This window comes from Telmatherina bonti (genome assembly GCF_933228915.1).
Source record: "Telmatherina bonti genome assembly, chromosome: 5".
Lineage (NCBI taxonomy): Eukaryota > Metazoa > Chordata > Actinopteri > Atheriniformes > Telmatherinidae > Telmatherina > Telmatherina bonti.
Window position 1 is genome coordinate 13,982,902 of NC_136623.1, and position 144,179 is coordinate 14,127,080.

General features: G+C 38.5%; 6 protein-coding genes across 10 annotated transcripts; 5 read left to right on the plus strand and 1 right to left on the minus strand.

Annotated features, from left to right (window-relative positions):
* Positions 1-1,049: 1,049 nt before the first annotated feature.
* On the minus strand, positions 1,050-5,878 carry LOC306756287 (uncharacterized protein; the record flags this gene model as incomplete). Its single annotated transcript, XM_079241013.1, has 4 exons — positions 1,050-1,931; positions 2,522-2,629; positions 3,005-3,143; positions 5,733-5,878. The coding sequence occupies 4 exons, from the start codon at positions 5,876-5,878 to the stop codon at positions 1,050-1,052; spliced, it is 1,275 nt and encodes a 424-aa protein (XP_079097139.1).
* Positions 5,879-20,954: 15,076 nt separating this feature from the next.
* On the plus strand, positions 20,955-32,830 carry lsr (lipolysis stimulated lipoprotein receptor; the record flags this gene model as incomplete). Its single annotated transcript, XM_079241324.1, has 11 exons — positions 20,955-20,994; positions 22,089-22,418; positions 24,845-24,964; positions 25,250-25,306; positions 26,195-26,341; positions 28,075-28,278; positions 29,289-29,345; positions 29,973-30,089; positions 30,639-30,936; positions 32,030-32,489; positions 32,795-32,830. The coding sequence occupies 11 exons, from the start codon at positions 20,955-20,957 to the stop codon at positions 32,828-32,830; spliced, it is 1,866 nt and encodes a 621-aa protein (XP_079097450.1).
* Positions 32,831-42,995: 10,165 nt separating this feature from the next.
* Positions 42,996-60,197, plus strand: mag (myelin associated glycoprotein). 5 transcript variants are annotated; one of them, XM_079241315.1, is made up of 14 exons: positions 43,046-43,090; positions 44,759-44,824; positions 47,207-47,328; positions 49,518-49,625; positions 50,958-51,033; positions 51,165-51,533; positions 51,637-51,933; positions 52,161-52,418; positions 53,959-54,219; positions 54,529-54,837; positions 56,882-56,981; positions 57,594-57,690; positions 57,960-58,013; positions 58,816-60,197. In XM_079241315.1, the coding sequence occupies exons 5-14, from the start codon at positions 50,988-50,990 to the stop codon at positions 58,972-58,974; spliced, it is 1,950 nt and encodes a 649-aa protein (XP_079097441.1). In that variant the 5' UTR covers positions 43,046-43,090; positions 44,759-44,824; positions 47,207-47,328; positions 49,518-49,625; positions 50,958-50,987; the 3' UTR covers positions 58,975-60,197. The 5 variants fall into 5 exon arrangements, with proteins under 5 accessions (XP_079097440.1, XP_079097443.1, XP_079097444.1 ...); XM_079241314.1 differs by lacking the exon at positions 44,759-44,824 and having other exon boundaries at positions 42,996-43,090; XM_079241317.1 differs by lacking the exons at positions 44,759-44,824; positions 57,960-58,013 and having other exon boundaries at positions 42,996-43,090.
* A 4,602-nt stretch (positions 60,198-64,799) lies between these two features.
* On the plus strand, positions 64,800-67,705 carry LOC306756288 (myeloid cell surface antigen CD33-like; the record flags this gene model as incomplete). The annotated part of the gene is made up of 3 exons (XM_079241014.1): positions 64,800-64,949; positions 65,850-66,190; positions 67,588-67,705. The coding sequence occupies 3 exons, from the start codon at positions 64,800-64,802 to the stop codon at positions 67,703-67,705; spliced, it is 609 nt and encodes a 202-aa protein (XP_079097140.1).
* A 15,462-nt stretch (positions 67,706-83,167) lies between these two features.
* LOC306756289 (sialic acid-binding Ig-like lectin 14) lies at positions 83,168-85,685 on the plus strand (the record flags this gene model as incomplete). The annotated part of the gene is made up of 5 exons (XM_079241015.1): positions 83,168-83,324; positions 83,651-84,055; positions 84,583-84,903; positions 85,002-85,194; positions 85,577-85,685. The coding sequence occupies 5 exons, from the start codon at positions 83,168-83,170 to the stop codon at positions 85,683-85,685; spliced, it is 1,185 nt and encodes a 394-aa protein (XP_079097141.1).
* Positions 85,686-89,401: 3,716 nt separating this feature from the next.
* Positions 89,402-108,677, plus strand: LOC306756290 (uncharacterized protein; the record flags this gene model as incomplete). Its single annotated transcript, XM_079241016.1, has 14 exons — positions 89,402-89,486; positions 90,447-90,545; positions 90,672-91,082; positions 93,929-94,165; positions 96,882-97,012; positions 99,944-100,123; positions 100,597-100,701; positions 100,785-100,829; positions 104,656-105,010; positions 105,213-105,533; positions 105,755-106,027; positions 106,116-106,397; positions 106,606-106,631; positions 108,291-108,677. The coding sequence occupies 14 exons, from the start codon at positions 89,402-89,404 to the stop codon at positions 108,675-108,677; spliced, it is 2,937 nt and encodes a 978-aa protein (XP_079097142.1).
* Positions 108,678-144,179: the final 35,502 nt, after the last annotated feature.

Here is a 144,179-nt window from a genome sequence, read left to right on the forward strand (position 1 = left end):
GAGAAAAGAAAAAACATAAAAATAAAAATATATTTAAGATAAAGAGGCAAAAACAATTTAAAACATTGACATACACTAAATGTCCTCCTTAACAAACCCAACAAAAGCTAAACCAAGACTGAAAGCATGAGGAAAAACAGGTTGCTATATATACACAAGGATCAACTTATGAAAAAAAAAAAAAGAAGTGAAGCAATGATGAACTGTGACCACATCTATAAAACAGGTTATAAGCAATAAGCTAAGAGGAAGAGGTCAGACCATGACATGGACAGCATCATTAGTCATCAGTGTACTCAGTATAAATAGATGGAACTTAGCTGCACTGTTCATTGAAGAGTGTGCAGTTTTAATAACATGCACATGCAACTTCTTTAGCTGGTTTGAAGTATATGTTTTGCAACAATGCATGGTTTTAAACAGCTTTGCATAAAAACTGGTGAAAATGCACGCCAGTGCCATCATAAAGAAACCTGTTCTAAACCTCTAACAGTCTGAGGTTTGCTGATAAGAAAGTAAAATGACTGTAGACCTTGCAGAGATGACTAACATTTGAGGTGGCTCGGATTCATCTCATTACTGCATAATTAAAACTGCTGTAAAATGAAACAATACATTTTACAAAGCATCTGACATGCTCAGAGAGTGCGTGTAGAAGAAGCAATATATGAATGTGTCAATAAGTGACTGAGGACTTTTTTTTAACCAGGTTATAAAAATCTATAGATCAAGTTTCACCTATAACTTAGAACATTTTTTTGCACAAATATACATTTGTATGGGTGTTGTTTCTATAGTAATCCACCTTAAAAGTTTCAGTCCCATACATCAGATACATTGGAGTAGACACCCGCCTACTTCCAGACTATGATGAATTTCAGGCAGTAAACAGATGCTGACTTATTTCAGTATGTGCAAGCAGGTGCCTGCTTACTCTATCTCAATTTTTTTTTTTCAAACAACTCTGTGACTAAAGAAAGTTTCCATGAATTCAGCAGTTACCTAGCATCTGCAGGTGTATTTAAGGATGTTAAAGAACATGGCTGATCTTAGGCGCTATCAAACTTGATGTCTCTATACTCAATTATGTTGCCATTACGAGTCACCACCTCAGTCTGCACCCATTTTCCTACCTCTCCATCTTTTTTCTGAAAGCGCCTCACTGTCACCTTCCCAGTTTGTGGTAAGTTGCACGGAAGATCCATTCCAGTTTCTTGGTGGATCTTCATCATTAACAAGTCTTGCGCGATGCCTGCTCCGCCTGCTCCGGCTGATCTGCTTGCTGGGATCATCGGATGGTTTTCTTTGATGGCCTCAGCCCGCTTCGGGAATGGATCATTGTTAGGCCGAAGTTGGCCATGCAAAGGTTTGAAGTCTGGTCTGGGAGTGCGCTCCCAGTTCAGTGGAGATGGTGATGGATTTTTATTTAAGGGTGTCGCACCCCTAATAGGTGATGGACTCTTGTTGAGTGGAGCTGCACCTCTGTTCATCGGCGATGGAGACCGTCTTGCCTCAGGAATGTGTAATGAAGGTGGCTGGAGGTGGTCCTTCTGGACCGCTGCATGTGTGATGATGCCTTTGCCTCCTATTCTTCTAATTTCACTTATGACCCCTGCCATTGAGGCTCTCAGAGTAGGGTCCGGCTCCACCATCCTACACACAGCACGACAGTAGTCCTGATCCTTCAAGGTCTCCTTGATCTTAGCGGGACAGACAGTAGGCGTGTGCAGCCGAACCCGGGCACAGAGCTCAGCAATGATCTTTCCCATGGCCCACACATCTGAACGCTGGTCTCGTTGGCTGATCCTACTAAGAACCTCTGGGGCTGAGTAGGCCGGATTCCCCATGTCCATTGCAGAGTTTAAGCCATATCTGAAGAACTTGGCAAGTCCCAGATCAATGATTACAGCTCTGTTTGTTTGATGCTCCACCTGGGGGACAAACATTGTTGAACATTGGTGATTATAGTTCCTTCATGTTTCAGGATACACAGCTGGTTATGTGAGGTTAACATGGCACATGTTTTCTATGGAACCACAGAGATCGAAACAAATATTTTACAGTCAGGCTTTGCTGCATTCTTCATAAAAGATAAAGTTGTGACGCCTGTCTGAAACCTCTAAATGAAGATAAAGCCTTTTGAGGTACAGATTAAAGATCTGGGTGGGAATAACAGTTGCAGTGTATTCAACATTTCCCCCATTTCAGTTTATTTAGACTATATTCAGTTTGGTTTAATTAAATACAAACTATGCCACTCAGGTTAACCTTTTTTTTTTTTTTGTTATCTAACATGCACACATAATTTCTGTTCTTTCAGCTAGTCTATCAAAAAAGCTCTTACAGGAATGTTTTGTTTTATTCCAAAAGCCCCCATTTTATCCATAAGAGAGCAGTAGCTTACTCTCGCTTCCTCTCTCTAAAAGTGTGTCATTGTCCTGTTCTGCACTGTCTAAGATGGTCATGAGTTGGAAAGCGAAATGCAAACACACCCCATGTCCCACACTGAGTCTCCACTCACCATGATGTTTTCAGGCTTGAGGTCTTGATGGACAATATCATTTAAATGGAGGTGAAGCAGTCCTTCACACATGCCAACAATGATGGTACCTTTGTTTTCTGGAGTTAGCTGTGGGATGAGATCATGAAAAGAAAATTCAGCTTCGTTCCAGTGAAAGTTATTATACAACTTTTGACTTTAAACAGAAAGTAACTTGATTAAATTGATAAGGTGTGACATGTAAAACCGGTTAGACGGCACATAAAGCTTCTTCAGAATTCTATGACCAACATTAAGCATCAGGATGGTGCATATTGTTTTTAGTCATCATGTATAGATCTCTGAAAGTCTGATGTATTTAAAGAAACTGTACATTCTTCACCCACGATTGCCGGCTCCAACTTATCTCTGCTACTTTATATATTCCATTTAGAAGTAGTAAATCTAGTGTGTAACATTAATTCGACTTATAATACTTATAATAACTTATAATATCAATCTTACTTGTATCTTAGACTTTGCACATTTGAAGATAGTTGTTTCCAAATCCTCTCCAAAGATAAACTCCAGCGGAATGATCCATTTCCCGTCTTTAAGAGTGATGTTGCCCAGAAGCTTTACTATGTTGGGATGCTCTGATTTGCTGCAGACGAGGAGTCAAGGAGAGAAAGAGAAAATTGACTAATTCGCTGAACGACTATTTTCTTTGCTTAAATTTCTGGAAACCATCTAGATGGTCTTGCTTTATGGATCTTAAAGGTACCTTTGACAAGGAAGTTATAAATACTTTTGGCTGCATTTATCTGTCTGTTTGTCTGCTTGTTAGTAACTTTATGCAAACATAAGTGGGTAGATTTATATGATTTTCATCAGGGTCTAACTTTAATTCAGTTTGATTTTTGGAAGTAATCAGGAAGGAATTGTGGACACAGAAAGTTTTAAAAAGTTTCTTTCCAACTGCATGATGAAGACATTGTGTATCGTTGTATTTACACTACGTTATTAATATGAAACACTATTATACTCATATATTCAAAAGGTATGGAAAAAAAATAAGAGCAACAAAAGAACGTAGGATTTAGGAGGGAAATCAAGCTGTAAATTATGGTTTAATTTTGTTATTAAAAACTGGATTAAATCTGAAAACAGTCAGTTGGCAGCATAAAAAAAACTTAATGAAATCAGTATTGGTTTTTTTTTGTTTGTTTGTTTTTTTTGTAAATATAGTTATTGCACATGCTAAAAAACAGCATGGCTCATTATTTAAGGTCGGCACACATAACACTAGTTTATAAAATGCTGATGTTGCTAAACTGTGGGAAAAAAAAAGAAAAAGAACTGAAACAAGGTTTCTTTGTTTTTAATACATGTTTGACTAATCATATTATTTCAAATGCTACGTAAGGTGTGTTTAGAGTATATAGCATGAATGCAAGACTGTAAGAAAGGGAAGAAATCACATATGTGTGGAAATGAGTTTCTCTGTGGAGTTCTGCACAACCCAAACGCTTTTTCTAGTTATTACTACTAAACATCCTGCTCCTCAATCATTTTCATTTTCTCTAAATATAGTCTAATATAAAAAACACCACATTACCATCATCTTCTAAAAGGAGTTTAGATTACAAATATTCTTTAATAATTCAGAAACAAGCTACTATAGTTTCCACCAGTTAAAATGGTCTAGTTCATTTTGAAAAAGAAAAAAAAAACATGCTAATATAATTAAACTTAAATTAACATTTTGAACTCTTCTGGTTTGCAGATATCGTTCACGTTAGAAGTAGAGTAAAGATGGAATACTATATGTGCAACTTTACTTGTAAAAAGAATTGGTAGAAAGTTGTATATCTTTGGACAAGAGAGACATCTATCATTCCATAATTTAACTTAATACTTCCTTTTGTTTTGCTAATAAAAATGTAACATAAATTTACTTTGTACCAACATTTGTACCTACATGCATCAAACAGATGCTCTCTATATATAAAAAAAGAAATGCTATAATTTTCATTTTGACAAGGAAAATTAAAAATTTATTGGCATTAACAAAGTGTTTTATACAAAATAATTAATTATTTATAAGATAGTATTAACAGTTTTTTTTTGTTTTTTTTTTTAACTCGCTGAAGATTTAAATCATTATACAAGTGAAATATCTTCCAGACATGTTGTTTAACTTGATGTTTATCTCTTTACCTGTCATTTGATGAGCTCTGAGCATAACAAGCAAAGGGGTTTTTTTTCTTTGTCTACTCTTGTAATCCAGCTCTTTTGTCCTGATAGGATCAAAGTCTTCAGTGACCATCCATCCATCCATCCATCTTCTGCCGCTTATCCGGGGTCGGGTCGTGGGGACAGCAGCCTAAGCAGGGAAGCCCAGACTTCCCTCTCCCCAGCCACATTTGACAACTCTGCGGGGGGGATCCCGAGGCGTTCCCAGGCCAGCCGAGAGATATAATCCCTCCAGCGTGTCCTGGGTCTTCCCCGGGGTCTCCTCCCAGAGGGACGTGCCTGGAACACCTCACCAGGGAGGCGTCCAGGAGGCATCCTGACCAGATGCCCGAGCCACCTCAACTGGTTCCTCTCGATGCGAAGGAGCAGCGGCTCTACTCTGAGCCCCTCCTGGATGACTGAGCTCCTCACCCTATCTCTAAGGGAGAGCCCGGCCACCCTGCGGAGGAAACTCATTTCAGCCGCCTGTATACGAGATCTTGTTCTTTCGGTCATGACCCACAGCTCATGACCATAGGTGAGGGTAGGAACGTAGATCAACTGGTAAATCGAGAGCTTCGCCTTCTGGCTCAGCTCCTTCTTCACCACGACAGACCGGCGCAGAGCCCGCATTACTGCAGACGCCGCACTGATCCGTCTGTCGATCTCACGCTCCATCCTCCCCTCACTCGTGAACAAGACCCCGAGATATTTAAACTCCTCCACTTGAGGCAGGACCTGACTCCCGACCCGGAGAGGGCAATCCACCCTATTCCGGCTGAGGACCATGGTCTCAGATGTTGAGGTGCTGATCACCACCTGGTGGTCTTCAGTGACTTAATTAAATTATGTAAAACCCTTCTGAACAGTTCTATATTTCCATTCATTCTCTTTCCTTTGTTGCTCTTTTTGTGTTCACAATCAAATCTGCATGATAAGAAATCATGAACCGTCTCGGTCACAAAGGTCTTCTTTATCCATGTGAGACGGCAAATACTGAAAAGTTTCATGTGCTTACTTGTAAACTTCACATTCTCTCTCCAGGTCCTTCCTGCTGATGAGCTGTTGGGGGACTTTCTTCACTGCAGCCCAAGTGTCATTGTATCTCTGCTTATACACCTTCCCAAAACAGCCCTCTGCGAGTGTGCTGGTGGAGTACGCCATCCAGGAGATGCTGTGAGGGCTGGACAGTGAGAATGTGGTCACTTGTAAAGTAATGTTTAAGCTCAGACTAAACAATACAATTGTAACAGCAAACTAAGGTAAAATTCAGTTTGGTGCACACCACGATGTCTTGTCTGTGGCTGTTCCTGCCCCCTTGTGGTTACTGTTAATCAGGGTAATCTGTTGCAGAATATCTTTTTCTTGTTTTGGGGTTTTTTCCTCACCACCAAACACCATATCTGACAGTACATGTGCCCCTGTGTGAGCCTGGGGGAGGTGATTTTGGGTACTTCCCTCTCTCTGCATGAAAAAAGAAGTATTAACATCACTACATACAGCCCATGAGCTGTCCTCCCACACTTTAACTCTGATACTTCTTATGTAATCTGTAAAATCTGCTGTAAGATTGTTTTAAGGGAAATACCCTAATGTTTCATCCACCCTCAACAAAACTAGGAAAGTTCAAATATCCCAAACAGCATAAGATTCGTCTCACGGTTATACGTTGCATTTGTCTGTTACTCACTCGGGTTTTCCTGACAACTTTCCTGTCAGCAGTTTGGCTTCAGGGTGAGATTAAATAGTTTCTGAGGAAGGGTGTGTCAGCTTTGCCAAAGACAGCAGGAATTTCTGTAGCACACTTCTAGAGAAAAAGGAAGGTCCAGCAACCTGATAATCCACCTGAGCTTCTAGGTTTAGTTTCATCTAAATCAACATTCTTGATTGTGAACAAAACAGAAACTTTTTTAAGGCAATAAGTAAATCTTGAATTTGAAGAAGCTTAAAAAAAAAAGGAACTAAAGATATCCCTGAAATTGTCACCCACAGCCTCTGACTGCCTTTTTCACACAGATGTGTTCTCACATAATAAGCTGTTGAATAAGTGAGTACACAAAAGACCTTAAGAAGTTGGCACCTAAGAAACCCCCTCACAGTAACACATCCTGCCAGGATGGTGTTTCCAGAAGTGAATATCAGGACTGGTCATGTTGTTCTAATAAAAACTCTTAATTACAACAGAAACTCCTGAAACAACAGTAATCTTCATTATACTTTATTAATCTAAATTCTGTCATTTTTTCTGCAAAATTTACCAAAGTTTGTTGCAACAAATAAATCTCTTCCTACCTTTTTGCTGTTAGGGAAAAGCAGCTCCGTCAGGTCTGAACATGAGTTGGCATGGCTGTGTCTCTTTTTATACCTAATGTACCTGATCCACGCCTTCTTAGTATGTGGCCCCAGGTACTCCTGAGTGCTGCGGTGGGGGTGAGCAGGTAACTAAAAACAATATAAACAGACAAAGCCAATGAGAAGAGAGCATGACTGATTAACAGATGGAGATACTGTGTTAACCTGAAGGACAGCATCTCTATGATCATGTGGAAAAACACAAAGAGGAAACAAAAACAGCAACATTTACAACATAGTATCACAGAAGGCCTACAAAGTGATAATAGACCAAAGCTTTGCAAAATTTGGAAATTGGCAGGGAAGTACAAATAATTGCCAGATGGAGTATCGTTGTCAAGAAATAATTCTTTAGAAATAAACATAAAAATGAACATTATTGTCTTTGAACAGCTGCAAATATTTTGAGTGACACTACAACAGAATACTGAAAAACCAGAACAGGGTTGACTTAACACAGTACAATGACTAAAAATGGTATAAAAATGACCACATTGAAGGAGGAAACATTAAAATACCGTTAAGAGTCAAAATTCAAGTTTCTCATGAGTTATAGGAACCAATAGATACTTTCAGACAGACCTACTTGGACTGATAAGTATACTTATCAGTCCAAGGTCTGTATTTAAGTACAAAAGACATTTATACTGAACACAAGTCAAAGAATATTCGGCTTTAATGTACTTGGTGTGTACCAGGCATCTGAGACTAAATTAAATGGAGCATCTTACTGTAGACCTGTTCCTGGGAACTGGTTAAAAAGAGTATAGACAGCAGGCCAAAACAATATAAATTAAAACCGCAAGCGGTGATATAGGCCCTCGCACCATGGCGCCGCTCGGCATAATGCAACCGCCTCCCCTGCCAACATCCTTCCCATGCCTCTCTCTATCTAAAGTGCAGCCAGACTGCACTTCAGGCCATTTAGGCCTTATGAAGGGTCACTTCCTGTCACCAAGGGGCGGGGCTAATTTATAATCTAATTATTGACATGCACAAATGTGAAGAATATGACTGGCATCATCTGTAGTGAATTTGGTGCAGGTTGGTTGTTTTTTGTGGGAGTTATGTCAGTTTTCCTTTTCGTTGCATCACATCTGCTTTGCTGCCCCGCCTCTCCTAAATGATATCCCCTATTAAAAGAAATAGCACAACTTTTAATCACACATGCCTCTTGAGCATCCTAACTCATTTGGGTTAAAGTTGGACAAAATTCTTAGAAGGAACTTCTCAAAATGCATGACAAAGAAAATGACAGAAATGACGCCAAAAATGACACCTTTTTCAAAATGGCCGACTCCCTGTTTGATTTAGCCCATGTGTCCAAGAGACTTTTTTGAAGGTGCTGGAATGGTCTATCAGTGTGCTGAATTTTATCCATGTCAGTCAATGTAGTGGGCGGGGCTGATTGATTGAAATATTGTAGGGGGCGCTATGGAGCCATTTACTTTCTTTTCCACTATATTATAATTTTACTCTATTAAGGACATAACTGTCATGACTCATGGCAAGTATGGTGAAGATCAAAGGTTTCATGGCTTTGTTACAGGTACTTCCTGGTTCACGATATCAGACACTTGTTGTTGCCAAGGGGTGGTGCTAGTTCATAGTCATATTATTGCATTGTATATTTTGTTCATCATGGGACTGGCATCAAATGTGGTGATTCCTGTGCTGATATGATGTTTTATGTGGGAGTTTTATCAATAAGTCTTTGTTAATGAGACATAAAACTTTGAAGGGCCGCCCCTCCTAAACTAAATCTTCTATTAGAAGAAATAACACAACTTTAAATCACACATGCCTCCTGAGCATCCTGTGCAAGTTGGGTGTCAGTTGGACAATATCCCTAGGAGGAGTTGTTTAAAATGCATGGCAAAGAAATGACCCCAAAAATGGCACCTTTTTCAAAATGGCCGACTTCCTGTTGAATTTAGCCCATATGTCCAAGAGACTTTTTTGAAGGTACTGGCAGGTTCTCCAACTGTGCTGAATTTTATCCATGTCGGGCAATGTAGTGGGTGGGGCTGATTGATTGAAATTTTGTAGGGGGCGCTATGGAGACATGCTCCCTTTATTCCATTATGTTTCAATGGGGCTTAGTTCAGGACCTGACTGTCATCAGTCATGGCAAGTTTGGTGGCGGTCCAAGGTTCCATGGCTTGGTCACAGGTACTTCCTGTTTCATGGCGTTGGACCGCCATTCGCCATGTCCCGTTTAGCGTAGCGACTTGAGATTTTTATTGTGGCATCATGAAAGGGTTTGACATGTTTTGGAGGAGGCTCAAGTGTTTTGGACCATATGCTTAGAAGCATGACCCTCAAACGTGGAAAAAACCACTTCCTGTTGTAAGTGGGCGGGGCTTAAGTCTAGACCAGCAGTGGTCACATTAATCTGTTCAGGACTGATCCCTTATTAATCCCTATAAGTTTTAGGGTGATCAGATCAAAATTGACAATTTTATAGTGATTTATGATGTCACGCCGCCGCATGGAACTTCGCCATGGCGTCACGGGCACGCCGTGCAGCATAGAGCAACGTCCTTTACCAGATCTCTTCACCAACATGTTTTGTGATGCCTGAGTGAATTTGGGCCATGTGGTGTCTACCAAGCCAGAGTTCTGGGTGTGTGAGCAAAAAACAACACTTTTGACCTCCAGGGGGCGTGGCTATTTCATAATCAAAATATTGACATATAGAACTCTGTAGGAGGGGACTGCCATCATATCTAGCAAATTTGGTGCAGAAATGTTGCTTTATGGGGGAGTTATATCCGTTTAATTTTTCATGGCGAGACATCAAACTTTGAGGCCCCGCCCCTCGTAAACTAAGTCTCCTATTAGAAGAAATAACACAACATTTAATCACACATGCCTCCTGAACATCCTGAGCAATTTGTGGCTCAATGGGATAAAAGCTCTAGGACGAGTTCGTTAAAATGCGAGGTGCTAAAACGCCAAAATATTTACTTTGACCTAAAATGGCCGCCTTCCTGTCAACATTTCACCATGACATTAAGAGGATTTTTTGTTCACCCTAGCATGTAGATCATGTGTATAAATTTTCATAAAGATTAACGACATGCAGTGGCGGGGCACCTAAAATAGGTGGCGCTCTCATTCAGTTTCGCCCAAACATTTTGGAGCACCTCAAAATATCAAATTTTTCGTATTCCCTTGGGGGGGTTCGCGAAATTTGGTGAGTTTTCGAGCACGTTCAGGCCTCCAAAAAAGCACGCGAAGTGTCCGAATAAAAATAATAATAATAATAATAATAATTAAAACCGCAAGCGGTGATATAGGCCCTCGCACCATGGCGCCGCTCGGCATAATGCCACCGCCTCCCCTGCCATCATCCTTCCCATGCCTCTCTCAACCTAAAGTGCAGCCAGACTGCACTTCAGGCCATTTAGGCCTTATGAAGGGTCACTTCCTGTCACCAAGGGGCGGGGCTAATTTATAATCTAATTATTGACATGCACAAATGTGAAGAATATGACTGGCATCATCTGTAGTGAATTTGGTGCAGGTTGGTTGTTTTTTGTGGGAGTTATGTCAGTTTTCCTTTTCGTTGCATCACATCTGCTTTGCTGCCCCGCCTCTCCTAAATGATATCCCCTATTAAAAGAAATAGCACAACTTTTAATCACACATGCCTCTTGAGCATCCTAACTCATTTGGGTTAAAGTTGGACAAAATTCTTAGAAGGAACTTCTCAAAATGCATGACCAAGAAAATGACAGAAATGACCCCAAAAATGACACCTTTTTCAAAATGGCCGACTTCCTGTTGGATTTAGCCCATATGTCCAAGAGACTTTTTTGAAGGTGCTGGAATGGTCTATGAGTGTGCTGAATTTTATCCATGTCAGTCAATGTAGTGGGCGGGGCTGATTGATTGAAATATTGTAGGGGGCGCTATGGAGCCATTTACTATCTTTTCCACTATATTATAATTTTACTCTATTAAGGACATAACTGTCATGACTCATGGCAAGTATGGTGAAGATCAAAGGTTTCATGGCTTTGTTACAGGTACTTCCTGGTTCACGATATCAGACACTTGTTGTTGCCAAGGGGTGGTGCTAGTTCATAGTCATATTATTGCATTGTATATTTTGTTCATCATGGGACTGGCATCAAATGTGGTGATTCCTGTGCTGATATGTTGTTTTATGTGGGAGTTTTATCAATAAGTCTTTGTTAATGAGACATAAAACTTTGAAGGGCCGCCCCTCCTAAACTAAATCTTCTATTAGAAGAAATAACACAACTTTAAATCACACATGCCTCCTGAGCATCCTGTGCAAGTTGGGTGTCAGTTGGACAATATCCCTAGGAGGAGTTGTTTAAAATGCATGGCAAAGAAATGACCCCAAAAATGGCACCTTTTTCAAAATGGCCGACTTCCTGTTGAATTTAGCCCATATGTCCAAGAGACTTTTTTGAAGGTACTGGCAGGTTCTCCAACTGTGCTGAATTTTATCCATGTCGATCAATGTAGTGGGCGGGGCTGATTGATTGAAATATTGTAGGGGGCGCTATGGAGACATGCTCCATTTATTCCATAATGTTTCAATGGGGCTTAGTTCAGGGCCTTACTGTCATCAGTCATGGCAAGTATGGTGGCGGTCCAAGGTTCCATGGCTTGGTCACAGGTACTTCCTGTTTCATGGCGTTGGACCGCCATTCGCCATGTCCCGTTTAGCGTAGCGACTTGAGGTTTTTATTGTGGCATCATGAAAGGGTTTGACATGTTTTGGAGGAGGCTCAAGGGTTTTGGACCATTTGCTGAGAAGCATGACCCTCAAACGTGGAAAAAAACACTTCCTGTTGTAAGTGGGCGGGGCTTAGGTCTACACTAGCAATGGTCACATTAATCTGTTCAGGACTGATCCCTTATTAATCCCTATAAGTTTTAGGGTGATCAGATCAAAATTGACAATTTTATAGTGATTTATGATGTCACGCCGCCGCATGGAACTTCGCCATGGCGTCACAGGCACGCCGTGCAGCGTAGAGCAACGTCCTTTACCAGATCTCTTCACCAACATGTTTTGTGATGCCTGAGTGAATTTGGGCCATGTGGTGTCCACCAAGCCAGAGTTATGGGTGTGTGAGCAAAAAACAACACTTTTGACCTCCAGGGGGCGTGGCTATTTCATAATCAAAATATTGACATATAGTACTCTGTAGAAGGGGACTGCCATCATATCTAGAAAATTTGGTGCAGAAATGTTGCTTTATGTGGGAGTTATATCCGTTTAATTTTTCATGGCGAGACATCAAACTTTGAGGCCCCGCCCCTCGTAAACTAAGTCTCCTATTAGAAGAAATAACACAACATTTAATCACACATGCCTCCTGAACATCCTGAGCAATTTGTGGCTCAGTGGGATAAAAGCCCTAGGACGAGTTCGTTAAAATGCGAGGTGCTAAAACGCCAAAATATTGATTTTGACCTAAAATGGCCGCCTTCCTGTCGACATTTCACCATGACATTAAGAGGATTTTTTGTTTGTACTGTCATGTAGATAATGTGTATGAATTTTCATAAAGATTAACGACATGCAGTGGCGGGGCACCTAAAATAGGTGGCGCTCTCGTTCAGTTTCGCCCAAACATTCTGGAGCACCTCAAAATATCAAATTTTTCGCATTCCCTTGGGGGGGTACGCAAAATTTGGTGAGTTTTCGAGCACGTTCAGGCCTCCAAAAAAGCACGCGAAGTGTCCGAATAAAAATAATAATAATAATAAACACTGCAATTACAATAGGCCTTCGCACTGCCAAGGTGCTCGGGCCTAATAAACACTGCAATTACAATAGGCCTTCGCACCGCCAAGGTGCTCGGGCCTAAAAATACTGGCCCACATTTTTTGTGAAGACTTTATCAATTAGAGTTACTATGAGGTTTTTAGCTGTTGATAGTATTGTTCAGACAGTCCCACAATTCTAATTTCCTGATGCTGTCATTTACCCACATGCATGGGAATAAAGTTAAACACTGGTCCGTATGATACACTGCAGTCAACACTGACACTAATGACCTCAGAGTTATTAATAAATAAGGAAATAATAAAAATCAAATAAAATTAAATGCTTATTTTGAACAGGATTGAAATAAATGATTTACTAATTCATTGAGTAATTTCATATAGTTTTTTTCTATCAATTCAATCAGTTAATTACACAGAAATGTTGACATGTTACGTTCATGAATTTCTCCGTTTTAAAGGAAGTTAATGTATCATCTACATGTTTGAACCAAAATTTGGATGTCTTATTATTATACTGGCTTCATGACACACTTTTGCCCCAAAGAGAATTTAATGGAAGATTCTTTTAATGCTCTAAGCACTTTGGTCAATATTTTCTACTCTTCTTAAATACATTAAATTTGATAAATTAAGATTTGAGGCAGAGGGGAGCAATGAGTCACCATCTGAAAACATCTCAAAAGAACGAAAGTATAAGCAGAATAATTGTTTTAGGATATAAATCGCTGTTAGTCTTGCTCTGATGCTGAGTAGAGCAAGGCCCTCTTTTCTATAAAGAGAAAGAGAATCAGAAAGAAAGACTATTATCACATAATTTTCATTATTCGGCTCCAAAGCATGCTTACCTCCTGAGGCTGTCAGGGCTTTTCCCAGGAAATGCTCTGCTTTAAGATAAGATAATTATTATACTGTCTGTAAAACCAAGAATTTGAAAAGTGATGACCTGTGATGTGGCTCAGCTTCTGCAGTCTGATACAGCATTGAAAAAAATCCCATTTTCATCCTAACAATGCTCCAATGCGAAGACCAATTGATCCATTTTTTTGTTATTGATGCAATAATCTATATTTAACTGCTGCAAAACATGCCACAACAAATGCTGTGTCAGTTAATCTCTTTTTCATTATTAGACATTAGTGCTGAATAGAGTGGGGGGTGTTTAAGTTAAATAAGCTCCTTCTTCATTTACATTTCTGTTTAAACGCGTTATGCTGTATATTTACAACTAAAAGATTATCAAGATACATTTTAATGGCATAAACATTTTTAAGCTGATAAGTAGAATTCACTTTTCTTTTACTTAAATAAAAAGTGCCAGAATTAAAAAATATATATAAATAAATAAATAAAAACTGATTTTATTTTTGATTTTCTTGTCATGGGTTAACAACGTCTGTGTTTTTGGCTTTCGTTGGATATATTAAACTACAATAATGCACGTTCTCCACCAGATGGAGGTGCTGCAGCATATATACAGTATAAGTAACCAAATATGGAATGTATTACTAGGCGGAAGATCTGTCATTCATTTCCTGGATCCTTGATTTAATGTAGTGACAGGTCCCACATAGCTTATCAGAGAGCTAGAAGAACTATGGCGCTGAAACGAGAAGATTTAATCCAACCTCAGCCACAAAGTGAGTTTGTTGACCAAACTTCTGTGACTGAGTTCTGTATTTATTTTTTCATTTGTGAATTTTTTTCTATGCAAGGCGTTTCCATTCATTCTCAGCCTGCAAACTGGATTTAACCAGTTTGCAGGCTGATCACTTTCTGTAATGCCAATTTTGTTTTTCACGTTGCGCATCACTTTCTGTAATGCCAATTTTGTTTTTCACGTTGCGCAGTTATTTCTTATCTCATAAATCTCAGTAATGGCTGCAATTCAAATAGATATTTATATATGCACACAATAAGGTTTGGTTTGACTGTGATTGTTTTGTGACTTCGTCTGATTTCAAAGCTGATAAGTTGTGTTGTGTTTTGTTTGAAGGTGGAAAATGCCTGCAGGAGAGTGGGTATGTACTCTAATTTCTCTTTTTTTATCACTTAAACAGTGTAGCATTAAGTTTAAGGTCATGACAATTTTTTTACATTTATGCTGAGTCATCCTTGACCCCAAACAAAAATGAAGAAATATATTTTTTTGTTTATTCTGTATATGTTTATTTCATTTTATTTTTAGTTATGAGGGATCGTCTGACAACATGAAGCATGAGTTCAGTACTGGCTATCAAGACCCCGGTGAACTACCCCTCTCTGTCAACGAGAAAAGCATCCTTGTGAAACCCATCATACCAGAGGGGTTGGAAATCTCCGGGCTGTCAGAGTTGGTGAATAAAAGCTCCAGCTCAGTGGTGTTGGGGCCTAAGGCACAAAGAGTGTCCCTCGGTGAAATGCCCAAATGTTCAGATGATCAACAAATGAACAACTCGCCACTGAAACTCCCACTGATGCCACTGCTAGAGAAAAGCAGAGAAAAAGAAGCAGAAGAGGGTACTTTACCTAAAACAGCCGCCATGATGCAGGCAGATGGAGGAGAAAAGGCAGGAAGACACGATTTCATCATGGAGTCCAAGACGAAGCGCGGGAAAAGACCAGCTAAACGTGGACCAGTCTTTAGAAAGAGGAACCGCTACAGGAGAGGAAAGAGCAGTTACAGAGCAGCTGGTGAGAACTAACAAAACTCACTTATTTATTTACTAAGGGGAAAAAAAATTATGAAAGATTTTCCATGTTAATTGGTTTTAGTTTTAAATGTAGCAATTGGATTCACATAACACTCTTAATGCCCACTTTGAGTTTCCTTGGCAGCTTTACAGGTTTTGTGAATTTTATTAAATACATATAAATGTTGTTAGTTATTGCAGTGAAATCTAATTATACTCTATATAATTTGACTCAGTAAAATATTATCACCATGATATATGTGTTAAATGAGGATTCTCCAAAGCAACACCACCAAAGTAAAACCAAGTCTGATGTTCATGTTATTCTGTTTTCACATGTGGTCATTAGCGAAAATACATAATAGCTACTATGCATTTAATTCTGTGCTCATTTTAAATCTTATTTCTGACATGGTATAATTAATAACTGATTCTGCTTATTAAATTACACATTTTATTCTTATCCTCATTTTTAGTGTTGTTTGTCCTGTTGGTGGCTGGTGAAATTACCCTCTCTGATGCATCTAATGGTACGTGTTGAAAGTTTGTTAAAATGACAGTATTTAAAAATTTCTGTTTAATTTATGAACAACTAAACAAAACTTATATGTTTTCTCTCTTTGAAACTTTGTTTATTAGATTCCTTATTGGTTTGTGCCCAACTTCTTTGCTGGTCAAAAATATACCCCATTTTTCAGCTGCTGATATCTATTAGACCTTACATTTATGTTTTGCTCTGATGGCAGGTTATTGTTTTACCTGCAAGGACAAGGACCAGTGCTTCCATCTGATAAAGATTTACGGCTTTGAATCAGTTCCACTTTGGGAGAGAAACGTCGGCGATACAATTCCACCGTGCAAAGGGCCTCTTCAGTCCCTGAACTGTGTTGTGTGCCATGCCAACAACAGCGTGATGATCCATGTCAACGTCCCCGAAATAGAAGCCGAGGTTGACGGGAAGTCACTCGACACAGTGTCTGTGGAATGTATGACATTAAAAACTGAGCAATTCTTTTTGTTCATATGCTGGCTTTCAGTATATCCTTGCTTTGCAATCAGATGACAGTTTATGAAGCTAAATCAGTCCAATTGCCAGTTTGATTATTCATTATTAATATTATCTATTGTGTTAAACAGTAAATATAGTACAGAGTACTTTACAGTTACACCGAGGATCTTTTTGATTTCTCTTTTCATCTTTAGGTCCAAAGGTGTTTGGTCTAAGGAATGATGGATCAGCTTTTCATGGCAGTAAGTCTTCATACTACACTTTTAACTGCACATTATTTGTTTATATTGGCTACAGATTATTAGAGATAATGATTATGAAAGTTGGTGTCCTACTAGATTATTGATTTGTAACAACTTTATTACTAAAAGTATGAATGTCACTTGTTCTCTTGTTTACTTATATATCCAATGATGAGTTTTACATATTTATTTCGTTCTTCTTTCATTATGGTAATATGGATTTTACCATGATGATTATTAATTAACAAATAATACTTGATGGAATATTACTATTATCATTTAAAAACCACCTAATACAATTTAGTTTTGCTAGTATTTTTTTTTTTTTAATTTTCAACATTATCATTATTATTATTATTATTATTATTATTAAGTGTTTCAATCATTATTATAAGTCTTCAAATCAATAGCCAGATTTCTATTGCCATGACAACAATGTGTTTTTGTCTTCCAGGTCTGTGTTTGGTACTGCTTGCAGCGCTGCTGACTTTCATTGTAAGTGTGACTTTGTAATTATTCATTTAATCTAAACTAATGCTTTACACATCCTGAATCACATCTCCATGTTTGAGTGAGTGTTTAATTCATTTTAGCTCTGATTAAAGGATGTAATCTAGTTTTTGAGGAACTAGTTATTTTCATATCCATTGCTGATTAGGAAATCCTACACTTTGAGGATCAGTTTTAGCTGCTGTCACACACAATTATTAAAAATGTCAAAAATACAGCAGACCAACTAGTGTAATAAGTACTAAGTTCTTAATTGTATGCATTTGCACTTAGAACGCTTTTTTCTCTCAATTTGCAAACAGGTTCAAATCCTGCAATGAATAACAGATGGCAATATCAGTGGACAGATCAACCCAATATTTGGCAGCACTCTCATTTAATCCACTGCTTTCTCCTGATTTACTGTCTCATATTTTATTGCTAAAAGTTTTAAACAATATCTGAATCAATTTGAAATTACATTGTAATGCATTTAAGTAAAACCAATAAAATGCTTTTCCAGCATGTGGTTTATGTCATTATTTATTATACAGATTTTTAAGCTATTAATATTATTCATAAGTAATCAAAGTGACAATGTTCAGTTTAGTTTATATACATTACACTAATTCACAACAGAGGGTATTTCAATGAATACTCCATTTTAACCCAGTAATTGATTACACAACATTCAGCAGATCAACTTTTAAGGTTTTACGATGTTGACAGAGTTGATCTGCTGTTTCTTAAGCTAAACACAAACTTAATCTGAGATGTTCCTCTACAAGTATTTATACCATCTTTTATCATGCACTGACAGGCAATTAGCTTTTTATGTAATGATAAATTAATGTAATGCCTTTAATTCCCTCATAGATACATCGAGACGGCTTCCAGATCATCACTTTCTCACTTTCAAATAAAATTGAACTTTTTTGATAAAGCACTTTTCATGCAACCACAGAAACAAAGTGATTTACATGATTAAAAAAAACTATTTCTGCATATTAAAATAGTATTAAAACAAACAAAAATGAACCTAAAAACATTAAGAACAGAGGATTAATTGTTAAGCTTTAGCCAATAGTGTCCTTGCACACTTAATCTCCATCTTTACTTTATTTTAGGGGTTATAGTAATTTTACATTACCACAAAATCCCCGTCAAGATCATAATTTCATCAGTTAATAATTGCAGATTGCAATATGTTTTCCACAATCCAACTCTCATTGTTCATAACAGATGTTGGATCAAACCACCATAATATATGGTTTAGAATTTAAAACAAAAAAAAAAAAGTAGATCAAGAAACATATTTATTAAATAAAACAAATAATGGATTCATTTTCAAAAGTGATATTCCAGCAAACGTCCTGTTTCCACTTCCTGTTGCGCAGTTATTCAAGGGGATTTATGTATAAATTACCATAACGGTTAAATTAGACTAATATTGTTTTTGGGAATGTTAACTGAGTCCCGTTTTATTACTGAATATCAAAAATGCCTGTCAGAGAGTGGGTAAATCATTTAATTTCTTTTCATATCTTTTTTAAATTTAAGAATACCACTGTGATTCAGCTGAATGCCATGTAAATGCTTATCTAACCAGTGAACCCTTTTTAGATCATACGAATCTTATATTTGGTATTATCTGATGACCTGCTTTGAATTATCTTATATTTTTTCTGAGGGAATGATTGGCGCTTTCCGTCCTTACAAGGTGGGAATTATATGTTTTGTTTTTATTATTCATCTTTTAAATCTTTCTTTTGTTGTCTTTGTATGTTTTTAGTTTTAAAGGCTTCTAACATCTAAGAGTACAAGTTAGGTATCAAGAAACTGGCTTTACTTTCTTACTCAGTGAAAGAATAAATGAACTTTTTGGAACCCACTACAGAAGAGATGTTACAAGCTGCCAGAGATGGTTAAGAAAATGTCACACCCAATGGGCAGTGTTCAGCTGTTCCACAAAAAGTAAAAATAACAGCCACCCCTGGAAACCCCTCATTGATTCCACTGCTACAGAGAGCAGAGAGGAAGGAGCAGTCACAGAAAAAGAATTTCTTGAAACTGCCGCCATTACAGAAGTAGATGGAGGAGACAAGACTGCATAATGGACTCTTAAGATGGCACGCAGCAAAGGCCAGTAAAACATGTCCCATGCATGAACGAAACGGCTCCAGTAGATAAAGGAACAGTAACAGAGCTGCTGGTAAGAAGTGGTATTACAAATATTGCTTTTAGGAGAAAAAGTTCTTAATGACATTTTAAAAGGTTTTAGTTTTTAAAAAAACAACAACAGCAAAACAATACAGCAATGCAACTTTATAAACATCACTGATACCTAATGTCAACTGCAAAGTTTCTTAGTACCTTTACAGTTTGTTTTTTTAACCAAATATGCAAAACTTAAGTAAATTATAAATTTAGCGGTGGTGTTGAGCTGTTTGAATTACACCAACACATTTTTCGGTGACAGTAAAGAAGAAACCCTATAATTATATTAAGCACAACACTCAATTTTGAGTCAAAATGAATACCTTAAGGTCTGTCATTAAAAAAAAAAAAGAAAATAAACCTGATACTTATTTATAACATTCTGTTTTCACCCCTGTACATCAGCACTACTATAAAGTAGCAACTGATGCAAAGACAAGAACGATTGCCTCAGTCTGATAACAGTATATGTCTGTCTGCCTGCCATGACAAAAACCATAATGATCTATTAAAAGAACATCACCACATTTTCCATAGGCATTCCAATGTGTATGTGCACAAATAGCAAATAAATGTTGAATGTGAAACATACAGCTCTCTAACTTGACATACCTGCCAGAAAGGGGTTGCAGCAGGATTTTAAAGGCCACCATCCCACTTCAAGCTATAATTTGGCTTAAAAAAAAAAAAAAAAAAAAAAAAGGCCTTGCTAGTTGAAATGACATTTTGCTTTAAGTTCTTTTTTTTAAACAAAGGAAAATCTTAATGAGTGGAGGGCAATAGGTCTTGAAGCATGACCATTAATGTAAATGTTTGCTTAAAAAATGTTATAGGATCATAAAAAGTACAATTACAGTAAATATTCTCATCCCACATCGAAAATGGTAAGACTATAGTTTAGGACTAACCAATCCTGGTAATATTGTATTTGAAGGACTTTCAGACAATATTAAGGAGGACCTCGGCTCAGCAATAGTCTGTTGTCACGGACACAACCGAGTTAAACATTGCCAAACTCTTCTCATCTTATCGCTGCTGTCTGGGTCGTACCAACTTGTGGGTGTGACAAATTTAAAAAGAAAAAAATAGAGAGAAGACCAAAAAATAGAGTTCCACTTAAGTATAAAAACTAAGCTAAATAATGTCATATGTGTTTGAAAATATCTTTTGTTGTCTAAACAAATTCTCTGATACTGAAACGGACCTGAATCTGAGAAAAAAACCAACCTTAAACAATTCAACACACCCTTTGAGTTAGATGATTCGTCCCCGAAACTTCACCTGTTGACTGTGCCTGTGACGTGCGGCGTTCAGGTACTCCCTCCCTCTTCTTCTTCAGACAGAGAAACAAAATGGAGTTGGTGGTACCTGGCTGAGGAAAAGAGGCCCTACGCTCGATAATATTCGTTTGTCAAGACTGTGCGTTAATTTCTCGGATTGATAACATTTAAGTTCATTTTGATAAGAAAGAATCAGGATTAAAAATGTTTTGGACCATCATCATTGGCGCTTTGTTGGCGACAGGTAAGTTGGCCTGTTTTTCGTCGGAAAGGGTGGGCCTTCTTCCGCGAATACTGTGTGTGTGTGTGTGTGTGTGTGTGTGTGTGTGTGTGTGTGTGTGTGTGTGTGTGTGTGTGTGTTTCTTTCATGGGTAGAACATAACATTCCCTAAATATTAAAATGGTTTGATGTCTAGTTTTGAAAAGACTTTACAAACTCTGATTTAAAAAGTTAACCCCCTTAATTATTTTCGTTCATTTTAAAATAACCATATTTCACTAAAACTGATTTAGAAAAAAAAAACTATTTCACGCAAACTGCTCATTTATTGGCAAAAAGGGAATGTGCTTACTGAGTTTGCAGTATGAAAATAGCTTACTGTGTGACAAATATGCACAGTAGACAAGCCGAAACTGGCTGTGAAGTTCTGGGATGTGGTCTGGAGAAGTTAAGCAATGCCTCTATTTTTTTTTTAACCCCATCCAAAATTTTTGCACTCGTTCAGTTAAATAGATATGATGCATTTATAAAAAAAAATAAATAAAAAAAAACCACAAAAAACTGCAGTGTAGTTTCTCAGCTTAACTGTAAATTAGAAAAAGTTTCTATTCTTTAGAAGGGAAATCTGTCACATCAGGGCACATAGTGTCATTGTTTCTGATGATTCTTTTTTTACACATTTGAATGAGTAAAATGTATTTTTCATGCGGTCAACAAATCTTTTGAAACGATATATATATATATATCTTGGGTCCCATTAGCGCCACAGTCTTGCAGGTTTTTAGTGTATACTTGTGTCAGCACACCTGACTCAGATTAAATGAATTCAACAGCCTATGAAGTTCTGCACAATGACTCTTTAATTTAAGTTGGATAGAAGAAGGATACATTGTGGGACCCAGTTGAATTGCCCTGTTCATAGCCACCTTCATGTCTGTAATGGTCGGAGAATACACTGAATGACTCATTCACCCACGCTGATACTAGTAGTTAAGACACAATGTTTGTCATGTGCCACACCTAGAATGATGCAGACTGCTGAGAAATTTTCAGTAAATGTTACTTAATCTTTGTAACATTTGATGATTATAATAATCTACTTTTCCGATACTTCCTAGAGTCCACCCTGGGCATTTCAGTTAAATGTCCTACCAAGAAGTTTACTGTCATCCTCTTCCAGCCTGTCACCCTCATGTGTAAGTTCCAGACAACTGCCACTCAGCCTCCTGTTATAACATGGAAGTACAAATCCTACTGCCGGGACCCGATCCAGGCTGCACTCAATCCCAGCAGTGCAGAGAACATCCTGGCTCAGAACACACCCAACTATGACCCAAACATCGAGTGTTCAGATAGCCAGAGGACTGTCCGCATTGTGGCTTCTAAGCAGGGGAACACCGTTACTCTGGGCGATGAATACAAAGGTCGCAAAATCAGCGTCATAAACGGTGAGTTGATCAAAGCTTACTCTCCAAAACCCCAACTTAAAATAAAGACTCTATTATCTCTTCTATTTTTTTCCCAAAAATCTGTTGTAGTTTTCTAAATGTGCTTTTCAGCGTGAAATGATAACAATATGCGCATCTGGGGTGTTGATGGGGTAAATATGCAAATGCTATGTTTTTACATTTGAGCAAAAAAGACAAAAAAAAAGTTTTAATTCAAGGTGGAAATATTTTATACAAAAGAATTTTCTGTACTATTGAAGATGTCAGGCTTGAGTTTAACTCGAGAAGAAAAAAAAAATCCCAAAGCTCGATCTTTAATATGTGCTCAGCATGCTCTGCTCTGTAATGTTGGCCTGCTTCAGCGCTCTAAAAGTACATGGTGTACTTTTAATGGTGAAAAACAATTAGTTAATATCATGGTTTTTATTCCACAGATTCTGATCGCCAGGATGTTACTAGCCATATCACCTAATCTAGTCTGTTGTGGAGGCCATTGCTTGTACATAAAATGTGGAAGCAGAATCTGCATCCACATACATTGTAGATACTTGTACAAATAAAAAGACAATGCAGAAGTCTCATAAAGTGTAATTCAACTGATTGTGTGTTGGGTACTGACTTTAAAACACCTTCCCTTCCATGGAAAAAGAAAAAAAACAATACTAACATGCTGAACGGAGTCATATCACCAGCTGTCATAGTAAATCTGTAGTTTGAATAAATAAATGGAGTCTCTTCCTGTATTTATATAACGGGACAGGGAGACCAGTCTGATTAGATGGCCCAACAAAGTTACAGGTAGAGCCAGAGTATAGCTTGGCTCATCTTAACAGTTCGTAGCAGTGTACTAACAAATTTTGTGCAGGGAGACTTGCAATTTGAGAGTGGCTGAGCCAACCTACCCAAACCCTGACCTCATGGACAGGGAGGGTGCTAGCCCTAGGTGACAACCAGGGAGAAAGCTTTCCTTTTTTTAGTGCCTGCAGATAGTGAGTTGGAGCTGACAGAAGGTTCTTTGTGCTCTCATGAATAGTGGCCCAACAAATATTCAGTTTCAGTATTCTCCTTTCCTTTCGTATCAATGTGCCTGCAATGATGCATACAAGTGGAACAAACATTGGATTTTACATAAAGCTCATGAAAAGGTTGAAAATATGCAAGTATACTTTAAAAAAAAAAAAAAATACAGTTGTGTCAGGCAGATATTTTTGGCACATACATTATCAGAAAATGAGATCAGTTTGAATGACAAAACCAGTGCTGATGCTAAAACTATAAACTGTGCAGGCTAAAACTTACAACATATAACATAATTCTGATTTTTGTCTTTTTAAAGTTTCGGTTTTGAAAATCGCTGCTCTCCACATGAGTAGTTTCGGCTTAGACCAAAGTCGAAATTTTAAAAAGGAGTTTACATATTTTTTGGATGACATCACTGGTTTTAATTATGTGGTTCATTACAGGAAGGTATTTTTGGCTAAACCAGCTGAACTGTATGTTTACTGTGGTGTATTATTTCATCACAGAGGCATCCAGAAGATTAAAAAGCTTTTGTGTGTTACTAATACCCATACAACCTTGAAAATCAATATTTTTTCATGATTTACGTCATGGGAAATTTTTTTGCTATAATGTAAAATCTGAAAATGTTTCTTAGCAGAAAAGCAGAGGCCTTGAAAATTAGCTACTGAATAATAATGTGAAGATTCAGTTTTTGTCCCGTCTAAAAACTGAAACTGAAACTTTCAAGTTCATAATCTTCCTTGCTAGGTCAGAGTTGAATGTGGGGGGGGTCAGAAGTCGTGTTCCTGTGAGTCTTTGTCCAAAAATCTGTGAATTTTTCTTTCCACTACAGTTATTCTAACTCAGAGTGATGCTTTTATGTCCAGTGGTCTGAATGGGAGACTCTTTAGGTCCTCCTAATGATGCATTTGAGTCTCTGAGATTATTGGTTAACCGCATGTGAGGCAGTAAGGGACACTCATACATTCTGGCTGTAAAAAATAACTTTGATTTGTCCTCTGAGTGAGCAGTGTAGTCACACATGTGTGTTGGAACCTTTGAACTTTGACTTACAAAGATGATTGCTGTCTCAATAATTCTGTTTTTGTTGTGAATCAGGAAACTAGTTAGCCCACTACATTACCTCGAGCAGTATCTGAGGACTGTTTATTGTTCGTATTAAAAAAAATAAATTGGAATGATGTATCATCAAAATAAAAATGACGCAGCTTCCAACGTAACAGGCACTTCTAAGCATATTATGTGTCTGTTCTGAAGCTTGAGAGCGGACATGTCTGCCCTTTAGCTTCAGAAACACCCACATGCACGAGTAAAGGCGAAATACCACACTGAACTGTTATAATAAGCTCTTGCTCTAATACACTTCTGAAAATAGTACATAACTGAAAATATTCTACTTACAGATGCAGACCTGAATATCGCAGAGACTGCGTGGGGAGACAGCGGCGTTTATGTCTGCTCGGTGGTCTCATCCCAAGATCTTGTGGGAAATGGGGAGGATTACACGGAGGTCCTCGTACTTGGTTAGTCTCTCTGTTGTGTGTTTATTTTCTAGATCTGTAAACATCTCATTTTCTATTTCCCCCTTCCTCTTCCTTCCTCTTTCTTCTTCAGCCTTCCAGAAGTTCCAGAATAGCTCAGGAGAAATGTGCCAGAAAAATGTGGCTTTAATCAGAAGCAGATGAGTTAGTGTGGGGGCAGAGCATGAAAACTGCATTCTCGATAAGTTTTTGGAGTCATAAGTTGTATACAGTAAAGTCAGACAGATACCATCTAAATGTAATTGTGGCTTTATCTTTCTTTCACAGAGAGAAAGTCAAATACCACTGACCTCCTGCCTGGCATTGACTTACTGGTTATGGAAGGTAGTACTTATAAGCCCCTTGGTTTAGTAGAGCCCTGTTTCTGTCCCACGTGGAGTCCGAATTGGGAGTGTGTGTAGCTTTATAGAAAACACCTCGGTTGTTTTAGTGGTGGCCATACTGCTTGTTTGTCTGGGGTTGATGTGGTTAATTTTGTTTGTACTCCCTTCATTTAAAAACGTGTGTGAAACTGAGAGTAAATGAGAGCAGGCTTATGCACTGCCTTCTTTAAAAAGGAATTGCAAAGTTTAGCAATGTCTTCTATGTGGACTTAGTGAGACAACGTTGTTCTGTACTGTACTGATTCCTTTAAGTGCCCCCCCCTCCTCTGTCTGTCTCATGTGCTGACATGCAGAGGGATCCTGCTTTTCCAGTTATATCAACTTTTAAAGAAAAAGTCAAAAACACATGATCGGTGCAGCTGAGCTGACATGTTTTGTTGACCTAAAAACAAAAATATGATCCAAGGTTTTTCTTTGTGTGTCTGACTTTGCTAAACCAAAGACTTGTTACTTTATTCTGTTTCTTTCTTTTTTCTATCCTCTACACGGGATTATGTCCTCTTTTCCTCTTGTTTAAGTGATGTTTAATCAAACAAAACACCCATTTGTAGATTTTTTGCTATAACGATTAACACCACTAAGCAAACCTACATGTGGACAGTTTTACCTGAAGGGGTAGATTGAGTATTGAGAAGCTCAGTGTGTGTGTGTGTGTGTGTGTGTGTGTGTGTGTGTGTGTGTGTGTGTGTGTGTGTGTGTGTGTGTGTGTGTGTGTGTGTGTGAGAGAGAGAGAGAGGAATGATATCTTTTTGACTTGAAAGTAACCAGTTTTTTTTGTTAGTTTTAATTCCAAGATAATTGTGTGTAATCCTCCTGCTGGTCCATGCAGATTGGCTCCTGGTGGTTCTGGTGGTTTTGGGCTTCGTGCTGCTGCTGATCCTGATTGGGATCTGCTGGTGCCAGTGTTGTCCACACACCTGCTGCTGCTACGTCAGGTGTCCCTGCTGCCCAGAAAAGTGCTGCTGTCCTCGAGCATGTACGTGTTTTTTCCTCCTAAGTATCAAAAACATCCTTTCATTATTTATCCTTCTTTATTTTAAAGAAATAAATAAAAATAAAGTTTGTCCCATGTCACAAATTGCTCTTATACAATGTTTAGAGAGTAAGAAGAAACCAAAGCAAAGCAAAACAAACACACTCCTATGCACAGTTTTAGAGTTGTATCATAGGCAACGATTACAGTAACAACATCATCAAAGTCACCTCAACATGAATTTAGTAAAACAGTTTGGTTTCTGGGACACTTCTTCAACATAACATCTTTGAATTTCCTATTTTTGTTTGAAAGTATGTATTGTTGAGCATTTTTTCATTTCCTCTGTACATTTGCTCTACAAACTACTTTTTTTTTTACTACAATGATACCATTTACAAAGCATGTGCCAAAGTATGATATAACAGTGGGACTAGAGCTTCTGTACCAGCATGGTGGTTGGAAGCTGATGATTGGCTGGGGCGACCCCTTGAGGGGGAAAACCGAAAGGGGAAACAACTGTGATGGTTTTGCGTTTGTTCTGCTGGTTTGTAAAAAAAAAAAAAAAAATAACACCTCTAAGCTCATGTGGCATCCTCCTCTGCTGAAACAAAATCAGAATATTATGGTGTAATGTTTGGTTTTGTTGCTCTGTACAAAACTTCAGCTGTTTTGAAATAAACCAAATCCTTAAATTAGGTCACTTTTTATATGATAAAGTTTATTAGATTGTTTTTTGCTTGAGGAATTTTTACTGAATTTTCTTTTTGATTTTAGAAGTATAAATGTGTAAATTTAAATCAAATGTATATCTTTTTGACAAGTTGGTAAAATTACCTTTATACTACTTTATTTTCGAATTTAATATTAAACTGAAACATTTCTCTCTAAAGTATCAGTGTCAAATATCACAAGAGCAGTTTAAGTTTTGCCAGTAATGACTGAAGTAAAGTAATTGTATGCTAGCTTAGAAGTATTTATGCCTTTTTATTAGATAAAGATTTTTGCATAATATCAAACTGTCTAAAGTTTTTCTCTAATTGTTTTTATGTGTCAAACACTTTCAATCCAACTTGTTGCTTTACTGTTAGTATTTAGGATGAGTTATTTTTGATGAGTGTGAAAAGATTTCAAAACCTGAAGAAGGTTTTAAATCCTAATGTACTTCAGTGCACATTTATATCTTGAGGTATTTTGTATAAAAGTAAACAAATACAAAAAACATAAATACAAAGTCCAAGTTTCAGGCCTGGATTTTTTTAAAGCTTTGATTTAATCACCAACAAAAGCTAAACAACTAGTTTTGAAGAGATACACTGTGGTGTAATACTTGCTGGGGTTTCCAGCTGCTGATGATCTACTGATGTCTTCCTGAAGACTAATTAACAGGCGTGACAGAAAGTCCTCACATGAGGTCTTCAGCAGGAAATAAACCTGAGATGGGAAGTTGTGACTGTTTACATTTACTACTACTACAGACTGCTGTGAGTCCAGTTGGACACAAGTGCTGCCATGTTGTGCTGGAGGCAATGCAAATGTTTTTTGAAATATATTTTTTATTTATTTAAGATTTTCTTCATCCTCAGTGTTAGCTGTCCAGTGCATTTGCCGGTCAGTTTTTTTTGTTAGTTTTAATTGGCAACATAGACTCAAACTGATTTGTTTTACCAAAACAAGGCATATTTTATAACAAGAGATCATTACCTTTAACATGTTTTCTACTTTTATTTTTGCAGTGTACGAGGCAGGAAAAGCGGTGAAGAAAGGTGTGCCGAGTCAGTATGCCCCCACCCTCTATGCTCCCAGCATGTACGCTCAGCCAATTTATGGTGGTCCACAAAGCAACCAGCCTGCCATGCCCATGCTTCCTTTACCCAGCGGAGTTGGAGGTCCAATGTCCCAGAATGGTTACAGCCGCGAATACGATGGTGCTAGCTCAGGTAACCATTATTCCCACCCCCCACCTACCCTTTATTTACTTATTTAGATTTTCTTTTTATATTCTGAAGATATTATAACCTTAAAAAATCCTGGCAGGTTTTTGGTGGTTTGTTTCATACGCTGTTTACTTTAATGCGAACTCACACACACAACTCAGAGAGAAAATGTTAAAAATATACACACACGTGCGTTTGTTTTGAATTACTTACAACATATAAAGCCAGCAAAATAGTCTGCCGAAGCGTAACTTTTAACAGATCTACACAAATGTTTAAAAATTAAATGTAAGTATAACAATAGCTCTTTTAATATTCTGTACTCTGAAAATTGGCATAATTAGCAATAAAATGGCCATTTCATCTCCCTGGTAGAATGCCAGGAGTATATTATTTCTTCACTGTGACACCTTTTGCTGCTAACATTCATTGTCTTTGTGTCTTTACCACAACCAAGATAATTTTCCTCGTACAGGCCATAGAGGCTTTTTTTGTTTGGTTTGGTGGGACTTCCCCTCCTTCAGCCATATGCACTGATCACTGCCTACACTCAGTAAAGGAGGCGGATAAGGCATTTTATGTTTCGGTTGCTTGAGTCTTCCAAAACCTCCAGACTGTCATATTGTTCCACGCTGAGCAGAAAGTGGACAGCCATTGTAGAAAATTAAACTCCTTCACAAGCAAACGAGCAGGTCCTGGTTTCTCTATAAGTGCCCACTTAAGGGTGTGAAAACTACTAGTTTTGAGCATGTCGGGTCAATTCTGTCTGGAAAAAGCATCCCTGTAGTTTCAAATCACTGAGTCATACTTTTCAGCTACTGTCACACCTTATAACTGGAAAATGACCCGTGGCTCAGTTCTGAAAGTAACTGAGGGATATCTGTTCCAGTTGTCATCGTGTAATCTGTTGTGAAACAATTAGTTTCTTAATGCCATATTTGTTTCTCTGTTGTTGTGCTCCACTGAATCCTGTTTTTTTTTTGTTTTTGTTTTTTTTTGTCATTTGTGTGTAGTGGGGCATGGATCACAGGTGCCTTTGCTGCATGATCAAGACACTGGAGGTGACCACAGTAAGTAAATGAAGAGGGGAAATACAAGACCTAATACAAATGGCAGTTACAATGTTGGTGTTTTTATGTGGGTGGGGCACGGTTGTTTCATTGCTTAACCAGGCTGATGGGAGGAATTTCCTCACTGCAATGGTGTTAATAGAAAAACAGTCACATTTCTCGTGTCCTTTTTCATAATCAAAAATGTTTAAACATGTTTAAATCTAAGACATTTTTAGGAATCCGCTAACAGACCCCAGATGGAGATGATAATTGACATTAAATTACTAGAAATTACTTATTTAATGAGTTATTCTCTGCATTGTGATGACATTTGAGCAGGAGAGTGTTGAGGCCACTGCAGGAAAAAAAAAAAGAATTCTGATAAACAAGTAAAAAGTCTGACTTGGTAACATTTCCTAATTAGGGCCCTAAAATTGGCTTAGTTACTCAGTAACTAATGAGGAGCTAATCAGGGACTAATAATTTATTAATGACAACCTAAACTTTGCATTGCTGTGAAACTACATAGATTAGCTAATGATGACGTAATGATTTCTTTATTATTACGTAATGGTAAGTTTGTGAAAATATGTATTTCAACAGACTGAAATGACAGTGAAATTTCCACTCTCTTCCTCTCCCCAGCTCGCAGTGGATATCGTATTCAGGTGAACCCTGATGGAAATGCCACACGTGCGATTTACTACATGGAAAAAGAACTTGCCAACTTAGACCCCTCGAGACCTGCTAACTACAGGCGCTGTGAGTGCATAATCATTTCCTGTTGGGCTCGGCTGCCTGTGTGTCGACTTTGCCACAAACCGCTGTGGTCGACAGTAAATCATTTTCAATAGAGTCACTTAACAGTCACTTATGCAGTGTTAGTCCCACTCCTGCTCATATACACTCTTCCAGCTTGTCTTGTAACATGAACATGCAATTGAAAAAACATTGTTGCCTGATTATTTTTATTGGCTTCTGCACATTTAAAATGAATATTTTTTTTTTTATAGTCATGAGATAAAACCGTGTTGTGCTGAGTGATGCTGAGTTGATCTTGTTTAAATGTCATCAGAGACAGGTTTTACTTTGCTTAATGTCAAGAAAAGTGCAGCCATGATGTTTTTTTTTAAGTAAAGAACAGTCTGATTTATGCAGTTAGTTGCATAAATCAATGTATATAGTCAAATTCTCTGTACTTGTGAAAAAATAAAACACACAGATCTGTGTATATTTTCCTTCATTTACTGCTTTGATTGTTCACCCTTGAGTTGATCAGTCCTGCTTAACCTTTTATGTGATTTTCTTCAGTGGACAACATGAGTGAAGTCAGTTCCCTGCATGACAGTTTGGAGCCTCGAGGCCGCGGAGGGCGCTCCCAGCCACCAGCTCTAGGTACACTCTATGACCAGGATGAAGCCATGAGCACCATCAGCAGTGTCTCTCAGCAAGGTCGCCACCGCGATGACTACCCACGACACGGTGGAGGAGACATGAGGAATCGCGGCCGTGCCCACTCCATGGACGACCTGGACCGCATTGGACGGCCATACGACAGAGACGACTACCCACCACACCGCCGCCAAGATGAGCCCAGAGGCAGGAGAGGGTGAGTCTCATTTCCCTAACCTAAACTAAGTCATCATCTCAGGCCCTATTCATCCTGGTTTCCTACCAATAACAGCCCGTTTCAGACATTCACGTCTTTCCGCACATCTGGCAGCTACGGTATGCTATAGAAATAATTTTGAACGATGGCCTTTCTGTGTGGAATTTGCATGCTCTCACCGTGTATGCATGGATTCTCACTAAACATTCCTGTTAGGTTAGTCGCTATGATCACTTATCGCTTGGATAAAAGTTTCGGAGTCAGCCTTTAAAGTGGGGAAACTTGTAACATTGATAATATTGTGTTGAAGCACGTACGCACTGATTGTTTATACACATACTGGTAGAACAGAGGAAATAAGTGCAGGGATTTATTACAAAACTCTTAAAAAGCCTAAAAATCAACTTCGCTCACTTTTCCCCTCCATGAAGAATTGCTTCTTATTCTAATGAAACTTTAGCCAACAGTCGATGGATCGACACTCGTGTGTGTGTGTGTGTGTGTGTGTGTGTGTGTGTGTGTGTGTGTGTGTGTGTGTGTGTGTGTGTGTGTGTGTGTGTGTGTGTGTGTGTGTGTGTGTGTGTGTGTGTGTGTGTATGAGTAAATGTGTATATACAGTGTATGTATGCATGTATTTGGAAGTCTAGTCAGCTTTGTATGCTGTTCACACACAGGACACTGGTTCACTGGTTTTTGTTTCTTACATCACACATCTTACTTTTTTTTTTTTTCTTTTTAAAGAAATTCTACTTTGCCTTATAAAGTCAGATTGGTTTCAGCTTACGTAATAATAGCCCTCATGTGCAAACTTGTTTCACTTCCCTGCAAGGAAAATTATGCATCTATCTTTTAACAAATTATAACTGGTGCTGGAAATAAAAAGTTTTAAACTATTAGAAATTGCCATAGTTACTATATGATGACTCCCGTAGGTTGGTGTTTTCAGGTCTTGTTGGGACGCAGTTTTTGCTTCTAAAGGATAAACAGCAGTTAGGGATCAAACAGGAAATTAGGTCGCGGTTATGATTTATAAACTTAACTTTGCTTTGTCACCTAAGAGCGACATTCAAAGGTTGTTTGCCTTCCCCTTCAGGTCTGATGATGAGTGGAGCAGCAGCGCTCGTAGTGGATATGACCGGAACTATGATGACCGCAGACGGCGCGACTACTCGCCTGATAGCCGCGACAGAAGAGGAGGGGGTGCCAGTAGCAGCCTTGCCGGTCGACGCAGCCGCAGTCGCGATGATCTCATGGACTTGGAGAGGGATCGCCGTTATGGCGAGGGCGGTGCCAGGGGTGGCCGAGAAGATTATGATGACAGTTTACTGCGTGAAGCCATGGAGAGGAAGAGGATGGGGGAGCAGCAGAGAGCACGTAGCCGGGAGCGACTAGATAGCGAGAGCGATCGCTCTGATAGGGGTAGGGTGCCACGTGGTCCACCACCTCTTCCTATGAACCCGCCTTCTGGACACCCCGATCGCCGTAACGACTACCCACCGCCTTACAGTGATAACGAAAGTGTGTCATCTTCAAAGAAAAGCAACCTCCGCAAGGCAAGTCGACTGTCTATTTACAGTCATACAACACAGGTTCCAGTTTCAAGTTGGAGTTTGTGGTTTTCTCACTGTCGTTTCTGTAGAAATTAATGTTTTATCATAAACAGCGTCAGTTAATAAAGTCTTACTGGAACTAATAAAGTAGCTCTGTGGTACTGATACATGAGCAGCATCAGTCACTGATAGAGAGCATTTACCATCATCAGGGCTCACTGGTCCTGCTTGGAAGATTTGAAAGTTCAAACTTGATTTTTAATTTTTTTTTTAAATTGATAACATACTTGTCTTTTCCTGTGTTGCAGAATGGAGCTGTTAGTCGGGAGAGCCTGGTCGTCTAAAGCCCACCCTGATGTCGGATGCAGCTTTGATCCATCCCACAAAGATTTTCTTTTACACTGTAAATAATACCCATAATATTAATTTGCTGAGTTGATTTTATGTTTCATGATGAACTGGAATTGATGCTGAATGTGTTGTATAATTTTCTAACAGAGGAGAGCTGCACAGATTAAACTTTGTGCTTCTACGTGTATAAAAATTGTGGCTGCCACAAGTGCCTTCAAATGTACAGAGTTTAGTTTGTAGATGTAGAAGTCAGGTTGATTTAAAAACTTCTGTTTATGTGTTGGTATCCTGACAAGTATGCCTGCTCCGTTTGGGTTTTCATGGTTTCCACTTTTATCTAGTTTGTCATGTAGATTTTTATGGTTTTGTTTTTGTACTTATGAAACATTGTTTTTATATGAAACTATATACATTTAAATGAATTTATTGTATCTTTTTTTTTTTTTTTTTTTTTTTTTTTTTTTGCTTTTTAGTGATGGTAGTACACTTAACTGTAATTAGTTAAACAGGTAATGTTAAACAAACTAATGTAATAGATTTGTTCTTTTTTTTTTTTTTTATATTTTTTATGCAAAAGTTTAGTTATTATCTACATCAGACTGTACAGCTGCCCAGGAACGTGCTTTTAAAAATGCAAATATTCATTATAATGTGATGTAATTTTACAAATAAATGTCTCTTGCCAGGCCATCGGTTGGACTTACACATTTGTGTCACTAGATGTCACCATTTAGCTAGGTTTCATCCTAGTACATGGTAGAGAATCCTTTATTTAGATCCATTTGTTCAACTGCTTGTTTACAGATGTAATTACTATTTAGGCATGTTGACATAGTCAAGATGACTCTTGTTAAAACACAGCATCAGAAAGGAGAAGAATGAAGATCTAAGTAACTTTTCACAAATGTTGTTGTTGTCTGGCGAGCATTTTCCTCCCCATGGCTAAATTCAAAGAAAGTTCTGAGGATCTTGATGTTTTCTTAGTTTCCCGTAAAAGTACAGCGTATAACCCAGTAAAGATGAAACCTATTCATAAAGAATCCTGAGCTCTTAAGGTGAGATCTGTTAAGTGCAGGGAAGAGGACTTTTAAGTGGCCTAGGAGGTCCCTAAGCAGACGACCGAATGGCAGCTGGGATTCTCCAAACATCGGATAACAGTGAATTAATGAAATGCTGATCATGCAAGAATCATGTTTGTGGTTGATCACATTCAATATTCAGTCAGTGAAAGTCATCCTAACACAGAGGTATTTGGCAACAGGGGAAAATACTTTTTTTTTTTACCCCTGTTAATGCCAAGTTAAAAATGTTAAGTCCAAAAATTACCAGCATGGCAGAAAAAACATAAGCAAATTAATATAACTATCACTATGTGAATACGGTGGAAGTGGACCTAAGTTTTCCCACATTTTGTTAGATTGTTTTTAAGTGTAGCTTTCTTCTCATTTACCAGGTATTATTGGTTAAGTTTATCGATTTGGATGCCAATCCTTCGCCCATCATCACCAAAAGTATATTTTTATCAACCTTTTTTGGATTAACCAATCACAGCTTTTGAAATGTCTTGTACATCGTCTGTTCATTGCTTGTATATTTTGGAATAATTCCTAAGCTAATGAGACTCCTTGCTAGGAATTTTCGGGTTAAGTTAAGCACTCTCGGAGAGGATTTTCAGAATCTTTAGGAATAAGGCCGCAGATCTCGATCGATTAGAGCACCAGGACGTGGTGGAACGAGGGATTCTTATCATGCATGTGCAGCCAAAAAGAAAAAATCTGCAGCAACTGTGTAAAGCTGTCATGTCAACATGGAGCAAAATCACAAAGGAATGTTTTAATACTTTGTTTGATCAATGCCCAAAAGATGGAAAACATTTCTCAAGCCAAAATGGGGGGGGCAACCCAGTTCTATGAAGAGGTGCATAATAAAGTGGTTGGTGAGCCTGTGTGTTGCTCATTGCTCTCAGATTCAGAAGTTTTTGAATGTAACATCTCATTTATAAGACAAATTGTTAAACATAAACGGAAGAAACTTCCACCCCAGTCATCCATAAGTGTGCCTAAAGATGTGCCAAACTAGATGAGCTAAAACAGATGTAAAGTTAAAAGAAAAAAGATAACAAAGGTAGTAGTGGATGTCTCATTTGTTGCTGGGCTTGATTGTAAAAAGTCTTTTCTAATCTGCTATTAGTTTGGACGATCATCAGATGAACACAAAGATGAGAACCGACAAAACAATCCATCTTAAAGCGGAAAAGTGATGCAGGTTTGGCATCAAGTGTCTTTATATTTCAACATTGCAAATTGCAGCTTCAGATACGAACCCAGGGATCAGATACCGTCTCTGATCTTTCAGTCTAATCTAAGGGTTAGACGTTATAAGCGCAGATGTCTTGCACAGTTGTTACATCAGGATTTATGTCTGTCCTTGTTGTTTCCAGCCAAGTTGTATTCTCAGTTTGACCATTAGCTGTATGACTGTGTGTATAAAAATAAAACGTTCTGATATCGTTTTTATGGTACTAGTTGCAGTATTTTTCATGTACTACAAGTAAAATGTCTATCAGTGGTAGTGTATTAAAGTGTCCCAGGCTGGAAAATGGTTGTTCATCAACTGTAATGTGAGATAAAAAATTCCCTGTCGGGGTAGAAAACAAGTGTTTTTACATTGGCAAGTTTTTTTATTTTTATTGTTTCTCAACTGATAAAATGAAATAGCTACATATCTGCTTTGCTTCAGGTTTTGTGATTTGTCAGTGTTTGTTTGTGTCCTCCTCCACTGTCCCTCCTGCTATGAATGAACTCACTGAGACGATTTAATGGTTTGTGTGGGTGACCTACATCTCACTACAGTATCAGCTGTGGCAGAGGAGATATGTTAGCCACATCAAGTTATGTAGAAATCTGCGTTTCCACTTTTAGCTTCTTAAAACTCTGGAAGAAACACAAACTGCACACTCAGCCAGTTCGACATGTCCCCATGAATAAGAATGCTTTTGTCTAATTGGCATTTGAAGCATGTTTTGCTGATCTTTCCCAAATTCATTAGTAGAAGTGAAAGAACAAAAAAGTGCTTCTGAGTTGATAAGGCTTTCCTGCCTCTGCTTTGTACTTGTCAGATCTCGGCTGTTTATAAGCCACTTGAAGCTCTGTCTGCAATTTACAGCTTTATATCACAGCTTCTACACCTCTAGCAAAAACTCTAATCTAATATGTGATCATGCGTGTTTTTATTTTTAATTTTAGTACTAAACTGGCCGCCCACTGCCTTCTCTGAAGCCACCAACATTATAAAATCTTCCATCCTCACCAGTTGTCGTCACTTTGAGTGGTTTATTTGAATAATCAAACACTAAAGACAGCATAGTCTGTTCATTTTCTGTCTTCTCTTTATTATCTCTATATCTCAATGCTTCTGTTTGCACTGGAGTGCTAATTTAAAGCTTAAAGTGATTATTAAAGAAAGTGTTATTGACAAGTTGGAAAAGCTAAAATGAGGCTTTTCAATGTAATAAAAGTTGCTGTGCCATCAAACGAATTCGGGATGAGTGGTTTTAAGGTCGGCAAGTTACGTAATGCATCTTGAACTTTCAAAGACAAGAACATCTCTAATCAGCTGCTGTCATGATCTTTACAGGCTGACAGATCAGAGCAGCTCCCACCTCAGTATGTGTTACTGGATGAGTCACACTTTGGGATTCCTGATAGAAAACACATCAGTGGGATGTTTTATAGAAAGATTATGTACTGATATCTAAGATTGCACATTACATTAATGAAAGTTTTGTGAGTGCATCCTACAGAAAATAAGGAAAAAAAAGATAAACGCATCAGAGAGAAAGTTCTTCACACATCACCTCTGGTCTAAATGGGATCATTCAAAGAGAATTAAATGTAAAAATATATTGTTCATGTGTACAGAGGAAGCAGAAGATTTTTTTTTTATTTACAACTGTGATGATGGATAATAACTGACACCAGACAAAAAAAAAAAAGGCATTCAGCTGGTTTTTTATTTATGTCCGCATGGTTACAAAAACACTTGTTGCAGGTTGATGCTGGATAAGCCCCGTGCATGCAGACCCACAGAGAGTTGCATTTTGTTTAATAACTAAAGAAAGCGGTAATATGATGTGATATGTGTTATAATAACAGGATCATTTCTAGTCATTACACACACAGAATGCAATGCATCTACTGAGTTGTTTGTTTAGTGTGACTTATGAATCAAACAGTTATAAAATCTTAGTCTGACTTTTAAACTTTTGCATGTTTTTATTAAACCATGAGACCTTTGAAAAGTTGGAAAAACAAATGATGATTGGAACACAGCATCAGGTGATCAGAAAAGTTTTCAGTGAATACAACTGCAGTAAATAAACCGGTTCAGAATGTTTTTATTGCAGTTCATTAAGAATGTGCATTTCACATAGTTTGCCTGCGCGGTGAGAGATTGTCACTCCATCACACCTGCTTCTCGTTTTTTTTTTCCCTCTGCTTAGCTGTTGTCTTGTTTGTATGAAAGATAATAATAAAAACAAGACAAGTGTCCCCTCCTTTCAAAATATCACAGGTTTGTATGCCAGAGAGCCAATCTGCTGACACAGAGCGCAAAAAAGCGAGGGAGGAGGGAGAGCAGCAGAAAAAGCGAATGCTGAAGGAGGGAGGACGACTCGCTGCCTCTCACTGGCTTCAGATCAGCTGATAAGGTAAGAACTATGCTGCTCTTTCATCACTAGTTTTCATCTATTACTGTTCCATGTTTCTCATGTGAGAATTCACACAGACTTATTTATTTTCCTTGAATCTGCTTTTAAATCTGTCATTGCAAAAGCTGCTTCTGCAGCACTGACTTGTGACTGGAGGCAACATTATGGACAGATATTCCCAGTAGCATAGTGGATGTGACTGGTGTTCATCTGAAGGTTCGTGCGCACTTTCTTTTGATGCTGTCGATGGTGAAACTCCTTTTTAATGCCTTTCAGTTAAGGGTAATGCTCAGTTTTTATCTGCTGTATTTTTCATCTAATCATGATGAATGTTTATAAATGTTGAAGATTAAGTAAAAAGAAAAAAAAAAAACTGATATCACAATCATGCCACATCTTTGACTCAGGGGACTTGTATATAAAAAAAAATCTCATCTCTTAATGAATGACAAAAGCTAAAGAACATGCTAAAAAGAAAAAAAAAACCTCTGACACACACATTTGTTATTGCCCAACAAGGCTGGTAAAAAACCTACACTGACCTGTATATTGAACTTGCTCCTAATCCAAGCCTGTCGGTGACAGCTGGAGCGTAATATGGGGAACTTAGGCCAACTAGGACGAATTTGAGATTAGATGCACCTTTGGGAATAGAAAAACAATGTAAACCAGGAACAACAGCAGGTCACAGTCTAAACGGGATCAATCATCGCACAATGAGAGATTGTAAATGACTTTTATTTTAGTTCAAAACTGGATAATTTTCACCTGTGAATTGTGATGTTTTGCTGACATAAACAAATTAAAATTAGGATCCAGACCCCCCAGAAATGCTTCGGTTTCGACTTGAGGCGACACTCAGCAGCTGTGTGCACTAAAAGCAATGTTTGTTTTAAATGTTCTTAGAGGTCTATGTGCAGCAGAAACAGATAAAGGTGCAGAATATAAAGCGATCTGGGTAATAATCTGCAAAGTGGAACAATAAAACACAAAGCGTTTGCATTTCTCCAACTGCTTATGCATTCACAAACAGCAGCCAACCTCTGCCTCTGTCCAATAAAGTGGACAAAGATCCTTTCTCTGTATGCTATTCTGTCACTCGTCTCTGTCCAGCACAATCCCAACAACCCCCATCATCACCCACCCACTCAGCTTCTCCTCACCATCATCAGTATTGCCATCATATAGTAAAATTGTGCTTTATTGTATGAAACAGGGTGGATTTTGGTGTGATTTTCTTGTTTCTACTGTTAACAGTGAATTTGGATGCAAACATTTTCTACACAGCAGCTCTGAAAAGTGACCACGCATGCGAATACTTCTGCTCAAGCTGAAAATGGAAAGGATTCTAAGAGTTTATAATATTCATAAATAATAATAATAAAAAAAGGTTTTCCTTGTTCCAGGCCCACGGGAGAGTGAGGCAACTATCACTCATTCCTAATGTTTACAATCCCAAAACAACCCTGAGAAAAAGGTCCATTCAGCCAAAGTAATCAAAATCCCCAGTATGGGTTCACCATTGGTGCTCAGCATGCATTTGATTTGTGAGCAGGGTATGAAAACAAAGAATCATGTCCATGGATACGAGAAACCAATGTATCAAATGGCTCTCCTATCTGCTGACTTCTGACTTGCTTTGCTTTTCTGGAGATTGCTTTGTGATTTTTGCAACCGACCTGTTAGTTGGTGCAAATTCTCTGTCATCTGGGTCATTGTTATGATAAAAAACTTAAACATAGGCAACCACATTTTCTTTCCTTCTTAAAGATCCATAAGAATGTCTTCTTTGTTTCTACAAAGTAGATCATAATATATACATTCATTTTCTGAACCACTTAATCCAATTCAGGGTTGCGGGGAAGCTGGAGCCTATCCCAGCTGGCTTTGGGTGACAGGCAGAGTACACCCTGGACAGCTCGCCAGTCCATTGCAGGGCCACACAGAGATGAACAACCACTCACACTCACTCCTATGGGCAATTTAGAGTACCCAATTAACCTAACATGCATGTCTTTGGATGGTGGGAGGAAGCCGGAGTACCGGAGAGAACCCACGTATACACAGGGAGAACATGCAAACTCCACACAGAAAGGCTACTGACCAAACCCCTCCCCAGCCTAGGATCAAACCAGTGGTCTTCTTGCTGTGAAGCCACAGGGCTTCACTGTGCCACCATGATATATTTTTCTCTCATGTTGATTTTACTGCTTCTTACTTTGCAAAAGAAGCCATACGAGAGCAATTATGAGACCTGAGCAGTTTGCAAGTCATAGTCAAGTTATAGATTCTAGATTTATTTATGACACATGCACTGTTTGCATCTTGATGCAAAACCAACCTTGAGACCCTATCATCTGAAAGTGAGGGGGGCTTGAATGCTCGTGTTTCTTGGCTGACAAATTTCTGATGCATAATCAGAAAATTTTTGGATATAATGAAAATGGAAAGCTTGAAAACGTTTTTCTCACTACTTGTTTTCTATGCTTTTAAACTCATCTAGCCAGCATGAAATGTTTGTGTCCTTTTCATTTTCAGATTTATTTTAGGACTATCAGTCAATTTCTAGCAAATCCCACAATATTATTTAGTTGAAAATGAAAGTATTATACAGATTTATATTTACAGCATGATTCATTCCCAACAACGTTTCATTCATTTATGTCACATCATCGGTTTGTAACTATCTTGTCTATAATCCTTATAGTCCATGAGCAAAGTTTCAGCCCAGCTTGCAGCTGGTCACACTTGCCAAAAGCCACAAGATTTAAAACCAAGAAAGAAAAGTTGAACAAGAGACAGAGACAAACGAGCCAGGGCAGAGAAAAGAGGATTGTTGTGATTAAAAGACAATTATCTGTGCACATCGACTTCCCAGTGTTGTGCGGTGTCAGGCTCGAGCTGAGCTGTTCTGTCCCAGAAGGCCTCCAGAGACAAAGGTCATTGTTTCAGCTGGAGGGAGGGGTTTGTTGGCAAGGCTCAGCTTTTCATGTCATGGTCACAGAGCACCATCCAATTTTATTGTATAACACACACACATATATATATATATATATATATATATATATATATATATATATATATATATATATATATATATATATATATATATATATATATATGTATATATATATATATATATATATATATATATATATATATATATATATATTTATATATTTATATATTCAAATGTGTTGTCTTTATTGTTCATGGCGACACGAATAAAGAATATTCAGAAAGAATATTTTTTTTCATATATTTATTTTTAATTTTAATGAAACAACTGAAAGGTCAAACACTGAAGGAAAAAGAAAAACACAAAGAAGTGTTAGACTTCAAAGTATCTAGCTTACCCTGCTGTTTTTTTTGTAATCACTAATCATGAATGCATAAACAGAAAGATCATCACAGAGAGTCTTTCTGAAGTAAAACGGGGAGGGGCTCAAGCTATAGGCAAATCATTTTACAGTTTAAAATAGTATTAAATCATGTAAAATTATCTAAAATTTTTACTATCTCATCAGATGAGGTTACAAGAAAATGAATTTTAAAGTTTGTAAGCAGAGTAAATTTAAAACCCAACATCCGAGCTGGGAGCGGGTTGCAACCACACAAAGGAAACTTGCACATCTGGGAAATTCTACATAGAATGAAGGCAGACATTAATTATTTCAGCAAGACAATACTAAACCAGACAGTAGACTTATTACAACAGCATGGCTCAGTAAAGTGGTGGGTTTTCTATTAAAAAAAAAAAAAAAAAAAAAAAAAATCAAACAAAAACAGGAAAAACAAATCATTTCTTTTTTTTTTTTTTTGTGCTGTTTGAATGAGAAATGACATCTCTTTTGAAATGTGGATTAAATTCAAAATGAGAACATATTTCTCAGGTTTAGCTTTGAAGTCTTGGAGCTATTTTCAGCTGTAAAAACTGATAGAATGATTCGTAAATCTGTGCCTGCAGGTTGGTTTATATGTTTTCTGCTGTCAACATGCGGGTAGAAACCCACGGTTTAATGTTCAGTTGCACAAAATAGGTGAATAAAATTGGAATGAGTGTGCTGCTGTTTGTTAAATGTGTGCAGTTTTTGACTATTTGCAGATTAAATAGATGGGAAAATAAAATCAGTGTGTTTACAAGCAGCTTCAGTGTGATAGCAGTGGGGTGTGTGGGCTGCTTGAAGGATCAAGGAGGGATCTTTAGTATCAGTGGAGATGCTCTTCATATGTAGCTCTTGTGCGTCAGCATCAGCTTGACAGAGTGGAGCTAAAAGTCTAATAGATATGTAAAACAGAAAACAATGTTGTTGTTTTTTCTTTTGTTTTGTTTTTATAGTAGACAAAATGTAGCTTCAACTTTAATCCTTTAAAAAAACATAAACAAAACAAAAAAAAACTTTTATGTATTTGGCCAAAATACTTGTCAGTTTCTATTTAAAGGTTAAATGTAACACAGGAATCTTATCTTTTACAACTATCCACAAACTTCTCCAAAGAGCTGATTTTATTTAGCCTTTAGATTTCTGTCTGTTATGTGACTTAAATTACAGTATTTTTTTTCTGAAATTTAATGACTGATGATGAGGCTAACAAGTATGTGTGGTTAAAAAGAGTTATATTGAACTCATATTAGAAGAGTTTTTTCCCCTTTTCTGCACTTTATACAGCAACATTTTATAATCTGACTTCACAATTGTGTTGTTGTGCAAGACAGTCCAACAATACAGCAAAACTGCAAGCCTAATAAAAGCAGACAAGACCATAAATGTCTCCGGCTACTTTAAAGCTTCTGCAAGTGTTTTTGTTTGTTTTGTTTTGTAGTGAACGACTAGAAGTCAGCTGCAGTCTTGCTGGTCGGAAATCACATCTGAAAATCACCAAATCATTGTATGAAAAATAGATTTTTAGTCACCGAGGTGAAGAAAATATGCTAAAACACTGATCTGTTTTTTTATGTTTAGCTTTTTAGCCACTGAAGCATCGACTCGTTTTTGTTGATGTTGTTTATTTTTTGAGCTACATGACATTCAAAGCCAGTCAGACTCATCTCTGTGTTATGCCTACTTTTCCTCATCATCCGCTCACAAGCTCGCTTCCTGCATTCTTCTGCGCCGACTCCACAAACAAAAGAAAAAATGGGAACGTCGACTCTCCATCAGTCCAAAATGATTAAATGGACTCAGATCCATCCAGCCTAAAGCAATTGGTCAAGTTGGACAGAAAAGGCCTCGGAGCTCAAAAGCCTCACCCGCATTTGGCAGGGAGAGTTGGAACACTGTGGCCCTTTGTGGCCCCCTGTATATTTATGAATGGTTGAGCCTTGGGGTAAAGATTCAGAACAATGCTGCTACACTGAAGGGCTGATTTTCATATGGGAGGGGGTGATGATGGTGGCAGTGGGGAGGGCAGTTTATTCCCAACTGTTGGGGCTTGGTACAGAGAGTGGCGAGAGGTCTTGTTGGTGTGACACTTTGCAGACCGCTGGCGCTACTTGTACAGGAGCTGCTGAACTTACGGAGGTTTGCCACGGTCACCTACACAGGTGAGGAGCTGCACTTCTCATTATACACAGATTTTTTTCTGCCCTGTGGTGAGTTTATATCACGGATGCATACAGAGGTGCAAACAAGAGTATACAGACCTCACAGTGTAGTCACTTGTTTTTTAGATCAAACACCCACATACACGTGAGTGTGTGTGTGCTTGTAAGTGAGAACACTCATAACTGATGTGATGAGTAAGTTCGTGAAAAGAATGAGAGCTGGATGAGTCACATAGTGTTAGGTAATGAATAAGTTTGTGTTTCTTGTGAATCCCTAGATGGTGAGGGGGGGGGACGTGATTTTGGATGATGTGTAAGCATGCACACATGAGTGAGCGAGTCTGTTTTCTAATGGCAGCAGAGGCTGCTGAGAGCCCAGCCAGTTATTAGTGGGCAGATTTCACAGCCTGTGCCTTTAGAGCAGAGCAGTCGCTGTAATTGCTCGAGCATATTCGCACATTGAAACAGAGTTGGGATTCCAGGCAGTCAGACAGCGATGTGTGTTATTTGGTCGAGTAAAAGACACTGATGTTTTACAAGAGATTCAGACAAAAAGCATTGTGTGCAAATTTATGCAGAAAATAACTGTTGGAGAAAAACATCTCAATGAACGACGGATCAGTAAGAGGGCAAGTTTTAGTTGCTGTAAGGAGTTCACACCGGCAAGCAGACGTAGTGAGCTAAGGTTCAACGTAGAATGAAGCTTTTAAGATTCCTTCTGAATAGGAATATCTGGTAATATCTGGGAACACTGTTTCTCAGCTGTTGTTAGGACCCCCACGATGACAATGTCCTACAGGAGGGTTGTAATCTGGGCTTTTGTCCCGATTCTATTCGATTCCGATTTTTTGGGTGCCAATTTGATTTAAATTACGATTCTCATAATTCCTCGATATTGCTGATTTTTGAAGATTAAAAGCAAAAATAAAATGTACAAAACTTTTTTTTGCTCATTTTCTTTTTTCTTGATTTCAATGAGGGAAAAAAACAACACAGTAGCCAGATCATCATTCTGCTGCCCAAGAAGACAAGTAAAAAGATCAATAAAAACAATGAAAAATGACAAAAACTTTCTTATGGATTATTTTCATTCATTTAAAAAAAAAAAAAAAAAAAGATTTTTTAACAGAAAATTGATTTTAAAATTGTAAAGCAAAAAATCCCGATATTCGATTTTTGGATTCAATTTTCCCCCCACTAGTTGTAATGTCATTTCACGTTCCAGTGAAAAGGAGACAAGAAACTTGAACAGGCAGGTGTCTACTTAAGCCATTGTGACCTCCTTACTGAAGCTCACAGAATAATAACTACAAGATTTTCCCATCAAAAACTCATTTGCTGCAGTGTATTTTACATAAAAGTCACAAAAACTCAGTGGTTTATATTCTTTTTATTAATGTCCAAAACAAGAACAAAGAGTAAAAATGTATCGTAAAACTTTAACTCTGAATTCCTTGTTAAAATAAATCAACACAACGCAGCAACATATACCTACAACAAAGCATTTCAAACCTTTAAACACATTTTTTGTAACGTTACGGTAACTACATCTCAGTTTGCATCACCACTGAAGAATGCCAGTGCCTCCCACCCTTCTAGTTTTCAGCATAAAGATGTGTAACTCCAGACAAAGGCTGGTGTATGCTCACACTCCCTGTTTGTTTGCAGCATCATGTCAAGTGGAGGGTTGCACTGAGAAGGAGCCGCGCTTTATTTGCCAGTGTGCCCGAACAGGTGATGGCTCTGTTTGTCGCCCCCTTTTGTTGAAAGCGGAAGGGAGCGTGCATGTGTGAGAGAAGAGGCCTGTGGCTCACCATCTGCCCACTGCGACGGGGATTGCCAGGCTCAGTCTTTTTGCCAGGTAGAGAAGAGTAAAGACAAACCAGTGAAGCTCCGAGTCTTTTGCTCTGTTGGTGATCTGCCAGCTGAAGCTTGCATTTTTTGTCCTGCACACTTGGGGGAAGACTCAATGTGAACCTGCTTGACAGACTTGGAAGAGGACAAAATGCATGTGGATTTAAAGTGCAAACTACTTTGTTTAGTTGATGATTGGCAAAAAAAAAAAAAAAAATCTGATGAACATTTCAGATGCTCCTTCAGTGCATGTTGTAGAGTCAGTGGGAGGGAAGGAGCTTCACCCACGAGTGCAGTTTTAGTGTTCTTTTTTCACTTTCTGATACCACAATAATCACCTCTAAGTGAAGTTTCCTTGAATGACTTTCAATGACAGGTGATAATAAATAAAATAATTTAAAAAAACCATTAAAATTATGGGTTATAAAGTACCCTGAAATAAAAATCTCTTCCCCATAAAGTGCTGTAATTAATGCCAGCCCTCTTTGCGGTCCCTCGGACAGACTGTGTGACTGGATGTTGGCATACCTCCGTTTTTATGTTTATATCTTGTATCAGTGAGAGTGTGTGCATTGCTCACTGGGCTCATCACAGCTCAGTGCGCCATGTGTGGGAGGGGGGGGGGGGGGGGGGGGGGGGTAGTCATGTTTTAAGACCATCTGCTCCTTTGAGTATTTTAGTTGGAGCCTTAGCTTGTGGTGGATCAGCGCGCGTCACAGGCAAGCAGCAAAGCGCAAGCTGTGAGCGGGCCTGTTCCGGAAAAATTCCTCCAGTTTGTCTTTCTCACAATGGGCAGTGTTCTGTGCACAAGGTTCCCATTATTTCTCCCCTCCCCATGCAGGAGCCGCGGTGATATTCTTGTGCATGTTTGCAGATGATATTCAGAAGGAAAATGTCCTTCTTGGCTCAGCCAGTTGTTTGTGTGAGTAATTCTGGTAATGCGGATTGACTTATAAAAGGTGTCATGGCCCCCTGATTTAGCGGAGCTGATTGTTCAGATAGCTTCCGTATCCCTGAGGCGTGGTGTGGAATGAATGATTACACTGATGTTTTATGCATCAGATATAAGAAAAAAGAATATTTTGCAGAACAAACCAAAAAACTAGATGAACATTCTTGTGATAAAAAAAATGACAGAAAAAAAAAGCACAAAGCTAAAACTTTAGCTTAGCGCTCACCAGATCTCCTCGCATAATTAAATGGTCACATACAGACACTGTCTGCAGTCCCAGCAGGACAATGGAGCATGCTTAGCTTACAACCAGCGCAAAGGGGCTGCAGAGGAAGGTCACATATCTGCACACCCCACACTGAGGAGTGTGTTGCCATGCCTGATGCTCCATGTGTGTAGGGGGGGTATGGCATGCTGTGTATTCGTTAGTACTTAGCTTTAGAGCGTCATGAATGCGACATTCTTTCCTCCAGCTCCTCTCCACGCCGTTTATTGAGGGATTCCCTTGAGGTTATCCACAACTCAGTCGATGCCATCACTTGGCCGACGTTCTAATGGGTTTTTGAACACAGTGACGCACTCTACATGTAACAATGAGGGTGGAAAAACCTTTTTCTTTGCAGACACAAGTTGCCTTTGTTATATTATTATGTAAACTAGGTGGACTTCTTGAGTGGATCCATGCTTGTCCTCCCCACGCCTAGACATTCCTTAATCTGTACAAATATTAGTTCTGTATGAGGTTGGAATGACCATTGATCGTGCCTCAGGAATTATTTCCGTTTCTGAAATTCAAAATCTGCCTACAGACAGCTGCAGAGTCAAAGGTGTTCTTTGGTGTCATGGTTTGTGCTTTAAAAAGAAAAAAAGGAAAAAAAAACAACAACTTTGGAATCAAAAGCTTTAGCTAAGAAATGTAAATCTGTATTTCATGCCTTTCACAAGTTCCTCCTACTCTTCATATGTTGAGCCTCACTCAAAGTCATACTTGAGTCATCTCTGCTTCACCATTTGTGCTCATGCACCGATCACATGACAGAGTTCTGCTAATGTCAACATATTTTGCTTCAGTCTCAACGAAAGGCCTCAGCGAGGCTCAGAGAGCGACATGAAGACACGTGGGACACCTCAGGAAGATGGTGGAGCAGAGCAAAGGAATTCTGAGTGGGCAAAAGAGCAGCTCTAGAAACGACGGCGGGCATATTTAAATCTGCCCACAAGCCATGTAAACAGAGCTCACTCTGACGCCTCTCGTCTTGTCTGCCTCTAACATCTCCTTTTTATCTCCCGTTCTTGGTCCTGTCCCACAGACGCTGGCACCCAGGACTCAGAGCAAGTCGACCAGCTCGGCGAGGACAAAAGCAGCGTGAAGAAGAAAAGAAGTCGTCAGGGCCGCGAGGCAGCAGGAGCCTGGTGCTGAGGCTGGAATGAGGCAAGTGTTTGCCGTGTGTGCGTGTCTAAGTGCGCACACGTATGCTGTGTGCTCGGTGCCAGCCATTTGTCTGCCCCATCAATGACAGTGTTGTTGTTCTTGGGGTTGGTGGTGGTGTAAGTGGCCCGGTCTGGCTGCTCGGCTCTGTTCTCCTCTGCTGATGCTGATGCTGATACACAGCCTCCCTCCTGCAGATGGTTGAGCTTAATGAAAAAAAAAAAAAAAAAGTTGGAATTACAACACCTGGAACTGCAGCATGATTATGTGAGACTGAAAAATGTGGCCATTTTGGAAATACATGCAATTTATTGCAATTTTATTCTCATAAAACCCAGAAAAACGCATTTAGCATCCAGCTGATGAACAAAGTGGATAGTTGAGTATATACTAGTATATTTATTTGCTAGTATAGTTGAATATATTAGAAGCTGAGCTAAATATTTCTATTAGAATTAGTAGCCACTGGATTAGTAGCTGAAAGGACCTTCATTCACCAGGAATCCCACCTTCTAATGGATGATAATGCTGCTCTACATGAGCTAATGTTGAGATAAATAACTGCTTGCTATCATGTTAATGGTATTAACTTTAAACATGACAATTCTGTTCACAATTTCATTTTACCGTCCCCACGAGGCCAAAATTAATTGCCGTTGCAGCTTTTAAGCTGACATTTAGGTGAGAAAATATAAGGAACCTAATAGCCATGCAGAGTAACGTTAACATTTGTGTCTGGCTGTGGAAGTGCTCAGTGATGCAATGGTGTCAAACCAACACAATTTTCTTTTTTTTTTTTTTTTTTAACCCACTCTCTATCAACAAAGCTAATATTGGTTGTGGATATTCTGGGGTATGCTGAGATGTGTTAATCACGAAGCTCTAAAGCACAATCCAGTCTCAATCTGGCCATCTGTACACACCGGCTGCTGATGCACAAGGCCAAAATCCTCGATTTCTTCAATTCTACACCCTTCCAAAGGAAAAAAAAAAAAGATATAATCGCACCAGTTTAGATTTGATTTGTATTCTGCTTTTAAACTGTTTCATATTTATGTAGAAAATACGACATAAAGACCAGTTCAAACTGCAATAAAAATGGAGCTTTTGTACAATACACCCGTATAAGAAACGATGTGACGTTTCAAGGCGATGGAGGAATTGTTGCTTAGATCTTTTGCACAAATCATTCTTCAGCCTTCCTTCTGCTGTCTCAACTATTTATTGTCAAAAACATTAAGTTAAAACCTTTATGGATATTTTTCTTAAGCAGCAAGCAGTTCTGCACTATGTAACAATAAGGATTGTTTTGTTATTACAAGAGCTAATCCTCCTTTTCTGTATGTTTACAGTATTTTTTTTTTATCTATAAAAGCACAAACCTAGAGATTCTTCACTTTGACACATCTCTGATTGCATGTTTGTACCATTTAGTATTTATGTCTGCAGAAGATGGGGTGGTCTTAGCTTCCTCCCCTCACAGGGATAAAACATTTGTCGCCACACATCAAACCTTTCACCCCTGTTTCCTGAACTTGTAACCTATACTTGTCTCTAAGCAGAAGGACAGCTGTCCTCAAATGTTTCTGAGCACATCCTCTTGTGTGGCAAAGCAACCAGCTCTGTAGTTTTTGCAAGCAAAGACTGAAGCACTGTTTAGTTCCTGACATTTATGCCACTCTGCAGTATGAATAGAGAAAGTCTGGAGTAACTACACACCACAGAAAGTCTGATTCCGCCGTGATGCTGACCACTTGAAGTGCCTTTGTGATGTGAGTGGGCTCACTTTGTCACTTTCTTAGTAAATGGCTTTTAACGAATGCAGTGGCGCTTGTTTACACATAAGCAGCACACGCATCCAGTCATCTCACCCTCCTTATGCTCCTGATTTATTTCCAGCACAGCACAAATAGTGTCAGTAATCTACTGATGACATGATGTGATGTGACCGGTGTTTGGCTTCGTGTCAACGTTCAGCCAACAGTGAGGGTCATTCACTGTGGGGGCTTACGTACGGCCACCGTAATGAGAGATTCCACAGAGGAGGCACAAGCAGGTGCTGACTGACGCTGCGTTTGTGTGACTTACTACGACTCTGGGCTGGCGAGGGGACTTTAAGTGATGTCATCGCTTGATGATGCTGATGTCACCAGTATTTTTTCTGTTTTTTGTTTTTTTTTCTTTTTCTACAGAGAAGAGGGCTGTCAGGCTGTCAGGGTGTGAGTAAACACCCTCAAGAGGAGCCGCTGACAAGCTGTCCTGCAGAGATTCTGTTTGTTTCGAACCATCAACATTTCAAGGTAAATCCAAAGTCATGCTAACAGTTGCAAGTCAGTGTTCATCTTTCAGGAGAGGAAGAAGCAGTTGCAACTTTTTAGAAGCTGACATTTTTATAAATGTGTGCAAACCGCAACTAGTAGTTTTCAATTCTTTAAACTAATGTTTTGTTTAAATACATTTTATATGTATTTATTATATTCAAGTTACTACATTATATTCACCCATTCTGACTTATTTCAAAAGGAAAACTATGATAAAGAGGTCTTTGTCATGTTAACCAAAAGTGATGTTTGGAAAGCTTGGATCTCCTTTGTGTTCATTATGAATTTCAGGCTCAGTTTTTTTCAATGTCTTTATGATCTTTATGATGACACAGTAATGATGGGAATATTTGAAATTATTAACATTAACCCAACTCAACTCATGTCTCCTTTGGAACAAACAACATTTCTATAGCTGCTCAGCATGTTTATAAGGCTCATAAAGAACTTGTTTATTGTGTTGCTTAGACCAAAACCAGACTTTTAAAAACACTGTACACTTTTTTTTTCCAATTCACACGTCACAAAACTGAAGCTTTATAAACTGTACAAAGACATCAGGTCTTTCAGTTTACTGTTCAAACCCCTTCTGCTCACTAGATGCTCACAACCACTTGTGCTCATTGGATTTAAAAAAAATAAAACATCAAAATAAAAAAAGAGCTAGAAATGCTCATATAAACAGCTAGAAAGCTGTTTTCATTCACATTTTTTTTCCTTTCTCAGAGGGCTTCGTGTGTTAAACATTAAATCTAAAAAGCATCCAACTAAAAGCATAAACATTTTGCTCTGATAAAATCCTAATTTTATAATGGCATCTGAAAAAAGTCGTTATTTCAAGCAATTCAGATATAATGTCTCTGCTGTGAATGTGGCTACAAGTAGATGATACAATAATCATTCACAGTGTGTCTACTGTGATGGGAACAGCTTACCGGTAAATCACTGTACCGATTGTAATTTGATTGGTTATTATCCTTAGTGCTGAATATAAACTTATTGTCATGTAAGATCATGAGATGACAAAAACTAAAATATGAAAATGACAAAGACTTAGTTGTCTTTTCTTACTTTGTAACCAGGGATTCACTTGCAGAGGAAGGATTTTAGACAAATTTATATTTCATGCTGTGCTTAAGACTGAGAAACAAAGCTGTTAAATCTGATTAACGTCTGAAGTTGTGTGAATCACAGAGGTCCGTGTTGCGTCATGAGTCGTGCAGCATCACCAGCTCTGTAAACAAGACATTTCATTCAGCTTTCTGTTCACGATATCTGCTCTGCAGCTGACGTGGTGTTTGACTCTTACAGAGGTCTATGGTCCAGCGTTGAGCCGAGACCATGTGGTGTTTGGAGCTGCTCTTACCTCTGCTGTTGATCATCAATGGTAATGAATTCCTGTACCTTCCACATGTTAGATAACAGACACACACATACACACACCTTACGGTCAGTTTTCTAATACATTTGGAGAGTAAAGTAAAATTTTCCTTCACGTCCACCTTTTTTTCCCCCCAGATGCCAGTTGCCAGTGGAATGTTTGGGTACCCCGGGATATCTCGGCCATGACGAACTCCTGCGTGGTCATCCCGTGCACCTTCATGTATCCGTCTGGGATCAGGCCATACCGTGGCATTCATGGCATCTGGTACTTTGGCCAACCCTATCCTCAACTCTTCCCTCCTGTAGTCTTCAAATCCCGTACAGATGTTGTGCACGAGAGCTACAAGGGTCGCACCAAGCTGCTGGGTGACCTGCACCAGAGGAACTGCACTCTGCTCATAAGCAACATTGGTGCAGAGCACTCAGGGAAATACTACTTTCGTGCAGACCTCGGTGGAGCCAATATATATACCTACCCAGACTATTCAGAGCTGAAAGTTTTGGGTGAGTCGGACATGAATTTACATTAACATTTAGCTGTAGCTGGTAGAAAGAAGAGCGCAACTCCCTGCTGACAGTTAAAAGACCATTTTTTTTGGTTTTCCAGATCAGCCCAACATCGATGTACCTGAGGAGATAGTCAGTGATGAGAGCCTGGAGCTGACGTGCTACGCTCCTGATAACTGCCCTGAAATGACTCCAGAGATCCAGTGGATGTATACGGACTACCTGCCCGACCCCGAGTTCATCACTGACTACACGGAGGAAAGCAACACAGCAGTGATCTCCAGCACCCTCACATTCATCCCCAGACCCATGCACAACGGGCAGCTCCTGGGCTGCAGGGTCTACTACCCCAACACCACTTTGGTCTATGAGAGGCTCATCTCTCTGGACATCAAGTGTAAGTTAAAAAAAAAACAAAAAAACAACTCATGTTAATTTAATTTCATTTAATTTACTCATCCATTATTTCTAATATTTATTGCTTTATTTGTTTGTACTGTTGTTCCACAGAGGCAACAAGCAGACTGCTTGTGTCAAAAAGCTGTGTTTAAATTGCATATGTGTAGGAATTTCTCCTATTGGGAATATTGGGAATTTTATCTTCTGCTTTACTTGTCCTTGCAGATGCTCCTCGCTCCGTGTGGGTGAACGTCTCTTCAGAGGTGATGGAAGGCAGCTCTGTGATGCTGCACTGTGAGGTGGACAGTAACCCTCCTTCTAGGATTTCCTGGATGTTTGGAGACCAGGAGCTGCTATGGGACACTGCGTCCAATGTCTCTCTCTCCCTGGATGACGTAACGCCTCTAAATGAAGGCATTTACACCTGCGTTGGAGACAATGGCTACGGCATCATGAACACATCTCTGTACCTGGCTGTCAAATGTAAGTCTAAGATGCAAAATGAGTTTCCCCATGCATACATGTACAGGTTTAGAGCATCCTGTAGCAGATAGTTATCATAGGTTTGCAACGTGTTACTGAGGTGTTTGCAACTTGCCACCAAAGATCTGATGGCTGTGCAGAGAACTAACATCCCATTGTGGACCCTTTAAGCTTTCCGTGTGTCTTTATGGTATAAAAATAACAAAATGAAGTTGCAAGATAATTTAATTCACACCAAATAATGTGTTGTTTACTTTTCTAGCTTGTTTACAAAAGCCAGTAATGTATTCTCAGCTCAGTATTTTCTAACTATGTTTTCTTAATTTCCATCCATTGTGAGGACTGAGAATAGAGGACATATTTGATTTGGACAGACCTAAAATAACCCATGGCACAAACTGTGACTCTAGCATCCTACTGTCAGCTGAAGTAAATAATATTTTTCTATAAAATTTACTAAATAAAAAGTTACTTTTTTTTAAAAAATTCTTTGAATTTCAGATACTGTTTTTACTTTATTTGCTTGCAGTGTCAACGCATAAAGACACAAAAAAAATAATAGTGACTATTTTTAGTGTGCTACTAGAGTTTCTCCTCTGTTTATATGCAATCGAGACATGCTCAGAACTAAAATGCACTACAGCACTGTGACATGCTGCTTTGGCCTTCCTCTGAGAGAGTTAAAATGTGAGTAGGATGAAGTAGTTGTGAGTGTTTGTAGCCTGAAACATCTGTCAAAAGTCACCATGGAACATTCAACAAAATGTTCATATAGATATTTTTATACAGTGAAAAGAAATCACAGATTCATGAAACATTTTAAGAGATTTACTCAGAGAACTGCAACAAAAATCTGTACCTTACAGATTTACAGGGCGTCATTCTGGGTTTCATTGTTTTAACTCATTATCAATTACTGTCAGTGATTGAATACAGATATCATATTTTGTTTTATTATGCATGTAATCTTGTAAAAATAATTCAAACTAATCTTTTTTAAAATAACTTTATCAATACAGCAAAATTGAAAAATAAAAAATGTAACCAATACCGTATGTACAAATGCTTCTTCTTCTGTTATTGCTTTATTAAATATGACATGCTTTCCTTTATGCTGCTTTACTTTGCCTTTTAAGTTATTCCTTGAGGACAAATACATTTCATTTAATTAAACTGATACCCTCTTATTTTAACAAACTATTTTCTTTACATTTTTTTCTACCATCTGCAGTGTTTTCATTGACAAAGAATAAAATTAACTGTGAGATGATATTAGAGCAGCTGCTGAAAGTGCTTTTCAAGTTCAATGGAAATATTATTCATGTTTTCTCAAAGGTTCACTAAAGACTAAATGTGAAAGTAAATTTAATTAAATAAATTTACATGTAGATGTCAGAAAAACAACTTTAACTCCTCAACAAACAGATCATTTAAAATGTACTTGTTCATGCTGCCCCCTAGTGGCCAAAATGGTTGTTTCACTGTCAGTAAATCTGCCTAAGAAAAACAAAACACAGTATAATTATCTGTTTTGTTCCAGACCCTCCTCGTGAGCCTGTGGTAAATGACTCCATGACAGTCATGGAGGGCACGTCGCTGGCCTTGCACTGCAGCACACAGGGCAGCCCGGCCCCAACCCTCACCTGGCTCAAGGACGGGGAACTGGTGGGCACCATCACTGCTGATGAGCTGTCAGTGTTGGAAATCCTGGAAATCACACCGCAGGGGGATGGACAATACCGCTGCCTGGCAGAGAATGAGCATGGAAGAGCCAGCAGCTCCCTCAACATCACTGTTGAGTGTGAGTGCCTCGTTCTGCATGATAACAACAGGAGTGTGAAGATGTGGAAGAAAGAACAAAGCATGATGGCTGATATCACTATCAGTAGCCAGATCCTTTTGATGTTCTGGGTGTGATAAATCACTTTTTACAAGGCTTACTTTGCTGCAATGACATCAAATTGTTCCTCAGATATTAAATATAGTTAGTTATCATATATTCATATACCATATATATCAAAGACAAACATGTACTGCTAGCTTTGTGAATACTTTCCATGTTTTTCACTGATGTTACTGAAGATCTACGCTGTTCTGCGTCCTTCCATAGACGCCCCAGTGCTTCTAGAGGAGTCAAAGTGTACAGTGGTGAGGGAGGGAGTCCAGTGTGTCTGCATGGCCACAGGAAACCCTGAACCCACCATTGAGTTCTACCTACCCGACCTGAACGTCACCATCAACGAAACCGACGGGCGGTACAACTTCTACACACACACAGATGGACACATGTCAACGGGCATGATAAAGATACGGGAGAAAGGGGACCGGATTGACAACGGCGGGCCAGCCGTAAACATCCACTGCAGCATCTACAACCTGTACGGAAGAGAGAGCGTCCTCCTGGAGCTGCAGCAGGAGAGTGAGTCCAAACTGCGCTTTTGATTAAACAGCATTACTATAATCTATTGTTGCTCATTGGATTCTTTGCAAAGTCAAAGCCTGGTATAAAGCTGTGTTGTTTAAAAGCTATCGCAGTTGTTCCTCCTTTGCATTAAACTTGGGAACTGTAATTAATTCCACATACCCAGCCCTGCTGCGGCAGATTTAAAGCGTATTGATCTGCTGAAGACAATAGATCCAATAAAAGCACAAACTCATCCTGTTTCAGAAACAGTTGCTGAAACTACAAGACCCAGTTTTATTTAGGAAGTAACACACATTTAAGTGGTATAAACTTATGCAGAGTTTGGTTTTGTACATTTATGATGGAACACATGGACCAGATGAAAAGCACATCTAGGGAGGAGACAAACAGGACAGTATTTAGACCAGCTGTTTCACATCGCCATTCAGTGACCTGTCCGCTGACCCTTACAGCAGCCATCATTAGAAGTTCTGACATGCTGTTATAGAGAGCAAGACTAAAACATGATTATCTGGCTGTTTGCTTTCTCCTTCGTGATAAACAACAGCATGATTATATGAATATATTGCTTTCTACTTTCTACACTGCTGCTCCTCTTTGTGATGAAACATCATTTATGGTGTTTTTATGCAATTTAAAGGCTTTTGTGTATAGAAACACAGCCGTGGTCAAGTAGTTGAATTAGGTAAGAAATTCCAGAGGATAAACCTATTTCTTTTATTTTAGAACACATAAAAGGGCCTGTGCTGGATCACTAAAACCCCTTTTATATTTGTTAAAACGTTAAGTTGCTACTAAACCTCTGTCAGAACTGACACAAGAAAGTGAACAAAAGTCCTGCATCAAATGACTTTGCAGTCGTCGCTGGTATTTAATGACTAAGATGCTGAGGGTGTTACAGCTGGGTTTGAAACATTAATACTGCCAATTTGTTCTTTAGTGAAACAGTCGTTTATTGGCTCTACTGTCTTACATTGGCAGTAACAATTCTTGGACAAAATTACATGAGATTATTCAATTTTACTTGACTGTAAGACAGGTAGAAGCTCACTTTTAGTCCTGCTGTGGGGTCTAATGTCTCTTTCTGGTAAAAACGTATAGATTATTTTTTTAGAGTTATGATAATCAAATACTGTGGTGCAACACAGCTTTAAAAAGTAGCGTGCAGTCCCATTAGTGTGTGCTGTAGCTTACAGGCTTGTCCCTGGAGAGAACTGGAACTGGACCAGATTGACACCCAGAACACCATGAGTAAACACACATTGATTTGCAATAGAAAAAAGATTTAATTGACTTGCTTAAGTGGGTGTGCCAATCCTTTAAAAGCCATTTAAAAACAAGTTACTTTCACTGTAAAATGGCCTGACGGACACAAGGCACCACTTTGAGCCAAAGCATTAGCAGGGCTGAGGAAGGGTTCTGGTGAGGGAAGCTATCATCAAGGACAGGCAACATGGATCCTTTCAGTTTATTGAAATTCATCTTGCAAATCTGCAGTCAGTTTCTAGAAGATGCATCGTTCAGGTACTTACCAAGGTGGAAGTCTGCAGAGAATTCTCTGTATATAAAACCATACAGAGAATTTATTCAACCTTAAATTTGAGATTAACACGGGAGGAAGATGAATACATTTCTTTGACAGCCATCTTGAATGTAAGGCTCATGGGAGTTATTGGGAACAACAATTCTGTGTTTTAATTGTTATACCTGAACTGACATGAAATTAAAGAAAGTAGGGCAAATTCCAACCAATCACATCTGCCTTCCCTCTCTGTTTCTCAGAAACAAGGCAACACCTTTATTCAGTGACTTAACTGGTTATCTAGCGCTTCATTCCCAGTATACCAGTTAAAGGGCAACTAATTAGCTCACTGAGCTTTAAATGAAAAGGGGGCATCCTATCCCTGTAAAATGGAGAGTTAATGCCAAAGGACAGAACTGAAGTTGGTTCATCGATTTGTAAAGTGTCAACAAAAACTCTCTGATTGGTTTGTCAACCATTTTCTGTGTGTTATCTCATAAACATTTCTGTTTCCAGAAAAGTACATGATGGCAGTTATAGTTGGCACCATTGGAGGAGTAGCTGTCATTGCCTTCATCATCGCCGCTGTGAGATACGTGGGCCACAACAACAAGAAGTGAGTATCGATGATAAACTAATGGAGAGGCCAATGTTAGCAGAAGAATTTCTCTCAATTCCAAGGAAACACTTAAGCCTAGTCATCCATTCTAAAACACACCGATGCACATTGTATACGAGTGAATGTGGGATTGCTGTGGACATGAGAATCATTTCTCTCAAGCAGTTTCAGCTCTTTTTTTATTTGCTACGACAAGACCCAGTTGAAATCCTTGGAGATCAGCATTGGCTGCCATTGTGGAGTGGGTCAGCAAGCTGGACTAACCTGATATTTTGCAGGCATGATTCCCAGCTCTTACACTGCTTCTGTATCCTTGACCTGCTACGCTGAAACCAACCTGGTAGCCCTCTTAACCAAGGTGCTTTATTAGCCTCCAGGTATATTTGGACCCCCAAATTTGCACGCTTTTTTTTCCCAGCAGATCCACCCCGATGTGGGTGGGATCTCAGCGACTAAACCCATGAAATAACCACGTCACTCACAGCCACAGATGGCCTCTAGCATAACCTTACAGAGCTTGTTGTTTTATAATGGATGCCCAGGCTTGGCGTGTCGCCATGCGTTAGCGGCAATCGAGACAGAGTCTGATCATGTGACTCCGTCCCCCAGAGAGAATGGCAACCCTAGGCAGGACGTGGTCCTGGAGAACCCAGCTTTGTACTACAGCGCAGTCAAGAAGGACAAACAAAATCTGAGGAAGAAAGTGGTGAGACTTGCTGTCGTCAATGATTCTGATTATGATGGAGGATGGGTTGGATGACCATTCTCTGATTGTTTGGGGTTAGAATTTTGTGCAATGAAATAAGTCATAAATGCTGAAACCCCATTTGAGCCTCTGACATGAGGTGATAGAGTCGCTCCCACTTGCAGTCCAGTAGCTCCAACCATGACCTTTCCAAACACTGTTTTTCTCTTGCTTTCATCGCTTCTCTGCGTTTTTCTGTCTGTTTTTTCTCTCCCCTAACTCTTGCACAGCTTAAGACAGAGCTGTTGGGCTCAAAGTTTAACTCCATTCTAGAGGAGACTACGGTAAGGTTCCCAAACGAATCCCCATTAAAACCACAGCCCTCAGTGGCAGACGCATCTCCCTCGCATATCGGCTTCTCTGTTCTGTTCAGTGCCGTTTTCTTTGCCGACACCGCCTTCTGCATGACTGCCTCATGGCTAACACAAGCTGCCCGACTAACAAGAAACATCTCAGTCTCCTTGTCAGTATGTCGGCCAGTAACCACTAACGTATTGTCTTTGTGGTGTCTGTTTCGTATGGAAGGCCGGTTGCGCCATAAATGTGCGTCAAAATGTCCTTAAAATGCGCGTACCAATCGCGTCGAGAACGCGCTCAGAACACGTTGAGAACGCGTTCTGAGCGCGTTCTTGACGCCTTCTGAGCGCCTTCAGAACGTCTTAACATCCATTGGTTGAGGACTATGGGTTAAGCCATTTCATTAAAAATCGTGGGGGCTGCAGGTTGCTTCACCCTCAGTTGTTGGTTGTCACCAGTTAGTTTTATTGGTAAGCTATTAGAATATTTATTATTGTTAACGTGGTTGCATTTCATCTATACTTTTTATAAATAAATGGAAAGGACAATGGCTTAACCCATAGTCCTCAACCAATGGATGTTAAGACGTTCTGAAGGCACTCAGAAGGCGTCAAGAACCCCTTTCAGAACGCGTTCTCGACGTGTTCTGAGCGCATTCTCGGCGCGATCGGTACGCAGATTTTGAGGACGTTTTGACGCACGTTTATGGCGCAACCGGCCTTCCATAGTCGCGCTCTTACTGGCGCCTCGGTAGCGATCTGCGCCACTGAACGGCTGCTCTGTCTGCAGGGAGAAGACGGGGATTACCAACCTGTGGGCTCTATGGCAGGACTGGAGAGGCAAGAGCTGAATTACGCTGCTCTGGAGTTTATCGGGGCCAGGCCCAGGGAGGGGGCCTCAGGGAGGGGGGATGACGGCAGCAACTATTCGGAAATCAAAGCCAAATGAATCGCGATCCTTCCCTGATCCTTCGGCTATGCGAGATGCAGTGGCAGCCCCGAGTTTCACACATCCCACACATTCACTGCACCATAAAGTGTGTATTAACCTCCCTTCCTCTCCGGGACATCACCATACGTATGATGACTACTTGTTTCTCGTGTCTTCAGATTTGTCACATGTAATGTACGGCTCTCTATGCCAGTACTGCCCCCATTCTGCTGCCCCTCCTCCATGAGATCCCCCCCCCCTTCTTATGCCACTATTTGGAGAAGCTGGTCGTTTTGAGGGTTGGAGCAAAACCCAATGGACAATTTATAACAAATTTTTTGCAGTGTCATTCCTCAGTTGTTGTCCATTGTGTTTTACATCATCGAGTGCTAAGCAGCCATGTTTTTATTGCTTTCTCCATGTGATTGTTTCACCGGCTCACTGTGTCTGCTCTCCATGCCTCATAACTGTCACTGCATCTGCTGCCAGTCGAAGCATCAGGGCAAGGAGTAACCGTGCTTTCTGTTCTCTTTATCCTCGTGTGTGTATCGCCTGAGAGCGAAGCCTCTCTTCTGTTTGGTTGGTTTCATCTTGACATAACTGACGGAGGTGAGAGATGGAAATGTATCTCCGCTTCTGGTATTTCTTTTGAGCTGTGATTCAGCAGACTCTCATAATAAACCGAAATAAAAATCGCCATCACTTTTGGTAATAATTGGAGATTTTGTGAATTTAAGTTACGCAACACACATTTCTGGAAAAAAAAAAAAAAAAAAGACTCACATTGTTTCCAGTGTTTTCCATTAAACTAAAGAATGGGTTGAGGTTTCTTCCAGCACTGTATCAGATGCAAAGTTTTTGTTTTTATTTTCTGCTTCTTTTCTTAAAATCTGTCCCTATAAATGCTCCGATTCATGTAGAAAATATAGACCTAAAGCACAACATATATGGGGCCTAAGTCTTAGCTCTTTTAGACAATGTGTGTGTTTGTTTGTATGCGTGTGAGTTCAAATTGTGCTGAAATATCAGGGCACACTGACCTCTGGGGTCTTCGGGAAGTTTGAGCATCACCTCACTGAGAGACGGATGCTTTATTCTCCTGGGATTGCAGCAGATGTCTGAATGACAAAAAAGTGATGCTGATTAGCCAACTGGTTGTGCTATTCAGAGACATTTGATAAACCTGTGATTTAATATTAAAGCACACTAATCCTCTAACTGCACATTGATGGTGTCATAATATATGCATTTAATGGATATTGGAGGGGGAAGGGTGGGTGGTGTGTGGAAAATGTTAAAGTGTTTTGGGAGCAGATATTTATTTGAGTATCAAAGTAGGGTGAAAAGCCAATGTGACGAAATGAAAACATACTTGTCACTCATCTCTCAGCACTTTGGGTGAACACTGTCTTAATATAAGCTTAGAAAATAGTATCCAAATTATGAGTAATCAAAGCTGTCAAAAAAAAAAGAGAAAAATGAGAAGCAATGTTTAAATGCAGGATTAACGTTATTTATTGAGGTGAAATTAAATTTATTTCCTGTTTTTATTGTGTTACTGCAAACACTTTCAATATTCTGGGCGATACAAGAGAATGTTTTTTTATTTTATTTTATTTTTTTTATTTTAGCAGCAGAGATGTCCTTGGTCCCCTGCATTAATTAAAGTGGGGCTGTGTGAAGTACATATGAGTTGTCTGTGTCTTATCTGCAGTAAATAGTTGCTCTCAGTGTGGAGGATCGTGGAATTCTGCAGACATCCAGGTGAATACTTACTCAGAATGGGGACCCAAAAATCAAACTTGTTCAAATTTCCTCCAAAATTTTAATGCGTTGTGGCAACTGAACTGTTTACTCTTTTCTTGAATGAAAAAACATTCATGGTACAACATGATTTCATGCATGTGTCTCTCACTTTTCTGTAATGAAGTCTGTTGACAATTTGAAGCCTTTTTGGCTCAATATTTTTGTTTCTCCCAGAGATTTTAAAGTTATTTTTTATTTTATTTTATTTTTTTTTATCAGTAAACTGATGCTTTACTTCCTATCCCAGTTTCTCACCTGAAAATAATGCAAACACTCACTGCAGCTGTTCATGTGAGTGAGACATTTCTGTTTTCTGTCATTTTTAATCTATATTTCAGGTTGCTTATTAAGGTTTTGTTGCCTAAATACATCACATAACAACGAAGGATCATTCGCTAAAATCTGTTGGAAATCAGTCATGCAGCACATGGACAGAAACGTCCCTCCGTAACCCACAATGGATGTGATGGGGATGTTGTATAAACCTGAACTAGAAAGTCAGGCCTAGCTAGGTTTATGATTGCTTCACTGACTGACGACTGAAATTACTAAGCATTTAATGGATGGGAATTTTTCTGAATTTATATGTTTTGACCTTCTCAACTGAAATTAAAAATTAATTTGACAGCAATTCTGATATCTTTCTTGTCTCAGACAGGGGAGAAAAAGGCAAATAGGACCTTAATTTAAACAGAAAAGAAATGTAATGTTCCACAAAAATTAAAAACCAGAATGATAGGTGAACATCAAACTCACATAGATTTGTGAATTTCCTGCTGTCAAAACAAACCTTTAATAACAGTTATTTAAAATTGGTCTCTACAGTTAATAAACACAACAGCTTGTTAGATATATTTTTCTATGTGGTGGAAATAAGAGTGTATAACTATAAATGAGAGAATTGAAATCTTGGACTCACTGGTGCTTTTATGTATGTGTATATATATATATATATATATACACATATATATATATATATATATATATATATATATATATATATATATATATATATATATATACATGTAGTGGTAGTTAATAAGTAAACTTTTATTTGAATTAGAAAATCTAAACCTAACTGTGTTATCTTATATATAAAAATCATCAAAATTAGCAACTAAATTGATATTTTATTACATAAGGGACATAAAATATTGTAGATATTGGGGTCTCTAAGCATTACATATAGTGTTTAAAAATACAGTTTTCTGTATGTGTACAGAGTGAGTTTTGACCTAATATCCTGATTTATTTTCACCTTTTATTGGGACAGTGTTCTTGGTTTATTGATGGAGGGTTACAGATATGCTGGCTTGCATTCTTACGCTTCATAATTTTTGTAATTTATTTATTTTTTCTGTTGGTGCAGATCTTATATGTCTAATATTTTGTCACAGTGTGTTGTAAAAAGCAAATTTCTTTGTCAGATTTGTTGTGGTAATCAAAATGATCATAATGCATTCTTTATTTTTTCTTTTTGTTCATTTCTTTTTCCAAGTTTTTATTGCCAAAATAATTCAGGGTTTTCAATATCTCTGCAAATCTGCATTTATTTTATGACAGTTCTACAACAATGTGTTTGCTTGCGATTTTATTTTGGATTCAGAATAGTTACAATTAATCTGTTTCCACTTCAATGTAAATATGAATAAAAAAAACAAAAACAAAATATAAACAGTGGATTATTTAAAGACACAAACTATAAATGTGTTTGTTATGTCTTATGTTTTGTCATGCCTTTTTTAAGCAAATGAATCATAATGAAACAGTAGAATGCGCTTTACTTCTGGATTTCACTTCCTTGTTCAAGTAAAATGAAAATCCCAGAAAGAATCTGCCATCTTTATTTAATGCAGTTTTAGGAGAGAAAAAAGACCAAAACAAGCATCTTGACATTTTTAATAAAACATTCCATCAGATATCCAGTGTTTTTAAGTAAGAACTATTCAGTATAACCTCAGATCTGAAGAAATTGTGATGCTGAGTAAAATATAATGAAGACTGAATGTATTGATTGGCAGACATGAGCAACAAATCACATGTTGAAACAAGGGACACTTTACTATTTCATCAAAAATACTTGTTCATGTTGGATTTACTGGCATCCATACATCTTCAAACAGTTAAAACTTGGCCAATAAAGGCTGGAAGGTAATTGGCCAAAATAAAAAAACAACTGATGAAGCATCTGAAGACAGTAAATGGATGAATTGACAAAACAGATTTTCTTTTCCATTATGACCCAGGAATCACATTGTCTTTTAAAGTATGACCATAAACCTGACCTCAATGATGACTTTAACCAGAAGCTTGACCTATCTTCAAGCAAATACATGCCTTTTGACAGATGGCTTTTTAAGATCAGATGGATATACACTCATTCATGTTTTGACATTTTGCATATATGAAAGATGAAGTTGATTCATGGCTTATGCCTATAAGCTGCATAAGCAGTAACACAGGCAAAATCACTTTGTCTGCTTACGCATATTGTGGAACTTATCAGTCGAGTCAAATCCAAAATGCTTTTTGTCACACAAGCTAACTGAACAAATGAAAAAACATCTCTTATTGTATATTTCTAACTGCTTTGTAATCCCGCAGATGATGAGCACTGAGTCAAACAGCCAGTATGGCCAATTCCTGGTTCTTTTATGAGCATGCTAGTGCGCTATTAGCACATGACATATTATTTAAAAGACTGCTTTCCTTCAGTAAAACTGTCCCAGAGTTGCAAGCTTCTCAAGTTTAGTCACTTTATGCAACATGACTGAAAGTAGCTTTCTAACTAACAACCCCCTTTTTTCTTTCAGTTTTCCAACAGCTAAACAGTACTGGACTCTCCTGTAAGTTTTTGTTACATATTTCTTTGAATGTTTATTAGGAGCTTCTGGAAGGTGTATGTCCTCTAGCAGCTAATGGGATCCTTTCATTCCCTAAAATTTCTTCCAAAGCATCTTCTATGTATCATATATCCTCTAATCATCTATCTATCCATTCAGGTTAGTAATCTACAGTAGATTACTAACTACAGTAATTTACATCAGATAACAAGGTATGTGTATGTCATAAAAAGACACCAGAATGAGACTGTGGCTGTGTTAAAATGAGAGTTGAATAAAAAAAAAAAAACTGCTTCCTCAATGTTATCTGAACAAAAGAGGGAAGCCCAACTTTGCAGAGTTTATTGTGAAGAGACAAGTCGAGAGGAAAAGGACAGAAAGAGTTAAATACACAAAGCAAGACTTTTAATATCCAGATTAAACTTTTCTTTTTTGCTGGAATGTTCCTTCAGGTAAACTTTCTCTTTTTTTTGTATTTATATGAAAAACAAAACCATACAATGTATCAGGATATTTATTAAATTTCCTATTAGATTTATGGTAACTATTTGATCTTGCAGGGATAACCAACTATCTGCCTGTCCTGCACACTGATTAGATTTTTATTGAAGGGAAAAGTAAATGCTGCAAACATCAAATCAGGATGATCGCTCTCATCTGGATGACTGCTTTTTCCTTTCTGCAGTGTTGATTCTGCTGCAGGTATGGAATCCGGTATTTTCTTATTCTTATAAACAAAACAGGAATTATATGTTTTTATGATGCACAGTTCATAAAGGTCATTAATAAAGCATAGAAAAATGTAATTGTGTGGATAAAAAGCTAAAAGGTTTGACTTATCTAGAACTACAGGGATCTTTTTTTTTCTTTGTTTTAAATTAAACACATATTTAACATTATGGATGGAAGAATTTGCAGCTACAAGCAGTGATGAAGAAAAATTGTTTTGATCAAAAACTTTGGATGAAATGTTTTATTTTTGTGTCTTCCTTTGCATTAACAGATGCATCAGTTTGGGGAAAAGAACACTGCCGAAGTGAATTCTGCATTACTCTTAAGACAGAACAAATAACGGCAGAAGCTGGACTGTGTGTTGTGATTCCATGCTCTTTCACTACTGTGAAAAGCTTTACAGCCAAGCATGTCATTTGGTATAAATGTGAAGAATCCAAGCAAAAATGTGACGAGTCTAACATGATATTCAACACAGACAAAACAAACAAAAATGTCCAGTCGGGGTTCAAAGGACGAGTTTCGCTGCTGGAGCCTGATGTGAGTCAGGGGAACTGCAGCTTCATTATCAACGGTCTCAGTAAGTCTGACACGGGATCGTATATGCTCAGAGTAAATGGTCTATCAAAGGGAGGATGGATTTACTTTCCATTCAAGAACATCTGTCTCTGTTGAAGGTATGAAAAACACTGGAATATAGGTGTCGTCAGAGGAGCTGTGGCATGATTTCTGGTTTTTATGTCAAATGTCAGCTTTTTTTGGTCATTTACCGACTTCTACAGGCAGCTAGAAAGTAAAAACAATATTTAAAAAAAAAAAACAGATAAAAGCTACTGCTACTCTATTCAAGTGTTCAAGAGTTTTGATAATGTAAAGTGTCTGTCCACTGTGGATATTTGTTGACTTTTCCAGCCAGGTTTTTCATAAGGTAAGGTAACTTTATCAACACCAGAGGGGAAATTTGGCTTGCAGTAACAAAGGAGAGACCATCCAACATACAAAAATGCAACACAATAACACATAAAGATGATACAAAGATGCAGATCCAATGGCAGGAAATAAATTTGTGGATAAAAAGCCATAAAAAAGGATTCCGCTGTTGGTCACAAAAAAAAAAAAAAAGAAAAGAAGAAAGAATAAAATTGTAACAGATGAAAGCATAAAAAAGGAAATAATTACCACAAGTAATAAAAGAGTAGAAAGTGCCTTCAGTCTTGTTTAAAAAGGACACAGCTACAGGTGGTCTTTGACCTGATGGCATGCAGAGGATGCGAGTCATTGTCTAAAATACAACTGGCTGGTTGCTGCTTCTGTCTGGGACACTCAGCTGAAACTCCCCAGGTAGACAACAGGACTTTTTAAAGATCTGGGTAAGAGAGTCTCTTTTGCAGGCAGATTTTAAACCATTAAATAACAGAGGCTGATAAAATAGAATCAATAAATTCAAGTTGCAGATAAAACTCTTACCAAAAAGTCAACAGAATGTTTCCCAGCATATCTGATTATTTTTAGGCCTTTTTTAAGCTTCAGCTTGTGTACTGCACAACTTTCCCATCAGGTCTAAAGCAGAAGCCCACAGTGATGGTTCCTCCACTGACAGAGGGACAGCAGACCACGCTGACCTGCACTGCTCCTGGTCTCTGCTCTGGCTCTCATCCTGACATCACCTGGATGTGGAGAGGAGCAGGAGAGGAAGACTCCCACATCCCAGGAAACATCACTGCTGTCTCACAGAGACACAGCTCATCTCTGACCTTTCACCTTTCAGCTAAACACCACAACACCAACGTTACCTGTAAGATCAGCTTCACAGGGAGAACAACTACAGAGGAGACTGTGACTGAACATGAACTGTGGGTAATATACAGAGTAAAACTTTAATGTTTTCCTAAACTGTTTCAGCCTGTGTATTTTATGTATATGTACAACAGCATTCTCGCTACAAAACCGTTTTTAAATTTGTCTTACAGATATGAAGGAAGTCCAAATTTTAGGGGACAATATAATAAAGGAAGGTGGGACTCTGAATCTGACCTGCAGTGTTGACAGCTTCCCTTCATCACTTGTCATGTGGTGTAAACTAAATTCATCCATAGACCTTCCCACAAACACTGGATCAGCCACATTAGTCATCTCTAATGTGACAGCAGAACATTCTGGGCTGTACGTCTGTACGACAAAATACATGAACAGGACTTTGAGTACACATGCAGACGTTACAGTCAGGTGTAAGTAAAATATACTGGTCTTTAGAGTATTTAGTGTTGCCACAATGCACTTTACAGCTCACTGACTACAGTATATCTAACATTTTACCATAATTTCTTCTGTCTTACAGTGAACTTTGAGAATCATAGTGGATCATACTGTGGAGTTCTTCCCTGGACTGTTGCTGGGGTTTCACTAGTTGTGAATGTTTTTTTTCTGATCCTCATACTGTTGTAGTGTAGGACAAACAAGGACCCAAGTGCAGATTGGATGTGGATACTAGGACAGGTTTATTGTTCTCCTGGGCAGAATGGTAGGTGGGCAGGCAGGCAGGTTGGCGGGCAGGCAGGCAAGACTCATGCACTGGTGACAGAACAGACGGTTGTGAAACAAGCAGTTTAACTTCTTAAGCAGAAATGCTGCAATGGCCGAGAGCTGTTACCACAGATGAAACATCAGGCGATGACTGGTGAACTGAGCTGGCCTTTTATCTTGCTGCTGCTGATTACCCGATGAGAACCTGGTGTGGACTTGATTGCCAGGGAAACAGGCACACCCACTGCAGCACAGGTCAGAGCAGGAACCACAACAGTACCCCCCCCTCCACGGGAGCCACCGGGCGACCGAAACTTCTCCGGATGAGCATGACGAAAATCCCGGACCAGGGAGGCATCCAGAATAAATGAGCGCGGAACCCAGGCACGCTCCTCAGGACCATACCCCTCCCAGTCCACCAGAAACTGGAAGCCACGACCCCGACGCCGCACATCCAGGAGACGCCGGACAGAATAGGCAGGGCGACCCGCCACAAGCCGGGCGGGAGGAGGGGGTCTGGAAGGAGGGACGAGAGGACTAGAGGAAACAGGCTTGAGTTGGGAGACATGGAAAGGGTGGACTCTCATGGAACTGGGGAGTTTCAGTTTGACCACGGTGGGATTAATGATCCGCTCAACCTCAAAAGGACCCAAAAAGCGGGGGGCCAACTTCTTGGCATCAGTACGCAATGGAATGTTCTTTGCTGATAACCAAACCTTTTGGCCAGGTGCGTAATGGGGTCCAGGAGTCCGACGACGATCCGCCATGCGGCGGGTACGTACGGAGGCATGAAGGAGCGCAGTTCGAGCCTTCCTCCAAATCCGTCGGCAGCGGCGGATGTGTAGCTGGACCGACGGCACAGAAACCTCCTCCTGTGCTGGAAACAGGGGCGGCTGATATCCCAGGGAGCATTCGAAAGGTGATAAGCCTGAAGCAGAAGAGGTAAGGGAGTTGTGAGCATACTCTACCCAGTCCAGATGGTCACACCAGGAGGAGGGGTTGGACTCAGCCACACATCTCAGGGCAGTTTCCAGATCCTGATTAGACCTCTCAGCCTGGCCATTGGTCTGGGGATGGAAACCAGACGACAGGCTCACAGTGGCCCCGAATGAGTGACAAAACGACTTCCATACCTGGGATGTAAATTGGGGTCCTCTGTCTGATACTATGTCTGTGGGCAGACCATGGAGCCGAAAGACATGATGAACAAGTAAGTTGGCTGTCTCCTTGGCAGTAGGAAGTTTGGGAAGGGCAATAAAGTGAACAGCTTTGGAAAAGCGATCAACAACTGTGAGGATGGTGGTGTTACCTCTTGAGGCTGGAAGACCAGTGACGAAGTCCAGAGCAATGTGCGACCAGGGTCTGCTTGGAACAGGTAATGGACGAAGAAATCCCGCAGGTGGCTGATGCGATGACTTACTGCGTGCACACGTCGTACAGGCTGCAACAAACTCCCGGACATCTTTATCCATTGTGGGCCACCAGAATCTGCGTCTCAGAAAAGAAAGTGTTCGCACAGAACCAGGGTGGCATGCTAGGCGGGAGGAATGTCCCCACTGGAGGACTTGGGAACGTACAGACTTGGGGACATAAAGGCGGTTACGGGGACCTGTGCCAGGGTCAGGCTGTTGCTGTTGGGCCTCTCTAACCCTGTCCTCCACCTCCCAGGAAACAGCGGCTACAACACAGGTTGCAGGTAAGATGGTATCAGGTGAAACTGCAGTCTTGGGTGGAAATTGGCGAGAGAGAGTCCGGTTTTTGGACCCAGGTCTGTATGACAGCGTGAAGTGGAATCGATTGAAGAAAAGAGACCAACGGGCCTGTCGGGGATTCATTTGTCTAGCAGACTGTAGGTATTCCAGGTTCTTATGGTCAGTCCAGATGAGGAATGGCACTTTGGATCCCTCCAACCAATGGCACCACTGCTCCAGGGCGAGTTTGATGGCTAAGAGTTCCCTATCACCGACATGGTAGTTCTGCTCAGCTGGTGTTAGACGTCGAGAGAAAAAGGCACAAGGATGTAACTTCTGAGACTCTGGGGATCGTTGGGACAAGACAGCTCCAACGCTGACATCTGAAGCATCAACCTCCACCACAAATTGATGGTTGAGATCAGGATGGAGGAGGACAGGAGCAGTGGTGAATAGATCCTTTAACTTGACAAAAGCCTGAGCCGCCGGCTCAGACCAGACAAATGGGACTGTAGGCGATGTAAGTCTTGTCAGGGGGGCTGCGATGCGGCTATAATTGCGAATGAATCTGCGATAAAAATTAGCAAAACCCAAGAAACGTTGCAGCTGCTTGACAGAAGTTGGGACTGGCCATTCGGTAACAGCTTTGACCTTCTCAGGATCTGCTCGGACCTGCCCACTCTCAAAAATGTATCCGAGAAAAGAAACAGTGTTCTTATGAAAATCACACTTCTCGGCCTTAACGAATAGGCGATTCTCCAGAAGTCTCTGCAGGACTTGTCGGACATGTTGTATATGTTCGGCGAGGTTGTGGGAAAAGATGAGGATATCGTCTAAATAGACGAAAACAAAACGGTTCAGGAAGTCTCTCAGCACATCATTAACTAAGGCTTGGAAAACAGCAGGGGCATTACAAAGTCCAAAAGGCATGACTCGATACTCAAAATGGCCGAGTGGGGTCTTGAAGGCTGTCTTCCACTCATCTCCCTCTTTTATCCTGACCAGATGATATGCGTTGCGGAGATCTAGCTTTGTGAAGATTGTTGAGCCATGGAGAGAGTTGAAGGCAGACTCAAGAAGTGGCAGAGGATACTTATTCTTTATGGTTATAGCATTTAATCTCCGGTAGTCAATACAAGGCCGAAGAGAACCATCCTTCTTAGATACAAAGAAAAAACCTGCGCCAACAGGGGAAGAAGAAGGTCTAATTAAACCAGCAGCCAGCGAATCCGAAATATATTTCTCCATGGCCTCAGTCTCTGGCTTAGAAAGATTGTACAGACGACTGGCTGGCAACGGAGCCCCAGGTAACAAGTCTATGGCGCAGTCATATGGTCGGTGAGGAGGAAGAGAAAGGGCCCTCTCTTTACTGAACACCTCAGCGAGGTCATGGTAGGCTAGAGGAATGTCTGACAAATCCTTAGAAGTGGGACAATGACTGTTAGTGGTTATACCAGATGGGACGGCAGAGTGAAGACAAGTTGCATGACAATAAGAACTCCAGTTAATAATCCTCCCAGTAGTCCAATCCAGATGGGGATTGTGTAACGATAAGCAGGGGTGTCCTAAAACCAGGGGTGTATTTGGTGAGTTTACAACAAAGAAACTGATAAACTCCTGGTGATTTCCCGAAACAATTTGTTTAACCGGAACAGACTCTTGGGTGATGGAGTAAAGAATGCTACCATCCAGAGCCCGGGCAGAAACAGGAGGGAAGAGAGACTCCAGGTCTAGATTAATCCTTGCAGCCCATTCCTTGTCAATAAAGTTCGCTTCAGCTCCAGAATCCACTAAAGCCTGTACTGGATGAGAGAAACCCTTGACATATAGCACCGCTGGAATGAGTGTCTTTGTGTGGGGAATTACCTTTGGAGTGGTGGTCGTCAGTACTCCCACAGCTACTGACGACCCAGATCTTTTGGCCGTTCTGTGCAGACAGCTCTCTGGTGTCCTGGTCTTCCACAATAAAAAAACGCCGGTGTCCCTCCTCCTCTGTCGTTCCTCCGTGGACAGATGAGCTCGGCCCAGCTGCATGGGCTCCTCGGACTGTGTTGTGCTAGGAAGGGAGGGGCGGACCGCTCCGATGGTGGAGCCGGGAAAATACAGCTCAGAACGAGTCTGCCGCTCTCTGTCTCTCTCCCGTAAGCGGTTGTCCAGCCTTATTGAGAGGGAGACCAGGTCGTCCAGGGAATCTGATGCATCACGGGTGGCAAGCTCATCCTTAAGCCGGCTGCTTAAACCATTTGTGAAGATTCCACAAAGAGCCTGATCATTCCAGCCCGAATCCGCAGCCCTGAAATCCACAGCAAACTCAGCAACACTCATTTTTCCTTGTCGGAGATTAATCAGCCGCTTAACGGCATCGCCCCCTCTCACTGGATGGTCAAACACCTTCTTCATCTCATCCATAAAAGCTGGATAAGACATGTGCCTGAAACCCTGCCGATCAAACGCTGCTTCTGCCCATGACAAAGCCTTGCCCTCCAGAAGTCCGATGACGTAGGAGATCTTGGATTTGTCACTGGCATAAGTGATGGGCTTCTGGTCGAACACAAGTGAGCATTGGAGTAAGAACCCTCTACATTTACCCAGATCCCCGGCATAAGGTTTGGGGTCCGGGATGTGTGTCTCTCTTACCGGGGTGGCAGAAGCGGTAGGATGCCTGGATGAGTCAGGAACCTGTTGCTGATCGGGAGCAGGCTGTACCAGACCAGCCACATGACTGGTGAGTTGAGACAACTGCGTAAGGATGGTGTGGTAATTCTGGTCCAAAGTTAGAAGCATCTGCTCATGTCGAGCTAAGTGAGCATTCTGACCGGATAGGGCTTGCTGAAGTTGTCCGGCGGCGCCTTCTGGGTTAGAATCTGCTGGATCCATACCTGATGGCCTGATTGTTCTGTTGTAGTGTAGGACAAACAAGGACCCAAGTGCAGATTGGATGTGGATACTAGGACAGGTTTATTGTTCTCCTGGGCAGAATGGTAGGTGGCCAGGCAGGCAGGTTGGCGGGCAGGCAGGCTGGTTGACAGGCAGGCAGGTCGGCGGGCAGGCAGGCAGGTTGGCGGGCAGGCAGGCAAGACTCATGCACTGGTGACAGAACAGACGGTTGTGAAACAAGCAGTTTAACTTCTTAAGCAGAAATGCTGCAATGGCCGAGAGCTGTTACCACAGATGAAACAACAATCAGGCGATGACTGGTGAACTGAGCTGGCCTTTTATCTTGCTGCTGCTGATTACCCGATGAGAACCTGGTGTGGACTTGATTGCCAGGGAAACAGGCACACCCACTGCAGCACAGGTCAGAGCAGGAACCACAACACATACGATGCCTCTGGTATATTACTTCTTATGTATTTTCTGTTCACAAGTCTCCTTTAATACTCTAAACCTTTGAAAGCAAATAAACTGTTTTTTTCTTTTGCTTTGAAGGAACCCAAAAGAAAAAGAAACACCAAGTCAAGAGGAGACGTACATGTCGATGCAAAGCAAGCCCACAGATGCCATTACAGAGCATCCACACGGAGAAATCTACACGCAGATGACTTTCAGTGAAAGTTATTTAGTGTTTTTTTTTTTTCTTGTTTTTTGTTTTATTTTTTCTAAGTGTTAGAAATCAAAACCTTGTAACTGATTGTAAAATCCACCTTTGACAGTCTTTACAAATCCACATATTTCCAGGGTGGAACTAGTGATTTGGTTGTGTGGTGAATAATTTGAGTACTGCAAAATCTGTGTTCTAGTTTTGCTTTGTGCCACACAAATTTAGGCTGATGTGAAATAAAAAACGATGCCATTTCAAGTAACTTGAGAAATGTTTTGCTCTTGAAAATATGACAGAAGTCACAGGGGTGGGGCTTTAAGATGGTGATAAGTAGTGATAAGTATGCTGTTTGTATTCAGATGTAAGAGATGTCAGAAACTAATCCTTCCACAGTCTCACCAAGACCAACAAGTCATCCTCTAATGGATAATTGGTGTTTAGCTAATGAAAAAGCAGCTTCTTTAGTTCTTTATGAAGCTAGAATATACTTCATCCTAAAACTTTTTTCAGTGGGGCATTCCTCAGTTCCAGTTTTGCTGATAGAAATGAATGAAATTCTGAGTTGAAAATGTTTTCTTAAAAAAAATGGAGCAGTACTGGGAATTCTTAGACTCATTGTTAGAAAACTTAGGATTTATAGCATCATATCATCAAAACAGGGCCTGACATGTGCGGGCTGTGTGATGCTCATGCTGGCAAATTTATATTGACAGATTCTGATTTGATTGTATAAATAATGAAGGCCATGTTTAGAATAAAAGATGCTGGATGCAGTGTGAGGAGTATGCAGGTGCCAGCACATGTGGTGAGAAGAAAAAAATGGCAGATGGAGCTGCTGTTTGATTAATGTATATACATAGATGATTTTATACTTAGAAGACAGTGAAGGACAGAGGTTATTGTGGCATTCAACAGAAAGGGCAATGTACCGTTTTAGGGAAGAAGATCTGTCAGTTATACAAATGAAGCAAAGACGTTAGCACTAATACATTAGCCTTTGAGGTAAACGTTAGAGTGGAAACATAAATATGATCTTTTCTTTTATTCTCCTCAAAGAAAGAAAACATTCAGACATTTGTCAAAGGTAAGAATAAATGTCATTGACCTTGGATCCATGTGAAGGTAGAACTGTTGGAAAACACAATGCTGCAGGATTTTCTGCATGCTACCGTTTCATACCTGCAGTTTTCTGTCTGGTCAGAAGGGGGCAGCAAATCTCCATCACTGCTTTCATCCTACCTGGTAAACAACAGATGCTGCATGGGCGTAAAACTGTTCAGTATTCAGTTGGTGGTTTTTGTGTTTGGGACGTGTTTTTCTGTACCTGTGTGATGGAGTGCAGATGGATTAGTTCAATAAGCTCATCTTATTTCTTGTCAAAAATAAGCTTAAAGTGCATCTAATGTGTGGTTGGCTCGTACTGGTTGTGGACAGTTGCAGATTGGGAGCATTTACGTCTGAAGAGCTGCTGATTTATTTTGGGTGTTTGTGTAAAAATAATGCTTTGGCTTTGTACATTTTAATAACTGTTTAATAACTTTGCCAGTTGAAACTGAAGTGATGAAGGCAGTTTGGGGTATGAGCTGACATACTGTGAGCTTTGCTTAGCTGTCAGTCCGAGCTCCCAGTATGGTCCTGCAGGTTTTCAATGTTTCCTGCTCCAACACACCTGACTCAAATTAATCAGTCAGTGTGCAGAACTTCATTGGCTGTTGGATTCAATTAATGTGACCCAGGTGTGTAGAAAAAGGGAGACACTTAAAACCTGCAGGACATCAGCCCTAGAGGACCGACTGGACACCCCTGCTTTAGGGGCCGCAGGTGGTTATGGTCTGGGTCAGGGTGGCGGGGTTGATCAATGCTTGTTGTGTGCATGTGCGTGTGTGTGTGTGTGTGTGTGTGTGTGTGTGTGTGTGTGTGTGTGTGTGTGTGTGTGTGCGCATGGGTGCATTTGGGACAGAATGAGACAATGATCCAAACTATTTTTTATAAACTGTTTTATTCTTTTTGATTTTGATTTAATCTGCTCCAGGTTGAAATTAACAAATACACAGTTTCCTCTTTTGAAAACTGAATGGTGGACCTGTAATGCTCCTTTCTGAGCTGGATGTCATCCTAATAGCCTTAGAAGGTCTGACTAAGTCATTAGGGAATTTTGGATGCCTATACAATATTATTTCTTAAATGGAAAAATCTGACATCATTCAGTTGCCAATTACATCGTATTGATCTGGAAGGAATGAAATAGGTATGAGATTCAGGATGAGATTTCATCACAAACTATCTTTTGTACTCTAAGTTTAAGTGTGGACTATTTCCTAAATGTGAGTCTAACAATGTGTTTTATCATTGTTGCTCAATTGGGGCAGTGGAGATCATTTCAACCAGCTTAATGACACTTAGAGATCTACCCAACATGTTTCTTTTTAGGTGCAGAGCTGCATGAAGACACACTCTGCTCTGTACAAAACAGAACTTGTAGTTTCACAGCTCTATTTCTCAAATTAAACCTGATAGACATTTCATTTGAAGTTAAAAAGTAATGAAAGCAACAATAAATCATGTGTTGTACACCATGTATCCATTTGGTGCTTTGGAAGCTGCATTTCCAGGGATAGCCTCCAAAGCCCCATTGATCATGATATAGATCAAGTGATCATGGAGGAAATATGACTGGAATTTTCATTGCTTTGATTTGTATCAGTAATTCATGATCATTCTGCAAATTAGTGAGATCTGGAGTATCAAAGGGTGTTGTTTTTAGTAAGTTTTCCCTTGTAAGGAAGGTGTTTCCTTTTGTTTTTCTTTGCCGCTTGGCATCATGGATTCACCTACTTAGCAAGCAATAAAACACACAACATGCCACTATGTTCACACACATATGTGCACGACACATGTAAAACTGTAAGAGGCTAATTGTGAAGAGGAAATTAACACTGTGCACTGTGATACCATAAAAGGTGAAGTTTGAGTGACTTTCCTGAAGTGGCAGACAATTCTTAAACTAAACTAGTTTTAAAAAAGGCGTTGCTGTAATGAAAACCGATCAGAGTATCACATCAGTAACAGAGAGAAATTTCTCTTTTCTTTATTAATGTTTAATTACACTCTTAACTGTCCAGTTCAGGATGTTGTGTAATTTTATCTGTATTTAAGTTAACGGATATGAGAAAAGTATTTCTGTCCAGAAGCCTTTCAGGAAACATCTGACACAGCAGCCACAGAGGAAGTATAAAAAGAGGAGCTGAAGAAGAATTTGCTCAGAGTGAAGAAAGCAAAGATCCAAACCAAGACAAAATACACAAAGGTAAATGTATAAATTCACACCTACAAATTTAAAAAAAGGTTTTTTTTAAGTGTGTGTGTGTGTGTGTGTATGTGTGTGTGTGGGGGGGGGGGGGGGGCTTGGGGGGGTTGTAGCAATTACAGATGATTCATATTTCAGATGTTCATATTAAACATTAGAACACAATAATGGAGAACATGCTGAAAAGAAGCAGGAAGTCCCACCCCTTTTCTTCAATTTAGTTAGTAAACCATGCTTCCTGATGACATCAGTGCTATTTACAATTCACATCTACTCCAACAGGAGACCTCAAAGCTGATATTTACAGATCTAGCCACACAGACAGAGAGGCATCTACTGAAAACACATAAAGAATAGAAATGAGTATAGGAAATTACAGTAATAATCCTGATCATTTGGTCACATTTGATAAAATGAGTGTATTCGTTTTGTTTTAATGACGGATTTTTCTGTAAGGAGTCATTTCTTTTGTATCAGCAGACTGTCCAAATCCTTACTTTGGAGCATTGATATTAAATTGCCTGAATGCTCTTTGCTGGGACAAGTACAGGAGACACACAACAATGAAAATCATCCTTTACATAAAAAAAAGAAAGACTTTTAATTCAAGCAGATGTATTAAAACTGAGCAGTGAAGTTAATTTGGTGCAAATTGTGTTTCTGATCATTAGTCTGTGTTAGATCAGGACCATGTCATCACACCACACTAATCCAACAATCATCAATTATTTAAGGAAATGAACAACATCACTTTTTTTTAGTTACATTGACTAAATGTCCTGCATCTTGTATTTAAAAGCCAACTATGAACGTTTTTTTAATCATTTCCAGCCACTGAACTTATTTCATTTATTACTCTTTTTGTGTTTGTGTGTTAGAAAGGAAGACTTGTCCAGCAGAAGTACAGACTGTTATCAAACAATGCTTCTTCTGAATCTGGATGCTCTTTGCCGTCACAAGTAAGGGAGGCAACTTTGTTCGAATTTCATCAATAATATATCAGATGGCTACACCCCTGATTGCAGCTTCAAATGTAATGGTTGTGTTCTATGGACAAAATGAATTGATTGAAAATGAAAAGTTTCACTACATTACTGAATGAAGAACCATTTATGCATCATATATGCAAATATGGACCCAGTGCTGGGTGTACCTGCAATAGGTCATCCAGCTAATCCAGGTATAAATGATGATATAAGTTTTGTTGAGTCATAAGAGTCCTGATGACGTATAAGCAAAGAAGAATAATACCATTTGCAGCCTTTGGATGAATCACTTGTCAATTTTTCTTTGTGACATGTAACATTTCACCACCTGTGCAGACCAGGCAGTCTGACAGGCAGCACCTCCTCTTTGTACCATGAGGCACCACCCTCTCAATTCAACAGGCCTATCAGAACAGATTTCTGAAAAATCAACAGAATTATTAACAGAACATGAATATATTGAAAACATTTCACATTCAGTCATCCAGCACATAAATTAATATTTCACACAGGTTCATAAAAACATTTATAAATACCTCACGGTTCATCTTTCTACTCCTAATCATCTCCACTCAGTTATTCAATCAAGAACAAGACCCCATGCACACTCCGCAATAGAAATGATTGTAAGCAGACCTTCTCAGTGAACAATATTCTTTCTCAGAAGACACATTTTGGAGGAGAATCATCTGTATAACTAAAAGCAAAAAAACATACATAGTATAGGTGACCTTAAGTCAAATTCATAAACAAGAGCCACAAGAAAGTTTACAAAGGAGCAAGAACCTCCTGACAATCATTGATATCATTTTCAAGATGGGACAGATAAAGCAGTTTATTTATTATTATTTTATCACTTTTTTGTCATTTAGCAGTATGTTTTGTGTTTAAGCAATAATATTACTTAGCTGCAGTTAGACCCCATCACTGGTATGGCTCAGATTAATTCTTTATTCAGTGTTGACTAAATAGTTGCCATTTTTTTACACTTCATGTGCAGAAGTTCTCACAGACATTAAAAAATGACAAGTCTTTAAACAGGTGACACATAGTCATGGTTTTAGCAGGACAATCTCTATGTTAGTGGTTAATGATGCAAAAACGGCTGTCAAGTAGCACTTATAAGTTTTTGATCGGTCATGTTTAATTACAATTTTAACATCCTGTCCTGATTTTTGTCTTTTTGTTCCTGTGTTTTTAGGTGCAACGTTGTTTTTAAGCGACGACTGTACAATAATTTCTGTTTCTGTGAGTGAACCAACTATAACAGCACCGGCTGGAAGCTGCATTGTTATAGAATGCAGCATCATATTTGCTCATTATGTCACACGTATTGAATGGTACAAATGTGATCAACCTGATGAATGCAGCAAACTAATATTTCACTCCAATGACACAAACGACATTGAGCCTGAGTTTAAAGGACGAGTGTCACTGCTGGAGCCGAGATGGCACAATCGTGACTGCAGCATCACCATCGACAGCCCCACCACATCAGACTCTGGATTATATCAAGTCAGAGTAACAGATATGAAGGATTTCTGCAAAGCTGAGGCCAATATTACAGTTACAGGTATAGCACACACAATACAGGAATGCTACTGTGTGTCAGCTGCTTAACATATGTCACTCTTTAAAATCTAAAGTATATTGATCTATGAAAGTGATTTGACAAAAATCATCGGTTGCTTCAATAAAAGAAGCTATTTGTTTTTATATGCTGTGATTGAAGTGATGAAGCCTTTTCGACGATATTTATTAGAAAATGTTAGAAAAACAATATTTCACTTGTGAAATATTGTTTTTCTAATCCTGAAATGAGCCATGAAGTGATGTTTTTTCCTTCTTGAAGGACACCTGTGCAATCTGTTTCTGTTTGGGCAAAGCTTTTATTATTCTAATATCACCTTGACCTAATCAAGCACTTCTATGAAGTCATAAATATTTGAGAAAATAGTAGTTTTTTTGCTCATTCTGAAATCAACAATTACCTTGTAATAGTTGTAGTAATTGACTATATGAATTCATTCCCTTTTTATATTTTACCATAGTTCTGAAGCAAAATCCCATCTTGATGATCCCTCCACTGATAGAGGGACAGTGGACCGGATTGACCTGCGTTGCTCCTGGTTTCTGCTTTCTGCATCGTAGTGACATCATCTGGATGTGGAGAGAAGCAGGAGAGGACATTCCAATCACAGGAAACTATTTTATCACAGGGATGTATGATCCTAATTCAAAAAGACAAGAGTCAGTTTTAAGGTTCAAAGTCTCAGCTAAACATCACAAAAAAAACATCACCTGTAAGAACCGGTTCAGAGGTGACATAGTTATGGAAAAGACAATGACTCTAGAAGTGGCCCGTAAGTAAAAAAAAATACTGGACATTACTTCACATTAATGTTTACTTTGCAGGATGTAAACATACATAGAGGTTTTGCTAGAAGTGTTTAATTTTTCATTTCTTTAATGAATTCATAACTCAGTCAGCGGTCGAGGCCGCTGAACTGGAGCTCAGTTTTAACTTTAACCATTTACTTACTCGGTCTGATTGACATTTAAAGTAGGCTAATCAGTTCAGATTAGTAAGGCTTCTGTTTAATACATGTGTAATAAATGAAAATGCTGTTAATGCAATGACATATTTTCTGCTTTTAAAGACGTGAAAATCAGTGGAAACCAAACTGTGACAGAGGGGGATGCTCTGAATCTGACCTGCACTGTTGCTGGATTTACTGCAAATTCTATCAAATGGACTAAATCTGACTCTGACAAGATCCTGGATGAAAAGATAATAAATGACACACAAGAAAGCATCGAACCAGTTTCTCTGATCATCCTTAATGTGACACCAGATGATTCTGGACAGTACACCTGTACAGCAGCGAACCGCAACACAACTCTGACAGCACAGACTGACATGTAAGTGGATCTATATTTTTAAGTTCAACTTAATGTGATATTAGTTTTGTTTTGACTAACAAATGTTTCTGTATTCACAGTTACTCCAAAGATCTTGTATGTCTCTTCATGTCACAATGAGTCAGAGGTCCTGACCTGTGTGTGTGTCAGTGAGGGGTTTCCTTCCCCCACCATCAAATGGCCAGTAGTGGAGGGACGCACTAGGGTCATGTGTTTTCAAGTGGAAAGCTTCTCCTGAGCATCGCTGTTGTATCTGTGCTTGTTAATGTCATCTTCACAGCCCACTATGTCTTCCTTTGGTGAGTAACCGCACACTTATTTCCTGTTTTAAAGGCCTACGTGATGCACTTTGCACTCTTCTGTAAGAAGTTTTAACCCTTCTTATTCTCCTGTGAAGGATTTCAAGAAAAAAGGTGAAACCAAACAAAGAGGAGAAAATATACATGTCTCTGCAGCGAAAAGACCCACCAGATGAATACGACATGATTGGCCAGTCTCTGAGCTAGCAGCTACTAGTGAGGATGGTGATAATGTTTCCATATTATCTTTTAACAATGTGTTTAATTGTTATTTTTATGAAGATTTGATCAATTGTAAATTGTCCAAAACCAAAATGTTTCTGTTTTTCTCCAATTAAAAGACAATAAAATTGAATCAAAGTAGAACATCTCTTCAAGAAAACAGCTGTGAGAGCAAATGCTAAACTTTACAATGTCCCTGCAAGAAGGGCCCAGTTATGGAAAAGCTGCAGTGAAGACATGAAAAATATGTAAAAAATAAGCAAAATAAAACCCATAAACTTCTTATAATTACAACATATGAGAAAATCAACAAAAACCACGTGTTGTGTGTTATGAGTTAATATGTTACGTATGATGAAGAATATATGCTTTGTGATGTGCTAAAGTATCAAGAAAAAATGCTCTGCAATGCATTTTTCTTGTAGCTTTTGTAATTGAATAGTATATATTATCAGTGTCTATGATATGCTCTTAAAGCTGAAATTTGATTTAATTTGATCTGATACTACTGATTATTTTTGCTGTGATTTGCTGTTATACAATTTTATTATGCGGTGTTATTATTGAACTTTATTCTGTTGATGCTGTGTGTAGCATTTTGTAACATTTGTTTAGATAAGTACGATGTAAATCAAGTTCTTCTTCTTCTCCTTATTATGATTATTATTATTAGCATAATTGTGGTTGTTAATGTTATTTGATCATGTCAATACTACCTTGATAGTCCTGTTGTCAGACTCTTGTGGTCTTTATTTGACTGTTGCCAGATAGAAGTGAGAGAATGACCAGTACCACAGAACTCCAGGCTACACATATTACAAATCTGCCTCTTATTTAAGTGGGAATTGCTAACTCATTAAACAGATCAAAGAAGTTTATTTCACAGTTTATGCAGTTACTTGTTTAAGCTCTTCTTTTTAAATGGCATCACACACCAGCTGTCATTTTCCTGTCACCCATGAAACGGACTCAGACTGACTGACCGGTAAAGACATGTCTAACTTCCTTAAAACAAAAAAGAAAATTATTTTAAAAACTAATTGAATAACTTTTGCCAGAGCTCTTGGAATCCAGTATTTCACAGAAGAAACTTAACTACAAAATAGTTTAATTCAAGTCCATTTAGCTCAGTTTGGTTTCATTTGGATAGTGTCACAAAATGCCAACTTAGGGCTCATCATTTCTGACACATTATCATACTGACACATCAGTTCTGTAAATTCTGTTCTTTAACAAGGCATAATATACAGCTAGTTAAGGAAAACCAACCAACTGGACCAATTATTGACTTCAATCCAATCTCCCATCCTGAGCATGCATGCAGTGACAGAGGAAATGGACAACTTCCAAGATTAAAGCTTCTCTGCTGTAATTACTTATTTGATTCAAGGTTCAAGGTGCTGTGCATTTAGAGGTATTATGTTACAAACCTCGGCTTTATTAGTGAGTTACTGTTACCTTCCAGTCTGTTTATTCTACTGACTTCTGACATGAAGGCAATTTAGTCTGACACCTACCACAAATAATATGTTTTCTCTCTTTGGGGTCATTCTGTGTAAACCCCAGAAATAGTTGTGTGTGTGTCGACATCCCAGTCACTGAGTTGGCTAGTTTATAACAACCACAGCCCAAACGCAGATGATAAGGAAGTGGTCAGGCAGTGTTTCTGTTTCGCCAAAGAAGCTTCACAGTGTTAGAATGAGGAAATGATCACAGTTGATTTCTGTGTGCATCTGCAGACATTTTAAACACTTTGTTTTACCTTGAAGACTCATCATTTTAAACAATAAACTATTGTGATCCAACCTTAGTCAGTAACAAAACATAATCTCTGTATGTTTTGACCTCCGTTGTCTTCAATTGTCTTCAAATATCTGGCATCGTACATCTCACACAGGGAAACAACCTACTTTCCATGTTTTCCCTAATCCTTCCATTTGATAAAAGATCTTACATTAGTCAGGGGGACAACCGAAATAAACAAGCATCATACCTATTGGGCTATTCAGAAACCATAAAGTCTTTACGTCAGAAAAAGAGCAATATTGTTCATTTGTGTCCCAACAAACTTCCTGACATGATGATGTTGCATCATGAATGAGGAAATATTAAAAAGAGACAAGGAATAAAACGTTCAGAGAAGAACGTTTGTGAAGGAGAGAAGAAGAAACCAGTCTAACAATAACAGGTAAAACAATACTTAAATTCAGTTCATTTTTAACTTCAAAATATCAGTTTCAAAGTTATTTTTGTGATAATCAGATTGCTGTGAGGCACTTTTTGCTCTCGTTAGAGCTAACAGAGATGGAGGAAGAGACGTGTGCATCTGGATGAAGCTCTACTTATCAGAGCCTATTTATTCATTAAACTGCCTTCATTAAGCTGAGGAAATAATATTTAATTCATTCATTTATTTTATTTATTTGACAGGGACATTGCATTTGTACATAGTCACACAAATATATTGCTGATGCCTTGCAAAGTTTTTAGCCAAAGCTATCTCAACTCTTTCTACACAATGTTATGTAATCTACGATACATAACAAAACCTTAATCAGACTCACATATTCCCCCCTTTTTTTTTTCTTTTTTTCGCATGCACAGAGTGAAAGTGAAAATGACAAATAAATCTTGACTTAAAACTAAACAAATTATCGGAAACCTGTTGAACAACAAAATAATATTTAAAGTTTTTTTTAGTATTCATCACTTTACAGCTGTTGAATCTTTTATCAGTAGATTTATAGCACAGTGTCTTGTCATACCTCTTGGTAAAATGTGTTAATACTATCAGAGCTGTAAAAATTATGTAACATCCTGCGATGTGATGCAAAGTGTGGACTTTCCAATGTTTCTGACTGCATTTATACTGCATCTGCAGTACCAAAGTTTGACCTGTAGAGGGAGACGCTGAATGAAATCACATCATCACATTGAGATGTCTGTTTTCATCTGGGCCACTGTGTTTCTCATCTTCACAGGCACCAGTGCTAGCACAGGTACCACTGGCATTTTATCATGTTTAATCATAAGAATAAGCCATTCCACAGTTATTACTTATGAACAAATTATTGTCTCTTTGTGTTAATAGATGCATCACTCTGGGGAAAAACGCACTGCCAGCTAAGATACTGTATCACTCTAAAGGATGGAGACATAGCTGCAGAGGCAGGTTTTAATTTTACATTACCATGTTCTTTTACAGTTGGTGATGGCTTCACACCTCAAAGTTTAATTTGGTACAAATGTGCCCCATCTAAGGAGAGATGTGGTGATCCTGACATAATATTTAACACAAGCGACATAAAAGTTCAGTCTGGTGTTTTAGGCCGACTATCGATGTTGGAGCCTAATGTGAGTCAGATGAACTGCAGCATCATGGTTAATGATCTCAGGAAGTCAGATTCTGGGTCATATCAGCTCAGAGTAATTGGTCTCCTAAATGGAAAAACAGATGGATACACATTCATCCCAAGAACAAACGTCTTTGTCAACGGTAAGGAAAGCTATCATTTATTTAGTAAAGCTCTGCGCTGCAGTTTAACAACATGCTTCTGTTTCTGGAAACCAAATTAATCAAAAGATTTTTTTTTGTGTGTTTTTAAACAATATTTTATGAAATGCATTCTTGTTTTATGCTAAATTTTATTGGCTGATACAAATGTTTAATTATCAGTTTTGTTTCTTCTTTGAGAACTATTTAATATACTGATTATCCTTTGTATTGACACAATGATAAGCAGCTTCTATAAAACAAATACTTAATACAGTAACCTCTTACTATCATCACACAATTATAATAGTTTTCCTTTGTGTGAACAGATCCATCTCTGTGGGGAAAGCAGCACTGTCAGCATGAATTCTGTATTAATCTAAGTGAGAATGAAATGACAGCAGAGGCTGGACTGTGTGTTACGATACCATGCTCCTTTACAACTAGTGATGGCTTCATACCTCAAACCATAGTTTGGTACAAGTGTGCACCATCTAAGGAAAGATGTGGAGATCCTGACATAATATTTCACACCAGTGACATTAAAGTTCAGTCTGGATTCACTGGGCGAGTGTCACTGCTGGAGCCGGATGTGAGTCGGAGGAACTGCAGCATTGTGATTAATGATCTCAAGGAGTCGGACTCTGGGTCGTATCAGCTCAGAGTTACTGGTCTGCTGAATGGAAAAACAGATGGATTTACATTTTTTCAAAGACAAAATGTCACTGTTAAAGGTAGGAAATGGCGTGTAGCTCCACATGCTTGATATCTTTGGGCATATTGTCAAAACTTCCTGACAAAAACTATTTCAAAACACTTTATTGAAATGTTTGAGAGATTATCTGATTTTTCACAACAAATTACATGAATAAAGACCACATAGTCCTCATAGTGATTCTGAATCCTATCAGCTCAGACTTAATGGAGTCTTGTATGGAGAGACATATGGATTTACAGTTATTCTAAAAACACAGATGTCTGTTAAAGGTAAGAAATCTGTGGCGACAAAAGACAAGATTTCTGGGCCTTTGTTGTTGTTGTTGTTTTATTGAAATAAAACACAAAGTAATTCTTGGAATTAATTCAATCCAGTGACTTATAATTGAAAACCACACATTTAAGATTCCAGCAAATTCATTTCCACATGTTTTTTTAATTTATTTGTTTATTGTTGTTTTTTTTATTTATTTAAAATAATTTTTCCTTCCACATCTAAGTTACTGATGATCCTTAAATTACTTTTCCAACATGTTTCCATCAGGTTTAAAGCAGAAGCCCACAGTGATGGTTCCTCCACTGACAGAGGGACAGCAGACCACGCTGACCTGCACTGCTCCTGGTCTCTGCTCTGGCTCTCATCCTGACATCACCTGGATGTGGAGAGGAGCAGGAGAGGAAGACTCTCACATCCCAGGAATCATCACTGCTGTCCACACTGAGACTCTGACTGCTGTCTCACAGAGACACAGCTCATCTCTGACCTTTCACCTTTCAGCTAAACACCACAACACCAACGTTACCTGTAAGATCAGCTTCACAGGGAGAACAACTACAGAGGAGACTGTGACTCTGAACATGAACTGTGAGTAATATACAGAGTAAAACTTCAATGTTTTTCTACATTGTTACATTATACATGTCATGTTTTTGCTAGATAAAAATTCCAACTTTGTCTCATAGATGTGAAGGAAGCCCAAATTGTTGGTTCCAGAAATGTGAAAGAGGGTGGGACTCTGAATCTGACCTGCAGCGTTGACAGCTTCCCTCCATCACTTGTCATGTGGACGAAACATAATTATTGTATGAACCTGTCCACAAACACTGGATCAGCCACATTAGTCATCTCTAACGTGTCAGCAGAACATTCTGGGCTGTACATCTGTACCACAAAATACATGAACAGGATTTTGATCGCACATGCAGACGTTACAGTCAGGTGTAAGTAAAATATACTGATCTTCAGAGTATTTCACAGTACTCATTACAGCTCATGATCAATACATGTCTTATATTAGACCATTTATTTATTTATTTATTTATTTTTTACAGTGGATCTTGAAAAACATTGTGGATTAAACGGTGGAGTTTTTCCCTGGGTCGTTGCTGGTGTTTCACTAGCTGTCAATTTTATCTTCATAATCCTGTCATGTTGCCTCTGGTATAACATCTTTATCTTTTGTTTTTCATTCTCTCCAACATGCTACTGCTTGAAAACAACAAATAAGGAACTGCTCTCCTCTTCTTTCTCTTCAAAGGAACAGGAGACAAAAGGTGAAACCAAACCAAGAGGACAGAACTTACATGTCACTGCAAAAACCAGACACTTCTCCGGAGTATGAAGTCATTGCACGACGGCCTCGATAAGCCTTCAGAGGGATTCCTCAGTGAATTTTGTTAGTTTTGTTAAATTCTAACATTACACGGATATGATGTTTCTGTAGCATTTGGATCTTTTTAGTTTTTTGGTTTTTTTTTTCCTTATGTGACTGACCTTCATGGGCTTCATTTGCTTGCGTGACCACTAGAGGGCAGAAATTCTGTCAACATAATTGTAGGCTGTTCTGCTCTGTGTGTGTGTGTGTGTGTGTGTGTGTGGGGGGGGGGGGGGGGGGGGGCTGTCCCCTTCATCAGTCCACAAATATGAAAGTGATCATGTTGTGTTTTTATAAAGTGTAAACTCTGAAAATTTGCTCCTTATCTTCATGGTCTGCAACATGAATGTGAATATGTGATAAACCTCTAACTGGTTTTTAGCTGCTCATGATGTGTGATGTTGATCTGATGATGTTGACCTTTCAAGTGAAAGCAGGATATATATATATATATATATAAATATATATATATATATATATATATATATATATATATATATATATACACATTTATATAAACATACTGCAGCCCTGTAGGGACATGTATATATGTATAAATAAGCCTAAGCAGGGAAGCCCAGACTTCTGAGCCAACTAAGCACCAGGTGGTGATCAGTTGACAGCTCCGCCCCCCTCCTCACCCAAGTGTCCAAGGCATGTGGCCGAGCAGATGTGGAGTACCCATTCTTTCTGGAGTCTCTGGAAGGAGTGTTAGAGGGTGCTCCTTCTGGGGACTCCCTTGTTCTGCTGGGGGACTTCAATGCTTATGTGGGCAATGACAGTAAGACCTGGAGGGGAGTGATTGGGAGGCATGCCCCCCCTCTGAATCTGGCCATTGTAGATATTTTATGTCTCTCAAAGGTCAGTCTGAGCAAGCAAGCCCTGTGCATCAACTCTTCTGTCTCTGTTGTTTTCTGACAAAACCTTCTCACAGATGTATGTATCAGCAGGTATTCTATCAACTTTTTTAGGTAAGCCATATGCCAAACAGCCCCTCTTTTCTCACTAAACCATTACAGTTCTCTGGGTGCTCCAGTATACATGTATTTGTTTGTCAGGCTTCCATCTTGTATGACAACAACAACAAGATTAAGACTATGAGCATGGCAAAAGACATATAAGGTCTGTTTTATCAGCACCTAAATATGATCTTGAATGCCAGATGCATACCACTAGTAATAGCATCTTAATGTGATAATTACTGAAGGTTTTTATTAGGTGCATTTGATTTTAATTTTTCTCAAAATCCCTCAAAACAAGCATCATACCATGTGAGTCTCTCCCTTTAAAAGTGCAGCAAATTCCCCGTCTCTTAATGTCATTGTTTTCCAGTTTTTATATCACAATACTGCAGTGAACACTGTGTTTGGGAAGCCAAGAGTCCTGCATGCATGACAGTACACAGAGTTATGTCTGTGAATATTCAAGCTTCTTGATGTCAACAATACCCTTTCGTTCACCTTTTTTTTTCCTTTTTAGTTATTTTTTTGCATGTTTGTGCTATGTGGAAGTTTGTCATTGTGATATGAAATAATAAATAAAACACAAGAACAATAATTTAGATCTTCCGTTAGTAAGTAACATCATGGTTCTGAGTCACATGCAATGCTAGACAGGCTCATCGGGAGTCTATAAATCTTGGGCCAATGTGGAGTCAAAAAAAAAAAAAAGAAAAAAACATGGATAGACTAAGTAAGAACAGGCCCGCAATTTTCTCTAAGTAGTTATCTGAGAAGTATAATTCACAGTAGTGTGTGGATCTATACTGAAATATTCCTCTCTACCAACATTTGCTATATAACTGTAAGATGGTGAGAACTACTTTTTCCGCCTGCTACTGATGTGCAAAACAAGGCGCTGTATTGCAAAGCAGCACCGTGCGGTTTCCTCACTGCTGGGTGATCACTGCCACAAAATGATGATGGAGATATCTTAGTTCCACAAACAGCAAATATGTGCAGTTTGATGTGTTGACCACATCCTCCTTAAACATCTGAGAAACAGGCTAATCATAAAACTCAGAAACAGAGGTGATGAGGTTGTGATAAGGCAAAATAAAATAGTGAGGAGGAGGAGGACAGGAGCTGCAGGGCAGAAAAAGATAAGAGTTCTTTGCCAGTGCAGGCAGGTTCAGTCCAGTCAAGATGGAGAACATGTGGAGCTGGTGGATATGTTTGGTAATGTCACTGGATTTTAGGGAAGTGACTTATGTCTGTTTGCCGAGTTAAGTTTTTGTGATGATTTTAAAACTAAGGTTTCCTGTTTCATTCAAAGAGGCAGAAACAACCTAAATATGGATATGAAATAAGAAATAAGAAAATGTTTCAATAAATTAGTTTAGTTTATTTAGTTTATTTGACAGGGACAATGTACATCAGCATAAATCACAGAGAAAATGTGCCTAGTACCAGATTATAGCTCTCAGATCTAATTTCCATCTGTGGTCCCTGGACTAACAAGACACACAAACATAAATTAAACACAAAACAATGTGAAAAGATACAAAAGTTCAACATTTCACAATAAAACAGTGAAAATGACCATAATAAAGGTGCATCTTTGCAATGCAACTATAACAGTACACTGTCAAACCCTGTCCTCTGTGAAGTGCACTACAATAAATAAGTACATGCATTCAGGATGGAGTATTATGTCAGGTTAGATTACCTACAGAGTTACTGCGTAGACCAGGTGATGTTAAACTATTCAGTACTTGGATTAAAACAGCCACTGTGAACTTTTTTTTTTTTTTTTTTTTTTTAACCTGTCCTGTCCAACATCCTGACAGCAGAATGATGGTCTGGCTGCTGTGTTGTGCTGAACATGTTTACTCCTCCAAGAGGAGTCCATGGATATAAGGCTTCCCTTGATTCTTAAGTTTTATTCTTTATTTTATTATTTATATCATAAATCTGTTATTTCAGCATATAACTGCTGGACCGGACCAGAGAGAAAGATACAATCGAGGGAGAGGATGAGAAAGGAGATAGAAAAAAAGAGAGGAATGATGGAGAGAGGGAAAGGAAGAAATAAAAAAGACAAAAGAACAGGAAAAGGAAAAACTGAAAAAAAGTAAAAAACGAGCCACAGCTACTGTCATATCTTCTCAACAGATAGATTAAACATATTTTACACATTGAGAATCATCAATTATCTAATCCTTCAAAGAAAACGCAATAAACATCTTACAAGGAAAAACCATGAGTAACCACAAACAGAGCAGCAACCAGTACATGCACTGTGAACTTTTAAAGAAAAAGTTTCAGAAAAAAATATTTGCTAAGATGGAGAATAACATGAGAGAAAGGAAGTGTTTGTGTGAAACGTAGGTTGTCTCTATTTTAAGATAAATATGGCCTTCATTTTGATCTCTTGAGCGATAACAGTCTCTCTCTATGTCTCTGCGTGTCTAGCTTCTGCAGTCATGGGCCTTTCATACAGGGACAGCAACTAATTTCTTTTGTCAATGTGTTTTTTTAACCTGGAGCATTACTACAGGAAATTACATTTTAAAAAACTTTGTTTTCACAATAAAACGGTAGGGTTGTAAGTAGTAAGCTTACTACCTACAATCCTGCAGTTTTTTTTTTTAATTTTTTTTTTTTTATAGATTTTATTTATTAATCTATTCTACATCATAAAAAAGGGGCCTGGTCTTAAGTATAAAACACCAAGGCTGAAAACTGGTTCCACTCTGACGCTGATCACATGACTTATCGCCCTGATCTCTCCTCCTACAGCAAAGCAGACAGTCCTTTAGAAATGGAGGGAGGGAGTAAACAGCTGATGATTGGTGAGTAGATTTTGCAGCAGTATTTGCTTTTAATTTAGTATTTGTCTGTCCTAAATGCATGTATTCTGTCCAGCCTGGTAATAAGGAGGACCGGAAATGGAAATTTGTAACACAGCATTTTAATCACTTAGCTCTTTATGTCTTCATTTTGTGATGGGCAAAGTACATAAGAGATATGTATCATTTTACAGCGAGTTGCAGAGGTTCTTTGTTTTTTGCTTGTTTGTTTTTCTGTTTCTAGAGGCAAAGAGTCCAATGCTAAACTATTTCATTTAAACAATGTAAAAAATAAATACATCTATATTTATATAATTTTGTGCATGACAGTATAAATACAATAACAATAATAATATTCTGAATAATTCTATCAAAAGTAGTTTTTTGTTTATTTATTTATTTTTTATGATTAGCACTGGAGTGAAATAATTTTCATAAACAAGTTATTTAAGGAAAATTTAATGGAGATTACATATTTGTTCGTAACATGTTTAATCTGAAGTGGCTCAAGAAGCACAAGGATAAAAATATTTTAGTAAAATCAACAGCAGATTGTAAATCACAGAAATAATAGAAATGTACAGAAGTGACTTATGAGGCTGCACGTGTTTGACAAAAAGTGAAACGCTGAAAGCAAAAAGTTCATCTTGAAATGTGTAAGTATGTAAAGTGGTTAATTTCTTCTACAATATAACATACTTTTGAAATAACAAACTGGTTTATTATATTTACTGTATTACTGATGGCGAGTTTTGTTATGATCACTGTGATGAAGTTAATTTATCTCAAGAGAGAAGTTTTCATTTCAACAAGTACTTTAAAGTCAACAAATAGTCACAGCTCTTGGTGAATGTGCAGGAAGTAAAAGTTTGGACCAAAAGAACATCCAATATCCTGTGCTCTGTGTTATGTCAGATGTGGAATTTCCATTGATACAGTTTCTGTGTTTTTTCTGCACCGAAGTTTGCCTTGAGATGAGAGAGAAAGTTTCCAGCATCAAATCAGTTGTTCTCTTCTGCATCACTGTGTTTGTGTCTGCAAGAAGCAGCACTGCTGACACAGGTACCTCACACATGTTCTCCTTATTCATCTTGTTACACTGCAGAAATCTAATTTATATTTACATCTTTGTTTATGACAGCATTTTTGGATGACTTGCTTTTTTTTACCCTGAATCTGTCTTAACAGGATCTCCTGTCTGGAAGTACCCACACTGTGACAATGGTTTCTGTATCACTCTGAAGGATGGACTAATAACAGCAGAAGCTGGACTCTGTGTTGTGATTCCGTGTTCTTTCACTACTGGTGATGGCTTCACACCCCAGAACATAGTCTGGTATAAATGTCAGCAAAATGAAAAGATATGCAAACAGTCTGACATGATATTCAACACAGACAAAACAAGTAAAAATATTAAGTCTGGGTTTAAAGGACGAGTGTCTCTGCTGGAGCCTGATGTGAGTCAGAAGAACTGCAGCATCATGATTAATGATCTCATTGAGTCTGATTCTGGATCCTATCAGCTCAGAGTTAAGGGTCTCAACAATGGAAAAACAGATGGATTTACATATATTCAAAAAACACAGATCTGTGTTGAAGGTCAGAAATGTAATGACATGGATCTTGTGTTATTTTTGTTTAGTTTATTGTTTGTTTGTTTTTATTTTGTTACATATTCTAAAAATTTTATTTTTTAAAACAGTTATTGGGGACAGGTGGGGGTCTAGCCTAATAATTAAAAGAGTGCCATATTTTTCTATTAACTTCCTACCTGCATTCATTTTTAGGCATTAAATTAAAAAAAAATCATATTTCATCCCACATTTCACCCACATTGGCTATTTAACAAAATGGAAAAAAAGAAAAAAAGTGACGTATGGATGATTTAATAATGATTTGTCAGAAATGCAGTACAAAACGGGTCCACCAGGGGGCCACAGAAACACACCAGATTCAAAAATTTTTTTCTTTGACCATACAGCGATGAAATATGTCCTAAAAATGAAAAAAAAAAAAAAACACCCATGGCATTAAAGGGGTTCAGGCAGAGTTTAGGGTTCAGAGCATTAAGACTAATCCGGCATTACATTTTCAAATACATTTGATGCCAGATAAACTTCTGTTACTTTTAACTTTACAACAACATGCTTTACAACATGTTTAATCTTTAACTCTAGCACAGTTTTATACAGGATGCTACACAGTGTGTACAACTGGTTCTTAATTTTGTCATGCAGATTGTGCCTCATTATGCTCAAGACTCTTAAAACATGAACTTGAATAACAGCATGGAACACTATGCAGTGTTACGAGTTCCTGTTTAAATAGAAAAATCATTAGATATGTATACAAAATTGTGACTTATACTGCCTTTTTGGTGTAAACTTTACTCTCATTTGTAAAATATAATTCAATGATATTTCAATTGAGTACAGCTACAAATGTTTATTTACATATTCTGTCTGTCTCTAAATGTTTTTGCTAGATAAAAATTCCAACTTTGTCTCGTAGATGTGAAGGAAGCCCAAATTGTTGGTTCCAGAAATGTGAAAGAGGGTGGGACTCTGAATCTGACCTGCAGCGTTGACAGCTTCCCTCCATCACTTGTCATGTGGACGAAACATAATTATTGTATGAACCTGTCCACAAACACTGGATCAGCCACATTAGTCATCTCTAACGTGTCAGCAGAACATTCTGGGCTGTACATCTGTACCACAAAATACATGAACAGGACTTTGATCGCACATGCAGACGTTACAGTCAGGTGTAAGTAAAATATACTGATCTTCAGAGTATTTCACAGTACTCATTACAGCTCATGATCAATACATGTCTTATATTAGACCATTTATTTATTTATTTATTTATTTTTTACAGTGGATCTTGAAAAACATTGTGGATTAAACGGTGGAGTTTTTCCCTGGGTCGTTGCTGGTGTTTCACTAGCTGTCAATTTTATCTTCATAATCCTGTCATGTTGCCTCTGGTATAACATCTTTATCTTTTGTTTTTCATTCTCTCCAACATGCTACTGCTTGAAAACAACAAATAAGGAACTGCTCTCCTCTTCTTTCTCTTCAAAGGAACAGGAGACAAAAGGTGAAACCAAACCAAGAGGACAGAACTTACATGTCACTGCAAAAACCAGACACTTCTCCGGAGTATGAAGTCATTGCACGACGGCCTCGATAAGCCCTCAGAGGGATTCCTCAGTGAATTTTGTTAGTTTTGTTAAATTCTAACATTACACAGATATGATGTTTCTGTAGCATTTGGATCTTTTTATTATTTTTTTTAATTTTTTTTTTCTTATGTGACTGACCTTCATGGGCTTCATTTGCTTGCTTGACCACTAGAGGTCAAAAATTCTGTCAACATAATTGTAGGCTGTTTTGCTCTGGGTCCACAAATTTGAAACTGATCATGTTGTGTTTTTATAAGTCATAAATCTGATCATTTTCTCTTCATCCTAATGTTGTGCAACATGAATGTAAATATGTGATAAACCTCAAACTGGTTTTTAGCTGCACATGATGTTTGATGTTGATCTGATACCTTTTAGGTGAAAGCAGGAACTTCTCAGACCTTGTCAGTGCTCTGATGCAAATTAAATTTAAGTAACTTCCATCACTCTGCATCCAAGACATCTGTCATTCATATAAGGTGTTACTTTTGTTAAAAAAAAAAAAAAAATCCTATTTAAATATAACCATTTCTTTTTTTTTCTTTGATTCAAGTTTTTTTTTTTTCATTGTAATTGCAAGATCACAAAAATATTGATTAAAGGAGCAGAAATGTAATTCTAACCTTTGACTTCTTTAGTGGTGGTGAATAAAGGCTAAGTTTAACTTAATGAAACTTGGCATAGATCACATTGGTTTCAGGAAGAAAACACAATTTTTGGTATTTTTATGAATGTCTTTTTTTAGTTTCATCCCTAAATGTGAACTGATTATTTTAAATGTGTGTCAAGGGGGTAAATCCATAGTTTAGGAAACAAATTTACAAAATATTTAATTTTTATACAAACTCTCATCTGTAGTTTAAACAAATGGATTGTAGTTCAGCTACATGAAAGGTGTTTCATAAAGTTCGAGAAAGCAAAGAACAAAAAGACTTTTTGAAGCATCTGAAGTTGATGCTGCAAAAAGGGTAAAACATTCTTCAGATATGTAACCTTTCTTAAATATGACGTTTAATGAAATATCAGTACACATCCTAAATATATTTTGTCTGTTTTTGCTAATGTGTTGTTTGAAAATGTGTTTTTTATTTCTCTGCCAGTGCTGTGGGTTCTGACCAAAGTAACGATCCGAATGGGTAGAGCTTGACATGTTATAATCCTCAAATCATATATATTTCATTTAAAAAAAAATCATATTTCATCCCACATTTTACTGCAAGCTGATCTTCAGATTGCTTTTCCAGCATGTTTCCATCAGGTCTAAGGCAGAAGCCCACAGTGATGGTTCCTCCACTGACAGAGGGACAGCAGACCACGCTGACCTGCACTGCTCCTGGTCTCTGCTCTGGCTCTCATCCTGACATCACCTGGATGTGGAGAGGAGCAGGAGAGGAAGACTCTCACATCCCAGGAAACATCACTGCTGTCTCACAGAGACACAGCTCATCTCTGACCTTTAACCTTTCAGCTAAACACCACAACACCAACGTTACCTGTAAGATCAGCTTCACACAGGACCTACAGAGGAGACTGTGACTCTGCATGTGAACTGTGATTATGTTTATATCAATTGTTTTGTCTTTTCACTATTTCTAAGTCAAATCGGCTTTTTAATGTTTTATATTGAAGTTATTTCATATGGAACTCTATGTTCAGTCATCGTGTTCATAAAGTGTTTCTACAAATAAAGTTGGCTTGGCTGTTGTTTTCCTTATGAAGATTTTTTCATTTTACAGCTTAAATGTTTTGCTGCAAGATCATTTATTTAAAGTTTTAGCATCATATTATTTATCCCTTAACATTTGAGATGTAAGAAAAGTAAAGATTATGGGGGATAAAAATGTGGATGAGAGCAATCCTCTGAATCTGACCTGCAGTGCTGACAGCTCCCCACCATCACATGTCAGCTGGAAAAATCAGCAACAGAAATTGACGCAGAGGTGAGCAACTCCATGAGGGCTGCAGTCCTGCAATTTTTATGAGTTTCTTTGCTGCAACACACCTGAATTAATGAGCAAACTGGTGCAGAGCTTGACATTTACTCGGCACCAGTTAATTAGTCATCATTGATCTGAGTCGGGTGTATTACAGCAGAGAAACTCCTAACACTTGCCGGACTGCAGCCCTCAAGGACCAGAGCTGCCCATCCCTGAACTAATGTGATAAAGGCTCAATTTACTGTCCAGCAGAACTAATCTGCCACCTGCTGGCAGGAGGAAAAAGGAATTTGTTCTCTATTTATTTCCAACATGCAGCAGAAGATTCAGGGTTTTATATTTGCAATGTAAAGCATCTAAACATCACAATGACTGAACATGTCAACATAAAAGTGATCTGTAAGTAGATTGTGTTTGATGTTTTGTTTTCATTCATTCATTTTCTAAACCGCTTAATCCAATTCAGGGTTGCAGGGAAGCTGGAGCCTATCCGAGCTGGCTTTGGGCAGAGTACACCCTGGACAGCTTGCCAGTCTATCGCAGGGCCACACAGAGATACGAACAACCACTCACGCACACACTCATTGCTAGGGGCAGTTTAGAGTAACCAATTAACCTAACATGCATGTCTTTGGATGGTGGGAGGAAGCCGGAGCACCCGGAGAGAACCCACGCATACACAGGGGAACATGCAAACTCCACACAGAAAGGCCACTGACCAAACCCCTCCCCAGCCAAGGATCAAACCAGTGACCTTCTTGCTGTGAGGCCACAGTGCTAACCACTGTTCCACCGTGCATGTTTTGTTTTGTTTTTGTTTGTTTTGTTTTGCTTTTTTAAATCTCTGAATCAGATTACAGGCTTAAAATTCATCCTACATCACATTGTCAAAAATACTTCATATCAGTCATTTAGTTTCTTGTGTAGTTCATCTTTGCAGTTTTTAGACTCTGACAACATTGAATGGTTGGAACCTCAAAAGTTCTGCTTTGGTCAACATGTAAAACTGGTTCTTGTGCAAGCAGGGACTTTAAAGTAGACAATTAAAATGGGAAGTTACAAAATAGCATGGAGCAGTGTTCAGTTTACTGAGTTCCTGTTTAATAGTAAGATCATTAAAATGATGTTTTATCACATTGTACACGATATTTAGCTGATATAAGTTTATAGTTCGAATTTACTGTGTTTCAAACAGATTTATTGTTATGAATGTTGTTTGTTATTTGTAAGCTTTTAGCTGCACCCATACATTTTGTATATTTTTGTTTGTCAATGCTAAAAAGCAACTTGTCACTTCTTTTAAAGCACTGCTTCAAAAGCATTTCCAGATTTTCACTGTTTAGTGCCTCATAACAACATATGAGTCATCATCCATCTTGCATCCTGTCACTTCTCTGAGTTCTCTCCAACTAGTAAAACTTGTCTTATCTTTCATTCTTTCCATTTCTCTCTCTATTTTTTTTTTTTTCAGCAAAATCAGACGTAGTGAGGATTTAAAATAAACTGGTAGGTGGATGTAATGCAATGCAGTTGTCATGGGGAATGCGGGGAAAGCATAAAGGTCACAATGCTATTAAAATGAATCAAAAGCACCCAGTTTTAATGTGGAAGCTTGTGATTTGCTCCATCAGCAACCTAGTGGCTTAGAAAAGTATGTCTCTCTCCTTTACCTTTGGTGTTTTTCCTTTCCTGGACATCTTATTTATTTTCTGTTACTTTTACATGATGGAGTATATTTTAAATCAGAAAAGAAATAAATCTGAGATCTGTAATAAATAGATCTAAATAAAGCGAGTAATGTCAGATGTGTAATATATATCCTCTAAACTTGTTCCCTACAGATAAAAGAAACGCTCAGATCTCTGGCAGAAGAACTTTAATAGAAGGAGATGTTCCTAATCTGACCTGCAGCGTTGAAAATTTCCTTCCATCTCTCATCATGTGGTCTAAGCAAAGTTCCAACACAAACCAAAGTGGAATCAGCTTCCTCAATAACACTGGATCAGCCACACTCATCATCTCTAATGTAACAGCAGAGGATTCTGGACAGTACGTCTGCACTGCAACACATCTAAACACGACCACGACTGAGCCAGCTGATGTTACAGTAACATGTATGTATTCTGTTTAAATATAAAATTGAAATAATTCTCTGCATTTACATCTTAGCTGATGTGTTTTGTGACTTTTTTTTATGTTTGCAGGGTTTTCAGGGATCCTAAATGTTTCTGGATGTGTGCTTCAGTCAGCATTACTGACCTGTGTGTGTATCAGTGAAGGTGTTATGGCCGCTGCTGCAGAATCATAGAGTCATTACTACGGTGTCAGGCCACACTGTCAACAGCACTGTGACCCTAGCAGCTAAACGCAATGACAACATCACTGTTGAATCTGTCAGCAGCCATGTAAATGGTGAAGCAAAACAAAACCTCAGCATCCAGTAACCTTCCCTAGTAAAAGAAGGTACATGTTCAATGTTAACATACTTCTTTACCCACCATCAAATGGCCGCTGCTGAAAGAACACGCTAGTTTCTCTGTCATGACAAATGTGTCACACTTTGCAGTCACCAGCACCACTGTAGTGTCCATGACAAGTCATGAAACCACAACTGTAGAGTGTGTCAGCAGTAACAATGTTGGCGCAGGAAGTCATGTCATTACAATAAATGAGTCGGAGGAAAGCGCTAAATTTCACTTATGAGTTGCTTTACACCAAACTACTAACATATTCTAAAGAGAATTTTTTTCATGCAAAAAGCTTAATAAAACATAACAATGAATACTAAATAAAAAGTACTTGAAACACATATTTATGAAACACCCTGAGATCATTTACCTGTATATCTCAGACAGTCCCTGCAACCTGTTCCCAAGTAAAACACACAATCTCCATACACAAAGTGCCAACCTTTAACATTATGTTTTTGTTTTTTTTTACAGCCCATAATTTGTTCAGTGGAGAGCCTTTCCTGAGCATTTCTATCTCTGTTTCTTAACGTCATCTTTACAATCCACTGTATCTGTCTTCGGTGAGTGGCATCTTTAGTTCGTGTTTTAACGGTTCTGGTGATGTACATTGCACCTTTTTGAAATAATAACTTTCTTTTCTATTGTTTCAAGGATTTCAAGAAAAAAGGTGAAACCAGACGAAGAGGAGATCTTTTTGCATGTCGCTGCACCGAAAAGACACATGATGAATATGATGTTGTTGGCCAGTCTTTAAGCTAACAGCAGCCAGTGAAGTTAATTATGATATTTCTATATTATCTTTTAAAGAACTGAAGTTAAGTTAGTTTAATCTTGTGTAAAATCTTAATATGGAATTTCTAAAAGATATTTTAAAAGCCTCCATTTTTGCAGTGTATAAATGTGCTTACAGAGCTGAATTTTCAATAATCTTTATTAATATAGATAATATAGATAATGCCGATTCATCATGTCACAGCATCTTTTTCATGCTTCACACCTTTGCTGTCAAAGAACAGTTGGTCTAAAATGTGACTTTCCGTTTCCTCTAAATCACACAATCAATCGAAAGACTCTTCAAGATGAGCCTGGTGACACGTTTGGGTTTATAGATTCTGTACTTTTATCTCTTCCATGTATATATTTGATGGTCATAATAAATGTCATTTTGAGCTACAGATTTTAATTTTTCTTTTTGATTTAAGAGTGTTTCTTTCTAATAAAAGGAAAAGCACATCCCGTGCCAAGGTCGTCATGTTTTTAATTTAAGATTCCGTAAATCTGAACCAGCAGTTTAGTGAATGTATTGCTGGTTTGGTTTCCTCATAACTATGAAGTTATTATACTCCCTGATCATCATGTAATTTTGGCTAAAGTTCTTACTTCTGCTTTTAAACTGTATGTGTGTGTGTGTGTGTGTGTGTGTGTGTGTGTGTGTGTGTGTGTGTGTGTGTTAAGCTGCACAGCAGGACCACATTAAGAGCAATTTTACGTTGTTATTATATAAACTATTATTCCATTCTTCCATTTTCTTTCTTTCTTTAAATTTTCCAGTTTTCTGTCTTCAAAATAAAAAAAATTGCAAATTTAAATCGATTTGAAGCCTTTATTTGGGATCTCAAAGTGTTTTCAGGTTCCTCATGTTCAGCTAAAAGAAAATGACAGAGACACAATCTCGAGAGTAAAAATGAAAAAAAATAATCAACTTACTTTTGCAAAAATGAAAAAAAAAGAAAATAAATAGAAGAGAAACACCACATGGGCATTTAGGAAGTGGTGAGGGAGCGTTTCTTTAAAGATTATGGTAACTTTTAGGTCGTTACTCTGAAGACGCTACATGTTGTTAAAATGAGAAAATAGTGGCAGTGAAACACTCTTCATTTGTCTTCAGAGTTGCCATTTTAACACCTATACTGAACTAATATAAGGCAGTATTGGCCAGAAACAAAACACACACACACACACACACACACACACACACACACACACACACACACACACACACACACACCAAGAGCAGCTTCTTTTGTTAGCGCTCTGTTTAATTTATCCTGAAACTCCAAAACAAACTGAACGAAACACACTGGTGATGAAACATCTATTTTTAAATCTTTTTTTTTCTTTTCTTTTTTCTTTAGTCCATCCAGATTATGGAAAGATTCACGTTACATTTGTCATATCATGCAAACTACAACAAAAAGAAAATAGTTTTAATTTAAACAATGTTGCTTCGTTCAATTTTGGAAGGTGGAGGCTGTGGTTAGCAGCAGGGTGGACCTGGACAGGTTCCCAGTCCATCAAAGGGTCAAAAATATATATAATATTCACACATTAAAATGTTCTTACTCACAAGAGGACAATATTGTTTATGTTCCAGTAAACTACCGGAGATCTGATGATGGCTTAACTTTTTATCTCAGATGATTGATATCACGGTGTTAGCATAGCTCTCTGTGTCGCTATAATACGATAAGTACTACAACAACAAACCACCATTCTGCTTGCTTAAATGCTTGACAAGACAAAAATAAAAAAAAAGAAGAAGAAAAAGTACTACGACAACAGCATGCAACAACCTGTACTACGCAATGTAATGTTTAGCAAGTGTGGAGTTTTCATTGTTTTTTTTCCATGACACTGAATCAACTTAAATCCTCAAATCAAGACGTCTGTCCTCGTCTGCATCAGTGCACTTGATCTTAAAATGTGGAATCTCAACTCTGTTGTGTTTTCCAGGGTTTTTCACAAATGGTGATGGCTTTGCACCTTAAATAATAATTTGGTACAAGTGTACACAATAAGAGAGATGTAGAGATCCTGATATAAGATTCCACACCAGTGATATAAAATGTCCGTGTGGTTTTATAGGCTGAATTGCTGTCGAGGCTGGAGCCTGATGTGAGTCAGATGAGCTGCAGCGTTGTGGTTAATGATTTCAAGAAGTCCGTTTCTGAGTCAGATCACATGACAGTTACTAGTCCTGTGATAATGCTGGTCTGTGTGAGTGAAACCACCAACAGGACTCTCGTACAAAAGCCTTTAGCGAGGGTAAGAAGCAGACCGGGGGCCTCTTTCCAGACTGTTGTGGAGCAGCTAAGTCTCTACCAGCAACTCCCCGAATGAGCCAACTGGCTCCATTTTATCTCCTCTGCTGCTGATTGGGCTAAACCATTTTCCACTTAACAGAGTTGGTTCCCACAACATAAAAACACTCCCTAAATGGATTTTGTAAATATCAAAAATTACCTACCAAAAGATGATATATTGATAAACATAAGCAAAACATATACCCATGTCCACAACCTAAAACCCAGGTACCATTAGCGTAGCCACACCCACCTGTCTCATGACCTCTCCAGCAACATTTTGGGTGTTCAGGTTCCGGGGGAAAACTTTCCCTCAACACCCAGGAGAGAAGTTCAGTCAGATGAGCTAACAGACCATTTCACTATTAACCACATCCTGCTCACATTTACACACACTCTGCCCTGAAAGGTTACAAATTCTTTTCTCTTTCACAGACATCTGAAAGCCAGAGTTCTCCGCAGTCAAGGGGAACAGGCCCCAGCGGGCCTGGACCGGCGATGACCGGTCCCGCCGGGCACCGACCACCCAGGGCAGACAGAGTGCGGGCCCCAGGGCCCCAAAAGCAACCTAAGTTTCTACCTGTCACTGGCCTGTTGAGTTCACAGCCTGTCCTCCTATCCAGGCATCCCCTACTGTGGAGCGTAAGGTGGACAAGCAACAGCGGAGAGTGAGACGCTCCAGTGGAACAGTGGAGGGGGAGAGTTTGAAACTCCCACCCCCTCCTCTCAACTAAGTGCTCTTTTTTTTTTTCTTTTTATCTGAGGTAGGGGTTTACCACCCCACAACCCCAGATAGATATTCTTTCAGCTAGAGATCGCCTGCAGTGTTGCCAGATCGTTTGAGAAAAACAAGCAACCAGCTGGATGAAAACAAGCCCAAAAGGAGCAACCTGGCCCCTCAGAGAAAAAAATTGTTACACTAATGTTAAACTTAATGTTATTTATTTATGTATACATACATGCTACAAGACTGAACAGTTTCCATCTTGCCATCACTATCAAATAATGTCTAAAATGTGTATAACTAGTAAATTTTCACATCATTAATAAACACAAATGAATCATGTATATATGTATGATGATGGTGCACAAAAACACTGAAAAGCCTTTTGCATGGATATCTTTCTTGAGAACTGAGAAAGTGAAAGAATTATGTCTGTATCTGTACTGGAACCCAGGAGATTGATCTCTTCTGATCCCATTTATTATGGATATGAGATTTTTTTTTTCCAATTTGACTTTTTTTTTTTTTTTTTTACCGTGGTTTATCTCATTCATTTTTTTTTTATTTAATTTTATTTTTTTTGTTGCAATGTGACTTACTTCTTAGTTGGCTCCATTTACAGATTTGCTGTCATGACCCCTAGAGGCCACACCTCTTATTAACATAATGAGGCCATTTTGTTCTCAGTGAGCTGGAAGGAAGTCTGTTTAGTCAGTCTGCAGCTCTGAAACTGTTCGCTTTGTGTTGCTGTCAAGTAGAAACTCTGAACCTCTGCACTTTCTGTTGGAAATTTTCAACATGGTTGGAAGTGAGTGCAATAAACTTTATGCTGGTTTGGAGCTGCACATTTTGCATAATGAGATCAACAGAAGTGAGAAAAGGAACTTCTCAGAGATCTTGTCTGAACCGATGCAATTTATAGTTTTCTTTAAATGACTTTTCTTAAACTTGAGCCATGCCATCTGCATCTATACACCGTGTTATTTGCATGATCTGAAAATATCTTCAGATATTCTTTTCTTCTTCATCTTCATTTTTTAAAGGGCAAACGCTTGCATCAAAATATGAAGGTTACGAATGAATGTCCTGTAGTTTTACTATTCTTAATGGTGAATAAGCTGAGCGTAAAAAATCTTAGCTTAGTTTTCAGTGGCAATCACATAAAAAAAAAAGCATTAACACAGTCCATTAAATAAACATACTGTTTTGTCTCATTTCTTGGAGCATTATTTAATTGTTTCAGATGAGTGTTGTGTTGCACATACAATAACACACACTATAACCTATCAATTGTACTTTAAATAAAAAAAAAACACACAATTTCAGTAAGCATATATTTTTGCAAGGCCAACAGCTTATAGCTTACTTTTTAATATCTTTTCAGATAAACTTACTGGTTAATAAGGGTTTTCCTGTTTGCACAGTTCAGTATGTATTTATATCTTACAGCTGTGTGACTAATCATATGTGTAAATGTTGATCATAGTTTTAATTCTCGTGTTTTTTTGTATCAATCTTATCTGAATAAACTTCCTCTGCTTCATAATGAAAATAAAAGGAAAGTGCATTTGTGTCTAAAGTCAATTCCCTGTTTCAGTGGTTCCCAGTGGAAATTTTTAACATTTTTAACAGTTCATTTTCCCAGAACACCCTTTGATGCAGCTAAAAAAAAAGCTGTAGACCCCCAACCACCCTATGTTAAAACCATGCTTGGCTTTATGTTTTCATTATCTAGCTTTTAACTAAAGAAACGCATTCTGGCTGATTATATTCCTTTGATGAAATTAAGATAAATATCAACATATAGTTTGACTTTTTTCTGATAAATCTTCATGTTGCTACTCAGATATGTGAATAATCTAGATTACCAGGATAGACATGAATTACTCTGCTACAGTAGCTCCATCAGCTCACTGACTACACTAAATCACCGTGGACGAAGATCAGAGAAGTTTGGAGGATTTAAAAACAAGGTGGCTTAAGCATGTCATACTCCGAGACAAGAGAGAAATCTTTCTTGTTCTCCAGGCCTTGAACAGAAAATGACATCAGTCCGATAGAACTTTTTTCTTATAGGGTTCCAAGAAGTATTCTGTGATTGGTTGGAGATTTGAGGTGGGCGCGGTTTACACGGAAAGGCATGAAGCAGACAGTTGTGCATTTTTACTGATGTAGGTTAAACAGATTGTTATAATAAAAAAAAAAATAGATAAAGGTAGAGAATGATCAAAGATTTTTACCATATAGGGCATCTAAACACCCAGACTGAGCCACGTGCACAATCCGCCCTGCCAAAGACAAAGTTTCACTTTAACTGAGAAATAACCAGGACATCCCCCTGCAGTGATCGGACACACCTCAACTGGTCTCTGTGTGAACATGGTTCTAATTTAATGCAGCGCTGTGTATGGTGAATTTTGGGACACTGAATCTTATTTAACCTTTGCATTGAAGCAGTTTGTATTCTGCACATTTCACAAGTTATCTATTTTCTTTTTAATGTGGCTAAAAGAAATAAACAAACAAACAAAAATAACTAACATGAAAACAGAAATTCAAATGTCAATTGTTAAGTCAGTATTTTAAATTTTTCAAAACTTTGTGTATAATTTGACATAATTTAGCCATGCAGACTGTGAAACTAAATTAAAAAAAAATTCTTTTATTTTATTATTTAGGTATTTGCAAGTGTAATAATATATAAGATGTAACAGTGTAGGTAAATAAAAGAAATATGCAGTCTGTCTCATGAGAGATTTTTTGTTTTATACTTTGGTCATGTTGCAACAAGTTTTCTGAGATCTGGATGTTGCACAAAAAGGGAAAGGAACTGAGCAAAAGACAAGAAACTTTACAGAAGAAGGTCTGCAGGAGAGAGAAGGGAAGGAGGACAATAAGAGAGGTAAAAAGTTAACTCAGTTTTAAACAATATTGTGAGCTTAGAATGGAAGTTTGTGTCTTGCCTTGAAATAAAATCCACAAACATTTACAAGTTTAAGTGGATCATTTTACTTCTATGAAATTTCTTGTCCATATATATATATATATATATATATATATATATATATATATATATATATATATATATATATATATATATATATATTCACAGATATAGATATAGATATAGATATATGATCTAATGTCATATAATTGTGTGCAAAGTTACAGCTGGTCATGACAGATAAAGATCAGAGTTGATAAACAGAAATCTGTAGTCATCAGAAATTTGGATGTTTTATTAATTATTTTTGGCCCTGATTTTGGCCCAGAATTTGTTTGTTTTTTAACACAATTTAACAGAGTTGTCAACTTATATTAACAAAAGAGATTTTTTGTCCCAAAGAGCTTTAAAGTCAGCAAATAGTCATCACTTTGAGTAAAGTTTGGTAACATTGAAGCATATGTAACATCCTGTCTTGCATGTGTTGTCAAGGGTGGACTTTCCAATAATTCAGTTTCTGCATTTTTCCTGCATCTTATGCAATAAAGTTGGTTCTGAGGTAGAACAGAAAGTTTCCAGCATCAAATCGGGATGTTTGTTCTCTTCTGGATGGCAGTGTTTGGCAGCAGTGCTTACACAGGTACCTCACACATGTTCTCTTAAATCATCTTCTCTTATTGCAGAGACTCAACTTATATTTTTAATATGTTTATGACAATGTTGTCAGATAAACTGTTTTTGTTTTTTTCATCCTGAATCTGCATTTACAGGAGCAGCTTTTAGGACATATACACGGTGTCTTTTTGGTTTCTGTATCACTCTGAAGGATGGACTAATAACAGCAGAAGCTGGACTCTGTGTTGTGATTCCGTGTTCTTTCACTACTGGTGATGGCTTCACACCCCAGCACATAGTCTGGTATAAATGTGACCAAAGGAAATCAAAATGTGATGAGTATGAAACCATTTTTGACACAGACGAAACGAGTGAGAATATTAGGCCTGGGTTTAAAGGACGAGTGTCTCTGCTGGAGCCTGATGTGAGTCAGAAGAACTGCAGCATCATGGTTAATGATCTCATCTGGTCTGATTCTGGATCCTATCAGCTCAGAGTTAATGGGCTCCGCTTTGATTGGACAGAGGGATTTACATTTCTTCAAAAAACACGGATCTCCGTTGAAGGTAAGAAATCTGGAGTAACAAGGGGCAAAGCTTCTAGGCTTGTCTAGGGTGTTATTTATTTATTTATTTATTTATTTTATTTTATTTTTTTTAGTTAAAATCTAACACACTCTGATTTTTTTGTTTAATTTATTTTCATATTTCATAGCACATTTAAATGCAAGATGGTCCTCAAAGTGCTTTTCCAATATGTTTCCATCAGGTCTAAAGCAGAAGCCCACAGTGATGGTTCCTCCACTGACAGAGGGACAGCAGACCACGCTGACCTGCACTGCTCCTGGTCTCTGCTCTGGCTCTCATCCTGACATCACCTGGATGTGGAGAGGAGCAGGAGAGGAAGACTCCCACATCTCAGGAAACATCACTGCTGTCCACACTGAGACTCTGACTGCTGTCTCACAGAGACACAGCTCATCTCTGACCTTTAACCTTTCAGCTGAACAACATAACACCAACGTTACCTGTAAGATCAGCTTCACACAGGACATAACTACAGAGGAGACTGTGACTCTGCATGTGAACTGTGAGCAAGTTTTTGCTTTTTTTAAAAAAAAAGTTTTTAACACAACTTTATAATGTTTCTGAAGGAAAACCTGTTTATGTTAAATTAGTCATGAGAAACCTTATAAAACAATTTTATTTTCTTGTACAGAATCTTAAAACGTGATAGAAGTTTTACTTTAGTTTGATTACATATAAAAGCTCAGATGTGTAATCTCCATCCTCTAAACTTGTGCTCCACAGATAAAAGAAAAGCTCAGATCTCTGGCAGAACAACTGTAAAAGAAGGAGATGTTCTGAATCTGACCTGCAGCGTTGAAAGTTTCCCTCCATCTCTCATCATGTGGTCTAAACAGAGTTCCAACACAAACCAAAGTGGAATCAGCCTCTTCAATAATACTGGATCAGCCACACTCATCATCTCTAATGTGACGGCAGAGGATTCTGGACACTACGTCTGCACTGCAACACATCTGAACACGACCACGACTGAGCCAGCTGATGTTACAGTAACATGTATGTATTCTGTTTAAATATAAAATTGAAATAATTCTCTGCATTTACATCTTAGCTGATGTGTTTTGTGATTTTTATGTGTTTGCAGGGTTTTCAGGGATCCTAAATGTTTCTGGATGTGTGCTTCAGTCAGCGTTACTGACCTGTGTGTGTATCAGTGAAGGTGTTCCTTTACCCACCATCAAATGGCCGCTGCTGCAGAATCATAGAGAGTACTCTGTCATCACTACGGTGTCAGGTCACACTGTCAACAGCACTGTGACCCTAGCAGCTAAACACCATGAGAACATCACGGTCGAATGTGTCAGCAGCCATGAAAATGGTGAAGCAAAACAAAACCTCAGCATCCAGCAGCCATCATCAGGAAATGGTACATGTTAAACATTAATATACTTCTGCTATGTTTTTATCGCTACTTTGTTTTACGGCCTTGTCTCTTTCCATGACTGCGGTGTTCAGATAACTAAACTATTACTATGATAACTACTATACATCAATCTACATACATATAACAGCATTGATATATTTATTTCAAACAAAACTGCTTTTGATATTTTGTCTTTTGATTCTTATCATAGCCGATGAATCCAGAAATCTACAAAAAGTATCCTGGCTGGAAATCATCATTGCCTTTTTGATTGGAGTTGTTCTTACAGGTTCCATTTGCTGTTTGACCATTCAATGCTACAGGTATACTTTTTTTAAAAAAAAGAAAAGAAAAGAGAGTATACATACAGCGTGTTTACTACTTTTTTTTTTTTTTCTTTTTGCATGGAATAATTTCTCTGCAGAAAACAAAAGAAGAGTTCTGGATATTTGGATGGGACTCTGGAGATGGTGACCAGTCAAGATGATCTACTGGTGTTTGTTTTCATTCCTCTAGTATCTTTTTTTTTTTTTTTTTGTAATTGAGGACAACTTTTATGTATGTAAATATCTTCCATCTTCCTCCATGACACATATTAGTGCCCCAGTGCCCCATTTCCAACTTGCCATCTAAATCATCACACAGACAGAATCATATGTTACTGAGCACAGAGGAACCCAGTAAGGAAAGACGATCACAGGAGCCGTCTGCACCAGAAGTCAACCAGACTACAGCGACCAACACACAGATATGGGCATTGGTTTAAAAACCAATGCCATGGTCAACATGACCCTCGGCGCAGAGGGCTCCCTGTGAAGAACATTGGAAAAATGCACAAAAATGATTGCATTACTAAAAATAACAAAACAATAAAGAGTAAAAAGTTTTGTTTTTTTAAGTAAAAATTAGCAGTTTTATCAGTAATAAAATGTAAGTCATATTAAAATAAAATAAAATGTCCCTGAAAGGAACCACTTTAATAATAAATACCATAATGAATTAAATATCCACACTAAAACAATAAATATCAAGTAAAAGCCAGAACTTTGAGCCTCCTCTTAAAACATGAATGTTCTCTAAAACCTTGAGGTCCACTGGGGCCATAATATTTAACAGGACGCCTCCCCATGGGTACGTGTCCTGATTTTAAGGGCAGAGCCACAAGATTTCAGGGTTCGCAAAGATTTGTGAGGTAAAAGATAGTCAGAAAGACGAGAAGATATTTAATAAGATATTTACATAAAAGAACCTTAAAATCAATAAAGCAAGATATGCCTTATTAGATGTTCAAGTCATCTGCAAGTCCCTGAATGTGGTTTCCTGCTTCCAAGAGGAGTGGGATCTGGGCATAACAAGGAGCACCTTTAGATGCCTTCATCAGTGGTGACTGATATGTTCTACAAAGCCTGGGGATTACTTTTATGATGACATCAAGCATAGACTACAACCTAGTTCCAAGTAAATAACCCCACTGACCAACCTTCTGACTCACCAGGAAATTACTGTATGTGCATGTCCTTAGACTCATCACATCTTAAAATGATGCTGGATGTGTTTCTACACACCAGGAACAATTTGCTTCAACAACCATAGAAGGTATGTAAAGAGAGATGATAATATGACGTGAGGTCTACCACACTACGGATGTTTTGCATGAAGGCGGATGGAATGGCTCATCTGTATTGTTTGGAAAATTTCAGATAATGCTGACAAATTAATTATATTCTTTTTGATTAGAAACTTTATGGAAAATAAAATTAGAAAAAAATGTGAAAGTGGACACATTTAGAGTCTCAGGGGAGCCAAGCTCCTCTCAGCGTGGTTTGTCATTTTAAAGGTAAACTCAGTGTTGTGCTTGTTTCAGCAGTTGTCATGTTTTCCTCATTTACCTGACAGATCGATGATGGACAAGCAGAAGAAGATCAGACTCACATCCAAGAGGTACCTGAGAACGGAGCTGTGGTAGCGGAGAAAGCTGTTCCTGAACCCAAATCCGGGCCGGAAGAAGTGGTGTACGCCTGCATTGACTTCTCCTTGTTGAAAAGAAAGAGTCCCAGAGAGGCGAGAAAGGAGCGAGAGAACACAGATTATGCTGAAATCAAGACAGAAAGAGGAAAGAAAAAAGAAAACAATCATGGAGAGAAAACTGAACTTTTGGAAGACAAAGAGGGGGAAGTGATGAGGGAGGAAGGTGAGGAGGCACAACCTCAAGTTACAGAGGAGGAGAACGGAGCAGAGGAGGCGGTGTACTCCAATGTAAAGGATTTAATGAACGGGATTTAGGACTTGGTGCATTGTTCTGATACATGAGCTTTTCCTCCGTTTCGCTTATCAGATGTGATGGACTGATTGCAACGTGTTAGTGACTGAACTATTAACAGAATCAAGGGCTATCCCCGTCACTTTCAAGCAAAAAAAAAATTAATGTGTTCATGTGAGATTCCTGAAACATTATTAGGTCATGTTTGCACAATTTAATATTGTCTTTCTTTTTTTGTACATTATTGCTTTTTTTGTTATTATTTTTGGTGTTTGAATGATGGAACCGGATGGACTCCAGTTCTGTGACTTCTGGTCAGATAGACAAAATGGAGCTTTGCTTTTCACCAAGACACTTTTTGACTCCCAAAAAATGTCAAACTCTGCACAGATCTGAAGGACTTTTCCCTTAATTTCAGAAGGGTGCTAATAGAAAACCAGCAGTGTCAGCACTGAGTTATATGAATGTATGTATAGACATGTTTTTTATTATGTCTTTTGCAGAAATGTAGTGCTTTGTAATACTGAGTGTGTGGAGAAATGTAAATTGATTGCATCTAAGTGCAGCTGTTGTAGATTTTTAAATACCTTTTAAATTGTATAACTTTGCCTCCCCAGGGACTGCAGATGTTCATGTTTTTTTTTACACATGGTCCTCATAAATAAACTAATAAACTAAACTAAACTTAAATCAAGGGAAAAAACGCGTTTCCTCATTCACCTATGCATTAAATCTGCACTAAGACTTCTAAAAAATCTTGATTTTAATTATCTTAATCAATGTATTATTTTATTGTGATCTCTGCTATGTGTACTGTCTTCTATTTACAACATATGTAATGCTTTTGATGTTTTCATGTAAAGTACTTTGAATTGAAATGTGCTGTACAAATAAACTTGCCTTACCTTTAGAGTTTTGTAGGAAAATATGTTCTATAAGTTTCAGCTTAAATCAAAATGTGCTTTTGAATAAATCTAATAATTATTTGATTTGGAGGAAAAATCCAAAAAATTTCAGAAATGATGAAAGGACTATGTTTATAAAGGTAGTTCAATCTAATGCTGTGGATCTTTTTCAGCTGTAAAAGTGTTGGCTAAATGCAATAAAAAAACATAAAAAGATATCTCTCTCCTGTGAAATTAACCATAAATCCATATTAACTTGTCAGGAGGTTTGAGATAAGTTTAAGGATGTACCACAGAATTTTGGTTTTTATTATTATTTTTCTCAGCAGCTAATTTAGCGGCCGTCTTGCACCCTACCTGTTCTGTGAACTTTCTCCAACCAGTAAAAGGCAGCAGGGTTTGAGTGGAACCAGTTTCAGCTCTGGAGTTTTAAATTCAAGACCAGCCCGTCTCTTTATGATGTGGAATAAACTGGATACATAAAACACATGTTTACTACTTACAATCCTGCAGTTTTGATTGTAAAAATAAAGACATCAGCCATCTAAAGCCTCACTAACGAAAAAATGGGGCAAAAAGTCTTTTTTTTTTTTTTTTTTTTTTTTTTTTGACTGATGCCTTTATTTGGCACTTTAACTGAATTTGAAAAAGTACCAATTCATATTTTTGTATTTTACTATTTATAACCATGTGACATATCAAAGTTATTGTACTGTAATCTTCTGCTTCCCAGTATCCATTAGGGGGCAGAAGACAATCAGACTGTTCAACAAGATTTTGAGCAACATTTCTACCATAAAGTGATGTAAAATGCCTTATTTATCAAATGTATCAGATATATGTTTGGGTTTATAGGGTTAAAGGTCTAATCTCCTGTAGCAAGGCCCGTGATTTGCAGTAGGAGCAGAAGCTAAACACACAGCCATTGAGAGAGAGAGTTATCGCTCGCACATCTCAAACCACTCTCTCATGTTATTCTCCATCTTAGTAAATATTTATCAGTGATTTTTTCTTGAAAAGTTTACAGCGGCTGTTTATTCCAAGTTCCTTAAGAGTTTAACATCACCTGGTCTAAGTAGTAACCTGTTCTGCAGGTAATCTAACCTGTCTGAATCTCTGCTTGTGGAACTGAGGTGATTTCAAGGACATATTACTCCAACCTGAATGTATTTATGCAAACACTTTCTTATTTCATTCCTTATTTCATGACCATATTTAGATTATTTCTGCATGTTTGAACAAAACAGGAATCCTCGGTTTTAAGATCAGCTCAAAAACTTAAAACATCAAACAGATGTAAATCACTTCCCTAAAATCCAGTGACTTCACCACACATATCCATCAGCTCCATATTTTCTCCCTCTGGGCTGAACTGAACCTGCCTGCCCTGCAGCTCCTGTCCTCCTCCTCTCCTCTTTATGTTGCCGTATCACAACCTCATTACCTCTGCTTCTGAGTTATGATTAATTCTCAGACCTTTAAGGAGGATGTGGTTTTCACACACAACAAACAAAAAGAAAGATCTTTGCATCTTTGCTGTGCTCCTCTTGAGCTAAAGCCACCCCAGAAGAGCAGTCATCTTTCAACCAGAAGGATGGGAGATTGATCCCTTGGCTACAGGCTGAAGTGTCCTTGGGCAGGACACTGAGCCCCAAGTTGACCCCGATGTGTCCATCAGGGTATGAGTATCTGTGTGTGTGTGTGTGAATGGGTGAATGTGCCATGTAGTGCAAAGTGGTTTGAGTGGTCAAAATGACTGGAAAAGCTCTATTTAAGTACAAGACTTTTTACCAAAACTGCCTGCTGCTGTGCTGCAACACGAAGCAGGAGGAAGAAGCAGTTCTTAGCCACCCTTCATTTATACAATGGTACAGAAGGAAAATTTGAATATTTAAGTATTGATCCACACATTACTTCTTCTCAGAAAACTATTCATTTAAAATTGAAGTGGGGGTGGGGGAGTCGTTATCTACACATTCCAGTCAGGAACAGAGAGTAACACAGCCTGCAAGCAGAAAAACAGGCTGTTCTTAAATGAGCAGAATAAAACATTCACACCCCACCATGCATGGGCCACAACATGCAACAAAATCACAAAAAATCTATGCATATTTGTCTGATAATTTTGAACTCAGGCCTGTGCATTAGAAATAAATTTCAAGCTGTTCCTCCACAAAACTAAGTTGCAAATAAAGCAATATTTGGAGACAACCGAAGAATCGTATAGGCAGTCTTCTGCAGATTTGCAGTCAAAGCTTGAAGGACGTAATGGCTGGTTACTTTCTCCAGACAATATGAAACAGACTGCATGCAGCCTATTAAAAAGTCTCACAAAGCTTCCATGGCTCTCCTTCACTGTCAGCTTCTTGTTTCCTGATATGAGCAACAAGCACATTGCAACCTGGACATGAAGAATTACGTTATGTTCACCAATGAATCCAGATTCTACCTGCAGCTGGATTGTAGGGTCAAAGTGTGGAGAAGACATGGAAACTGATGTATATGAGTACATCTCAGAAAATTAGAATATTATGAAAAAGTACAATATTTTTTGTCACTCATTTCAGAATGTGGAACCTATATATGCAGTCCTTGAAATTTTGATAATAGTGACTTATAGATAATAAAAACCCAAAAAGGAGTGTCTCAGAAAATTAGAATATTGTGAAAGACTTCAATATTAGAAAGTCATGGTGTCACACCCTAATCAACTATCCATCCATCCATCCATCCATTCTCCGCTGCTTATCTGGGGTCGGGTCGCAGGGGCAGCAGCCTAAGCAGGGACGTCCTAACTTCCCTCCCCAGCCACATTTGCCAACTCTGCGTGGAGGATCCCAAGGCATTCCCAGGCCAGCCAAGAGATATAATCCCTCCAGCGTGTCCTGGATCTTCCCTGCAGTCTCCTCCCGCAGGGTTGTACCCGGAAGACTTCCCCCACCTGACCACATGCCCGAGCCACATCAACTGGCTCCTCTCGATGTGGAGGAGCAGCGGCTCTACTCTGAGCCCCTCTCCAATGACTGAGCTTCTCACCCTATTTGCAAGGTAGAGCCTGGCCATCCTGAGGGGGAAACTCATTTCAGCCGCCTGTATGTAAGATATCGTGCACCAGCAAAAGGCATAACCGCAGCCTTCAGACCATTGTCAAGCAACATCCATTCAAGAATTTGGGGAGCTTCACAAGGAGTGGACTGAAGCTAGACTCAGCAAATCAATGCACAGACAAATCCTAGACATGGACTACAAATGTCCCATTCCTCGTGTCAAGCCACTCCTGAACATGAGACGATGACAGAAGCATCTCACCTGGACTAAGGAGAAAAAGGATTGAACTGTTTCTCAAGTGAAATCATATTTTACATTTCATTTGGAAATCAAGGTCCCAGAGTCTGGAGGAAGAGTGGAGAGGCACAGAATCCATGTTCTTGGAAGTCCAGTGTGAAGTTTCCACTGTCAGTGATGATTTAGGAGCCATGTCATCTGCTGGTGTTGGTCCACTGTGTTTTTTGAAGTGAACAGTCAACACAGCATCTACCAGAATATTTTACAGCACTTCATGCTTCCTTCTGCTGACAGGCTTTATGTAAATGCCTTTTTTTTTTCCCAGCAGGACTTGGCACCTGCCTACACGGCCATAAGGTACAAAAAGCTGCTTCAATGACCACAGTGTTACTGTGTTTGAATGGCCAACAAACTCACCTGATCTGAACCTCATAGGTAATATCTGGGGTATTGTCAAGAGGAAGATGAGACACCAGACCCAACTATGCAGATGACCTGAAGGCTGCTATCAAAGCAACCTGAGCTTCCATTACACCTGAGCAGCACCACATGCTGATCGGTTCCATTGCCACGCCACACTGTTGCAGTCATTCATGCAAAAGGAGGCCCAACCAAGTACTGAGTGCATAGAAATAAACATACTTTTCAGAAGTCTGACATTCCTGTTTAAAATATCCTTTTTTTTTTTTTTTTATCAATCTTATGTAAAAATCTGTAAGCTACAATCATCATAATTTCAAGAAATAAATGTTTGAAATGTTTCACTCTATGTGTAATGAATCTATATAATATATGGGTTTCACATTCTAAAATAAGTGACAAAAAATATTGAACTTTTTAATAATATTCTAATTTTCTGAGATCTACCTGTACACTGTTAAGGTAACAACATTTGGTGAAGACGTGGGAGTATCTTCCTCCACTGGAAAAACAAAGCTTGTCATTATTGGAGGCAATCTCAATGCAGAGAGATATCAGGATGAGATTCTGCAATGTATATTTCAAATCACTACCGTTTTGACTGATTTCTATCTTCCTAGCTGAAAATGCTCTCCTTCACAGTGCAGGGTTTATTAAATACATATGTGGGATGAGCTTTGGCATGCTGTTTGTGCCAGACTGACCAACACAACCATGTTGGCCAACTGGTTGAAGAATGGGGTCCCTTCCCACAGCAATGTGTGAACCAGCTAATGACCCCCATGAGGAGAAGGTGCAATGCTGTTGTGGCTGCTGTGCCATTGTTCCACATGCTATTGAGATCCATTTGTTAAACAGATAAATTATGTATCAAATAGCTATAAAATAAAATGTTTTTGAACAAACACATCAAGAAAAAGTATAAAAATTAAATGAATTCCTTTACAGGTCTCCTCTCACCACATACATATTCAGTATTCACTCATAAAGCTGTCTGCCTGTTAAAATGAAAAGCTGAGCAGCCAGTGGACTTGTTCTACAATTACCAAACAAAACAATTAATCAACTGACAAAACATAAAAGTGAAATCATTTTGATCTACAATCATTTTAGTAAATTTAAGTCATGAAGTAGCTTTTGATTTTAACACCTGAAGCAGCACAAGAGGGTTGAAACCTTAGGAACCAGCAGCATTTTGCAAACTATTGAAAGAAAACAAGTTGACAGAAATGACTCACGTGGGGCTGCATGTGGTTAAAAAAGGAGAAATGCTGAAAGCAAATGGTTCATCTTTGAATTTGAAAGAATTTAAAGTACTTCAAATAAAGTAGACTAACACCACCAACACAAATGACTAACCCAACCCGGTAGCAGCAACAGAGCAGTAATGTAGGTTTGGTAAAGACATTCACAAACAAGCCACAGAAAGTATGAATAGAAAACATTTACATCAACATGAAAACTGCAGAATTTCACATCAGTTCACGTCACTTTCAACATGAGATTGTTTTAAAATCGACAATTTGGTGTCATTTTAGACAAGGATTTGATAGATTTGATTACTTTTTCCTTTTTATTGGACTCATTCTAAACAAAATGTGTCATATGATATACATAGTATGGAAAAACTAACCACAGTTTGCCTCTGAAGTTTTTGTTTTGTTAGTTTTTCTTCTTTTTCAGTGTGCTGACAAACTTCCTGAAAGTGAGTAGAGGAAGAGAAACTTCACAGAAGAAAGTCTGTGAAGGAGAGAGGAGAGCAGGACGACAGCTTAAAGAGGTAACCAACTTTAAATCTTATCGTGAACTAAAAGTTATTGTCTGATCAAAATGATTCACCACAAGTCGCTGCAGATGAAGTCAGAAAAATTGTACCTGTCAGAAGCTGGTTTTCTTAGATTTATTGTGTCAGTGATGATGTTGGGTTTTGTGATGATAATTACAGTTAAGTTCAAATATTAAGAGATATTTTCATTTCACAAGTTTTAAAGTCGGCAAATAGTGACAAATCTTCATAAATGTGATCAAATTTAAACTGTGTACTAAAACTTTGCTTTGTGTGATGTCAAGTGTGGACATTAATTTATGTGTTTGTTCTGCATTTCATTCACGAAAGTTTGTTCAGATATGAAAGTTTCCAGCATCAAATCAGGATGTTTGTTCTCTTCTGTATCACTGTGTTTGTGTCTGCAAGAGGCAGCACTGCTGACACAGGTACCTCACACATGTTCTCCTTATTCATCTTGTTACACTGCAGAAATCTAACTTATATTTACATCTTTGTTTATGACAGCATTTATAGATAACTTTTTTTTCCCCCCTGAATCTGTCTTAACAGGATCTCCTGTCTGGAAGTACCCACACTGTGACAATGGTTTCTGTATCACTCTGAAGGATGGACTAATAACAGCAGAAGCTGGACTCTGTGTTGTGATTCCGTGTTCTTTCACTACTGGTGATGGCTTCACACCCCAGAACATAGTCTGGTATAAATGTCAGCAAAATGAAAAGATATGCAAACAGTCTGACATGATATTCAACACAGACAATACAAGTAAAAATATTAAGTCTGGGTTTAAAGGACGAGTGTCTCTGGTGGAGCCTGATGTGAGTCAGAAGAACTGCAGCATCATGATTAATGATCTCATTGAGTCTGATTCTGGATCCTATCAGCTCAGAGTTAAGGGTCTCAACAATGGAAAAACAGATGGATTTACATATATTCCAAAAACACAGATCTCTGTTGAAGGTAAGAAATGTAAAGAAATGGATCTTGTGTCATTTTATTTATTTATTTATTTATTTGTTTGTTTTTTTAAACTTTTGTTATGTATTCTATGTTTTTTTTTTTAAACACATTTTTTGGGGACAGGTGGGGGTCTAGCCTAATAAAGAAAAGAGTTAACTTCCTACCTACGTTAATTTTTTAGGCATTTTTAAAAAATCATATTTCATCCCACATTTTACTGCAAGCTGATCTTCAGATTCCTCAAAGTGCTTTTCCAACACGTTTCCATCAGGTCTAAAGCAGAAGCCCACAGTGATGGTTCCTCCACTGACAGAGGGACAGCAGACCACGCTGACCTGCACTGCTCCTGGTCTCTGCTCTGGCTCTCATCCTGACATCACCTGGATATGGAGAGGAGCAGGAGAGGAAGACTCCCACATCCCAGGAAACATCACTGCTGTCTCACAGAGACACAGCTCATCTCTGACCTTTAACCTTTCAGCTAAACACCACAACACCAAACTTACCTGTAAGATCAGCTTTAGAAGCGGAAACACTACAGAGGAGACTGTGACTCTGCATGTGAACTGTGAGTATTTTAGCGTCCAAATATGTTTGTCAGAAATCTGTTTAATTTTTAACATTTTACAATTGGGGCTGCATGGTGGCATAATGGTTAGCACTGTAGCCTCACAGCAAGAAGGGCCATAGTTCAATCCTCAGCTGGGGAAAGGCTTTCTGTGGAGTTTGCATGTTCTTGCTGTGTATGTGTGGGTTTTCTCCAGATACTCCAGCTTCTTCCCACTGTCCAACAACATGCATATTAGGTCAATTGAAATTACTCTCAATTGCCCATTGGGCATGTGGTTGTTTGTCTCTGTGTGAACCTGCAATGGATTGATGAGCTGTCCAGGGTGTACCCTGCCTTTCAGCCAAAGACTGCTGCTCCAGCTTCCCTTCATTGGATTAAATGGTTAGGATAATCAATGGATGCTTTGGAGGACATTTTCTTTTAAACTATGTGTTCATGTGAATTATCCTAAGATGTGAGAAGTAAGAAAAACTTAGATGTGAAAGTCAAAATTATTGGAGATGAAGATGTGGAAGAGGAGGGCCATCCTTTACATCTGATATGTAGTGTTGCATTGTAATTGCAGTGCAGAAGATGAAAAAAATATGTAAACGATTTACTAGTCTGTGTTGAATATCAGAATTGTAGTGCAGAAGATTCCCACCAGGGGGCTGCAGAACCATATCAGGTTGTAAACTACGGGACTTTTAAAGCAAATATGTCTCAAACTGGATGTATCAAAGTACCCTTAGTGTCAAAGCTTATCTGGCAGAGTTTAGGGTTCAGAGAGTTGGGATTAATCCAGCATTACATTTTCAGATACAGCTGATGCCAGCTAAACTTTTGTCACTTTTTATCTTTTTGCAGTTTTCTACTTTATAACATTTTTAGACTTTAAGTCCCCTGAATGGTAATAACCTCAAAAGCATAGTTTTACATAGTGTGTAAAACTGCTTCTTATTTTTTTCATGCAGACTGCGCCTCACAATGTTCAAGACTCTTTTAAAACAGGAACTTGTAGAACAGCATTTAACACTATGCAGCTTTATGGCTTCCTGTTTAATTAGAAAAATCATGAAATATATATACAAAACTTTACCTTATATTGCATTGTTTGTGTAAACTTTGCTATTTTTTGTTCAGCATAATTCCATGATATTTCCATGATATAAAGCTGTAAATGTTTCTATGGTCTGTCCATCTCTAAATGATACAGTGTCATGTAAACTGTTTGATTTTTTTAAGTTTGAAACTCCATAAATGACAGCTGTGATTGTGTTTTCATTTATCCATACTTTTGTTTTTCCTCAAGGTGGTTGCAAAAGGAGGCTATCCTTTAATGGACTTCATCTTTTGTTGTTTTATTCTATTTTGTGTTTTTCTTATAATAAACTGCAATCAGATGGTGTCTTTACCACCGTTATACATCTTTAAGCCACTATAAGTGTTGTGCAGTGGAGACAAGATATATATTGTTTTCCGATTTTGAAAAAAGAGAAACCTAAGTAGTGTAATATCCATCCTCTAAACTTGTGCTCCACAGATAAAAGAAAAGCTCAGATCTCTGGCAGAACAACTGTAAAAGAAGGAGATGTTCTGAATCTGACCTGCAGCGTTGAAAGTTTCCCTCCATCTCTCATCATGTGGTCTAAACAGAGTTCCAACACAAACCAAAGTGGAATCAGCCTCTTCAATAATACTGGGTCAGCCACACTCATCATCTCTAATGTGACGGCAGAGGATTCTGGACAGTACGTCTGCACTGCAACACATCTGAACACGACCACGACTGAGCCAGCTGATGTTACAGTAACATGTAAGTATTCTGTTTACATTAGATGTAAAAGAGAATAGATATGTGGAGGAGGGCAAGCCTCTGAATCTAACCTGCAGTGTTAACAGCTCCCCTCCATCACTTGTGACCTGGCCTAAATCTGGAACAGAAACCAATGTGATAAATGACACTTTAACTGTCGTGCAGAGCAACTCTGTCACCTGCAGGAGGAAAGATGAATTTTCTCTTTATGTATTTCTATCTTAACAGTTGAAGGTTCAGGGTTTTAATATCTGCAAAGTAAAACATCAAAATGACAACATTACTGAAGAAGTCAACATAACAATAATCTGTAAATACATTGGGCTTGATGCTTTTAAATCTCTGGATGAATCGTATCATTTCATGGCCCGACCCAAGAAATATTGGGTAGAATTGCTCCTTTTATAAAAAAAAAAAAAAAAAGTTTTTGATCAGAAAAAAATATGTAAACGATTTACTAGTCTGTGTTGAATATCAGAATTGTAGTGCAGAAGATTCCCACCAGGGGGCTGCAGAACCATATCAGGTTGTAAACTATGGGACTTTTAAAGCAAATATGTCTCAAACTGGATGTATCAAAGTACCCTTAGTGTCAAAGGTTATCTGGCAGAGTTTAGGGTTCAGAGAGTTGGGATTAATCCAGCATTACATTTTCAGATACAGCTAATGCCAGCTAAACTTTTGTCACTTTTTATCTTTTTGCAGTTTTTTACTTTATAACATTTTTAGACTTTAAGTCCCCTGAATGGTAATAACCTCAAAAGCATAGTTTTACATAGTGTGTAAAACTGCTTCTTATTTTTTTCATGCAGACTGCACCTCACAATGTTCAAGACTCTTTTAAAACAGGAACTTGTAGAACAGCATTTAACACTATGCAGCTTTATGGCTTCCTGTTTAATTAGAAAAATCATGAAATATATATACAAAACTTTACCTTATATTGCATTGTTTGTGTAAACTTTACTATTTTTTGTTCAGCATAATTCCATGATATTTCCATGATATAAAGCTGTAAATGTTTCTATGGTCTGTCCATCTCTAAATGATACAGTGTTTGATACAGTGTTGATCTAAATGATAAACTGTTTGATTTTTAAGTTTGAAACTCCATAAATGACAGCTGTGATTGTGTTTTCATTTATCCATACTTTTGTTTTTCCTCAAGGTGGTTGCAAAAGGAGGCTATCCTTTAATGGACTTCATCTTTTGTTGTTTTATTCTATTTTGTGTTTTTCTTATAATAAACTGCAATCAGATGGTGTCTTTACCACCGTTATACATCTTTAAGTCACTATAAGTGTTGTGCAGTGGAGACAAGATATATATTGTTTTCCGATTTTGAAAAAAGAGAAACCTAAGTAGTGTAATATCCATCCTCTAAACTTGTGCTCCACAGATAAAAGAAAAGCTCAGATCTCTGGCAGAACAACTGTAAAAGAAGGAGATGTTCTGAATCTGACCTGCAGCGTTGAAAGTTTCCCTCCATCTCTCATCATGTGGTCTAAACAGAGTTCCAACACAAACCAAAGTGGAATCAGCTGTGTCAAAAGTAATGGATCAGCCACACTCATCATCTCTAATGTGACGGCAGAGGATTCTGGACAGTACGTCTGCACTGCAACACATCTGAACACGACCACGACTGAGCCAGCTGATGTTACAGTAACATGTATGTATTCTGTTTAAATATAAAATTGAAATAATTCTCTGCATTTACATCTTAGCTGATGTGTTTTGTGATTTTTATGTGTTTGCAGGGTTTTCAGGGATCCTAAATGTTTCTGGATGTGTGCTTCAGTCAGCGTTACTGACCTGTGTGTGTATCAGTGAAGGTGTTCCTTTACCCACCATCAAATGGCCGCTGCTGCAGAATCATAGAGAGTACTCTGTCATCACTACGGTGTCAGGCCACACTGTCAACAGCACTGTGACCCTAGCAGCTAAACACCATGAGAACATCACGGTCGAATGTGTCAGCAGCCATGAAAATGGTGAAGCAAAACAAAACCTCAGCATCCAGCAGCCATCATCAGAAAAAGAAGGTACATGTTAACCAAATAACATACTTCTGCTATGTTTTTATCTTTACTCTGTTTCATGGCCTTGTCTCTTTCCATGACTGTGGTGTTCAGACAAGATTACTTTTTATAACATATTTCCTTGAAAACAAAATTTGTTGTTGCACTTTTAAAGTTTTGTCTTTCGGCATCATACAAGATAAATCCAGAAATATCCCAGAAAAAGCGTCCTGGCTGGAAATGATCATTGCCTTTTTGATTGGGGTTGTCCTGACAGCTTCCATATGCTGTTTCACCATGAGATGCTACAGGTATGTTGTCTTTTTAAAAACTAAAGACACAACATACCGTATGCATGCAGCACACCTTATTCTTTTTGGTAAATGACTCATTTCCCTGCAGAAAACACCAGAAAAGCTCTGGAAATTTGGACGAGACGCTGGAATTGGTGACCAATCAGGATGATCCATTGGTAATTGTTTTCATTCATCTATTTCATCATATTTGTAGAAACTTATGGTGCATTTGTTTGAAATATAGGCTCACACAACATACTAATGCCACTTATACACTGGTATGAAGGAGTTTGCAGCCTACATTTAATAACCCCGATAATTTGTTTTGATTATTATTACCTCTGCCTCAGTGGAGGCCATAAATTTGGTGGCCTTGGTTTGTCTGTCTGCGAGCAATATAACTCAAAAGGTTATGAACAGATACTGATATAATTTTTAGGAAATTTCAGAAATGGAATCAGGAACAGCTTAGAATACAAAATCTACTATATGTTTATATTTTTAATTTGTTTGTCTTGTTCTTTTTCTTTTGTCTGTGTGGTACTTTTAACACTGTAAAGCACTTGGGTCAGTTTAAACTGTGTTTAAAAGTGTTATATAAATAAAACTTACTCACTTACTTACACCCCAAAATATTTTATTATGGGGATATGTGGATAATTTTGCTATTAGAGCTTGTAACTCAAACATAATGCCCCCCAAAAAAATCATTGAAAAAAGACAGTTACATGGCAGAGGCCTGCACAATGGGCATTGCAGTACTTAGCATATTTACTAGTCTTGGACCATTTTCAAGTCGTATGTATAAAAAAGCCCACGGTCTGCAGCGAAATGACATCATTTGTACATGAAAGGTGCCATACAAAAAACTTGCCTTTGACCTGCTCTTTAGATTTTGTAAGAACAAATCATCTGTCAGCAAGCACCGCTCAGGCAGCACATACTATAGATATTTAATTATTAACAAATCATCAATCCAAAGGAAGCAGAGTTAAGATTGAAAAGGGAACTGCAGAATCTGTCAGGATATGAAAGCTGCTGAGTTTATCAACATCAACATCTCTCCAGAATCACATGGCTTATGGAAGCAGGTTAAAGTGTTATGTCCCAGCTCGCTATGGGTGAAGGCTGCAACATAAAATAAAGTCTGCCAGATGGAATTGGAGTTTTTGGGAATTTTATTGTCCCACACAAAAGGAAAAACAATACACACCCAAGAGGGACGGGCAGGTGGTGCAGCAGAAGTACAAACAAAGCAAACCCAAAACAAAAAGCACAAACAAGTACTGGCAGTTTGCCATCCAAAACAATCATGACAGCAAAACGTAAGGCTAAGCCCAAAACTATACACAAAAAAACAACAATGCATTCAAAGAGAAAAAAACAAAACACAAACAAGCACCACCAGCTACCCAAATAACAAAACCAACTAAAACAAAAGCCAGCAGCAAGATGTACAAAAGGCTTAATATTTTCACACAAAACAGCAACCAGTCTGCGAGGGCAAGCTGTATCCAGAACCACAGCTGCCACGAATGAAGAAGTTGCAGCTCTTTTATACTGGAGTGAGATCTGTGAGTCTTGATTGATTAGCAATACAGATGAAGGGGGTGTGACGAGGAGGTGCCAATCAGAGCCAGGTGATGCTAGTGGAGGTTGTCCACGCTGTGTGAGAGGAATTATCACAGGAAAGTGGTGGCAGCTGTAACATAAAGCATTAAAGTTAACCTGAAACAGTTAAAAACTTTACATTTGCAAATTTTATTATATTAGCGTTATGTAGTCTTTAATAACCTAATTTCTGTCATTGTTGCTTTGTAAAGCAGTCAAAACATGATTGGACAGAAGACTTCATCTTAAACAATCATAAACGCCAGCTGAGTTCAAGAAAACAAGAATATAGCTATAATCAAAGTTATGAGATCTTAAATTGACACACAAGAAATTAAACCAAATTAAACAGATTAAACTCTCATGGTGGGTGTGTCGGTCTGTCTGGTCCTGTTCATGTTTATGCATGTCGTTTTTCTGTTTTGGACAGGTTGTACTGCAAGTTGTTTTGTTGTGCTGGGAAGCCAGTTCAATGACAATAAAAGGTTCTGATTCTGATTCTGAATAAAGGGGTGTTGCCCAGTGGACATACCACACACATTTCATAAATGATGCTCTGAGTTTTGTGCTTTTTGCAGCTGTTGTCATATTTTCTCATTTCAGTTCTATAATGGACAAGCAGAAGATGGTCAGACTTACTTCCAAGAGGTATCTGAGAATGGAGTTGCTGTAACTCAATCCGACTCTGGACCAAAAGAAGTGGTGTACGCCAGCATTGACTTGTCCGTGTTGAAAACAAAGAGTCCCAGAGAGGCGAGAAAGGAGCGAGAGAACACAGATTATGCTGAAATTAAGATAGAAAGAAGAAAGAAAAAAGAAGACAATGATGAAGAGAAAGCTGATATTTTGGAGGACAAAGAGGAGGAAGTGATGAGGGAGGCAGGTGAGGAGGCACAACGTCAAGTTACAGAGGAGGAGAACGGAGAAGAGGAGGCGGTGTACTCCAGTGTAAAGGATTTAATGGATGGGATTTCATCACAACTGATTGAAAGCAATAATGACTGAACTCTTACTGGCTTATATCTCCTGCCAAGTTTAAGCAAAAACACTTAAGAGTAAACAGAGATTTCTGAAATATTTCAGATATTTATGGACATATTATCTTAATGTTACAGTTCACATAGTTTATATTCATGTCAGTGTCGACTGCAGGATGGACGAAACTTTCTAACTGCAGTGTTATCACACAGGAGACAGTTCTCCCTGCTTTAATCAATTCAGATTTTTCTTTTATATGACTTATATTATTGCTTTTGTAATTTTTTATTCCATGTATGCTAGTGTGTGAAAGGTGGAACCAGATGTGACTCCACTCCTGCGATCTCTACTCAGAGAAACATTATACTGTTTCGCTTTAGATGTTTTAGGATAACATATCATTAAAGTGTCCACCTCGCCATCTAAAGATCTTTTTAATGGATAATTATCTGATCTAGATATAAAATAAGTTATGTAAATATTCCATCATGTTTATCAAATTGACTCAGTCCCTGCTTTAATGGCTTCCAGCTGCAAAAGTGTTTGGTAACTATACAATAAAGGTATCAAAATGTACCATAATCATTTGCAATTAACAACTTTTTTTAAATCATTAACTGGTCATGAAATAATTTCTAACAGCAATACAAGAGTGAAATATGGGCAAACCCAAATATCCTTGAGCTAACAGCAGGATTAATAGAGCAATTCTGACACACTGTACATATGTGCTGCTTCTGGCTCATGCTGAGTGAAGGATCATCTATGCACTGCAACAGGAACGGTGTTGCTAAAATCTCAGCATAGCCCGCAGGGAAGACACGATGCAGGATGAGCCTCTATTAGTCATAATGGCCATGACTGCAGGGGCACCTTTCATGCTTTGGTCTGTAACGGTGCCCCTGATACTGTTGTCTGATCGACTCCTGGTGCAGATGATTCCTGCGATGGTGTTTCTTACCAGGCTCCTCTGTGCTCAGCAATAAATAACTAAGTAGGTGCATGCATCATGTTTAAGAGTACTGCTGAAATTGATGTTGTTTGGGTGTGTGTATGAGTGTGTATGCGTCTGAATGTGAGAAGGGAGGAGCTGATGGATTTTCTTTGTTGTGTTTACTTTTTTTTTTATCATGTAAAGCACATTGTGCTGCATTTTATTGTAGGAAAAGTGCTTTATAAATAAAGTTTGATTTGATTTGATTAATCCAGATGTATCTTTTAGCATGTAGCATTTTCATCACAAAGTGGATGAGCATGAAAAACATTAAATAAACTAAAACAGGTGAAAATAAAATAGCATTTTCATAATACGATGAGTTTATTATTTTATAAGTTTTAGTCCATTACATATCAGATCTTTGTCCCCACTGACTTCTGTCCTTTCTGCAGAAGTGCAAAGCTAAAACACAAACACAAGCAAGACCAGCCCACAGCTTTAATGCTTTATATATTGTTGAAACTCGCCACATGTGGAAGCAACATACAGATGTGTGTTTGCCATGTGACATGAAGCACCAGCACAGAGCTCACAGTGATGATAATGAGTTATAAGTCCCTTCTTGCTCCAATCTATGGTAGATTTTTGTGTCAATTAAATTTCCTCCTATTGTTATTTTATTCATCATAATCATGTTTCTTAAATGTATCGATGGACAGCATTTAATTAGTTTTATTTTATTTTATTTTGAAACATTCAAAACAATTTGCATTGCATTCATGCAGTGATTGAAATTAAACTGGTATGTTATTGACAGTTTGACTTAATCCCATTTAAAAAAAAAAAACAAAAAAACAAAAAAACATGATGGACCATAAATAAACAGGGATTACATAACGACATGATGTGATGTGGATTTTAATACTTTCCAGTGTAACTACATTAGAAGGTACAGTATATGTTCAGTGCTTTGATATCAGCTTTGCTGTAGGAATGGAGAAATGAAAAAGCACGAGACATGTAATTCTGACTCAGCAGGAAGGAAGATAGAAAGAAACTGGGAGAAACCCTACCAGTGAGCAGGTTAGTTACAACCAAATACATCTGCATCTAAAAGTGGAAAAAACAATTTCCCAACTAGACGTAATAGTAGAAACAGGAATTCTCACCTTTTCTGGAAATTATATCTACATAAGTCATTGTAGGCTTTATCTTTTCATTTTTTTAAACTGTAAACTGTAACTGTAAACATACTTTATCAATATCTGCATAGGGGGCTGCACGTTGGCATGGTGGTTAGCACTGTGACCTCACAGCAAGAAGGTCGCTGGGTCGATCCTTGGCTGGGACAAGGTTTGGTCAGTGGCCTTTCTGTGTGCAGTTTGCATATTCTCGCCGTGTATGCGTGGGTTCTCTCCAGGTACTCCGGCTTCCACCCACTATCCAAAGACATGCATGTTAGGTTAATTGGTTACTCTACATTGCCCCTAGGAGTGAGTGTGAGTGTGAGCTGTTTGTCTCTGTGTGGCCCTGCGATGGACTGGCGAGCTGTCCAGGGTGTACCCTGCCTGTCGCCCAAAAGACAGCTGTGATAGGCTCCAGCTTCCCTGCGACCCTGAATTGGATTAAGCGGTTAGGTAAATGAATATCTGCATAGGACCTGCGATAGACTGGCGACCTGTCCAGGGTGTACCCTGCCTCTCGCCTGCTGGAAGAGGCTCCAGTTATTCGCAGGCAACCCTGATTAAACAGCATAGAAAATGAACAAATAAATATTTGTATGCATTTTTATGTGTGGATTCAGTCTTTTGTATACTCTCTTGTCATACAAGTATCAGGCAACTGCTGCATGAACTGACAGGATTTTCCAAAGTTTGTAAAAATGTTTCCAATGGCAGAAAAAAGGTTTTGAAGTGTTCTTGTAGATTTGAAAAAGCGATACACAAATGTTTATCAAGACAGAAAAGTGTTCAAGTCTGAATATTTCAGCTTTTTCTTCTTTTGAACTGCAATGCGATTGTTGAGTGCACTTCTGTATCTCAAATAAAGCTGTTTCTCGAGTGATAGATTACTTCCCCTTTTTAAAAAAAAAAAAGTTGCAGGAAACAGCACAATTTAGAGAGAGGATGTTTAAAATGTAGTTATTTATTTAACTTGAAAACTAAACTATAAAGGTTTTGCTTTGTTTTTCCTATTTGCTTACTCCCATGGAACCACAAAGTGTGAATCAATGGCTCCGAGTGCTGATGCATGCTAAACAATGACAACCCCCAACATAGCTGTTATCTCTATTTCTTAAAGTGTGAACAGGAAGTTTTAAGTGAGAATTGTGTGTTACCTAATTTGGACATAAATGTGTTTTTCTCAGCAGCAACAGTAAACTAAGAAACTAAAAGCTGTTAACACACTGATGCAAATACTACTAATGACTCTGAATCCATTAAATGTGTTAAATCTGTTCAGTTAATCTTGACACTAATAATTATTCAGCTAAATATTAACTCATATAGAAATGCTGCACATTTAAACAAACTTATTAACTTAACTAACAAACTTATTACAGTGTGGGAAAAAAATATATTTTGAAATCTTAAACATACTTCTCTTTTCATAAATTTCATATGTCTTGGTTATAATGCCAGGAGAAATCTAAACATTCATTCACTTCACAAACATTTGTGTGAAGTCAGAAGTTGATTAGTCAATGTAAATAATGTAATCGACCGCAATAACAGAATAATGTGTGGCAGTCAGAGTGAGAGAACAGTGGGCAGTCGTGTGCAGAGACACTTCCTGGAAACTTGTAATGTAAAGCGGAAAGAAGTACTAAGGCAGGAGGAGGAAGAAGAGTCAGTTCAGAGCAGAAACACTGAGTAGAGATCAGTGAGGCGAGACAAGCAAGAGATTCACACAGAAAAAGGTAAAATTATGCTTAAAGAAGGAAAATTAAATGTTAATTTAATTATTTGCTGGTGTCATTCATCCTTACTGTCTTTATTATTATCATTGTTGAGAACTGACCATTTAATATGGAGAGAAATATGAACAGATAAGTCATCCAAGTTACAATTTCTCATTATTATTGTTGAAAATGTATCAAAGAATCACTTCAGATGGAAACATTGAAGGCATTTTGAGGTGCAACAAATATGTAAATAATTTAACTATGAATCTCTTACTGTGCAACATCTGGTATTTAAATCTGTGCAATCATCCATGAAGTTGTTTCTGAACCAGATTTATCCACAGAACCTGCTGGGTATTTTTTACACTTCTTGTCTGTGTGTGTCAGAAAGGAAGATTTTATCCCACCGAAGAACGGACTCTCATTACATGATGTTTGCTCTGATCTGGACGCTCCTCGCTGTCACAGGTAAGGAAGGCAGTTAGTTGACATTTTATTTATAATTACTTGTAGTGAAAGGATTTATTCTGAAGGTTGCATTATAGTAAGAAACACATCTATATAGAATATAAACCATACTTCAAAGTTATAAGCTATATGAAATAGCTAACTAGCAGTTTGAGACATTTGAGTGTAAGTTGCCATCCTGCAGCTCATCCTTTAGTTGATAATTGGGAGCCGATACGTTTTGGCTATTTGTTACAGTCTTTTATGCTTCTTTAAACTATTTGTAAGGCATTTAATGTTTTATGTAAAGCACTTTGAATAGTCTTGTACATGAAAGCGGTAAAAATAAACTTGCCTTGCCTCACCCCAACAAGTGTCAGGTTTGAAATATGGCTTGGATGAGAGTCCTAAAATCAGCACAGATGTTATTCTCAAGGAGATGGAGCATTTACAGCAGTTTCAAGCATTTGCCGAAGATTTGATCATGATCAATTCATAGTTCTACAAAAGATATTTACCTCCGCAAAGGAGGTTGTGTTTTTACCGGCATTCATCTGTTTGCTTGTCTGTTCATGTTCAATAACTCAAAAAGTTATTGACGGATTTTCATGAAACTTTCATGAAATTTTGGAAATGTGAAAAGGAAGAACTGATTTAATTTAGTTGGAGATCCAGATCACCGTTTGGATCCTGGAATTTTTTTTAAAGGATTCTTGTGAGTTTGGGTCATTTTCAATATTTGTGCACTTAACTCCAACTCTGAGCACTTTGGAAAAAAATATTGTATTATTTTTTTTCTATGATGGAGAATGTGTGATAAGAGAAAACGGGAACAGGATAAAAAAAAAAAAAAGACAGGCAAGAAAAGATAGAGAAAAATGCATATTTAGACACATTAAATGTAGGGCCAATATTTATTATGCATGTCACAATATTGGGGAGAACTGAAACCCTTGGTGGAGGTTTGCGCTCTCCGAGTGCTTTGCTAGTTTTTCTTTGTTTTTACAGTTCTTCATTTCATTCAGTCAATATCAAAACAAAACACTTGTCCCTTCCTGGTTGTGTCATTTTTTTAAAGAATTGTAACCACCCCTATGTGGTTTCTAGTTTTTACACTTTACATTCAGTAGCACCAACAATAAACAAAGGTTGCAAAGTCTTTGAAAAGGCCGTGTCTACCTGTGTGAGCCGATGACTCAGGGATGCAGTTTCAGCAGGACAAATCTTCCATCCTGCAACACATTAGTGTCATGATGCAGAAAACAGCTGTCAAGTTTAGCAGCAGTTTGAAGTAAAAACACTTTTTTGATCAGTAAAGTTAGTTCCAATTTTAACGTCCTGTTTTTTTCCCCCTTTTTGATTTTGTATTTTTAGGTGCATCAGAGGCTTCCAGTGACAGTTGTAAAACAAACTCATCAACAAATATAACAGCACAGGCTGGATCATGTGTTGTTTTACCATGCCTGACTAAATTTACTAAAAATGACAAAAGTGTAGAATGGTACAGATGTGGGGTACCTTATAATTGCAGCAAACTGATATTTTCCTCCACTGACACAAACAGCCCTCAGCCAGAGTTTAAAGGACAAGTGTCACTGCTGGAGTCTGAGTCAAAAGAGAACTGCAGCATCATCATCACCGACCTCACCACATCAGACTCCGGATTGTATCAAGTCAGAGTAAAAGATGGAGAGAATTCCTGCAATACCTATGGAAATGTTTATCTTACAGGTATAAACAAACAACTTTGTTAGCTCTTCACCATGACTGGATCTGTAAAATTTCAACTCTATTGATCATGAAGAATATTTTCATTTGTCTCTGCATCAGAAAACTTGGGTTTTTTTTTGTTTTTTTTTTAAATAGATGAAACCTTTTAATAGCATTTTCTTTGTATTTTGCTTTTTTCCCAATCCTGTAATGAAGTAAAAAAAAGTGATTTTCCCTCCTTTGGTGGGCTCCTGTATAACCTGCAGTGGTAAAACCTGTCCTCTCTGAAAACAGTAATTATTTTCCAATTATTTTACTGACTTCATTTTATATTGTATTTTAGTTCAGAACCAAAAGCCCAAAGTGGTGATTCCTCCGCTGGCAGCGGGGCAGCAGACCACGCTGACCTGCACTGCTCCTGGTTTCTGCTCTGGCTCTAAACCAAACATCACCTGGATGTGGAGAGGAGCAGAAGAGAAAGACACTCAGATCAAAGGAAATAGCACACATTTCATCTCCGACACAAAGGCATACAGCTCCAATCTGACCTTCAACGTCTCAGCTGTACATCACAACACAAACATCACCTGTAAGATCAGCTTCAGCGGTAACATCTCTACAGAGGAGACAAAGACTCTAGAAGTGCCCTGTAAGTAAAACATACTGGACATTATTTCACATTAATGTTTACTTTGCAGGATGTAAACATGCATTGTTGTGGAACTCTTAATATCCATCCAGAAATGTTTAATGTTTTATAGCTTTGATTAATTTGGAGTTTGAACAAGTGCTGTTTTGTAATGTTTTCCTAACCAGAATACAACTCTCACAGCACAGACTGACATAACAGTGAAATGGAAGTGGATCTGTTTGACTAAAGTTCATCTTTATATGATGCTGTTTTGTTTTGGTGGAGAGTTTTATTGGGATGTTTAAAAATAATCCAGTATTTAATCCGCTGTTAGATGGAGGTCGATGTCACTAAACTGAGGCTGTTTTTTTCCCTTTGAGTTACAGATTTGGATTAAATTGTAAGACTTCAACTTAAATTACATCATATCACTGTTTATTTATTTTCTAAGACATATTTTCTGTTTCTAAAGCCCTGAAAATCAGTGGAAACCAAACTGTGACAGAGGGGGATGCTCTGAATCTGACCTGCACTGTTGCTGGATTTACTGCAAATTCTATCAAATGGACTAAATCTGACTCTGACAAGATCCTGGATGAAAAGATAATAAATGACACACAAGAAAGCATCGAACCAGTTTCTCTGACCATCCTTAATGTGACAGCGGATGATTCTGGACAGTACACCTGTACAGCAGCAAACCGCAACACAACTCTGACAGCACAGACTGACATTACTGTAAAATGTAAGTGGATCTGTTTGACTGAAGTTTATCTTTATATGATGCTTGTTTTGCTTTGATGAACAAATTCTTCTGTATTCACAGTTACTCCGAAGATCTTGAATGTTTCTTCATGTCACAATGAGTCAGAGGTCCTGACCTGTGTGTGTGTCAGTGAGGGGTTTCCTTCCCCCACCATCAAATGGCCAGTATTGGAGGGACGCACTAGTTATTCTGTAATGACCAATGTATCCCAGACCAGAATCACCAGCACCCTGACTGTGTCCTTGGAAAGTCAGAGCACCACCACAGTAGAGTGTGTCAGCAGGAATGAAGTCGGGGAGGCAATTCACAACCTTCCAGTAAAGTCACATAACCATATACAACAAGAGGGTAGGTTTTAATAACCAGTTTAAAATATGACAAAAATCAGGGTTTTTTTTTCTTAACAGTAAATTTAAAATACAAACCATTTCAGAAGGGAAATTTTAGCTTATATTGATTATTATTGGCATTAAGTGATGTAAATTTAACACTGATCAGCAGATGACAATGTGCAACAAAATACTGGTGAATGTAGCAAACAAATATTTCCTCTTATTGAATCACATTCAGCAGAAATAAAGCTGAAATATTAAAATGATAAAGCCTAAATTAGTCACATGAGTCACATTTGGAGAGTAAATAAAAACAGACAAAAATATATTTTCCAGCAGACAACAGCTAAAGGGGTTGTTTCACTCCTGAATTACTTTTAAAAGATGTTTTGGAATTATTTTATACAGTAAACCTATATGGCTGTATTTTTCCTTCCCTCCAGGTAATCATTCAAACATTCTGGAGAAGTTGTTGGAGACTCTTAAAAATCTGGATTTCTACTATCTGCTTCTCATTGGATTTCTAATCGGGATACTTCTATCAGCAGCTGTTGCTTGTTTGGCAAAAAAATGCCAAAGGTATGATTTAATATTTTAAATTACTTATTTAAAACAAAATTTTTAAAACAAATTCTACATTTGTTTTGAAAATTCTGTCTCTTTTACAGAATAGTTTTTTTCTGCCTACTTTTTTTTTTTTATAAAGAATACAACTTCTTTGCTTCTAAGTTGCATGTGATGACCTAAAACAATACAGTCCAAACATTTAATAATAATATTAAGAACAACAGTAATAATTTAGATTCATATATACCACTCCATATTCATACTTAGCGATGTAAGCTCGACGCAGCAGTCCCTGGGCAGCCTGACGAAACATGGTAGCTAAGGTGCACCAACTGCCTCTCCGACAGACACTAAAACATTCATACTCATAGCTCATTCTTACACCAGGAAAAGGGGTGAAATGTCTTGCCATAGCACAGAACGACAGATGACTAAAGGGAGTGAGATTCAAACTACCAACCTTCCAGTTACTGCACTCATTTAGATCACTTAGATGCCAAATTTGACGTTGGTGATTGGTTGCATATGAAAGTGCCGGGGAAAGGTCGGACTCTGCAAGAGCTCAGAGGAGTTTTGACAAAGGCACTCCAGGGTTTAACCTGGAAATACATCTATTATTCTGTTATGAGTACTATCTGACATTTATAGGTTAACACATATCGGACCTTTACATGACTATTGTTTGCTCCACTGTAATCATTATGTTCCTCGTCTGTAATGGGTGATTAGCTTTTCTAAAAAAAAATCCTTTTCATCTTAAGTAAATTAAAGTTGGATTTCATGCAATTTATTAGTATGCCACGATGCATTAAAACATGGCAGACATGTACTGCCTAACATGCTGCCTCCTGAGTTATTAAGTTTCCACTTATTTCATATTTTACTTGTTATGACGAGACAAGAATCTGAGTGACCAAAGCAGAGAAAGGAAATCTAAGCTTCCCATGTAAATTAATTCATCTGTCATATCTTCACAAATTTATTAGATATATTAGTAATTTAAAAAGGGCATGTCACTAAGTCATCCTTGTTATTCTGTTGCTTGTTATTTCCTCATTCCTTGTTTGTATTCCCTTGCAGGGGCAGACAGAAGAGATTGCAATATCATTTTGAAGATCTGGAAATGGTGACCACTGAAACTGCCCCAAAGGTAGGTGTGTCATTATTTTTGGTCATTTTAATATAAATTCAATATTGAATAAGGATTTATCCATTTACACTCATTCTTCCTCATGTAAAAACAGTTGCTGAAACCATCAACATCTTTAATCAAATCAAATTTTATTAATATAACACTTTATATACAGAGGCAAAGTGATTTACAATATGAAAACAATTTCACACTTACACACACACACACACACACACACACACACACACACACACACACACACACACAGACGACCTTCAGATTTCTGTCTTTGTGTCTGGCATGACAGTGTTGTGAAGAAACAAAATCTGGAGGATCTGTCCACATCAGGAGTCACCAGAGACACAGTCACTGGAATCGCACAGGCCAACTGGGCCAGGTCTTACACTACAGCCAAAAGGCTGCAATGTGGAACCCCTACCAACAACCCCAACCAGGACGACCCCTGCCACAACTATTCAGGCGCAGCCCCCGACACAGAGGATCCCTATGAGGAAAACACTGGAGTTTAAAAAGTTGAAAAAATTAAATAAGAAAGAAACAAAACACATAATAAAATAACTAAATAAAATTAAACCTATGATTCTGTAAAACAATAATTAGAACAATAAGATTAAACATAAATAATATAAAAGTACATGAACAAGTGCATGTGGTATGTCATAAAATTGCATAAGACAATGATATATAAGAGATCATTAATAAATAAATAAATAAATGCAGAAGATAATTCAATTCAAAGTTAAACTGAAAAGGCAGGTCTTGAGCATCTTTTTAAAAACATCTCCAGCCTCTGCGGTCCTGAGACCCCTGGCAGTCTGTTCCACAGGTGAGGGCCATAAGATTGGAATAAGGTCTCACTGTATGTTTTAGTTGTAACTTTTGACATAGTTAAAAGGCCAGTACCAGAAAACCTGAAGGTCTGCAAGGGCTTATAATCTGAAACAAGTTCAGATAAATAAGAAGACCCAAGACCATTAAGACATTTGTAAATGACTGAATGAACCTTTTAAACGCGCACTTAGACAATGCAGCAATTTTAAAACTGATGCAATTTAACACACAGCAGTCAACCACATCAGTTTTGCAGTATAAGACAAATTTGTCATATTGTTCAGCATTTTACTAAAATAACAATTCAATTTTTGCTGCTGAGAGCAAAAATTCTTCAAAGTAAAAGGCACATTGAAAATTAGATACCTTATAGGACATTATGTGTTTTTAATGTTTACACACCCCTCTGAAAATGTACTATGAACCCTTGTACATACACATAAACTCTGACATACACTGTTTTTATTTGTTGTGAAACACTGAGTTGCAGTTGTACTTGAAAGGTGCTACATAAATGGTCACATACATACACAGAAGCAAAGTCTCATATAAACTTTCATGAAAATTCACACATACACACTGCTAAAACATCCTACATCTATCAGTGATATCAGTACTGTGAGAGGTTGTATAAATGTGAGGTTATATGAGTGTTTATGTGACATGATCTTATTGTAAATTTGAGGTTATTCTTGCATGCATGAATCCTTGTTGCATAAATGATAAGTTAGCTTTTTTTTTTTTTTTTTTTTTTTAATGTACTTTCCAAGCCTGATTTAGAATCCACGCATGTACTCTGGGTGGCAGGCCCACCTCTTCTGTGACAAAATTATCCCAGACACACACACAGATACTATAAGTGCTGACCAGTGTCAGCTACCATATATAACTTCTCATTTAATACCACCATGACCACATGCATACACATTCATAACCCCTTACGTAGAGTGTTATTATCACAGATTCAAATGAGTTTAGGGTGTATGTGCATGGGAACGTTTAATACTATGTATGAGTGAATGTGCATTCAGTTATATGCAAGACATGGGCAGTGGTGATTATAGCAGTATATAAGTGTTTGTGTGAGTTTAGAATATATTCTGTCCTGTACAACACATTATAACTAAAGAAAAGAAGCCAGTTTTGCCAAGAACATATATATATATATATATATATATATATATATACGCATGAATGAATGAAATGAATTAATCTGATGTTTGCCCATGTTTATTGCATTTTATTTATTTATTTATTTTTTTTATCTGTTTTGTGTTTTATTGCCAACACCTGGTAGAGTAAGAGGCGTTCATGTGCACACATGAGCTCTATCTGCAGTCAGGAAGTGAGCCTTGGAGAAAATTTCAAATAAAAAAAAAGAGCTAAAATTAATTAATATTACAATTAAAGGTACTTATAAAGCAATGTATTGATCATCTAACTGATAAGCTAAGCGCTGAATGTGGTGATGTAAGTGTAGAAGATCACCTGAAAGATAAAGAAGAGCGAGCAAGAGAGAAAAAGAAATTCCATCAGATTATAAGCTAATATTTGGCATCATTTTTAACTTATTCCAGGTAGAGGTTGAACGCAATGGCATCCAAGACCATGAGACAGCAGAAGATTGGACAGCGTCTGCTGGGCAGTCGGCACCTGGCGAGGACGTGGAGCCAAAAGAGACGGAGTACTCAGACATTGACTTCTCGGTGATGAAAAATAGGAACCCCACTGGAGCACAGGAGACACAAGAGACCACGGAGACTGAGTACGCTGAGATTAAAAAAGAAAGACTGGAAGAGGGAGAAGAGAATGAGGAGGGTGAAATAGTGGAGATCAATGATGAGGAGTGGATAATGATAAAGGAGAATAAAAATCCAGAAAATAACATAGTGGCTGAGGAAGCAGTAGGTGAGGATGTGCCTTTGTACTCCGATGTGAAAGACGAGATAAATGAGATACATGAGATAAATCAAACTTGAGTGGTTCAGATAATGGTTTATTCCTATATACATTTCATAAAGAATAGATTTGTTAGTTGAAGATGCAGGTGCTTTCTGCATGAGGGTGTTTCACAATTTTTTTGTAGTTAATACTTAAAATAGGAAAATGACTAGGAGGAAATGTCGTTTCCTATGTAAAATATTTCCATATGATGAGTTGTTCTTTTGACGTATACATGAGAATCCTGAGATTATTTTTAGTTAAAGACGCCTATGATGTTAGCTCAATTCAGTTAATTTAGCTTTATTTGTACAGCTCCACTTCATGACAATGTCATCTCAGGACTCTTTACAAACATATCAGTTTAAGTCAACTCATAATAAATAGCCTAGCTAAGAAAAACCAAGAAATTGCAACAAATCTTGACTTTGATCCAGTCTCTAAGTTGGTGACTCTGGTCATCAACCAGTATAAGTTAGTCACATCAAGCAGCACTAGTGTCATTTTCAGAGTGTACAGCATTTATGGTTTGGCCACAATACAGCTTCCAGTAGCAAAAACAAGTCCTACATAATAATTATCAGGTTTTAATGGATTAATAACTGATGTTATGACTCATGCTTTTATCACATGACAGGTGACCAAGAATGTAACTGTTGTATAGGTATGCTCATAAAAAGAAAAAAGATCTTTATTCATTTTGTTTGGCATTGTTTAAAAGTATTATTTGTATATAACAGAAGATTTGTATGATATTCAGGAATTAACAGATTTTTGTACCGCTCAAGCTTGCTGTTTTTGTTTTAATGCAGTTGTAAAACTAATACAGTTGCTCTTATATTTCAATAAACTTAAAGTGAATGTGTTATTTATGGAGTCAGGAATTTTTATTTCTATAATATCATATTGTTGTTTCCTTTTCCTTTTTTCGGTGAATGAGCTGTCATTTACAAAATTTTGCTACTAACTGACCATGACACAATGGCAGATAAAAGGCAAATAAAAGAAAAACACCTTTTCATTAAACCCTTAAAAAAAAAAGCTGTTGAGTGTGGCTGTGACTCAGGAAGCGTCTCACTTCCTTCCTTTTTTGGACAAAACTGTGAATTCTTTATTAACACTAAACACCTACAAAAACCCACAAAACAAATTCTAGATCCACCCCATTTATGTGAAAATGTTCCACTCTGGTTCTTCTTGATGGACGCTTGTCTGCACATAATCAGCCTCTCCGTAAGTTTTGTGTGTGCCAAAGTCGCCTTTAATTTTTCACACAAATAATATTTTGTGTGTTAAAGACATAGTCCAACAATATAGCCCTTATTTTAAACTCAGAACTTGAATTAATGTTTATTATCACATGATAATAATAGTACTCTAGCAGACAGTGAGAACAAGACTTTTAGAGACACTCAAAAAGATAGTGACACCACAGGGAAGTACAAAAATACCAGAGACTTCACTGAAAACAGTGACTGCAACTGCTTTCTTAAAACTAAGGCAGTGCAGAACTATATTAAGACTTTTCATGCATAAACATAAATAATTTTGACCATTATTAATTTACTTGTAATACCTGTACTTTACTGCTTTAAAAAATGTGTTACTTCAGGGTAAGAATACACATTGATCACCCTTTTCTACATGAAGCAACAAGTTGTGTATTTTCTATTCACTTATACTCTTTTTAATGGTAACTTATATTTAACTATAGAAGTAGGAAGAAAAGACATAATATAGCCTGAATTTCTAATTAGGTGCAAATAAGACCATTTGGTAAGTTGAGAGACATAAGTTTAAAGAGCAACATCACAACAAAAAGGAGAAAAAAAAACGGTTTTCACAATGAGGGAAGAGGTAGAAAGGGGAAAAGAGGAAGAGTTTTTGTCACACAGAAAAGATAAGACAGCACAACGACAACATATTCAGGTGAGGCGTAGCATTTACATATTTTATTGCTAGTTTTCTTTTTTAACTGGATGGTTTAATGGAGACAAACCAGGTGAGGACAAACTTCAAGTATGCATGCACAGCATGGCAGACTTTAGTGGCAACGTGTTGCACAACAACAGAGGCCACAGATGTGTTACTCTGAGCTGTTTCTGAGTGCTCAGTTTATTCTCCTGAGGATAAAATGCAGTCAAATATAGTGACATCAGTGTAAAGTTAACATCCTGTGTTAACACCTGTGTAGAGAGCAGTGGTGCTTATTCTGGACCAGTTTGATCAGCCAAGCTTCCTGTATGCTTCTATGATTTTGTGTTCATAGATAATGTCAGTGTCTTTGAAAAGGAAACGTCTGTGCAACAAAGCAGTGACACAATGTCTTTTTCATTAAACCAGAATGCTTTTCATCATCTGGGCAGTTCTGCTGTTCACAGTGAGAAGCGTCAGTCCAAACTCAGGTATGGTGTGAAAATTTCCTACAAACTAGTCATGGGATGTTCGGCTCTTTTGCTCCAGTTCCCAAAGAACTCTTTAATTAATGGCTTTTGATTTAGGATCTTTTGTAGCCACATATTTAACCTTAACTTCACAAAACTTAATGGTTTGTGCTTTCAAAAACCTTTTTGTGTTCTTTGTTTTTATGAGAAGCCTTATATTTGTCTCCATTTTTGCATTTCTTTTTTGTTGTTAATAACATTTCAACAAGTCTTTTATTGCACAAATGAGCAAAAAACTCCACAAAACAAGAACCAAACTCAAGAAAACAGCATTAATGTCCTCATTAATGTCTAATACACTTTTAAACAGTACTCCCTCATAATTATATGTCCTCGCGCCTGTCTGCTATCTTACTCACATGTGGACCAATCAAAACAAAGCCCTGCCTTGGGTCAGACACTGTGAACTAAGCAGCTAAAGAAGGCGGCTCTCACTTGACTCTTAAGTTCGGCTCTCAGAGCCGGCTCTTTTGAGCACGACACATCACTACTACAAACTCACTGCTGACGGAATATTTTTCAGCAGTTAACAGCAAGTTTGAGATGAAACGTTGTCTTTGTCCACCAGTTTTTTGAGCTGTGTGAAATTGTACAATGAAACAATGGATCCGTGGAGGACAGATGTGGATTGTTCCTCTCATCCCACTGAGAATCAAAGTGGTTTCTGTTTCATCTTCTTGGATTTTGTATGTAGTTATCTTTGATTTCATGTCTGATTACGCAACTATCCTATAATTCAAAGGTGGTTGACATTGGTTTTTTGTGTTGGTGACCTGACCAGGCTCTACCCTGCTTCTCACCCAATTATTGCTAGATGGGCTCAAGCTTCCTGCAACCAACTTGACTTATTTTAAAACATCTCAGCCAGTATGCAAAGCAATACTGCCATTCTGCTTTTTTTTTTTTTTTTTTTTTTTTTTAATTTTAAGTTTCTTCATTAAAGTGAAGCCCTAGTTTTATATTTAATAGCAGATGTGGAAAATAACAAATTACATTTACAAGTAGTTTTTGTGAGAAACTTTTAACTTTTTAAGTAGTTTTTGAAATGTTTCATTTTATTTTCACTGAAGTACATTTGGACCAAAGTATTTTACATCACTACATTGGAAACCTCTCCGTTACTGAGTAAAAAATTAAATGCAGAGATAAAGCTTGAACTGGCATCAATGTTGGGTTGGATTTATGACCTTTGTTTACATCAGGTAACTGAAAGTAAATGAGCAACTTTTACTCAATGTAAATTTTAAATTTATTACTTTCTTACTTTTACTCAGATAGATTTTTAGATGGGTACTTTTACTTTGGTAGATTTTAAGCAGTACTGGAGTACTTTTTCCACTCCTAATTGGTAGGCATATTCAATATGTGCACAGTGCATTGTGGCAATTTTTGGTGACATTTAACATTACTTTATAGCATTTTAGCCCCCATAGTTTATGTACCAGTTTAGCACTTTGTTCTTTCTTGTTGCGCAGTTCTGTTTAAGGTCTTTTATATTCTGCCTCCTTTCGGAAATTACTGACTCAAAATAAATGAAACATATCATCACTGCTAAAAGGGCTGTGTTTATATTCTTGGTCTCAAATAGAAAGCAGAAAATAGAAAATCAGAGACCAGTTCAGATGTGTGAGAAGGTATGTGCAGCTGTGTGGGAAAAATTTCCCCTGCAACACATAAGATTTTTTGAATCTCCACGTTGAAATAAAAATATCAAAAGAATCAAACAAACATTACATTGAATCAAATTTTTTATTTTTTTTTTTTTTTTTTAATTGACTTTGAGGTGTTTCTGACACGTCCCTCTGGGAGGAGACCCCAGGGAAGACCCAGGACACGCTGGAGGGATGACATCTCTCAGATGGCCTGGGAACGCCTCGGGATCCCCCCCGCAGAGTTAGCAAATGTGGCTGGGGAGAGGGAAGTCTGGGCTTCCCTGCTTAGGCTGCTGCCCCCGCGAACCTGACCCTGGATAAGTGGCTGGATGGATGGTTTTTACAGTGCAGCAGAAAGGACGTTTGTTTTTTTGAGCTGGAATCCAACTGTTGACCACAAAACAGCAGAGTATCTTATCACTTACAATAATACACTAATGAGCAAAAAAAAAAAAAATTGATTAGTGTGTTTGCTGTGGCATTCATCAATGTAACAACCTGCTCATTCAGTCAGCAGACCTCATTCTTTGGTCACATAATGTTAACTGAATGATCTGACCACCTGCAACAACCCCACTGCCCCAGGCTTACAGTCTGGCTGCACCACCTCTGCCTCACTTCTGGCCATTACTCTAGAACAGTCTGGACTCATCAGACCACATGACCTTCTTCCATTTTACAGGGTCAAATCTCTAACAAACTGAAGCCTTTTTTCTCCAGCTCGTCTTACTGATTGGTGATCTTTTTTCATGGCCACAGCTGTTTTCCTTGAGCTTCCTTCACATTGTCCATGTGGAAATGCGTTTACTTCTGCTGTTCTTTTTCAGCAATTTGGTTTCTTCAAAAGTTTAGGTGATCCCTAATCTCCATTATTTAGACTTTGTTTTTACTGCATTTTTTTTCAAAGATGAAAGTTCCCACAATTCCAGTTTAAATAAGGCACTGGACGGGTCTTAATCCGATTTTAGTCATTTCTCTTTAGCTGTTTTCTCTGCTTGATGCATGCCAAGGATTTGACCCTTCTTAAACAGATCAACATCTTTCCCATGACCACAGGATGTCTTTCGACATGGCTGTTTAAGAAATGAGAAGTCACTCATTGCATCATTTGGGGTTAAATAATTTGTTGCAAGTTGAAATATAACCACCCATCCAGAAATTATCAAAGGAGGTTTGTACCCATTTCTTTAGTTAAAGGCACATTACCTAACTTTCTGCCCTTAAAACGCCGTGTCCCACACTTGTTCGATGACAGCGATGCAGCAGAGTTTCGCTTTATGCTAGATAACTCTGGCTGTTTTGAACGTGCAACATCTGATTCAGCAAGGAAACGCAGGAAGGTTAAAATAGAGAAATAGGAAAAAAAAAAAAAAAAGAGTCATCGTAAGATTGTTGCTGGTTGGAGAGAGCAAACAGATCAGGTAGGATGCAAGATGGATGCTGGATTAGTCATCGACAGGGAGCGCGTGTCTCTAGTGTGTCTTCAAATCCATGGTAGAGACTCTTTTGTTTGTTTATTTGACCAGGAAGTCTACTTCATGATTAAGTGAAGCTTGTGACTGACCTTCTTGGTTTGCTTAAGTGGGTAAATTAGCAGAAGCACTAAAGTGGACATGCAATGTGTTGACACGTCCTAACGTGCTCGTAGATCTTCTGTACTACACACTCTCACACAACACGCTGCTTTAATGTTTGGCTTGACAAAGCATTGTTTTTGTGACTGCTTTGTATTGCTGTACACTTCTGCTAGTTTTGTGATACATTTTGGTCAGTTTGGTCATTTTTCCTGACTTTCGTCATTGTAAGTCTGTTTATTTGGTCTTTGTTTCAAGGTCAGGTGCCCTTCCCTCCTTGTGTCCAAGGTTTCATACTTTGTAGAACTGCTCAGTACACATTACTTTTGCTCCATTGAAAACTTATCTTGTTAGTAAACTATGTGAGATTTAAATAATTTGTGGTAATACTTAACTTTTTTTTTGTGTAGCTTTAATACAGCTAAACACACACACACAGCTAGGATTTAGTTTGTTAATAAAGTGAGACATTTCCTGTATTTAACATGATGACAAATGAACAAATACATAACAATCCAATGAAATCTGCCAAAATGTGCTGTAATATGTAGTATAAAGTTTGCATAGGTATTTCAGGGGTATTTGAAATCTTTAAGAGGAAAATTTTACATAAAGTAAATACTACCACAATTCCTCTGAGAAGTTTCAGAAACCCATCCATCTCATCCATCCATCTTCTGCCGCTTATCCGGGGTCGGGTCGTGGGGGCAGCAGCCTAAGCAGGGAAGCCCAGACTTCCCTCTCCCCAGCCACATTTGCCAACTCTGCGGGGGGGGATCCCGAGGCGTTCCCAGGCCAGCCGAGAGATGTAATCCCTCCAGCGTGTCCTGGGTCTCCTCCCCGAGGGACGTGCCTGGAACACCTCACCAGGGAGGCGTCCAGGAGGCATCCTGACCAGATGCCCGAGCCACCTCAACTGGTTCCTCTCGATGCAAAGGAGCAGCGGCTCTACTCTGAGCCCCTCCCGGATGACTGAGCTCCTCACCCTATCTCTAAGGGAGAGCCCGGCCACCCTGCGGAGGAAACTCATTTCAGCCGCCTGTATACGAGATCTCGTTCTTTTGGTCACGACCCACAGCTCATGACCATAGGTGAGGGTAGGAACGTAGATCGACTGATAAATCGAGAGCTTCGCCTTCTGGCTCAGCTCCTTCTTCACCACGACAGACCGGCGCAGAGCCCGCATTACTGCAGACGCCGCACCGATCCGTCTGTCGATCTCACGCTCCATCCTTCCCTCACTCGTGAACAAGACCCCGAGATATTTAAACTCCTCCACTTGAGGCAGGACCTGACTCCCGACCCGGAGAGGGCAATCCACCCTTTTCCGGCTGAGGACCATGGTCTCAGATTTTGAGGTGCTGATTCTCATCCCAGCCGCTTCACACTCGGCCGCGAATCGCTCAAGCGAGAGCTGGAGATCACGACCAGATGAAGCCAACAGGACCACGTCATCCGCAAAAAGCAGGGACCCAATCCTGAGGCCACCAAGTCGGATCCCCTCAACCCCTCGGCTGCGCCTAGAAATTCTGTCCATATAAGTTATGAACAGAATCGGTGATAAAGGGCAGCCTTGGCGGAGTCCAACCCTCACCGGAAACGAATCCGACTTACTACCGGCGATGCGGACCAAGCTCTGACACCTGTCGTACAGGGACCGGACAGCTCGTACAAGGGGGTCCGGTACCCCATACTCCCGGAGTACCCCCCACAGGAGCCCCCGGGGGACACGGTCGAATGCCTTCTCCAGGTCCACAAAGCACATGTAGACTGGTTGGGCAAACTCCCATGCCCCCCCCAGGACCCCAGAGAGGGTATAGAGCTGGTCCACTGTTCCGCGACCAGGACGAAAACCACACTGCTCCTCCTCAATCCGGGATTCGACTATCCGGCGGACCCTCCTCTCCAGGACCCCTGAATAGACCTTACCAGGGAGGCTGAGGAGTGTGATTCCCCTGTAATTGGAACACACCCTCCGGTCCCCCTTCTTAAAAAGGGGGACCACCACCCCAGTCTGCCAATCTAGCTGTACTGCCCCCGATGTCCACGCGATGCTGCAGAGGCGTGTCAGCCAGGACAGCCCCATAGCATCCAGAGCCTTAAGGAACTCCGGGCGGATCTCATCCACCCCCGGGGCCTTGCCGCCAAGGCGCTTTTTGACCACCTCAGCGACTTCAGCCCCAGAGATAGGAGAGTCCACCCCTGAGTCCACCAGCTCTGCTCCCTCATGGGAAGACGTGTTGGTAGGATTGAGGAGGTCTTTGAAGTATTCCCTCCACCGACCCACAACGTCCCGAGCTGAGGTCAGCAGCTCCCCATCTCCACTGTACACAGTATTGATGGAGCACTGCTTCCCCCCCCCTGAGCCGCCGGATGGTGGACCAGAATCTCCTCGAAGCCGTCCGGAAGTCTTTCTCCATGGCCTCGCCGAACTCCTCCCATGCCCGAGTTTTTGCCTCGGCAACGGCCGAAGCCGCATGCCGCTTAGCCCGTCGGTACCCATCAGCTGCCTCCAGAGTCCCACAGGCCAAGAAGGCCCGATAGGACTCCTTCTTCAGCTTGACGGCATCCCTCACTGCTGGTGTCCACCAACGAGTCCTGGGATTACCGCCACGACAGGCACCAACGACCTTGCAGCCACAGCTCCGGCTGGCCGCCTCAGCAATAGAGGCACGGGACACAGCCCATTCGGACTCAATGTCCCCCGCCTCACCCGGGACATGTTCGAAGCTCTGCTGAAGGTGGGAGTTGAAGCTCGCTCTGACAGGGGACTCAGCCAGACGTTCCCAGCAGACCCTCACAACACGTTTGGGCCTGCCAGCTCTGACCGGCTTCCTCCCCCACCATCTGAGCCAACTCACCACCAGGTGGTGATCAGTTGACAGCTCCGCCCCCCTCTTCACCCGAGTGTCCAAGGCATGTGGCCGCAGGTCCGACAATACGACTACAAAGTCGATCATTGAACTGCGGCCCAGGGAATCCTGATGCCAGGTGTACATATGGA

Coding starts and splice junctions, on each gene's coding strand:
- mag (XM_079241314.1), top strand. CDS start 50,988: ATGTGGTGTTTGGAGCTGCTCTTACCTCTGCTGTTGATCATCAATG. Junction 51,034..51,164: donor TCTGCTGTTGATCATCAATG/GTAATGAATTCC, acceptor TTTTCCCCCCAG/ATGCCAGTTGCCAGTGGAAT. Junction 57,691..57,959: donor AAAATCTGAGGAAGAAAGTG/GTGAGACTTGCT, acceptor ACTCTTGCACAG/CTTAAGACAGAGCTGTTGGG.